The sequence below is a fragment of the Nuphar pumila genome, chromosome 4, assembly GCF_984573655.1.
Source record: "Nuphar pumila chromosome 4, dmNupPumi1.hap1.1, whole genome shotgun sequence".
In the NCBI taxonomy this organism is placed as follows: domain Eukaryota; kingdom Viridiplantae; phylum Streptophyta; class Magnoliopsida; order Nymphaeales; family Nymphaeaceae; genus Nuphar; species Nuphar pumila.
The window spans coordinates 60,619,700-60,763,878 of NC_143252.1; positions in this window are offsets into that span (position 1 = coordinate 60,619,700).

The following is a 144,179-nucleotide window of genomic DNA, read 5'->3' on the forward strand; positions in this document are numbered from 1 at the left end:
TTTCTTAGGAAAACGATCTGGATAGTTTTCAATTTGGATTTTCCAATTTTATAAACTGGATCAGCTCTGATTGAAGAAGGGGACGAAGCTCCGGATTTAGCAAAATTTGTCCCAGATTTTACCCTTTTATCAGCAATTTCAAAAATCATTCTTTTATAAAATCGCCCTATAGGGGCCATCTCTTTTCAAAATTTCCGCAATTAGGCCAAGTATTTCTTATTTGCCAGTTAGTCTAGGTTTTTATGAAAATTTCAAAAAGGGGTTTTACTTTCTTGCTTTTATTTCAGTAAAGAAGCGATGTGGGGTCCACCCTGAGGTGGCGCCACATAGGCCTTCCTTTTGTAAAACTTTAATTTCTAAAAACCCAAAAATATAGGAGCCTTGTCCCTGAGGTGGCGCCACTGGGTCCTTTCTCTCTCCTTCCATCCTCTGCCATGTGTCAGTGTGGGGTTCACCCTAAGGTGATGCCACATGTCATTTTCTCTCACCTTCCATTTCTTTGCCATGTGTCAATGTGGGGTCACCCTGAGGTGACACTACATGTCATTCTCTCTTATTCACTTGCCACCGTGAACACCCCAAATTTTTCAAAATGTTGTAAATATTTCCTTTTTGTCCCTGATCCCATTTTCTGAGCAATCGAGTCAGTTTTTATTCTAAATTTCAGCTATATCTCAGATTTTATTGAAATTAAGTTCATTTTTATACATCTGACTCAGTTTCGGATCAAGATCCATTGCCAAAATCCAAATCTGAGCCTCGTTGTCCAACTTTCAAATGGAGATTATAAAAATACCAAAAATAGTTATTGGAATAGCTCGGACAGTCCATCCGGCGTCCGTTTGGATTCATTGCTCGATATTCCTCAATTTGAGGGTAAAAACTCGAAAATCTTCTCAAATTTTGAATCCAAACTCATTTTCTCAAGAAATCAAACCAAAATTTTAGAAAACCCCTCTTTTTGTAAAAATTTCACAAAAAATACAAAAAAAAAAGTTTTATCTCTCGTACTGCTTAGGCTTTAGAATTTTATTTCCAAAAATAAAAAAAAATCAGAAAATACCGAGAAAAAGAAAAGAAAAAAATCAAAATAGTAAAAATTGCAGAAAAATGGTTTTAAAAACCCGTTTTGAGGATTTTTTTTAAGGGACCCCTTTTTTGGAAAACTCTAGAAAAAGCTCTTTTACAAACTCTCGAAAAGACGAGTTAGGGTTCAGAGACCCTTTTTCTCGCCTTCTCCCTTTCACAAAACCACCTTCCAGAAGCTTCTCCCCATCGGACTCCTCCGCCCTCCGATCGCCATCCTCTTCCTCAAGCCTTGATGATCTCGAAAAGCTTCCATGGCCAAATGGCCTCGCACGCCTTCCTTCCTTCCTCCTCATGCCTCGTCTCAACCCTCGATCACCAACAAACTGCCTTTGGAAGCGTCGATCGCCCCCATGAGCCTCCACCCTTCGATCGATGATCGCCTCTCGCATCCACCATTAGACGCTAACTGCTTCCTTCCCGATCCTTCTCCCATCCTCTATATAAACAACTGCAAGGGATCGACCGAGGGGATCCATGAGCACCTTCATCGATCAGATCGCGTCTCACCATCAAAACCCTTGACACCCATTTCCTCGACCTCTCCAACCATTATATGGTTTTTCACCCTGCTATCCTTCTGGCTTCCGGCAATCCTCCACTTACTCCTCCTCTCTCGAAGGCTCCCCTGGCAAGAAGTTCAAGAGCAATCCATCAAGGTGTCCCCTCTATGGTTGAAGAACGTCAAATTTCTCTAGAAACATCAGGTCTCACCCCACCACCGCCTCCCGGCCTCTGCTCCTTTTTCCCTCTGCTCAGCTACCGAAGAGGACTCTCCTCTCCGCTTCGATCAATAAGTCCAGTAAATATTCTTCAACTGTATTTTTTGTAATTTTCTTTTAGTTTCCTTTCTTTCTCTTCTTTTGGCCTCATCTTACGCACCATTGATGGTGTCGAATTGCTTGTGCAATCTTGACCCATCTTTGCGCAAAAGCAATAAAAGGAATATTTCCAACATTTTATCATGTTTCTGCAAGTTTCATGGTCATATGCTTCGTATCTATATTATAATTTTGTGATGGTGTTATTCGATCGTTTCTTAGTTTAACGTTGTTCTGTTCCTCATTACTTGGTATCTTGTAAGATGTCACAGTTTTCGGTTAATGCTTACTTTTGGCTCCATTATCATCATCTGATTAGGCATAGACCTGCAAGCTCTTTAGCCGCAAAACCCTGTGATAAGGCATCGCTGCATCTCTTTGTGTTTCTCTAGCTGTTTCATTTGTTCGACGATATCTAGTTTTCCTTTTTTTTTTTATTCCTTTAGTTTCTTAATGGACCTCGGTGAGACCTGGGCATCATCCGACAAGCCATGGCTACTTGTATATAACTCCCGTTTGACCCCTAATAGAGAATGCTTGTGTTCGGTCATCCCACATGGTGATTTATTTGCAATTTCCTGTTTACTTTTTCCAGATTCTAGATCTCCTAGGTTATAAAATCCGGTCATCCTGTGGTTGTAAACAATGATGTATCAATCCCCTGTTACATATCGATCTATGTTTCAAACCTTTGTGTCGCAGTTGTATAGTGTGAATAAGTATTATTTCATTTTAATGCCTTGTTAATATCAGATTATGTCCTGCTGTGAACACCCCAAATTTTTCAAAATCTTTTAAATATTCCCTTCTGCCCCTAAATTCATTTTTTAAGCAAATGGGTCATTTCAAATCTAAATTCCAGTTCATTTCTCAAGTTTTACCGAAATTAAATTCATTTTTATGTTTAAATTGATTATAGATCCGGATCCATTACCCAGATCCAAATCTGAGTCTCATTGACCAACTTTTAAATTAAAATTACAGAAAAATACCAAAAATAGTTTTTAAATAGCTCGGACAGTCCATCCGACACCTGTTTAGATCCATCATGTTGTATTTCTCGATTCGAGTGTCAAAACTTGAATATTTTCTCAAAACCTGGGTCCAAACCCATTTTCTGAAGAAATTTCCTCTAAATAAACCTCGAAAACCTGCTTTTTAAATATTTCTCAAAAAATACAAAAAAAAATAGTTTTAACCTTGTTTTGCCGTACATTTTTAGGATTTTTATTCCAAAAATACAAACAAATGTAGAAATACCGAGAAAAGAACAAAAAAATCAAAAAATTGCAAAAAAATGGTTTTGGAGAACCCGTTTTGAGAAAGAACTTTTTAAAGAGGTCTCTTTTTGGAAAAATTTGGAAATCCCTCCGTAACAAAAACCCTCATCTCTTGCCTGTTCCCCTTTTACTCTCGAGAACTCTCTCCTCTACCGCCCATCACCGAACCCTCTGATCACCATCCCCTTTCTAAACCCTTGATCCCCAACAATCTAGGGAAGCTTCCATGGCCAACAGCCCCGCTCGCCTCCATCATCCGCCCGAACCCTCCATGGTCAGGCCCCAAACCGCTCATCTTCAACAAACTCACCTTCTCGATCCTTCTCTCTCCCCTATTTAACAAAATAAAAAGAAAACCCTCAGGATCGGTCTTCACCACACCATCGGTCTCCTTCCCTTCCCTCTACTTCTTTCTTTCCCTCTCCCCTTCTTCTTCTTCTTTGCTTCTGATTTTTCTCCCACTTGACTGAAGGAAGTTGATCACCCTCAAGTAAGCTAAGGTAAGTATTCTGTCTCGTTTTGTTTTCTGATTTTGTTTTTTACTCACTTTAAGCCCCGTTAACGCACCCCTTGTAAATCCGATTTGCAGACAGCAACATCGGTTTATACAGTGCAAAATCAACGGAATATACTTATTCCAACAATTTTTTTTTTCTTTCCTATTTTTGCTTTCCTTTCTTTTGATCAGTGAGTTTCCACGGTTTTATACACGTCGATTCCTTAATTTTCTTAGATCAGGATTTAAATCCATGTCTTGTTTATTTGGTTTTCTTATTTATGTTTCTCTTTCATTTTTTTTTTGTTCCATTCCGATAATCGACTTATGCTTTGCTCATTTGTTAATTTTTCTTTTTTTTATTTCTGTTTGCTTTGATCATCTACTGATTTTCTTTTGACGGCTAGTTGATCTTGATGGTTGTAATGGCGTCCATCTCCTGCCCAGCCATGAATGGTTCATGTTTCATCCCCTTTTCTCTCTTTTGACAGCTCGCATATTCTCACTTACCCTTATGCCAATTTCACTTCAAATGGGTTTTTGTTCTGTCATTGATGGCTCACCTTTGTCTGAGTTTTGAAAGGAAAGTTCATCATAGGCTCCCTGTCCAAACATTTAGTTTATTTCATTCATCACGGTGGTCATATTAAACATAGATTCCAGCATCATTTTAGTTTCCCCTTCATTCATTACCTCAGAAATCCAGTGTTTCCATGTAAGATCGATACAGATCATTCCTGTGTTTGAACCCTTTTGTGTTGTAAAGAGATCAGGAAATCTGTTAGCAGGGTGTCTCTGCCGTAAGATCAGATGAGTTTCTGTCATAAGGTATGTTCGAGCCACCCCACATTAGCCATTCCTGTTTTGAAGCAAACAATATTCTCTAGAGCGTCTGTTTGGTCTGGAAGTCCCTTAACAGAAAACGGCATAGCTGAGGAGCATCGAATCACATTCAATCCATTTTGCTTTTACCCTGGAGCAAGTAAAGACAGTGAGATCCTATTCAATACAGCTAAGTATCAGCCTCCCTGCAATATTTCATGTGTTGCCCATTACCTCTTTCACCCTCATGGGCTACATTACGTATATACTCCCTCAAAAACAGGTAAGTATTCTGAAATTTTAAACTCTGAATTTATATGTCAAATCAGCAATTTCTCTAAGTTATGGTCTGGAAGCTTTGCTTGAACTAATGGGGATGAGGTAGTTGGATATCTCGCAAACAACTTTGCCTCAGGCCAACTACATTCTCACGGGATATAAAGATTCATGCTATCGTAACTACTCATGTCTTGCTTTTCTTTTCAGGTGACAATCTGGGTTCACAGTTAACATTCTTTGATGTACTTCTGTTTAAAGCATCAACTTATGCAGTTAGATATATCCCATATGGTCATTCAGCAAGGCCCACCGTTGGGGAGCAGCTCGCTAATGTGTTCTGTTGTAGCAGAGTAATGAGAAAGATCGATCTGCTAATGAAGAAACTCACCCTGCAATTTGTCATGAAAGTATCTTCTGCATCATCTGCAAATATTTGGTTCTGTTTCGCTGGAGGTCAAGCCTATCCCGAGTCATTGTATCATGAGCTCATATGGATCCCCCGTGGGCTGCTTTATATTCATTCGAACTTCAAGATGTTCGATGCAATTTGATGATGACATATCTCAATTCTGCAGTAATGCATACATCAGTTGTATAGTCACTATTCACAGCTCCTCAGGTCAGTGTAACCTCAACTGCTTATCATGGAAATTCATGTTGCACACTATTTTCACATTCCAGTCCACATGAATTTTTCTTTGTTTACTTCACTAACATTGTGTTCATGCATTCAATTGTGGGTTATGAGTCATTGGTTCTCTTGCTCTTAGCATCTCAATTGGCCAAATGTCACGCCGTTGAGAATCATGGGCAGGATTCTTAAACCTCTTGCATTATCTGCGAAAACCCTTTACAGCCACCACAGATTCCACAGAAGATTATCATGTAGTTGAATGAAGTGCTGGACCTCAGTCCATGAGAGCAAGAGAGGATTGGGCAAAAGGGGCTTACGACAATTATGTTCTGAAAAGGTGCCTTTGATTTTGGGCTGAGCCGTAAATCAGGTGGTGATGGTTAGGTTGAACTCTCCAAGCACTTCTGCAATTAGTTTTGATGTTATGGGCCAGCATCTACTATTCTGGCATTGTTTCATCATCAGTTTTCCTCACCAATGTTTCTTCTGCGAGCAGAAAATTTGAAATAAGTGGGCATTGTCTGCCAAATCGTGAAGTACATACACAACTATAATTATCAATGTGGTCGAACTGTTAATCTTGCCTCTGTCTGCAGAGCATTCTTTTATAGTTTTAACTTGGCTCATATCCTATGCTGCAAGCATGGGACACAAGTAACTGCAGACCTAGTAGAACCAGTTATGGATCTGTGATGTTTTGAAGACTACAGGTATCATCAGCTGAACAAGCTTCAAAATATGGTATGAGTTCTACATTTCAGAGACATGATTGCTCTTCATATTGACTAGTTTTGTATACCTGAATGCCTATCAAACTCATCAAATGTTAGATCTAGTTGTAGACATGATGCAACATATAGTGGAATCCTATCGTTATAATCTTGTGAATACACTCCAATATATTGCACAAGGCACCTACTTCTGTAACATATGGGCTTGCTGTTGTATCAACTGATTTTTTTTTGGGCCCAAATCCAAAGTAAGCTTGTCACTTGGTTGTCTGATAAAACTAGCAAAAATAAACAAGTGCCAATTTGATTTAATCCTTACTCATCATAGTTGCTTTTCTATTGTCTTATTATGGTGGGTGAATATTAATGAAAGCTGGACCATTTTTCATGCTTGACATGTGTTCAATATACAAGTTCATATGATATCAGTGCCAAAACCTATGGTCCCGGGATACTCCATTTTTTTCCTCCATATCCTTGCCTCCACCCATTATATATGCCTTCCTACCTATAGGTCTTTGGTATATATATATATATATATATATATACATGCGCATTTTCTCATGAATACAGAATATGCCATTGCCCCTCATACATGCATTCTTTTCTATTCGGGCATGTCTATCTAATCATCAATATTCTTAGATTTAATATGAATATTTTGCCATTTCCATTTTTCTTTAATTTTATACTAACTAAGTGTTTTTGCAGGAAATATGTGGAAAATTTCATTATTTGGAGTAGTAAATTCAATTTTACATATTATAATAACTAGATTTGAATGAAAATTTACATTTTCTGCTTTAGGTAGAATGAATGAGCATTGTAAATACCATGAATTACTTGTTTTCATGCATTTTTGCCTTTATTTCTCAAAATCTCACATTGGTGAAACACGAATGGCACGTGCACCATTTCATAAGAGGTAAATTAATCCTAAGTTGATGATCCACATCAATGGCCATAGTCAGGGTGTGGACAAAACTTAGTATTTTTATCTTTTATAAAATAACACTGGATCCACACTGGATCCTCTTCAAAAATCATCATATTTTCAAATATTTCCTTCTTTTATTAGAGTTTAACTTAGAATTAATTCAATATATATATCAATGGCCATAGTCAGGGTACATTGAGAGTTAATTTCATTTTAAACTCTATAAAAACGCCAAAATGTATTTTATTCTTCACTTGAATCTAAATATAGATTATTATATAATACATCCAATGACCGTAGTCAAGGATGTATTATATCTTCAATCTTATTTTAATTCATCTAAAGAATAGAATAGCTTTTTAAAATCCAATTTCAAATTGTTTAAATTCATTCATCATTTATGATAGAACTGCATCATGTTTTCAAAACTCCAAGTAATGTAAATACTTTTTTATCTATCTTCAATCTTTATTAAATCCAATTCATCCTTTTCATTTTCAAATTCAATTTCATTTTCAATCTCAAAGTTCAATTTAACTTTGAGATTTCAAAGTTCATATTGACTTTGAAATTCCAAATTCATTTTATATTCAAAACTCCAATCAAAATCAAAGTTCAATTTAACTTGGAAGTTCTTGATTCATCTTCTGAATTTAACTCCAAATCCATTTTAGGATCCAGGATTCAACACTCATATTGGATCTTAGACTTCAGATCCAATTCCCCCTTAGGATCCAGACTCCAATTTCACTGTGGATCTTAAACTTCAGATCCAATTTCCTTATAGGATCCAGAATCCAATTTCACCTTGGATCTCAGACTTCAGATCCAAATCCATTCTAGGATCCAGAGTCCAATTCTACCTTGGATCTCAGACTTCAGATCTAAATCTATTTTAGGATCCAGAATCCAATTTCACTTTGGATCTCAGACTTCAGATCCAAATCCATTCTAGGATCCTGAACCCAATTATCTCAGATTTCAGATCCAAGATCTATTCTAGGATTCAGAATTCAAATCCATCTTAGATTTCAATTTCCAAACTTCGAATCCAATTCCAATCTCAGATTTCAGATTCAAACCCTATTTAAAGATTCAGACTTTGAATTCAAATTCCATCTTGATTTCCAAATTCCATTCAAAATCCAAATCCATTTTCAGATCTCATCTGAACTTCCTAAATCCATTTTTTCTTAAATACCATTTGATTTTCTCAGTCCATTCCAAATTTCAAACTTCAGAAATCCAAATTCAATTCCATCTCAAGTATTCATTTCCTTTCCTAAATTCAAATTCAAATTCAAAGTCCATTTTTTTGACTTTGAAACTTCATTTCCTTTCATTTCAAAGCTTCAAGTCATTCTTTCTCATTTATTCTTCCAATCCTGATTTACTTAGAACTCCTCTGATCTATCTCAAAGTTCTAATTAGATTAAATCATTTCTTCACTCCTTTACCAAGTTCATCTCAGAATACTTAGAAATTTCTAAATCAATTTTCAAAAGAGCATACATCCTTGCATTGCACAAGCATGATTCTTTGTGCATTTAGATCTTTAGGATAAATTCTTAGATGATATTTAGGCAAAGCAAAAGGCATAGATTCGATCCTTGGTTCGATTACCCTTGGTAAAGGCGCGAGGAACAGTCGAACCTCGTACCGACGAGCGAATCCCGTCTCTCCATTTTTTCCCGCAGTATTTTCAAAACAGAGGCGAGTAATTTTCTAAATATTTTCAAATCAAGGTCAAGTGAGACCACGCAAAATAGTTCCTCTTCTCTCTCTCTTTCTTTCTTTTCTCTTCTCTCTTTCTTTTCTTTCTTTTATTCTTCTCCCTTCAAAAAGGAGGAAAATAGAGGTTGGAAAAGGAAAAGAGAAGGAAGAGAGAGAAAACCACAAGGGAGGAAAAATTTTGCGATGATCACAGTTTTGGAGACCGTGATGGGACCGCGTCTTCGTCCGGTTGGATCTATGCCTTTGCTTTGCTTTTATATAATCTAAGTCTTTATTCTAACATATGTCAACTACATCTTCCATGCAAACCTTAGGAGCCTAGACTCTGTCCTAAAGCTGACATTCATTGCATATAGGATCTAAGTATGGTTTGGTAGGACTATATTGAGGAGATTATTCCATGTTCACATTAGACTTAGGTTTTAAATACAACACTCCTCAATTTTAGGGATTGAATGCAAAACAATGTATGCAAGTGTATGCTTCTCTTTATTTAAATCCATCTCTTTAGGACTTGCATTAGAGCCTTCTGATTTTATTGCATGTTGATCATATTTTGAAAACATCCCTCCCTATATTGTCCCGGTCTTCACGTTGCTGGGCTGTCTCACTGAACCATAGTTCGGGACAGCGCCTCACAATTGGACCATTTATGTGGGTTCGCGCCCCCCTACCACGTACCTAAGGGCCATAGTCCGAGGTATATCGGTAGGTGCTCAAGGATGTTGGGAAGCCATTACCTTAGAACCGAAGAGATATCTTATATGCCACGTACTTTGAGCTTCGGCTTGAGTATATCGGCATACCTTGATTGGAATCAGATGATCTAAATCTTAGAGTTAGGATTAAAGTCCTATCAGCTATTTCAAATATTGCATATAGAGTCAGCTTTAGGGAGTGCTGTTTGCGCATCCTTGTCTGTATATCTGTGATTGTATGATATTTTATATCTTTCTTATATTTTCGAAAACCCTGGGTATATATTATTCAAAATTTCCTCTTTTAAAACCCCAGGTGTATTGCCTTTTCTTTCTGATTCCTTCAAAATCTTTTTGATCCTGCCTGCTATTTTTCAAAATTTTTAAATCCTTGTCATTTATTTTTCAAAACTTGTTTTCCTCCATCATGAGAGAAATGATATTATCTATGAGGATTTTCAAAATCATAAAAAAACTCAAAAATTTCTTCAAAAGTCTTCAAAAAGATTCAAATATTTTTTATCTAAATCCCTTTTAAATAAACTAACATGTTGATTTTTCCTTTTCCAGATTAGGTTTTGAAAACCATTTGTCTTCTCGTGTTTGTTTTCTTTTTCAAAACTTGGTTTTTAAGCCACTATTTTCAAAATCAAACCTCATGATGATCTCTCATGATGATTCCCTTTTTAAAGGATTAGATCTCGCGCTGATCATTCTTCTTGTGGTGGATTTTCTTCCCCAAAATGATTTCTCACTTATCTTTTAAATGAACATTTTCCTTTCAAGATCCCATATGCAGGCAGAATCAGAAAAACTTCTTTTTTCTCAAATCTTGTAGATCTTCTGTTAATTTTGATATCTTTATCAGTTTCATTCATTTTATTCATATTTTATTCAAGTTTATATCAATCTTATCAAGTTTTTATCAAGTTTATCAAATTTTTTCCTTAAATTCCATTAAATTTTATCAATTCTTGTACCCTTTCAGGTTAAGGGATAAACCTGATGCCTCTTTCCCATGAGGTATTTTCTAAATATTCTTTGTGGCCCCTTTCAGGTTAAGGGATAAACCTGACCCTCGTTGTCTGAGGTGTACCCTTTCAGATTAAGGGATAAACCTGACCCTCGTTGTCCGAGGTGTTCCTGCTCAGGTTAAGGGATAAACCTGACCCTCGTTGTCCGAGGTGTTCCCATTCAGGATAAGGGATAATCCTGAGACCCCTCGTAGGAGCAATAACGCTACCAATGAGGATTCTTTTGTAAATACAAGTTTTGTCAATCTTTTTTAAAAAATTTCTAGATTTATATCAGTTTTCCTTCATTAAATTTTCTTAAATTCTATTCTTTTTCCCATTCAGGATAAGGGATAATCCTGAGACCTCTCGTAGGGGCAACAATGCTACCTATGAGAATTCTTTTTGCAAATACAAGTTTTTATCAATCTTTATTTCTAAATTTATATCGATTTCTCTTTAAATTCTATTCTTCTTCCCATTTTAGGACAAGGGATAATCCTGAGATCACTCATAGGGGCAGCCATGCTACCTGTGAGAATTCTTTTTACAAAAATAAATCAAATGTTCTACATTTTTTTAAAAAAAAGTTTTATATCCTTTTATCTTCTCAAAGTTTATTCTTTTTTTTATTCACCGTCACATACTTGGTCCATCTAAATCATAGATCATAAATTCTAAATCTTGTCATATCCCTTCTAAATTCAAGTTTCAAGTTATCTTGTCACAAAATCTTCTATTTCCCCTTCAGGTTAAGGGATAAACCTGAATCATTCTTTTTCTAAATTCTCTTCATAACATCTATTCTGTTTTCCTTTCAGGATAAGGGATAATCCTAAAACCCCGGCCATTTCTTCTTGCTTCGATCTCTAAATATCTTAAATAGGCCAATCTCCTTCCCGACTCTCAGTTGGAAAACCTAGTGTTCGCACTGGTTATTTTGCTAAATTTTCAAATCTAAAGATCAAGTTCAGTCCTCGTGCTGTTTGTTCCTCAGAAAGTCTCAATCTTAGATCAAATCATTAAATCAAAGGTCGTTAAATGAAATGTCCCAGCTACTTCGCTGGTCGTTAAATGATTAAATGAAATGTCCCAGCTACTTCGTTGGTCGTTAAATGATTAAATAAAAAGTCCCAGCTACTTCGCTGGTCGTTAAATGATTAAATAAAAAGTCCCAGCTACTTCGCTGGTCGTTAAATGATTAAATAAAAAGTCTCAGCTACTTCGTTGGTCGTTAAATGATTAAATGAAATGTCCCAGCTACTTCGCTGGTCGTTAAATGATTAAATGAAATGTCCCAGCTACTTCGCTGGTCGTTAAATGATTAAATGAAATGTCCCAGCTACTTCGCTGGTCGTTAAATGATTAAATGAAATGTCCCAGCTTCTTTGCTGGTCGTTAAATGATTAAATGAAATGTCCCAGCTACTTCGCTGGTCACTAAATGATTAAATGAAATGTCTCAGCTACTTCGCTGGTCGTTAAATGATTAAATGAAAAGGTCCCAGTTTTACTGGTCGTTAAATGAAATGTCCCAACTACTTCGTTGGTCGTTAAATGAAATGTCCCAGCTACTTCGCTGGTCGTTAAATGAAATGTCCCAGCTACTTCGCTGGTCATTAAAAGAAAGGTTCCAGCTACTTCGCTGGTCGTTAAATGAAAGGTCCCGGTTTTTACTGATCGCTAAATGAAATGTCCCAGCTACTTCGCTGGTCGTTAAATGAAATGTCCCAGCTACTTCGCTGGTCGCTAAATGAAAGGTTCCAGCTACTTTGCTGATCATTAAATGAAAGGTCCCGGTTTTTACTGATCGTTAAATGAAATGTCCTAACTACTTCGTTGGTCGTTAAATGAAATGTCCCAGCTACTTCGCTGGTTGTTAAATGAAATGTCCCAGCTACTTCGTTGGTCATTAAATGAAAGGTTCCAGCTACTTTGCTGGTCGTTAAGTGAAAGGTCCCAGTTTTTACTGGTCGTTAAATAAAAGGTTCCAGCTACTTTGCTGGTCGTTAAATGAAAGGTCTTAGTTTTTACTGGTCGTTAAATGAAAGGTTCCAGCTACTTCGCTGGTCGTTAAATGAAAGGTCTCAGTTCACTGGTCAAAATGTCTAAAATCATAAATTGCAACTAAAGGTCACATCAAAATCTATATTGAGTAAATATTTCACATAGAAGTCATGAAAACTTTGCCAATTTGCTAAAAATATTTGTTGATTCCAAATAAATCTTACTGCACAAAAGAATTACCTCAGATTACCTCTAGTATTTTCTTCATAAAAGGTGAAACTCTTCGCGAAAAAGAGGTAAAATTCAAATCTTTTTCCTGTTGATCAACCAAAAGGATGAAAGAAATATCCTCGGTATGATTAGTGAAATAAATATTCGATGACATTGAAAAGCCGGAAGCGAATTGATATTGATCATAGCTATGATGCATGTTTAAAGACGATTTCCTGGCAATTAGACAGTGGAAATATCCTGAGCCATAAAAGAATCCATTTAATCCATATCACCTTATCCAGTTTAACGCTGCAATCAAATATCGGCAAAAGGGATCTCTCAATTGTCGTCAAGATGAAGGCGAATATGCGAGCAGACCACCGGGGCCAAAGAAGATTTGGATCATCTACCGAGATGAAGGAGTTTGTGAAGGATCCTTCCAGGGAAAGTTCAGATCACCGTCAAGATGAAGGCGAGTGTGACGAACCTACCGACAAACCCTAAATGATATTTGATTTCAGCTATCATCTAAAGACCTTCGAGCCAATATCATATATAACCCCTGAGAAAATGAAGGATCGAAGCATCTCCGAGATGAAGGAGTTTGTGACGTACCCTTCCCTGAAAAAAAGAGAGAGAAAAGTCATGACATCTCCAAAATGAAGGATGATGTAAAAAGCCCGAAAAAACCCAATGACTCAAAAAGAGTGCAAGAAGATCATCATGAGAAAACACTCAGATATCAAACTGCCTAAATTGCCAGAAATCATCTTTTCTTATGCAAAATATCTTTTATCAATGTCTTTTCACTACCTGCTTTTATGAAATTGAGAATATTTCTTCTCTTCTTATATCAAAGGAAATGGATAGCTTCCTTGAAGAAAATCATCAGCGCTAAAATTTTGAATTTGACTCTTAAGACCAAGAAGTTAACCTCGTTGGAGGAAATACTCTAGGTAAAAAAGGGAATATCTTTGCACACATGTGCACATTTTCAAGCATTGAAGTCAATTATAAATTTATCTTATTGGCAAAATTTTCTAGATATTCTAAAGAATGAAATAAATATTCGATATCCATTTTGGTGCAACCTAGCGTTGTTTATATCTTCCAGAAGAGTTACCCCATTCAGTTGAAGTATCTCTCCTGTCCCATCACGGTTTCAAGAAATCCGTATGGTTGTTCCCACTCAGGTTAAGGGTAAAAACCTGTACTTCCTGCGAGAGGTCATTAAATTCAAAAGCTGATTTAGTCTTAGCAATGAGACGTACAAGTTCATCCCTTTTTCAAAGCTTTAGGGAACCCCATTTCCTTCCTCCTTTCGCGAAACCCCTGTCGGATTTGTTCGTCCAAACTCCGAAGGTCCCATCATGGTCTCTTCACTCGAGATTCCATATGGTCGTCCCCTTCAGGTTAAGGGTTAAGCCTGAACCTCGCCCCTCGAGGTATCTTCCTTTTCAGGTTTCGGTTAAACCTAAATCTCGTTCCAACGAGCTTTCCCTCATTTTGACGAGGCCTTTTCTTCCAGTCCCATCATGGCTCTTCCCCATTGAGGAATTCATGCTTTGTATATCCATCCAGGACAGGATCCTATTTGAGCTCCATCTCACAAGGCCTTCTCTCATAAATGTCCCATCAAAGTCCTCATATATTCCTTTCCCCATTCAGGTTATTTTGATATATCTTCGCCCCATCCAGGTTAAGGGCTAAACCTGAGTCATTCCAAAAAGCTGATCTTGTCTCACCCACGAGACTTGATCTAAATCCTTATCCTTCATCATTTCAGGATCTTCGCCCAAAAATCCCACCACGATGTCCTCATCTCCATCATTTAGTCATATCATTTCCGAGGATTTCGTCCCCCCAAGTCATTCAAGGATAAAAAATTTAAAACCTGAAAAACCATGTCTTTTGAATAAAATTCTTCCACACCCAGTTCAGATCTGCTGACTGGGGCATTTTTTTCAAAATTTGGAGTGTTATCTTTGCCACTAAGATTGGCTTCTTACCGGCTTAGTAACAAAGAGGGGAATCTGTGAACACCCCAAAATTTTTAAAATATTTTAAATATTCCCTTCTGCCCCTAAATTCATTTTTTGAGCAAATGGGTCATTTCAAATCTAAATTCCAGTTCATTTCTCAAGTTTTACCGAAATTAAATTCATTTTTATGTTTAAATTGATTATAGATCCGGATCCATTACCCAGATCCAAATCTGAGTCTCATTGACCAACTTTTAAATTAAAATAACAGAAAAATAAAAAAAATAGTTTTTCAATAGCTCGGACAGTCCATCCGACACCTGTTTAGATCCATCATGTTGTATTTCTCGATTCGAGTGTCAAAACTTGAATATTTTCTCAAAACCTGGGTCCAAACCCATTTTCTGAAGAAATTTTCTCTAAATAAACCTCGAAAACCTTCTTTTTAAATATTTCTCAAAAAATACAAAAAAAAATAGTTTTAACCTTGTTTTGCCGTACATTTTTAGGATTTTTATTCCAAAAATACAAAAAAATGTAGAAATACCGAGAAAAGTACAAAAAAATCAAAAAATTGCAAAAAAATGGTTTTGGAGAACCCGTTTTGAGAAAGAACTTTTTAAAGAGGTCTCTTTTTGGAAAAATTTGGAAATCTCTCCGTAACAAAAACCCTCATCTCTTGCCTGTTCCCCTTTTACTCTCGAGAACTCTCTCCTCTACCGCCCATCACCGAACCCTCTGATCACCATCCCCTTTCTAAACCCTTGATCCCCAACAATCTAGGGAAGCTTCCATGGCCAACAGCCCCGCTCGCCTCCATCATCCGCCCGAACCCTCCATGGTCAGGCCCCAAACCGCTCATCTTCAACAAACTCACCTTCTCGATCCTTCTCTCTCCCCTATTTAACAAACCAAAAAGAAAACCCTCAGGATCGGTCTTCACCACACCATCGGTCTCCTTCCCTTCCCTCTACTTCTTTCTTTCCCTCTCCCCTTCTTCTTCTTCTTTGCTTCTGATTTTTCTCCCACTTGACTGAAGGAAGTTGATCACCCTCAAGTAAGCTAAGGTAAGTATTCTGTCTCGTTTTGTTTTCTGATTTTTTTTTTTTACTCACTTCTAGCCTCGTTAACACACCCCTTGTAAATCCGATTTGCAGACAGCAACATCGGTTTATATAGTGCAAAATCAACGGAATATACTTATTTCAACAATTTTTTTTTTCTTTCCTATTTTTGCTTTCCTTTCTTTTGATCAGTGAGTTTCCACGGTTTTATACATGTCGATTCCTTAATTTTCTTAGATCAGGATTTAAATCCATGTCTTGTTTATTTGGTTTTCTTATTTATGTTTCTCTTTCGTTTTTTTTTTTGTTCCATTCCGATAATCGACTTATGCTTTGCTCATTTGTTAATTTTTCTTTTTTTTATTTCTGTTTGCTTTGATCATCTACTGATTTTCTTTTGACGGCTAGTTGATCTTGATGGTTGTAATGGCGTCCATCTCCTGCCCAGCCATGAATGGTTCATGTTTCATCCCCTTTTCTCTCTTTTGACAGCTCGCATATTCTCACTTACCCTTATGCCAATTTCACTTCAAATGGGTTTTTGTTCTGTCGTTGATGGTTCACCTTTGTCTGAGTTTTGAAAGGAAAGTTCATCATAGGCTCCCTGTCCAAACATTTAGTTCATTTCATTCATCACGGTGGTCATATTAAACATAGATTCCAGCATCATTTTAGTTTCCCCTTCATTCATTACCTCAGAAATCCAGTGTTTCCATGTAAGATCGATACAGATCATTCCTGTGTTTGAACCCTTTTGTGTTGTAAAGAGATCAGGAAATCTGTTAGCAGGGTGTCTCTGCCGTAAGATCAGATGAGTTTCTGTCACAAGGTCTGTTCGAGCCACCCCACATTAGCCATTCCTGTTTTGAAGCAAACAATATTCTCTGGAGCGTCTGTTTGGTCTGGAAGTCCCTTAACAGAAGACGGCATAGCTGAGGAGCATCGAATCACATTAAATCCAGTTTGCTTTTACCCTGGAGCAAGTCAAGACAGTGAGATCCTATTCAATACAGCTAAGTATCAGCCTCCCTGCAATATTTCAAGTGTTGCCCATTACCTCTTTCACCCTCATGGGCTACATTACGTATATACTCCCTCAAAAACAGGTAAGTATTCTGAAATTTTAAACTCTGAATTTATATGTCAAATCAGCAATTTCTCTAAGTTATGGTCTGGAAGCTTCGCTTGAACTAATGGGGATGAGGTAGTTGGATATCTCGCAAACAACTTTGCCTCAGACCAACTACATTCTCACGGGATATAAAGATTCATGCTATCGTAACTACTCATGTCTTGCTTTTTTTTTCAGGTGACAATCTGGGTTCACAGTTTCCATTCTTTGCTGTACTCCTGTTTAAAGCATCAACTTATGCAGTTAGATATATCCCATATGGTCATTCAGCAAGGCCCACCGTTGGGGAGCAGCTCGCTAATGTGTTCTGTTGTAGCAGAGTAATGAGAAAGATCGATCTGCTAATGAAGAAACTCACCCTACAATTTGTCATGAAAGTATCTTCTGCATCATCTGCAAATATTTGGTTATGTTTCGCTGGAGGTCAAGCCTATCGCGAGTCATTGTATCATGAGCTCATATGGATCCCCCGTGGGCTGCTTTATATTCATTCGAACTTCAGGATGTTCGATGCAATTTGATGATGACACATCTCAATTCTGCAGTAATGCATACATCAGTTGTATAGTCGCTATTCACAGCTCCTCAGGTCAGTGTAACCTCAACTGCTTATCATGGAAATTCATGCTGCACAGTATTTTCACATTCCAGTCCACATGAATTTTTCTTTGTTTACTTCACTAACATTGTGTTCATGCATTCAATTGTGGGTTATGAGTCATTGGTTCTCTTGCTCTTAGCATCTCCATTGGCCAAAGGTCACGCCGTTGAGAATCATGGGCAGGATTCTTAAACCTCTTGCATTATCTGCGAAAACCCTTTACAGCCACCACAGATTCCACAGAAGATTATCATGTAGTTGAATGAAGTGCTGGACCTCAGTCCATGAGAGCAAGAGAGGATTGGGCAAAAGGGGCTTACGACAATTATGTTCTGAAAAGGCGCCTTTGATTTTGGGCTGAGCCGTAAATCAGGTGGTGATGGTTAGGTTGAACTCTCCAAGCACTTCTGCAATTAGTTTTGATGTTATGGGCCAGCATCTACTATTCTGGCAGGGTTTCATCATCAGTTTTCCTCACCAATCTTTCTCCTGCGAGCAGAAAATTTGAAATAAGTGGGCATTGTCTGCCAAATCGTGAAGTACATACACAACTATAATTATCAATGTGGTCGAACTGTTAATCTTGCCTCTGTCTGCAGAGCATTCTTTTATAGTTTTAACTTGGCTCATATCCTATGCTGCAAGCATGGGACACAAGTAACTGCAGACCTAGTAGAACCAGTTATGGATCTGTGATGTTTTGAAGACTACAGGTATCATCAGCTGAACAAGCTTCAGAATATGGTATGAGTTCTACATTTCAGTGACATGATTGCTCTTCATATTGACTAGTTTTGTATACCTGAATGCCTATCAAACTCATCAAATGTTAGATCTAGTTGTAGACATGATGCAACATATAGTGGAATCCTATCGTTATAATCTTGTGAATACACTCCAATATATTGCACAAGGCACCTACTTCTGTAACATATGGGCTTGCTGTTGTATCAACTTATTTTTTTTTGGGCCCAAATCCAAAGTAAGCTTGTCACTTGGTTGTCTGATAAAACTAGCAAAAATAAACAAGTGCCAATTTGATTTAATCCTTACTCATCATAGCTGCTTTTCTATTGTCTTATTATGGTGGGTGAATATTAATGAAAGCAGGACCATTTTTCATGTTTGACATGTGTTCAATATACAAGTTCATATGATATCAGTGCCAAAACCTATGGTCCCTGGATACTCCATTTTTTTCCTCCATATCCTTGCCTCCACCCATTATATATGCCTTCCTACCTATAGGTCTTCGGTATATATATATATATATATATATATATATATATATATATATATATATATACATGCGCATTTTCTCATGAATACAGAATGTCATTGCCCCTCATACATGCATTCTTTTCTATTCGGGCATGTCTATCTAATCATCAGTATTCTTAGATTTAATATGAATATTTTGCCATTTCCATTTTTCTTTCATTTTATACTAACTAAGTGTTTTTGCAGGAAATATGTGGAAAATTTCATTATTTGGAGTAGTAAATTCAATTTTACATATTGTAATAACTAGATTTGAATGAAAATTTACATTTTCTGCTTTAGGTAGAATGAATGAGCATTGTAAATACCATGAATTACTTATTTTCATGCATTTTTGCCTTTATTTCTCAAAATCTCACATTGGTGAAACACGAATGGCACGTGCACCATTTCATAAGAGGTAAATTAATCCTAAGTTGATGATCCACATCAATGGCCATAGTCAGGGTGTGGACAAAACTTAGTATTTTTATCTTTTATAAAATAACACTAGATCCACACTGGATCCTCTTCAAAAATCATCATATTTTCAAATATTTCCTTCTTTTATTAGAGTTTAATTTAGAATTAATTCAATATATATACCAATGGCCATAGTCAGGGTACATTGAGAGTTAATTTCATTTTAAACTCTATAAAAGCACCCAAATGTATTTTATTCTTCACTTGAATCTAAATATAGATTATTATATAATACATCCAATGACCGTAGTCAAGGATGTATTATATCTTCAATCTTATTTTAATTCATCTAAAGAATAGAATAGCTTTTCAAAATCCAATTTCAAATTGTTTAAATTCATTCATCATTTATGATAGAACTGCATCATGTTTTCAAAACTCCTTTTTCAAAACTCCAAGTAATGTAAATACTTTTTTATCTATCTTCAATCCTTATTAAATCCAATTCATCCTTTTCATTTTCAAATTCAATTTCATTTTCAATCTCAAAGTTCAATTTAACTTTGAGATTTCAAAGTTCAAATTGACTTTGAAATTCCAAATTCATTTTATATTCAAAACTCCAATCAAAATCAAAGTTCAATTTAACTTGGAAGTTCTTGATTCATCTTCTGAATTTAACTCCAAATCCATTTTAGGATCCAGGATTCAACACTCATATTGGATCTTAGACTTCAGATCCAATTCCCCCTTAGGATCCAGACTCCAATTTCACTGTGGATCTTAAACTTCAGATCCAATTTCCTTATAAGATCCAGAATCCAATTTCACCTTGGATCTCAGACTTCAGATCCAAATCCATTCTAGGATCCAGAGTCCAATTCTACCTTGGATCTCAGACTTCAGATCTAAATCTATTTTAGGATCCAGAATCCAATTTCACTTTGGATCTCAGACTTCAGATCCAAATCCATTCTAGGATCCAGAACCCAATTATCTCATATTTCAGATCCAAGATCTATTCTAGGATTCAGAATTCAAATCCATCTTAGATTTCAATTTCCAAACTTCGAATCAAATTCCAATCTCAGATTTCAGATTCAAACCCTATTTAAAGATTCAGACTTTGAATTCAAATTCCATCTTGATTTCCAAATTCCATTCAAAATCCAAATCCATTTTCAGATCTCATCTGAACTTCCTAAATCCATTTTTTCTTAAATACCATTTGATTTTCTCAGTCCATTCCAAATTTCAAACTTCAGAAATCCAAATTCAATTCCATCTCAAGTATTCATTTCCTTTCCTAAATTCAAATTCAAATTCAAAGTCCATTTTTTTGACTTTGAAACTTCATTTCCTTTCATTTCAAAGCTTCAAGTCATTCTTTCTCATTTATTCTTCCAATCCTGATTTACTTAGAACTCCTCTGATCTATCTCAAAGTTCTAATTAGATTAAATCATTTCTTCACTCCTTTACCAAGTTCATCTCAGAATACTTAGAAATTTCTAAATCAATTTTCAAAAGAGCATACATCCTTGCATTGCACAAGCATGATTCTTTGTGCATTTAGATCTTTAGGATAAATTCTTAGATGATATTTAGGCAAAGCAAAAGGCATAGATTTGATCCTTGGTTCGATTACCCCTGGTAAAGGCGCCAGGAACAGTCGAACCTCGTACCGACGAGCGAATCCCGTCTCTCCATTTTTTCCCGCAGTATTTTCAAAACGGAGGTGAGTAATTTTCTAAATATTTTCAAATCAAGGTCAAGTGAGACCATGCAAAATAGTTCCTCTTCTCTCTCTCTTTCTTTCTTTTCTCTTCTCTATTTCTTTTCTTTCTTTTATTCTTCTCCCTTCAAAAAGGAGGAAAATAGAGGTTGGAAAAGGAAAAGAGAAGGAAGAGAGAGAAAACCACAAGAGAGGAAAAATTTTGCGATGATCACACCTGCGATTGAGTTCTGATGTTAGGATTCTTCTTTGAGGCTTCACATCACTTTGAAGAGTAACTGAAGTTGTTTTGATATCATTGGTCCCTTGAATTCATGATCTCCTAACCAGGATGGGGGGTTTTATGGTACGAGGTGGGCATCAATGGTCTCGAGTAATACACACCAGTTTTAACGCACAGAACGAGACCCAAGAGTGTTCATGAATACCCATCAGGAATTAACCTCTTCCCTGTTCTCTTTGAGCAAAGTTAGTTGTAGGATCTTGCTGTATCATTAGGTATAGCCTACAGTTATGGATAACCAGTATCTCCTCTGTCGGTGCGATTTCAATATCAATTGTAATCTTGTCGCACAGTACTGCCAGCGCCATCCAAACCAATTCTTTCGATCTGTCATTCGCCCTTTAGCCATGAGGCAGGACAGTTTAGAGAATCCCCTGGACCGACCAAGCATGCATCCTAACATGAGGAATCTTCAAACAAGTATTCAATCTACCACACTTTCACCATGAACTTCCCTACTATCTCACAGTTCCTCCTTGCCCTGGAGTTATATTCACTGTGAGCTCTTCAAGGGATATGGAAATGGTGGTTGACCGGTGTGAGCTCCAACTTGTGGATAAAGATTCATGGGGTTTAACCCTTTTTCACTGTTGGTTATCAAATAACCCCAAGAGACTAATCACTTGATTGGTTGGGTTGCGTCAAGGGTTTTGGCTCGAGCTCAAACTTGTATTCTTCCACTTAAGTCTGCTGGATGTTATCTTTTTTTTTTTTCTTTCTCTTCTCCTCTTCTTTCTTTTGAATTTCATCTTGATTAGGGCTAGTTCAATTAGGTGAGTTGTATGTATGTTCAGAATTCAGTAACATGTGGATTACATTCATGTAATGTCTTTTGTCTGTAGCAGTTTTCCCACCTTTCTTTTATTCAATAGTCTTGCTGTAGGAATCCAAATATACAGTAATATCTGTGGTGTGGTCAATTCATGGCAGGTTTCCCCTGTGTATATTAACTGGGTAAAATCGAATTACCTGTATGATTTAATGACTTTCGATTTGTTTAGCAGAACATTCAACTTACTGTTAAATAGTTGGATTTTCGAGTTGCATCTGGATTCAAGGTTGTAATGTATCAGGATCAGGTAATGCTCTTCTACACATAGCTCTGTGCTTTATTTACCTTACCCAAGACCAACTAGATGCGCAAAGTATATCAAAGGTATGATTCAATTATTCTCCCCTACATAGAAGAACAATATTCTGTGATAGACAAACGCTATGATGCTATCTTCTGTATATACGGTGCTACCAAAAGATGATCGAATTGGCTATCAAATTTATAAGCAGGTAGACGTTTGTTGTTTTGTGAGCTGGAATATCCCTGCAATCATAAGTATTTTCATATTCACCGGTCAATTTACTCACAATCCACAACATATATTTTGATGTTTTCTTGTATCCTCTGCAAACACTATTATTCTTCTCATTCCAGTCTACTGTATCAACATTCTGCACTATTTCTACATTTTATTTGTTGTTCTCATGACACATTATCTTTGCATATCATCTTATTACTTTATGTTGCACACATCCACATTTTCACTATCAGTCAGTCACGACACTACACCTAGGCATTTTTTTTTTTACTTATCAACGTAGTATCTATGCACAGCAGTCCCTGTACACGCTCCTTGCACTCACTATATATCCATTTCATCATTTTTGCTGCAATTATACACTGTCATTTATGCAACACTAGCAACACCCTCTACTCCATTTCCTATATCATCACTGTGTATTTTTTAATTAGCATCCAGCCACACCTGTATTAACATCTTCATCACATTTTTTTTCTTTTCTCTGTTCTTTTCTCACAGTGGTTCCCAAGGAATCCCTGTGGCCTTTTTCTTAGTTATGATAGTTCATTATTGAACTATCATAACTGTCATTTTTTTATCATTCTTTTACCGTGGTTCACAGGGAACCACTGCAACCTCTCTCTTTGTTATGATAGTTCATTCTTGAGCTATCATAACTATCATTTTTTTTATCATTCTTTTACAGTGGTTCATAGGGAACCATTGTAACCCCTTCTCTCTTTGTTATGATAGTTCATTCTTGAACTATCATAACTATCATTTTTTTTATCATTCTTTTACAGTGGTTCACAGGGAACCACTGTAACTTCTTCTCTCTTTGTTATGATAGTTCATTCTTGAACTATCATAACTATCATTTTTATTTTTTATCATTCTTTTACAGTGGTTCACAGGGAACCATTGTAACCTTTTCTCTCTTTGTTATGATGGTTCATTCTTGAACTATCATAACGATCATTTTTTTTATCATTCTTTTACAGTGGTTCACAAGGAACCACTGTAACTTCTTCTCTCTTTGTGATGATAGTTCATTCTTGAACTATCATAACTATCATTTTTTATTTTTATCATTCTTTTTACAGTGGTTCACAGGGAACCACTGTAACTTCTTCTCTCTTTGTTATGATAGTTCATTCTTGAACTATCATAACTATCATTTTTATTTTTTATCATTCTTTTACAGTGGTTCACAGGGAACCACTGTAACTTTTTCTCTCTTTTTTATGGTAGTTCATTCTTGAACTACCATAACTATCATTTTTACCATTCTTTTGCAGCGGTTCACAGGGAACCACTGTAAATTTCTCTCTCTTTGTTATGAGAGTCTCTTTTAAGAGCTATCATTCTTTTACTGTAAATCACAAGAAGTCACTATTCCCATAATAGTTCGTCACGAGCTGCTATGGCCATGTTATTACATGATGATTCATTTCGGGTTATCCTGGCCCTTGCCTTCACTCATTGCATACAGATGTTCATTTAACTATGGCATCGCCTATGTATACACACACACACACACACACACACATATATATATATATTTATATACATATTCCTATATATATGTGTGCATTTTCTAACAAATGCAGGGTAGGCCATATGCCTTTCTCATTCAAATATAAGTAAAGTATCTTGTGTAAGATTTTGAATAGTCATTTACACTCACAGTTTAAATCTCCTTTTGTGCAAATTCTATCTTGCAGGAACATGAGAAAAGCTTGAAATTAGAAATTTTCGATGTTTTCAATTCCAGTGTTGTAATAAGCTAGATATTAATAAAAATTCTTCATTTTCAGTCTTAGATTAGAATGGATGAGCATGTAAATAACATTTGTTTCATTATTTTCCTTTGTTTCTAAATACTTACAAATGGAAACACGAATGGCACATGCATCATTCTAATAGGAGGTGACTAATCCTAAGTTGATGATTTGCATCAATGGCCATAGTCAGGATGTGAACAAAACTTAGGATTTTCATCTTTTATGGAATAACACTGGATCCACATTGGATCCCTTTTCCAAAAATCATCATATTTTCAAATATTTTTCTCCTTTGTTAGAGTTTAATTTAGAAATTAACTCAAGACATATATCAATGGTCATAGTCAGGATATATTGAGAGATTAATTTCATTTTAAACCCTATAAAGGCACCAAAATGTGTTTTATTCTCTATTTGAATTCAAATACGATTATTATATAATGCATTCAATGACCATAGTCAGGGATGTATTATATCTTCAATCCTATTTTAATTCACTTAAAGAATAAGATATGATTTTTAAATTCAATTCCAAAATTCTTTAAATCCATTCATCATTTAAGATAGAATTGCATCATGTTTTTTTCAAAATTCTTTTTTTCTAAATCCAAGTGATTTCCTTCAAATATCTTCTTCACCTCTCAAATCAATCCTTATTTATAGGTTCAAATTCAAATTCTATCTCATTTTCAAAATCCAAAATTCGATTTCACAGTCCAAATTGACTTTGAAATTTCAAATTCATTTTGTATTCAAAACTTCAATTCAACATCTCAAAATTCAAGTTTCAAAGTTTAATTTAAACTTTGAAATTTCTGATTCATCTTTTAAATTCTAAATTTAAAGCTTCAAGTTCAAAGTCTAATTTGACTTTGAAAATCATTTGTATATTCAAGATTCAATTTCTAATTCTAATCAAATTTTAAAAAGTTCAAATCAACTTTAAAAGTCCAAATTCATTTTTAAAATCCAATTTCAAATTCAACCGAACATCTCAAATTCAAAAATCAAAGTTTTGAGGTTGATGCTGAATCTCAAATTTTGATTCTCTTCTAAAGTTTTAAATTCAATCTGGGTTTTCAAAACCCAGATCCATCTTCGAAAGTCCCATTTGGGCTTTCTAAATCCAAAGTCAGAACCAAATTCTACTCTGGATCTAGATTCCGGTTCCAATTCCATATTGGATCTCAGACTTCGGATCCAATCCCATTTAGGTTCCTAGAATTCAACTTCATTTTGGATCTCAAACTTCAGATCCAAATTCCATCTTGGATTCAATTCCATTTAGGGTTCTAGAATTCAACTTCATTTTGGATCCCAGACTTGTGATCAAACTCCATTTAGGAATCCAGATTTCAGAACTCGACTTCATTTTGGATCTCAGACTTCGGATCCAATTCCATTTTCAGAATTTTGATTCAAATTCCATCTTGGATCCCAGATTTCAAATCCCATTCCAATTCCAGATTTCAAATCCAATTCCATTCCCAGTTTCAAATTTCAAATCCAAATCTATCTTGATTTCAAATCCAAATCCACCTTTCAAATCCCATCTGGACTTCTTAAATCTATTTCTATTTTAAATTCCATTTTGGATTTCTCAAATTCAAATTCCATCCTTTAAAATCTAAAATTCAATTCCACTTCAAATTTCATCTCCTCTCCTAAATCCAAGTTCAAAATTCTAAAATCCAAGGTCCATTTCTGACTTTGGAACTTCCTTTCGCTTATTATCTTAGCTTCAAATCCTTCTCTTCAAAAGACAAGATTTATTTTCCCAACTATGATTATTTCAAAGACTTAGAACTTCACATATCTTTTCTAGTCTATCTCAAAATTCCAAGTTAGAGATCATTTTTTTACTCTATTATCAAATTCATCTCATAAACACTTGGAGATTTCAAAATCATTTTTTAAAAAGAGCATACATCCTTGCATTGCACAAGCATGATTCTTTGTGCATTTATATTTAGGATAAATTCTTAGATGATATTTTAGCAAAGCAAAAAGGCATAAATTCGATCCTTGGTTCGATTACCCCTGGTAAAGGCGCCAGGAACGGTCGAACCTCGTACCAATGAGCGAATCCCATCTCCCATTTTCACGCAAATATTTTCAAAATGGAGGTGAGTTATTTGCTAAATATTTTCAAATTAAGGTCAAGTGAGACCCCATAAAAAGGTTCCTCTCTCTCTTCTTTCTTTTCTTTTCTCTTCTCTCTTCTTTTCTGTCTTTTATTTTCTCCCTTCAAAAAGGAGGAAATAGAGATTAGAAAGGAAAAGAGAAGGAAGAGAGAGAAATACCAAGAGAGGAAAAATTTTGCGATGATCACAGAAGTTGGCGATCGTGATGGGACTCGTCTCCGTCCGGTCGAATTTGTGCCTTTTGCTTTGCTTTGATATTATCTAAGTCTTTATTCTATAAATGTCAGTTTCATTTCCATGCAAACCTTAGGAGCCTAGACTCTGTCTCAAGCTAACATCATTTCATATAGGATCTAAGTATGGTTTGGTAGGACCATATTGAGGAGATTATTCCATGTTCACATTAGACTTAGGTCTAAAATACAACTCTCCTCAATTCTAGGGATTGAATGCAAACAATGTATGCAAGTGTATGCTTCTCTTCATTTTAAATTCTATCTCTTTAGGACTTTCATTAGAGCCATCTGATTACTTGCATGTTGAACATGTTTTCGAAAATATCCCTACCTATATTGTCTCGGTCTTCACGTTGCTGGGCTGTCTCACTGAACCATAGTTTGGGAGAGAGCCTCACAACTGGACCACTTATTTGGGTTCGCGCCCCCCTACCACGTACCTAAGGGCCATAGTCCGTGGTATATCAGTAGGCGCTCAAGGATGTTGGAAAGCCTTTACCTTAGAATCAGAGAAATATTTCTATGCCACGTACTTCGAGCCTCGGCTTGAGTATATCAGCATACCTTGATTGGAATCAAATGATCTGAACCAAAGAGTTACGATTACGGTCCTACAAGCCATTTCAAATATTGTATTTAGAGTCAGCCTTGTAGGGAGTGCTGTGTGTGCATTCTTGTTTGTGCATCTGTGATTATGCAATGTTTTCCTGTATTCTCCTATATATATCAAATCTTTTTCAAAAACCCTAGGGATACTATTCAAAATTTCCCCTTATTTTCAAAAACCCCAGGTGTATATTTTTCCTTTACCTACATTCTTTCCTCTTTTATGTCAAATTTTCTCTAAAAAACCTAGAGATCCCTTTTTCTAAACTACCTTGATCTTTCAAAAAAAAAATTCCAGGAGTTGTGTCTATATACTTCTTTCATCAAGAGTCTATCCGTAAGTCCCGCTGTGAACACCCCAAATTTTTCAAAATCTTTTAAATATTCCCTTTTTGCCCCTGAATTCATTTTTTGAGCAAATGGGTCATTTCAAATCTAAATTCCAGTTCATTTCTCAAGTCTTATTGAAATCAAATTCATTTCATATGTTTAAATTGATTTCGGATCTGGATCCATTGTCCAGATCCAAGTCTGAGCCTCCTTCTTCAAATTTTAAATTAAAATTACAGAAAATACCAAAAATAGTTTTTAAATAGCTCAGACAGTCCCTCCGCCATCTGTTTGGATCCATCAAATTGTATTTCTTGATTTGAGTATCAAAACTCAAACATTTTCTCAAAATCTGGGTCCAAACCCATTCTTCTGAAGAAATTTCCTCGAAATGGTCTGAAATTCTCAGGAAAATACTTTTGCAAATATTCTTTTTAGAAAAATACAAAAAAATTAGGGTTTAGTCTTTGTTTTCTCAGATTTTCATTCCAAAAATACAAAAAAAAAATTCAAGAAAAGAACAAAAAAATAAAAAATAATGAAAGAAAATTACAAAAAATAGAAATGGTTTTTAAAAGAAACCCGTTTTTGAAAAATCTTTTTATAGGGAGACCTCTTTTGGAAAAAGTAAAAACCCTTGCAAAACTCACAAATCGAGTTAGGGTTTCGGGGGGGAGACCCTCTCGAACTTTCTCCCTCAGCCGCCTCCATCGATCTCTCCTCTCTCTGAGAATCGTCCTCACCGAAACCCTCCATTCATCTCCCCTCGTCCATCTGCAACAAACCTTCATTCTCATCCTCCTCCACCCATCTTCAACCAATTTCTTCCCGAACCCTCCTCCTTCCCTTTAAGAGAACCTCTCCTTCCTCTCTCAAGGTCACCGCCTTCACCCCTCCCTTTTCCTGTACATAGCCTCCTCTTTTCTTCACGCATGGATCCATCTTCATCGCTTTCCTTTCTGCTTCTCCAGGAGCCACTTCTTCGCCTTCCTATTCCCCCTGGTCTTCCCCCCCCCCCCCCCCCCAAGTAACAGATAAAGGTCGGTTACCTCTATAACCGCAGGGATTCCACGCAAGAGGGAAGAAGAGAATCCCCCTATTTCCTCTTCCATAAACCTGCAAAACAAAGATAAGTTGTCGTTCATTTTCCTTTCTCTCTTTTATCATTTACTCATGATTTTTCCTTGATTTTCACTAGTTTTAATACATTGTTTATAGTCGGATTTTTCAATCTTCAAATGATTTCTCATCTGCACCTTGATTTCTAGCGGTTGTTCCTGTAGATTTCCCTTTTTTTTATATCCTTCCTCGCATGCTGATGGTCGATCTATTTGTTCTCCCCTAAACTTCGATGTATTAATCCTATTTCATTTTTTTTTATATCCTTCAGTTCCTTCAGTTTTAACCCCCATTAAACGCACCAGGGAGGGGTATTGGGCTGTCTGTAGCAATCCCAATGCTTCCTCGTGCAATAGCAACGGAATGCAAACATTCCAATATCTGTTTTGGAAATCCCTTTACAAATTTTGCAGACTCTTGAATGTTTGTCTAACTTCAGTTTTATTTTTAGTGGCTTGCTATATATGATTCCTTACTCCCATTTCTCAATGTTATGCCCCTTCTAAATGTCTGATTTATGTTTAGATTCTTTGTTTTATTTCATGTACTGCATTGTATATGGTCGATTTGTAAGACCCGCAATTTTTCAGAAAATATCTGAATAAAATTCATGAGGCATTTACCGCTAAAAATGGCATTTTTCTCAGAATGCGAAAACAAATCAATTCCTGCGAGCCAGTTACACTTAGGATATTCGTTGAATCGCAAATATATGCTCAAACACTCTGGAAGCCATAACTTCCTATCTGAACAAAATCAAAGGATTCCTGCGAGCCAACTTTCTTAGTGGCATCAATACGAAGATAATGGCGTACTCAGAATTTTTCGAAAAAAAATCACCGAAAACCCGAAATTCTTGCGGGACCCACAAAAATATGGGTGGGACCCACAGAAATATTTCTCAAAAAATATTCTAGAATAATCTAGAATATTCCAGCACCTTCCAGCATCTTCCAGAGCCTTCTAGCATGTTCCAGCACCTTCCATGGAAGGGATTCTCAGAAAAGCCCAAGGGTAAAGAGGGGAATCTGAAACTTGGGGCCCAAGTTTTAAAACCTATAAATAGAGGACCCCCCCTCCTTTAGAAAATCGCCAACCCCTCTCTCTCTCCTCCTTTTTCCAAACCTCCCCTACCTAGCCTAGCCCACCTGACCTGGTCTGAGCCTGCCTGACTTAGCCTGAGCCTGCTTGACCTGGTCTGAGACTGCCTGACCTGGTCCTAACCCACCTGACCTAGGTCTGAACCTACTTGACCTAAGTCTGAACCCAGTTGACTTGACTTGAACCTGGTTTGGTTCAAATTCAAAGTCCAAGTCCTTTTTCGTCCGAAGTTTGAAGTTGATCCTTTTTCGAAGTCGAGCCTCGTTCGAAGAGTTTGAAGCAATCGGAGTCGTTTCTTCCTCAAATTGAAGTAAGTTCGCTTCATTAAACCATCTCTCTCAAGTATTTGATTGTTTGTATATAGCATATACTTTCTGAAGTAGTATCTTACTTTAGTTCTTGGTTGAGCCCTCTAGGACGCTTCGGTGTTCACGCGCTCGCCTCGTAACTATCGTCGGATATATATGTTCGAATACGCAGTATATGCGTTCTTCAAAATAGTATCTCACCCTAGTTCTTGGTTGAGCCCTCTAGGACACTTCGGTGTTCACTCGCTCGCCTCGTAACTATCGTTGGATACAGATCTAGGTGTATATCTACTGATTCTGCCGACGCGTCTTATATCGCACAGGCTATGTAATTTACCTTTGCCGTCGCGTCGTATGATGCCAAGGCTCCTTGCTTTCTGTACTTCCGATTAAAGCACTTCCGATTATGCATTTACTTACGCCGTCGCGTCGAACGATGCCAAGGCTTCTGCTTTGTTATATATGTAGAATATTTTGTTCAGTTACACACCCTGAACAATAGTATATGCATTTCCTTTACGCCGCCGCTGTATAAAGCACAGGCTTCTGCTTATATTACATATATGGCGCGTAAGTGAGCGTTTAAATGGAGATCAACTCCAAAATCGCCCATGCGATTCCCTTACCGCTCCTCGTACAAGATTCTGCTTGACGAATGAAGCCCCTATTGGAAAGGCTTCGCCTTTTGGCAAAATGCTCTTTACGTAAAGACTAAATCAATTACGTATGGCCTGGCTATGGTCCAAGGTTCCTGCAACCTTGATGGATGCAAAGTACGCACAACGGTGCGCATCCATTTCCCGAGTTAAGCATAGCGATTTTCCACCAAAGAGGGGAGATGCCGCTGAAATGGATAAAAGAAATGCACGCTTTCTCCGTAAAAGAGAGGAAGTGCTGCTGAAATTCCTAAAGAAGCTAAGAATGGCTCAGAAAGAACGTAGCAGAAGTGCTACCCAGTTATGGAACGCCTTCTACGATGTAGAAAGGTTCGTCGCACCACTGCCGGTAGAGCAGAGAAGGTGTTGACAGAATGGTTGGCAGAAGAGCTGCCAGAACCAGTTAAGTGGCACAATGATGTCCTTTGTTGGAACGATGTCTGAATGACTCGTCTCCCTGACACCTACAAGGGCATCATACTTGTAAGAGCCGTTGCGCGAAAGTAGTGGTAGCGCCTTGACAAGGTCCTGAGCTCGTTGCGTAAAAATACGCCGAGTAGCCGATCCGTAGAGATCGAGTCATGTGCATGCTCATTAAGAATTATCAGACAACCAGACTCGTAAGGGCCGCTGAGCCGGAGTGTGTTTTTTCCACCGAAAGAGGTGAAGTGCTCGTCAAGGCCGAAGTGCTGAGAGCAGAGTTAAGCATGCATATGAATAAAACCTTTGTTCCACGGTGAAAACCGTGTGGTTGATTGGGGTCGGGTACATACTTCTCAAAGGCTGCCCTATAGGCATGCAATGTTCGTCAAGTAATTGTAAGACCGGCAGGCCCCTTTCAGAATTTCTCACTGAGGAAGACGGTGATGGCGCAGCCTTGAGTGACATATATTTCACCCGAACCTGATAGAGTTCATTGATGGCCTTCGTCACTCAGAGGTATGGAGGTCGTGGTTATCCTTAAATATCTAAGGATTGAACCCAACTACTGCAGTAGCAGAATGCATTCAGATACCTAGTAAGGATCTCTTCCGGTATGCTGTACCGTCCTACTAGGGGCATGGGGTCAACAGGCCTCTGGGGTATCTAAAATACATAGAATAATCAACCCCCAGATCGTCGCGTTGTCGCCCAGATATGAGTCCCCTAAGCCCAGGGGGAGGTGCAATTATCGAAACAAAGCATTAGCTTAGGTACAGCGCTACTTTGAATGTATGAGTTGATGACGTTGTTGAGTCAGTCCTGCATAACCTTTGTGAAGGTGTCATGGTCGGTATACTACTGGACCGATTGGGAAAGAACCCCATTGATATCCGTACGACTAAGTGAAGCTCGAAGAAGCTGTCCTTAGATTCGTAGGATACGGATGTGCCAAGCATAAAGGCTTGAGCTAGACATCCATTTGTAACTCTGAGGAGGTCAAGGCTAAGTCGTAAAGACTTAAGAGGTTATTCTAACTCACAGCCCTGAAGAGGCTTATGCGAAGTCATGAAGACTTGCGTGGATGTTCAACTCATAGCCCTGATGAGGCTTTTGCGATATACGCTAAGTCATGGAGGCTTGAGAGTCGTATTACGAACTGCGACCCTGAGTGGTGTATGCATTTACTTGAGTTGAATAGATAGGTGTTTGCCTACTTACCAGACCATCAGTGGTTCTGACCCCGTTTAATGGGGATTTCAGGTGTTGAACCTGCGTGGCGATATGCGGAGCAAGGCGGCATCGAGTTCCATGGTTTCTCTAGACAGAGTTGTACTGCTTCCTTTTTATTGAACCTTCACTGCTTTTCTAAGCAGTAGTGTTATAATAAACATATGCTTTCGATAAAATGGAACACTTTGGTGGTTAATGAGTTGCTTGGCCACATACCTGCAACGTGCTTGGAGTTTTCTAAAACCGACGACTCATTATCGTCTTATTCCGCTGCTAAAAGCTTTCTAAATTCCGCTGCAAAGAAAAAAAAAAGAAATTCATGAAAATTTTAACTTAGCTTTGTTTTGGAAATCCAGGGCGTTACAGAATTGGTATCAGAGCAAGAGTCTGAGAAACCTGGTTCGAGATCCGTCTTGTCCACCATATCGCACTGTAAGTATATTTTGTACTTCTTGTTCTGATCTGGGTGCATCTTTGTATAGATGGCAACTCACGACTCCCGAGGATACTGCTATCGTTGCGGGATCATGCACGATGAGTAGGTATGCCCATATGAAGTCCAAGACTGTCAATATTGTGGCGAAGGAGGGCATTCCGCCAACGAATGCCAAATGAAACATACCGCCGATATGGGTCGGCGGGGATCGCTTGGTCTTAGGGATGAGACATCGCGTGTTAGTGGGCCACATTACTCCAGTAGAGGGAGTAGCCGTACTCCAGCAACTTCTGATGAACTACCGTCTCTGGTAGGATTTGACTTGAACTTATTTGAGGGATTTGGTCAATCGCAAGGCTATCAACAGGCATCATGTACGCCTAGCTTGCACAGTTGGGAGGAGGGATGCAACAACTCCTTCTATAATCCCATTATGATTTCAGATTCCTCGAATCAAAGTACTATTATATGGGGGAACAGAGCGGCTACACCAACACCGAGTCTGAATGGCCAGGAAGAGGGATACAACCTATATCATCCCGTTATGGTCTCGGATTCTCCGAGCCATGATGCCACTGAATGGGCAAGTGGACCGGCATCACTGATCTATCCACAAGAGTCGCTTGAGAGTGCGGAAGTGCCGCCCAAGCCAAAGCTAATTGTGCCTGCACCAAGGCAATGTGGAAGTAAACGATACTTCGGGTTCTTTGGGTCAAGAAAGAAATCCAGTTCCTAGAAGAGACTGGTAGTGTTTTGGAGTCAATAGACTCATGTACCTAGTTTCTCGACGCCTAAAAGTCTGCCAGTGCGACATGACGTTTTGTTTAAGGCGATGCTTGTGTAAATGTGATGTATATTAAGTAAATAAAACTTTGCTCGATATATACATTGTGAAACTAAAACACGTTGCTTGTATGTGGTAGATAAATGACTCCTACGACAAGGAGAACCATGCCGAGCAAGGAGTCCCATACTCAAGGATTCCTGCTGGAAACACTCAACAATTTGGTTACTGCCATTCGAGAAACAAGGCCAGAACCAGTCGCACCTCGAAGCGAAAACCTTGGGGGAATAACCTATGAAAAATTCCTCAAGCTCGATCCACCAGTCTTCGCCGGTAGAGCCGATCCTGAACTGGCAGAAAGTTGGGTCGAAGAGACCGAACGTGCCTTCCTGGTGCTGGGAGTACCAGAAGAAAAGAAGACCAACTTTGGCACGTACAGGCTGAAAGACAACGCACGAAAGTGGTGGGATACCACTAAGATTATCCAGTTCTCGGAAGTTGAAGTCATTCCTTGGACTAACTTCTGGAGAGCTTTCATGGATAATTACTTTCCATTACACTCCAGAAACAAGAAGAAGATGGAGTTTCTGGAATTGGAGCAGGGTGACATGAATCTGATTGACTATACCACCAAATTTCAAAATCTTGAACGGTACTGCTCCCGGTTATTTGAGACCGACCAAGAAAGGGCCGACAAGTACATCAATGGACTGCGAGAAGCGCTAAGGTCACGGGTTATCACCAGCATGCCCCAAACGTTTCAAACGGCTGTGGCAGCAGCTTTAAAAATACAAGTGGATTGGGAGCGATCAAAAGTGATCATAGCAAAAAGGCCCATAGTTGATGGTGGGAACAAGAAGAGAATGTTTCCAAGTGGCCAGGGTTCACGACAACCCTTTCAGAAGAAAAGGTTCCAAGGTGGGAACAACACTCAACAAGTTGTAAGGCCAAGGCAGAACATGGCTCTAAACAACCTGCAGTCCAACCCAAACTGCCCAAAATGCCATGTTAATCACGCAAGAGGACCATGTCCACGTGACACAGAGGGATGCTTCTACTGTGGCAAAGTGGGCCACATTGCAAGACAATGCAGGAAGAAGCTTATTGATGAGCAGAGGAGGAATGCTGGATCTGCCGGACCCTCTCAACAAGTACCACAACGAACACTAGTCCAACGAACCCCACCTAGAGTAGAACAAAGGCCTGCTGCAGGTCGTGTATACGCTGTAACGACTGAACAAGTCGAAACCGGTGACCTCATTGAAGGCACCGTACCTGTTAATGGACATGCAGCTTACGTCTTATTTGATTGTGGTGCTACTCATACGTTTATCTCTGACGATTTCACCGAACAACTCCACGCCTCGGTGCAACCGATTGATAAAATGATCAAAGTATATAACCCGTTGGGTTCACGCACCAAATGTATCCGGTGTGTGAAAAATTTGGATATTGAGATAGCAGGGCAACACTTGCCTACTGACGCCATCCTGATCGATATGATACAGTACGATGTCATTCTGGGAATGAATTGGTTGGCTCAGAATAATGCCAAGATTCTGTGCCGCGAGGGCAGAGTAATTCTATCTCGACCCGGATTGCCTAAGATGGAATACCGGTTATCCAAACCAGTTCCACAAAAAAAGCTCATATCAGCACTTAAGGTACAAAAATACCTTAGGAAGGGTTGTGTGGCCTTCCTGTTGAGTCTCTCGGTGGAAAAATCCAACGACCAACCCCTTGAGAGTTTGGAAGTAGTGCAGGAGTTTCCCGATCTGTTTCCTGAGGAATTGCCAGGACTTCCGCCACTTCGTGAGGTTGAATTTGGAATTCAATCCTTACCTGGAACAGCGCCGATATCCAAAGCCCCTTATCGTATGGCACCAGCTGAACTCAGTGAGTTGAAATGTCAGTTGGAAGAACTGATGGAACAAGGGTTCATCCGACCAAGTATGTCACCATGGGGAGCCCCAGTGCTGTTTGTAAAGAAGAAGAATGGATCCCTTCGGTTATGCATCGATTATCGGATGCTTAACCAGGCAACCGTTAAAAATAAGTACCCGTTGCCTCGGATTGAGGACTTATTCGATCAGCTCAGAACAGCGAGAGTGTTCTCCAAGATCGACCTCAGGTCTGGATACCATCAGCTCAGAGTTAAGGAGGAGGATATACCTAAGACTGCCTTCAGAACAAGATATGGCCATTATGAGTTCGTAGTAATGCCCTTCGGACTTACTAATGCGCCTGCTGTCTTTATGGACCTGATGAACCGAGTGTTCAAGCCATACTTAGACACTTTTGTCATCGTCTTCATTGATGACATTCTCGTGTATTCAGAGAATGAGGAACAACACAAGGAGCACTTGAGAATCGTCTTGAAAACCCTTCAAGATAATCAGTTATATGCCAAGTTTTCAAAATGTGAATTTTGGCTAGACAAAGTAATGTTCCTTGGCCATGTGATCTCCAAAGATGGAATTGCAGTAGATCCTGCGAAGGTCGAAGCTGTGATAGACTGGAAGCAGCCAGAAAATATCACTAAGGTCCGCAGCTTCCTTGGACTTGTCGGATATTATCGGAAGTTCATACAAGACTTCTCCCGAATCGCCGTACCGATGACAAAATTGTTGAAAAAGGGAGTCAAGTTCGAATGGACTGACCAGTGTAAGGAGTGCTTTGAGGTTCTCAAACAGAGGCTTACCACTGCCCCTGTCCTTACCTTACCTGCTGGTCAGGGAGGCTTCGTGGCTTATACCGATGCCTCGGGAACAGGTCTGGGTTGCGTATTGATGCAGCATGGCAAAGTAATCGCCTATGCATCCCGTCAGTTAAGAATTCATGAGAAAAACTATCCAACCCACGATCTTGAGCTTGCCGTGGTAGTGTTCGCACTTAAAATATGGCGACACTACCTTTATGGAGAGAAATTTGAGGTCATGTCGGACCATAAAAGCCTAAAATACCTCTTTTCTCAAAAGGAACTCAATATGCGGCAACGGCGATGGCTGGAATTCCTCAAAGACTATGAATTCACGCTTTCCTATCACCCTGGAAAAGCGAATGTTGTAGCAGATGCCCTTAGTTGCAAGACTGTTGGCACTCTGGCCATCCTCACCGGACAATGGAAGCTGATGGAGGATTTTGTCAGTTGGAAGCCATTCCTGGCTGACCCAGGAAAGATTCGATTATCATGCCTGACAATCCATATCGAGATCCTCGATCGCATCGTAGCCGAACAGTTCAAGGACCCCCAGTACTTGGAATTAAAAGCTCGTGCTGCAAAAGATGACACTTTCTTCCATTTAAAAGAGGATGGAGGAATATAGATGGAAGAAAGAATTTGGGTTCCAAATAACCCTGAGCTAAGACATGAAGTACTCCAGGAGGCTCATAACAGCAAGTACACCATTCACCCTGGAGGTACAAAAATGTTTCGGGACTTACAGAGAAAGTACTGGTGGAGGGGTATGAAACGTGATGTGGCTACATTTGTCTCAAGGTGTTTAATCTGCCAGCAAGTAAAAATTGAGCATCAACGACCTGGTGGAAAAATGCAACGGATCGAGATTCCAGAATGGAAATGGGAGGGCATTACGATGGATTTTATCGTTGGATTGCCTCGGTCCAAGAGACAACACGATTCAATATGGGTGATCGTGGACAGACTCACCAAGTCTGCTCACTTCCTGCCGATCAACACTCGATACTCAACTGAGCGGTTGGCATGGATCTACATTCGGGAAATCGTTAGACTCCATGGAGTGCCGATTTCGATCATATCCGATCGTGACCTGAAGTTCACCTCTCACTTTTGGGAGCAGCTTTAAAGAGCCCTGGGGACGAAACTCAAGTTCAGTACAGCATTCCATCCCCAAACAGATGGGCAATCAGAATGAACCATACAGACTCTCGAAGATATGCTAAGAGCCTGTATGCTAGAATGGAAAGGTGATTGGGATTCCCACCTAGCGTTGGCTGAATTTGCTTATAATAATAGCCACCACGCTAGCATTGTAATGGCACCGTATGAAGCCTTGTACGGGCGACCCTGTCGATCACCAATCCATTGGGGTGAAGTGGGTGAGCGAACCTTGGACTCGCCCATAGTGTTGCAGCATTATACTGAGCAGGTCCACATGATCAGGAAGAAGCTACTGACTGCTCAGAGTTGACAGAAGAGCTACGCTGATCAGCGGCGTTGGGAACTCACTTTTGCGGTTGGAGATAAGGTTTTTATCAAGGTCTCCCCAACCAAGAGTGTGTTTCGTTTCGGAAAGAAGGGGAAGCTCAACCCCAGATTCGTTGGTCCCTTCGAGGTTTTGAGCCGGATAGGAGAGACCGCCTACAGAGTAGCATTGCCACCGCAGTATACACAGATACACAATGTATTTCACGTGTCAATGCTTAGAAAATACGTTCACGACCCTTCCCACGTCATCCAACATGAAGATATTGACATCCAGGAGGATATGACGGTGGAAGAAAGGCCAGTAGAGATCATGGACCGACGGGAGCAAGTGCTAAGGACGAAGGTCATTCCACTTGTCAAAGTGAGATGGCAACATCACGGAGTCGATGATTGCACTTGGGAGCCCGAATCGGATATGCGGGATAAATATCCTGAACTCTTCACCTTGTACTCTTAGCTGAATTTTGCGGACGAAATTCCTTTAAGGGGGTAATGATGTAAGACCCACAATTTTTCAAAAAATATCTGAATAAAATTCATGAGGCATTTACCGCTAAAAATGGCATTTTTCTCAGAATGCGAAAACGAATCAATTCCTGCGAGCCAGTTACACTTAGAATATTCGTCGAATCGCGAATATATGCTCAAACACTCTGGAAGCCATAACTTCCTATCTGAACAAAATCAAAGGATTCCTGCGAGCCAACTTTCTTAGTGGCATCAATACGAAGATAATGGCGTACTCAGAATTTTTCAGAAAAAAATCACCGAAAACCCGAAATTCTTGCGGGACCCACAGAAATATGGGTGGGACCCATAGAAATATTTCTCAGAAAATATTCTAGAATAATCTAGAATATTCCAGCACCTTCCAGCATCTTCCAGAGCCATCCAGCATGTTCCAGCACCTTCAATGGAAGGGATTCTCAGAAAAGCCCAAGGGTAAAGAGGGGAATCTGAAACTTGGGGCCCAAGTTTCAGAACCTATAAATAGAGGACCCCCCCTCCTTTAGAAAATCGCCAACCCCTCTCTCTCTCCTCCTTTTTCCAAACCTCCCCTACCTAGCCTAGCCCACCTGAGCCCACATGACCTGGTCTGAGCCTGCCTGACTTAGCCTGAGCCTGCTTGACCTGGTCTGAGCCTGCCTGACCTGGTCCTAACCCACCTGACCTAGGTCTGAACCTACTTGACCTAAGTCTGAACCCAGTTGACTTGACTTGAACCTGGTTTGGTTCAAAGTCAAAGTCCAAGTCCTTTTTCGTTCGAAGTTCGAAGTTAATCCTTTTTCGAAGTCGAGCCTCGTTCGAAGCGTTTGAAGCAATCGGAGTCGTTTCTTCCTCAAATTGAAGTAAGTTCGCTTCATTAAACCATCTCTCTCAAGTATTTGATTGTTTGTATATAGCATATACTTTCTGAAGTAGTATCTTGCTTTAGTTCTTGGTTGAGCCCTCTAGGACGCTTCGGTGTTCACGCGCTCGCCTCGTAACTATCGTCGGATATATATGTTCGAATACGCAGTATATGCGTTCTTCAAAATAGTATCTCACCCTAGTTCTTGGTTGAGCTTTCTAGGACACTTCGGTGTTCACTCGCTCGCCTCGTAACTATCGTTGGATACAGATCTAGGTGTATATCTGCTGATTCTGCCGACGCATCTTATATCGCACAGGCTATGTAATTTACCTTTGCCGTCGCGTCGTATGATGCCAAGGCTCCCTGCTTTCTGTACTTCCGATTAAAGCACTTCCGATTATGCATTTACTTACGCTGTCGCGTCGAACGATGCCAAGGCTCCTGCTTTCTGCAATGTATTTACTTACGCCGTCGCGTCGAAGGATGCCAAGGCTTCTGCTTTGTTATATATGTAGAATATTTCGTTCAGTTACACACCCTGAACAATAGTATATGCATTTCCTTTACGCCGCCGCTGTATAAAGCACAGGCTTCTGCTTATATTACATATATGGCGCGTAAGTGAGCGTTCAAATGGAGATCAACTCCAAAATCGCCCATGCGATTCCCTTACCGCTCCTCGTACAAGATTCTGCTTGACGAATGAAGCCCCTATTGGAAAGGCTTCGCCTTTTGGCAAAATGCTCTTTACGTAAAGACTAAATCAATTACGTATGGCCTGGCTATGGCCCAAAGTTCCTGCAACCTTGATGGATGCAAAGTACGCACAACGGTGCGCATCCATTTCCCGAGTTAAGCATAGCGATTTCCCACCAAAGAGGGGAGATGCCGCTGAAATGGATAAAAGAAACGCACGCTTTCTCCGTAAAAGAGAGGAAGTGCTGCTGAAATTCCTGAAGGAGCTAAGAATGGCTCAGAAAGAACGTAGTAGAAGTGCTACCCAGTTATGGAACGCCTTCTACGATGTAGAAAGGTTCGTCGCACCACTGCCGGTAGAGCAGAGAAGGTGTTGACAGAATGGTTGGCAGAAGAGCTGCCAGAACCAGTTAAGTGGCACAATGATGTCCTTTGTTGGAACGATGTCTGAATGACTCGTCTCCTTGACACCTACAAGGGCATCATACTTGTAAGAGCCGTTGCGCCAAAGTAGTGGTAGCGCCTTGACAAGGTCCTGAGCTCGTTGCGTAAAAATACGCCGAGTAGCCGATCCGTAGAGATCGAGTCATGTGCATGCTCATTAAGAATTATCAGACAACCAGACTCGTAAGGGCCGCTGAGCCGGAGTGTGTTGTTTCCACCGAAAGAGGTAAAGTGCTCGTCAAGGCCGAAGTGCCGAGAGCAGAGTTAAGCATGCATATGAATAAAACCTTTGTTCCACGGTGAAAACCGTGTGGTTGATTGGGGTCGGGTACATACTTCTCAAAGGCTGCCCTATAGGCATGCAATGTTCGTCAAGTAATTGTAAGACCGGCAGGCCCCTTTCAGAATTTCTCACCGAGGAAGACGGTGATGGCGCAGCCTTGAGTGACATATATTTCACCCGAACCTGATAGAGTTCATTGATGGCCTTCGTCACTCAGAGGTATGGAGGTCGTGGTTATCCTTAAATATCTAAGGATTGAACCCAACTACTGCAGTAGCAGAATGCATTCGGATACCTAGTAAGGATCTCTTCCGGTATGCTGTACCGTCCTACTAGGGGGATGGGGTCAACAGGCCTCTGGGGTATCTAAAATACATAGAATAATCAACCCCCAGATCGTCGCGTTGTCACCCAGATATGAGTCCCCTAAGCCCAGGGGGAGGTGCAATTATCGAAACAAAGCATTAGCTTAGGTACAACGCTACTTTGAATGTATGAGTGGATGACGTTGTTGAGTCAGTCCTGCATAACCTTTGTAAAGGTGTCATGGTCGGTATACTACTGGACCGATTGGGAAAGAACCCCATTGATATCCGTACGACTAAGTGAAGCTCGAAGAAGCTGTCCTTAGATTCGTAGGATACGGATGTGCCAAGCATAAAGGCTTGAGCTAGACATCCATTCGTGACTCTGAGGAGGTCAAGGCTAAGTCGTAAAGACTTAAGAGGTTATTCTAACTCACAACCCTGAAGAGGCTTATGCGAAGTCATGAAGACTTGTGTGGATGTTCAACTCATAGCCCTGATGAGGCTTTTGCGATATACGCTAAGTCATGGAGGCTTGAGCGTCGTATTAAGAACTGCGACCCTGAGTGGTCTATGCATTTACTTGAGTTGAATAGATAGGTGTTTGCCTACTTACCAGACCATCAGTGGTTCTGACCCCGTTTAATGGGGATTTCAGGTGTTGAACCTGCGTGGCGATATGCGGAGCAAGGCGGCATCGAGTTCCAGGGTTTCTCTAGACAGAGTTGTACTGCTTCCTTTTTATTGAACCTTCACTGCTTTTCTAAGCAGTAGTGTTGTAATAAACATATGATTTCGATAAAATGGAACACTTTGATGGTCAATGAGTTGCTTGGCCACATACCTGCAACGTGCTCGGAGTTTTCTAAAACCGACGACTCATTATCGTCTTATTCCGCTGCTAAAAGCTTTCTAAATTCCGCTGCAAAGAAAAAAAAAAGAAATTCATGAAAATTTTAACTTAGCTTTGTTTTGGAAATCCGGGGCGTTACACGATTAATGTTAACATCTTGACATCTTTGTTGATTCACCCACTAATGTCGTTTGTCTACTGGACTTTCCCTCCGATCGTATGATTACATTATTCTCAGTTGTTTTGTATCATCTGGCGTCTTGAGTATAAACGATGAGTTGCTTAGTTTGTGTCACACAGCCGACATTCAGAAGCATTTTGATGGGATGATCAAGGCCACGATTAAGCACCATGCCCTCGATTTCTTGAGATCGTATTTTTCTGCTTGGAATGATAGTAAAAGGTTACTGAAGCAAAGTTGAAGGAGAAAATGGTGCCTTATGAAATTATCAAGTTAAAAGAAAGGGGTAACAAAGATCACTAGAAAGGATCTCATGGCGTGGATATGGGTAAAATAACCCTGAGAATTAGCAGAAGAATTGAAGGCTCCTATAGTTTTGCATAGAATACAAAGTATCATCATTTCTGTTGGTCATGGTTTGCGCTGTGATGGGATAAGAAATATCTGTTTATCAGCAATAGCCAATTCTTTCGGTACGTTTGTGGCCATCATAAAAATCCTGCTTAGGAAGTAAGTTATCTCGCATAACAAGTATTGTTCCTGAGTTCACTTATTGTTTAAGTTTTCCTGCGTACTAGGCTTTGGAGATTCTCTTATTTTGCAGCAAAGCAGGGGTGGCGTGGTGTGTTCTTATGGTTGCCAGGATCCTGTATGTCATTCCATGTTCTGATATGATCTACGCATTTGTATACCCTGGATACATGAACCTTTGTACATTACTTATAGCTTTCATTGATGTATTCCTGGTCTCCAGTAGTCCATCTGCTCACCATTTTTATTCGACCTGTTAGCCTGGCTCTTTTGCTTGATCTATCGATAGCTTGTCTACACCATCGATCCATTTTCATGATTGAGATATAACTGCACGATCTTCAGCCATCATTGGGAAATACCTGAATAAATGAACCATACAGTTGAAGGCCCTTGGGGAGGATTTCTCTGTTAAGCTTGATGAGAGCAGGAAGCCATTTCGTGCCATGCTGGATGTTGGTCTTGTAAGAATCACTGTTGTGTCCCGTGCTTTCACAACCTTCATCATCAAGAATCTATTCACCCTGGAAATCAAAGCTTGACTCCCTTATAACATTTGTCTTGGAGTGCTCCATAGCCATTGAAAACTATTCTGAAGGTTGGAAACGTGAGACTTTAGTTTTCCAGAATCGGCGCCCGAAATAATGTACCTTCACGCTTCCAAAATCTGTAGGGCAGAGACACATTCACTCTGATGATTAAGATCAAAGCGAAATCATGTCTCCCGCAGCCATTAGATTGTAAGAGGGAAAGTTTGTGATTTATGCTCATGAATCTGTTAATTGATTTGTTATGCAAATTATGTTAGATTTTGAATCTCTATGCCCCTTCCATTTCCATTATTTTTATCAATTTCGTGCATGGTTCTATTGCTAAGACCTTACTTACCATTGATTGGTTATATGGATGAAATTGCAGGTACTGTATCGGAATCAAGAAATCGGTTTTCATTTAAATATTGCATAGTCTTTTCAAAACATTAAATGGTCTCCTGTTATATGTTTGATTTATTTATTTATTTTCTTAAAATCGATGTTTCATGTTTAACAGTCTATGCCAGAAATGCAATGAAGGCTCTTTGGGTAACCTTTCAAGCTGCTGAAATCATCTTTACTACTTGATCCATTTCCTCGCTGACCACATTTCCTTTGTATATATGTCAACCCAAAAAGGTAGGCATTTTCCTTTAGCAGTTTGACAGGGCACAAGTTTGGTGTGTCTACGGGAGCAAAACACTGCTATATCTTGCTTCTTTCGTTTTTCGAGGGACTAGCTAAATATTGCGTTACTGGGTACACTCTCTTCATGAATATGTGTATTTTGTGACAATGGGTTGTGGTTCAATCGGTTATCTGTTGTTGCTATCAAATGAAAATTCAAAGGTATGTCTAAGATATCTTCCTGGTGTAAACATCATGGTACTGTGAGCTTTTTAATATAATCTGAATTATGTTTTCCTGACTGCCTGGAATGAAGCCAATTGCTACCATGCTGTGTTGAGATTTCTCTTTAATTCCCTAATCTTTGTTTTGATCTATTTATGCTAATTGACCCATGCTGATGTCGTGTTGGTGACTTGCTACACTTCAGAGAACCAACCTCCTGTGTTTTAAGCAGTTAAGATTAATCTACCAAGATACATTGTACTCAACTCAGAATGGGTTATACCCATTTCAAGTGCGGCCTCAGTAGAATTATAAGTGGTGATGTTAGGCATAGACCCTATGCTTGCGTATCCTTTTGAATAGCTTTCATCAAATTGAACTGACATCAGAAGTGGGGTCTTATAGTGTTTCTGACATTGTCAAGCCTGTGTTTTAGGCATTGAAGTTGTATACCTCTCACGACAAGCCTACTACGTTGAGTTAAAAGGGATTCATATGTGGTTTGCTGTAAATGCCCTAAATCATCTCTCGGAATTTTTGATTTCAAAGCAACATAGGAGGCAACAACCAGGGAACTCTTCCAGTTCACATCTTGGCAATGCGATTTGCATCGGCTAACCACCAGGCTAAGTTTTTTTTTGCACCTTAAGAGCACATCCTCATTTGTTGGTTATTGAGTGTTTGATAGTTTATACATTAATAATACACTGACATTCAATATCTGTTTTAAGATTTGAATCAATATTTTTACCTTTCAGTGTTGATTTTAATCAAAGTGGTACTATATATACAGGGTAACCGTGAGATCCTGAGAATTATCTGTCTCCCAAGCCCAGATCAGAGTTGGTAAGATGCGTTGAAAATGTTAGATTCATAAATTGCAGGTTTCGGTTCGGAATAAAGAGGTCATGGCACAACGTCAGTCGTGTTTTGCCAAGGTTTTCTTGTGATGGGTGATTGAAGCACTGAATGAAACAACTGCCCAAAATAATGGTTCTCTAGACATCCAGGTAAGCCCCTGAGCAGGAGATGTTGTTGCTGGACTCCATCCTATCATAATGGATGTGGTTAGTAAAACCAACATCAGTGACTTGTGTATCAAACCTTTGAGAAGCATATATGCACACTGTCTGCAATCAGCAATTCGACAGACTGGTAATAACCATCCAAAGTCGTGAGATAGTTTAAGTCGATTCATTCGCGTGATTTAAGTATGTTAGAGTCCAGTGGAAATTTTCATAACTGGAAGTGTTGATGGATATTTGAAACTTTGAAAGAAGAAGCCTGCTGGCAAAAAGTTTTGCTAAAACAATTCATATCTCACCTTGGTGTCATCGAAGGCTTGGCTGTTAGTGTTGATAATCTCGTTTGCTGCACAATATCAAGAGACCTCCAGGGGACTTTTACCCAGTGAAATATGGGTTTCAGATTAAAGCAAGAGCATTTTTTTATGATTTTTCTCATTCATGACAGAATGTTGGTATGTTTTCAGGGTATTCATCGTTTGGCAGCAAGTACCTGAAGAGTCTGACCGTTCTTCACAATTATTTCAGTAGAGCAAGAAGTTTCATCAACCATGAATTGATAGATTAAACAGGAAACGGTTCTCTAAATCTTAAATGGTTCATATACTATGTGCTGTCACTCAAGGAAATTCTATTAAACAGGTAAGAATGCATGCTTTATTACCTGTATGGTTAAGCATTTCTGTGTATAGTTGAATATCCACCATGAGTTTTAAGTAGGTGGGCTGGGTGCCGGAACGTGGGTAGTTTTCTTTGCTTATGAGAAGATATAGACTGTTAATTGAATCGAATCCCCTTTTGCTGTCGTCAATGACTCATCATGCTTAGTGTATAAAAATAGTTGTGTATACATCTTTCTCCTCTTTTAATATATCATTAGTAGACACTTGTGCATTAGCATTATGAGAGTTAGCAGTCTATATCACTAGTCTGTTAGATCAAATATGTTAGATAAGGGATGTGTATTAGATATGAAAATCAGATAAGTCGCATCACTTGTGCATTAACAGTTTATGAGAATTAGTTGGATGATCAACATATATCTGAATGGTTAGCCTATGTTAGCAGAACATTAGGTGGGGAAGATGCATATAGTTAACACTAGGATAATGTAGTGTGCCAAGAAGTGCATTATAGTCATTATTTTACCTTTAGGCACCTGAGTTCTGCAAACCAAGGTTAACTGAATGTTGTTGTGTCTCTCTCACTAAGGGATTTTCTTAAATTACCTTTTCAATTGTTGATCTTCTTAAATAACATATTTTTCTGTTCCTTGATGTGGCCTTGCCAAACATGTGTAAAAACAAATTTCAACATTTTAATGGCACAGATCAATATCAGGTTTAAACCTGCATTTGCTCCCTCTCTCTCTCTCTCTACATATATATATATATATATATATATATTCATTAAACATGGTCATATTCAATTTTCATAAAAACATTAAGATGTTATCCTCGTATTGTAAATGCGTATGCTCTCATATATATATATATATATATATATATATATATATATATATATATATATATATATATATATATATATACATACACATACATGTTAATCCTTCAATATGCCATCTTCTTGAATTGCCCAACTAAGCGTTTTGCAGGGAACATTGGAAAATATCATTACTTGGAGTTGTAAATTCAATTTTATGTAATAGTTAGATCTTAATGAGAATTTACATTTCTTGTTTTAGATAGAATGAATGAGAATTGTAAATATCATGAATTACTTGTTCTTCATGCATTTTTCCTTTATTTCTCAAAATCTCACATTGGTGAAACACGAATGGCACGTGCACCATTTCGTAAGAGGTAAATTAATCCTAAGTTAATGATCCATATCAATGGCCATAGTCAGGGTGTGGACAAAACTTAGTATTTTTATCTGTTACGAAATAACACTGGATCCACACTGGATCCGTTTTCAAAATTCATCATATTTTCCTTAAATATCTTCTTCTTTTATCAGAATTTAACTTAAAATTAATTCAAAACATATACCAATGGCCATAGTCAGGGTATATTGAGAGTTAATTTCATTTTAAATTCTATAAAAGCACCAAATGTATTTTATTCTTCACCTGAATTTAAATATAGATTATTATATAATACATTCAATGACCATAGTCAGGAATGTATTATATCTTCAATCTTATTTTATGTCATTTCAAGAATAAGATAGTTTTTCAAAATCCAATTTCAAAAATTTAAATTCATTCATCATTTAGGATAGAATTGCATCATATTTTTAAAAATTCTTTTTAAAAAATCCAAGTATTTCTTTCCTTCATTTCTCAAATCAAAACCTATTCATAAATTCAAAATTCTCAAAAAGATTCAAGAATTCAATTTCAAGGTCCCATTTGACTTTGAAACTTCAGAATCATCTTGTATTTCAACTTCCAAATTCTATCTCAAATTCAAAGTACAATTTAACTTTGAAATTCATCTGTATATTCAAGATTCAATTTCTAAAATTCCTTTTTCCCAAATTCAAATCAGACTTAGAAATTCTTGATTCATCTTCTAAATTTAACTCCAAATCCATTTTAGGATCCAGGATTCAACACTCATATGGGATCTCAGACTTCAGATCCAATTCCTCTTTAGGATCCAAACTCCAATTCCACTTTTGGATCTCAGACTTCAGATCCAATTTCCTTATAGGATCCAGAACCAATTTCACCTTGGATCTCAGACTTCAGATCCAAATCCATCTTAGGATCCAGAACCCAATTCTACATTTGGATCTGAGACTTCAGATCCAAATCCATCTTAGGATCCAGAACCCAATTCTACATTTGGATCTCAGACTTCAGATCCAAAATCCATCTTAGGATCCAGAGTCCAACTCTACATTGGATCTCAGATTTTAGATCCAAAATCCATCTTAGGATCCAGAGTCCAACTCTACATTGGATCTCAGACTTCAGATCCAAATCCATCTTAGGATCCAGAATCCAACTCTACATTGGATCTCAGACTTCAGATCCAAATCCATCTTAGGATCCAGAACACAATTCTACTTCGGATCTTAGTCTTCAGATCCAAATCCATTTTCAGGATCCACAATCCAATTCTACTTTGGACCTTAGATTTCAGATCTAAATCCATCTTAAGATCCAAACTTCGGATTTGAATTCCAGATTTCAAACCAAATTTTATTCTCAAATCCAAACTTTCAAATCCAACTTCAGTTCATTTCTAGATCCCTTTACAAATCATGTCTAGATTTCTTAAATTCATTTCTACACCATTTGGATTTCTCCGATCCATTCCAAATTTCAAATCTTAAATTCAATTCCACTTTTTATCTTATCTCTTTTCCTAAATCCAAGTTCAAAAACCTTGAAAAATTTCCTTTCCTTCCCCTTTATCTCGGCTTTAAATTATCCTCTTTCCAAAGTCAAGATTTATTCTTCCAAAGACTTAGAACTTCTCTGATCTATCTCAAGTTCTAAGTTAGATTCAATCATTTCTTCACTCCTTTACCAAGTTCATCTCAGAATACTTGAAAATTTCCAAAACATTCTTTTCAAAAGAGCATACATCTTTGCATTGCACAAGTATGATTCTTTGTGCATTTAGAGTTAGAATAAATTCTTAGATTATATTTAGGCAAAGCAAAAGGCATAAATTCGACCCTTGGTTCGATTACCCCTGGTAAAGGCGCCAGGAACGGTCGAACCTCGTACCGACGAGCGAATCCCGTCTCTCCATTTTCCCGCAAATTTACAAAATGGAGGCGAGTTAAATTTCTAAATATTTTTCAAATAAAGGTCAAGTGAGACCGCGCAAAATAGTTCCTCTTCTCTCTTTCTTTCTTTTTCTCTTCTCTCTCTCTTTTCTTTCTTTTATTTTTCTCCCTTCAAAAAGGAGGAAAATAGAGGTTATAAAAGGAAAAGAGAAGGAAGAGAGAGAAACCACAAGAGAGGAAAAATTTTGCGACGATCACAGGTTTGGCGACCGTGATAGGACAGGTCTTCGTCCGGTTGGATCTATGCCTTTGCTTTGCTTTATATAATCTAAGTCTTTTTTTCTAACATATGTCAGCTACATTTTCCATGCAAACCTTAGGAGCCTAGACTCTGTCCTAAGTTGACATCATTGCATATAGGATTTAAGTATGGTTTGGTAGGACCATATTGAGGAGATTATTCCATGTTCACATTAGACTTAGGTTTTAAATACAACTCTCCTCAATTTTAGGGATTGAATGTAAACAATGTATGCAAGTGTATGCTTCTTCTCATTTAAATCTATCTCTTTAGGACTTGCATTAGAGCCTTCTGATTTTATTGCATGTTAATCATATTTTAAAAACCTCCTTACCTATATTGTCCCGGTCTTCACGTTGCTGGGCTGTCTCACTGAACCATAGTTCGGGAGAGAGCCTCACAACTGGACCACTTATTTGGGTTCGCGCCCCCCTACCACGTACCTAAGGGCCATAGTCCGAGGTATATCGGTAGGTGCTCAAGGATGTTGGGAAGCCTTTTACCTTAGAACCGGAGAGATATCTTATATGCCACATACTTCGAGTTTCGGCTTGAGTATATCGGCTTACCTTGATTGGAATCAGATGATCTAAATCTTAGAGTTAGGATTAAGGTCCTATCAGCCATTTCAAATATTGCATATAGAGACAGCTTTAGGGAATGCTATTTGTGCATCCTTGCTTGTATGTCTATGATTGAATGATATTATATATGTATATATCTTCCTTATATTTTCCAAAACCCTAGGTATATATTTTTCAAAATTTCCTCTTTTAAAAACCCAGGTGTATTGCCTTTTCTTTGTGATTTCTTCAAAATCTTTTTGATCCTGCCTGCTATTTTTCAAAATTTTTTAAATCCTTGTCATCTATTTTCAAAATTTGTTTTCCTTTATCATGAGAGAAATGATATTGCCTATGAGGATTTTCAAAATCATAAAATTTCTTCTAAAAAGTCTTCAAAAGATTCAAATATTTTGATCTAAATCCCTTTTAAATAAACTAACATGTTGATTTTCCTTTTTTCAAATTAGGTTTTGAAAACCATTTGTCTTCAAAATCATCAACTCATGTTTGTTTTCTCTTTCAAAACTGGGTTTTAAACCACTATCCTCGAAATCAAACCTCATGATGATTCTCCTTTTAAAGGATCAGATCGCGTGCTGATCGTTCTTCTTACAAATGAATTTTCCTCCCAAAAATGATTTTTCACCTATCTTTTAAATAAACATTTCCCTTTCAAGATCCCATATGCAAGCAAGATCAGAAAAACTCCTTTTTCTCAAATCTTGTAAATCTTCAGTTAATTTTGATATCTTCATCAGTTTCAGTCATTTTATTCATATTTTTATCAAGTTTACATCAATTTTATCAAGTTTTATCAAGTTTATCAATATTTCTTCAATTCTATTAAATTTTATCAATTCTTTGCCCTTTCAGGTTAAGGGATAAACCTGACCCTCGTTGTCCGAGGTGCTTCCCCCTCAGGTTAAGGGATAAACCTGACCCTCGTTGTCCGAGGTGCTTCCCGCTCAGGTTAAGGGATAAACCTGACCCTCGTTGTCCGAGGTGTTCCCATTCAGGATAAGAGATAATCCTGAAACCCCTCGTAGGAGCCACAATGCTACCTACGAGGATTCTTTTGTAAATACAAGTTTTGCCAATCTTTATTGATTTTCTAGATTTATATCAATTTCCCTTCATTAAATTTTCTTAAATTCTATCCTTGTTCCCATTCAGGATAAGGGAAAATCCTGAAACCCCTCATAGGAGCAACAATGCTACCTGTGAGAATTCTTTTCCAAAATAAATTTTCAAAATTTCTTTCCTTTCTTCTTCTCCATTTTTATAAATTTTATTTTTCTCCCCTTTCAGGTTAAGGGGTAAACCTAAATCATTCCTTTCTAAATTCTCATCATAATGTCTATTCCATTTTCCCCTTCAGGTTAAGGGATAAACCTGAATCATTCTTTTCCTAAACTCTCATCAAATGTATATTCCATTTCCCCTTCAGGTTAAGGGATAAACCTGAATCATTCTTTTTCTAAATTTTCTTCAAAATGTCTATTCTATTTCCCCTTCAGGTTAAGGGATAAACCTGAATCATTCTTTTCCTAAATTCTCATCAAATGTATATTCCATTTTCCCCTTCAAGATAAGGGATAACCCTAAAACCCCAACAATCATTCCTGCTTCAATCTCTAAATATCTTAAAAATGCCGGTCTCCTTCCCGACTTTCGGTCGAAAAACCCAGTCCTCACACAGGGTTACCTCTCAAAATCTTCAAAATCTAAATATCAAGTCCATTCACAAAACTCAGTCCTCGTACTGGTTGCCTTCAAAAGTTTCGAACTTAAATCAGATCATTAAATGAAATGTCCCAGCTACTTCGCTGGTCGTTAAATGATTTAATGAAATGTCCCAGCTACTTCGCTGGTCGTTAAATGATTAAATGAAATGTCCCAGCTACTTCGCTGGTCGTTAAATGATTAAATGAAATATCCCAGCTACTTCGCTGGTCGTTAAATGATTAAATAAAATGTCTCAACTACTTCGTTGGTCGCTAAATAAAATGTCCCAGCTACTTCGCTGGTCGTTAAATGAAATGTTCCAACTCCTTCGTTAGTCGTTAAATGAAATGTCCCAGCCACTTCGCTGGTCGTTAAATGATTAAATGAAAGGTCCCAGCTACTTCGCTGGTCATTAAATGATTAAATGATTAAATGAAATGACCCAGCTACTTCGCTGGTCGTTAAATGAAATGTCCCAGCTACTTCGTTGGTCGCTAAATAAAATGTCCCAGCTACTTCGCTGGTCGTTAGATAAAATGTTCCAACTCCTTCGTTGGTCGTTAAATTAAATGTCCCAGCTACTTCGTTGGTCGTTAAATGAAATGTCCGAGCTACTTCGTTGGTCGTTAAATGAAATGTCCCAGCTACTTCGTTGGTCGGTAAATGAAATGTCCAAGCTACTTCGCTGGTCGTTAAATGAAAGGTCCCAGTTTTTACTGGTCGTTAAATGAAAGGTTCCAGCTCCTTCGCTGGTCGCTAAATGAAAAGTCCCAGTTTTACTGGTCAAAATGTCCAAAATCATAAATTACAACTAAAGGTCGTATCAAAATCTATATTAAGTGATTATTTCACAAAGAGATTCATGAAAAATTTGCCAAATTGCCATAAAATAGTTGTTGATCTCAAACTTTTATTACATAAAGAATTTCCTCAAATCTTCTTAAGTATTTCTTCCAAAAGGGTGAAACTTCTGTGAAAAAAGGCTCAAATTCCAAATTTTCTGTTGGTCAACCAAGAGGATGAAGAAAAAAATCTTCGACATGACCGGTAAAGGAAATATTCAATGATGCAGAAGAGCCATAAATGAGTTGATATTGATCATAACTATGGCACATTCTTAAAGATTATTCTTTGACAATAAGACAGTGGAAATATCCTGGGCAGTCAGAAAAGAACCTACCCAATCCATATATATCCTCAGTGCTTCAAAGTTGCAATCAAATATCCGCAAAAGGGATCTCTCAATTGTCGTCAAGATGAAGGCGAATTAAGCGAGTAGACCCCCGGGGCTAAAGAAGATTTGAAACATCTCCAAGATGACGGAGTTTGTGACGGATCCTTCCAGGGAAAGTTCGGATCACCGTCGAGATGAAGGCGGATGTGATGGACCTATCGATAAACCCTAAAAGATATTTGATTCCAGCTATCATCTAAATACCTTTGAGTCAATACCATCATATATAATCCCTGAGATAAATGAAGGATCGGAACATCTCCAAGATGAAGGAGTTTGTGACGTACCCTTCCCCGAAAAAGAGAGAAAAAGTCTAGACATCTCCAAAATGAAGGATGATGTAAAAGCCCAAGAAAGCCCCATGACTCAAAAGAGTGCAAAAAGATCATCATGGGAAAATACCCAGGATATCAAACTGCCCAAATTGCAAAGAATCTTCTTTATCTACGTGAAATCCTTCTATCAATATCTTCACATTTAATTACTTTTATGAAGCTAAGAATATTTTCTCTCCTTTCATATCAAGGAAATTGATAGCATCCTTGAAGAAGACCAACAACTAAATTTGACTTTGATCCTGGATTCTATAGAGTTAACCCAGTTGGGGGTAATACTCTTGGTGGAAGAGAGAACATCTTTCAAAAGTACTTACCTTCAATTACCTTAAAACAACTACAATTTTATCAATTTGGCAATATTTTTCCAGCTTTCCTGATGAGAAATAAGAACTTGACATATGTTATTGATATATCTTGGTGTTGACTTTTCCTTCTTTCGCGTAGTCAAAAGAGTTGCCTTCCCCTCTTTCATAAGAGTTTCCTTCTTCGTCTTTCACTTTGTCGAGAGACTCGCCTTCTCCTTGATAAAAGGAATGCCTTCTTTGTCTTTCGCTCTGTAGAAAGACTCGCCTTCTCCTTGATGAAAGGATTGCCTTCTCCGTCTTTCGCTTTGTCGAGAGACTCGCCTTCTCCTTGACAAAAGGATTGCCTTCTTCGTCTTTCGCTTTGTCGAGAGACTTGCCTTCTCCTTGATGAAAGGATTGCCTTCTCCGTCTTTTGCTTTGTCGAGAGACTCGCCTTCTCCTTGATGAAAGGATTGCCTTCTTCGTCTTTCGCTTTGTCGAGAGACTTGCCTTCTCCTTAATTAAAGGATTGCCTTCTTCGTCTTTCTCTTTGTCGAGAGACTCGCCTTCTCCTTGATAAAAGGATTGCCTTCTTCGTCTTTCGCTTTGTCGAGAGACTTGCCTTCTCCTTAATTAAAGGATCACCTTGTCCGTCTTTCGCTCTGTCGAGAGACTCGCCTTCTCCTTGATAAAAGGATTGCCTTCTCCGTCTTTCGCTTTGTCGAGAGACTCGCCTTCTCCTTGATAAAAGGATTGCCTTCTTCGTCTTTCGCTTTGTCGAGAGACTCGCCTTCTCCTTAATTAAAGGATTGCCTTCTCCGTCTTTCGCTCTGTCGAGAGACTCGCCTTCTCCTTGATAAAAGGATTGCCTTTTTCGTCTTTCGCTCTGTCGAAAGACTCGCCTTCTCCTTGATAAAAGGATTGCCTTCTCTGTCTTTCGCTCTGTCGAGAGACTCGCCTTCTCCTTAATTAAAGGATTGCCTTCTCCGTCTTTCGCTCTGTCGAGAGACTCGCCTTCTCCTTGATGAAAGGATTGCCTTCTCCGTCTTTCGCTTTGTCGAAAGACTCGCCTTCTCCTTGATAAAAGGATCACCTTCCCTGTCTTTTTGTGTTGTCAAAAGATTTGCCTTTCTCCTTGATTAAATGATCGCCTTCCTCGTCTTTCGCTTTGTCGAGAGACTTGCCTTCTCCTTGTTAAAAGGATTGCCTTCTTCATATCTTACATTTTGCCTTCTCCTTACCAAAAGGATTGCCTTCTTCATATCTTACATTTTGCCTTCTCCTTGTTAAAAGGATTGCCTTCTTCATATTTCACATCTTGCCTTCTCCTTGTTAAAAGGATTGCCTTCTTCATATCTTACATTTTACCTTCTCCTTGTTAAAAGGATTGCCTTCTTCATATCTTACATTTTACCTTATCCTTGTTAAAAGGATTGCCTTCTTCATATCTTACATTTTGCCTTCTCCTTGTTAAAATGATTTCCTTCTTCATATTTCACATTTCGCCTTCTCCTTACTATTGCCATCTTTATATCTTCATATTTTTCCTTCTCCTTGAGGGATTGCCATCTTCGTCGCCATCTTCATATTGCACTTTTTCCTTCTCTTGTTTAAAGGATTCGCCATGTTCCATCATCTGCCTTGTCAAGAGATTCGTCTCCTTGATAAAGGGTTCGCCTTATTCATCTTTCACCCCATCGAAAGATTCGCCTCCTGTTACCTTATTCATCGTTCATTTTTTCCTCACATCTCCTTATTTTCCATCTCTCACATTCCAGAAGAGTTGCCTCATTTAGCTGAAGTATCTCTCCTGTCCCATCACGGTTTTGAGAAATCCGTATGGTTGTTCCCACTCAGGTTAAGGGTCAAAACCTGTATTTTCTGTGAGATGTCATTAAATTCAAAAGCTATTTTCAGTCCCAGCAATGAGACGCCCAAGTTCATCCCTTTTTCAAAGCTTTAGGAAACCCCATTTCCTTCCTCCTTCCGCAAACCCCTTTCGGATTTGTTTGTCCAAACTCCAAAGGTCCCATCATGGTTTCTTCACTCGAGGATTCCGTATGGTCGTCCCCTTCAGGTTAAGGGTTAAGCCTGAACCTCGTACCTCGAGGTATCTTCCTTTTTCTGGTTTGGGTTAAACTTGAGTCTCGTTTCGACGAGGTGTTTCCTTCCAAGTCCCATCATGGTTCTACCATCGAGGAATCCATGCTTTAATCCTACTCGAGCTTCATCTCATGAGACATTTGCCAAAAATGTCCCATCAAGGTCCTCACATATTCCTTTCCCCATTCAGGTTATCTTGATATATCTCCGCCCCATCCAGGTTAAGGGCTAAACCTGAGTCATTCTGAAAGCTGATTTTGTCTCACCCATGAGACTTGATCAAAATTCTTATCTTTCATCATTTCGGGATCTTCACCAAAGTCCCATCACGATTTCCTCATCTCTATTATTCAGTCATATCATTTTTCGAGGATTTCGTCTCCCCAAGCCATTCAAGGATAAAGTCTTAAACTTGAAAAGCCATAATTCTTCCACACCCAGTTCAGACCTGCTGACTGGGGCATTTTTTTTCAAAATTTGGAGTGTTATCTTTGCCACTAAGCTCAGTTTCTTACCGGCTTAGTAGCAAAGAGGGGCACTTGTGAACACCCCAAATTTTTCAAAATCTTTTAAATATTCCCTTTTTGCCCCTGAATTCATTTTTTGAGCAAATGGGTCATTTCAAATCTAAATTCCAGTTCATTTCTCAAGTCTTATTGAAATCAAATTCATTTCATATGTTTAAATTGATTTTGAATCTGGATCCATTGTCCAGATCCAAGTCTGAGTCTCCTTGTTCAAATTTTAAATTAAAATTACAGAAAATACCAAAAATAGTTTTTAAATAGCTCGGACAGTCCCTCTGACATCTGTTTGGATCCATCAAATTGTATTTCTTGATTCGAGTATCAAAACTTGAACATTTTCTCAAAACCAGGGTCCAAACCCATTCTTCTAAAGAAATTTCCCCGAAATGGTCTGAAATTCTCAGGAAAATACTTTTGTAAATATTCTTTTTAGAAAATTACAAAAAAATTAGGGTTTAGTCTTTGTTTTCTCAGATTTTCATTCCAAAAATACAAAAAAATAAAAATTCAAGAAAAGAACAAAAAAATAAAAAATAATGAAAGAAAATTACAAAAAATAGAAATGGTTTTTAAAAGAAACTCGTTTTTGAAAAATCTGTTTATAGGAAGACCTCTTTTGGAAAAAGTAAAAACCCTTGCAAAACTCACAAATCGAGTTAGGGTTTCGGGGGGAGACCCTCTCGAACTTTCTCCCTCAGCCGCCTCCATCGATCTCTCCTCGCTCTGAGAATCGCCCTCACTGAAACCCTCCATTCATCTCCCCTCGTCCATCTGCAACAAACCTTCATTCTCATCCTCCTCCACCCATCTTCAACCAATTTCTTCCCGAACCCTCCTCCTTCTCTTTAAGAGAACCTCTCCTTCCTCTCTCAAGGTCACCGCCTTCACCCCTCTCTTTTTCTGTACATAGCCTCCTCCTTTCTTCACGCATAGATCCGTCTTCATCGCTTTCCTTTCTGCTTCTCCAGGAGCCACTTCTTCGCCTTCCTATTCCCCCTGGTCTTTCCCCCCCCCCCCCCCCCCCCCACAAGTAACAGATAAAGGTCGGTTACCTCTGTAACCGCAGGGATTCCACGCAAGAGGGAAGAAGAGAATCCCCCTATTTCCTCTTCCATAAACCTGCAAAACAAAGATAAGTTGTCGTTCATTTTCCTTTCTCTCTTTTATCATTTACTCATGATTTTTCCTTGATTTTCACTAGTTTTAATACATTGTTTATAGTCGGATTTTTCAATCTTCAAATGATTTCTCATCTGCACCTTGATTTCTAGCGGTTGTTCCTGTAGATTTCCCTTTTTTTTATATCCTTCCTCGCATGCTGATGGCCGATCTATTTGTTCTCCCCTAAACTTCGATGTATTAATCCTATTTCATTTTTTTTTATATCCTTCAGTTTTAACCCCCATTAAACGCACCAGGGAGGGGTATTGGGCTGTCTGTAGCAATCCCAATGCTTCCTCGTGCAATAGCAACAGAATGCAAACATTCCAATTCTGTTTTGGAAATCCCTTTACAAATTTTGCAGACTGTTGAATGTTTGTCTAACTTCAGTTTTATTTTTAGTGGCTTGCTATATATGATTCCTTACTCCCATTTCTCAATGTTATGCTCCTTCTAAATGTTCAATTTATGTTTAGATTCTTTGTTTTATTTCATGTACTGCATTGTATATGGTCGATTAATGTTAACATCTTGATATCTTTGTTGATTCACCCACTAATGTCGTTTGTCTACTGGACTTTCCCTCCGATCGTATGATTACATTATTCTCAGTTGTTCTGTATCATCTGGCGTCTTGAGTATAAACGATGAGTTGCTTAGTTTGTGTCACACAGCCGACATTCAGAAGCATTTTCATGGGATGATCAAGGCCACGATTAAGCACCATGCCCTCGATTTCTTGAGATCGTATTTTTCTGCTTGGAATGATAGTAAAAGGTTACTGAAGCAAAGTTGAAGGAGAAAATGGCGCCTTATGAAATTATCAAGTTAAAAGAAAGGGGTAACAAAGATCACTAGAAAGGATCTCATGGCGTGGATATGGGTAAAATAACCCTGAGAATTAGCAGAAGAATTGAAGGCTCCTGTAGTTTTGCATAGAATACAAAGTATCATCATTTCTGCTGGTCATGGTTTGCGCTGTGATGGGACAAGAAATATCTGTTTATCAGCAATAGCCAATTCTTTTGGTACGTTTGTGGCCATCATAAAAATCCTGCTTAGGAAGTAAGTTATCTCGCATAACAAGTATTGTTCTTGAGTTCACTTATTGTTTAAGTTTTCCTGCGTACTAGGCTTTGGAGATTCTCTTATTTTGCAGCAAAGCAGGGGTGGCGTGGTGTGTTCTTATGGTTGCCAGGATCCTGTATGTCATTCCATGTTCTGATATGATCTACGCATTTGTATACCCTGGATACATGAACCTTTGTACATTACTTATAGCTTTCATTGATGTATTCCTGGTCTCCAGTAGTCCATCTGCTCACCATTTTTATTCGACCTGTTAGCCTGGCTCTTTTGCTTGATCTATCGATAGCTTGTCTACACCATCGATCCATTTTCATGATTGAGATATAACTGCACGATCTTCAGCCATCATTGGGAAATACCTGAATAAATGAACCATACTGTTGAAGGCCCTTGGGGAGGATTTCTCTGTTAAGCTTGTTGAGAGCAGGAAGCCATTTCGTGCCATGCTGGATGTTGGTCTTGTAAGAATCACTGCTGTGTCCCGTGCTTTCACAACCTTTATCATCAAGAATCTATTCACCCTGGAAATCAAAGCTTGACTCCCTTATAACATTTGTCTTGGAGTGCTCCATAGCCATTGAAAACTATTCTGAAGGTTGGAAACATGAGACTTTAGATTTCCAGAATCGGCGCCCAAAGTAATGTACCTTCACACTTCCAAAATCTGTAGGGCAGAGACACGTTCACTCTGATGATTAAGATCAAAGCGAAATCATGTCTCCCGCAGCCATTAGATTGTAAGAGGGAAAGTTTGTGATTTATGCTCATGAATCTGTTAATTGATTTGTTATGCAAATTATGTTAGATTTTGAATCTCTATGCCCCTTCCATTTCCATTATTTTTATCAATTTCGTGCATGGTTCTATTGCTAAGACCTTACTTACCATTGATTGGTTATATGGATGAAATTGCAGGTACTGTATCAGAATCAAGAAATCGGTTTTCATATAAATATTGCATAGTCTTTTCAAAACATTAAATGGTCTCCTGTTATATGTTTGATTTATTTATTTATTTTCTTAAAATCGATGTTTCATGTTTAACAGTCTATGCCAGAAATGCAATGAAGGCTCTTTGGGTAACCTTTCAAGCTGCTGAAATCATCTTTACTACTTGATCCATTTCCTCGCTGACCACATTTCCTTTGTATATATGTCAACCCAAAAAGGTAGGCATTTTCCTTTAGCAGTTTGACAGGGCACAAGTTTGGTGTGTCTACGGGAGCAAAACACTGCTATATCTTGCTTCTTTCGTTTTTCGAGGGACTAGCTAAATATTGCGTTACTGGGTACACTCTCTTCATGGATATGTGTATTTTGTGACAATGGGTTGTGGTTCAATCGGTTATCTGCTGTTGCTATCAAATGAAAATTCAAAGGTATGTCTAAGATATCTTCCTGGTGTAAACATCATGGTACTGTGAGCTTTTTAATACAATCTGAATTATGTTTTCCTGACTGCCTGGAATGAAGCCAATTGCTACCATGCTGTGTTGAGATTTCTCTTCAATTCCCTAATCTTGGTTTTGATCTATTTATGCTAATTGACCCATGCTGATGCCGTGTTGGTGACTTGCTACACTTCAGAGAACCAACCTCCTGTGTTTTAAGCAGTTAAGATTAATCTACCAAGATACATTGTACTCAACTCAGAATGGGTTATACCCATTTCAAGTGCGGCCTCAGTAGAATTATAAGTGGTGATGTTAGGCATAGACCCTATGCTTGCGTATCCTTTTGAATAGCTTTCATCAAATTGAACTGACATCAGAAGTGGGGTCTTATAGTGTTTCTGACATTGTCAAGCCTGTGTTTTAGGCATTGAAGTTGTATACCTCTCACGACAAGCCTTCTACGTTGAGTTAAAAGGGATTCATATGTGGTTTGCTGTAAATGCCCTAAATCATCTCTCAGAATTTTGGATTTCAAAGCAACATAGGAGGCAACAACCAGGGAACTCTTCCAGTTCACATCTTGGCAATGCGATTTTCATCGGCTAACCACCAGGCTAAGTTTTATTTGGCACCTTAAGAGCACATCCTCATTTGTTGGTTATCGAGTGTTTGATAGTTTATACATTAATGATACACTGGCATTCAATATCTGTTTTAAGATTTGAATCAATATTTTTACCTTTCAGTGTTGATTTTAATCAAAGTGGTACTATATATACAGGGTAACCGTGAGATCCTGAGAATTATCTGTCTCCCAAGCCCAGATCAGAGTTGGTAAGATGCGTAGAAAATGTTAGATTCATAAATTGCAGGTTCCGGTTCAGAATAAAGAGGTCATGGCACAACGTCAGTCGTGTTTTGCCAAGGTTTTCTTGTGATGGGTGATTGAAGCTCTGAGTGAAACAACTGCCCAAAATAATGGTTCTCTAGACATCCAGGTAAGCCCCTGAGCATGAGATGTTGTTGCTGGACTCAATCCTATCATAATGGATGTGGTTAGTAAAACCAACATCAGTGACTTGTGTATCAAACCTTTGAGAAGCATATATGCACACTGTCTGCAATCAGCAATTCGAGAGACTGGTAATAACCATCCAAAGTTGTGAGATAGTTGAAGTTGATTCATTCGCGTGATTTAAGTATGTTAGAGTCCAGTGGAAATTTTCATAATTGGAAGTGTTGATGGATATTTGAAACTTTGAAAGAAGAAGCCTGCTGGCAAAAAGTTTTGCTAAAACAATTCAGATCTCACCTTGGTGTCATCGAAGGCTTGGCTGTTAGTGTTGATAATCTCGTTTGCTGCACAATATCAAGAGACCTCCAGGGAACTTTTACCCAGTGAAATATGGGTTTCAGATTAAAGCAAGAGCATTTTTTTTACGATTTTTCTCATTCATGACAGAATGTTGGTATGTTTTCAGCATCATTTGGCAGCAAGTACCTGAAGAGTCTGACCGTTCTTCACAATTATTTCAGTAGAGCAAGAAGTTTCATCAACCATGAATTGATAGATTAAACAGGAAACGGTTCTCTAAATCTTAAATGGTTCATATACTATGTGCTGTCACTCAAGGAAATTCTATTAAACAGGTAAGAATGCATGCTTTATTACCTGTATGGTTAAGCATTTCTGTGTATAGTTGAATATCCACCATGAGTTTTAAGTAGGTGGGCTGGGTGCCGAAACGTGGGTAGTTTTCTTTGCTTATGAGAAGATATAGACTGTTAATTGAATCGAATCCCCTTTTGCTGTCGTCAATGACTCATCATGCTTAGTGTATAAAAATAGTTGTGTATACATCTTTCTCCTCTTTTATTATATCATTAGTAGACACTTGTGCATTAGCATTATGAGAGTTAGCAGTCTATATCACTAGTCTGTTAGATCAAATATGTTAGATAAGGGATGTGTATTAGCAATGAAAATCAGATAAGTCGCATCACTTGTGCATTAACAGTTTATGAGAATTAGTTGAATGATCAACATATATCTGAATGGCTAGCCTATGTTAGCAGAACATTAGGTGGGGAAGATGCATATAGTTAACACTAGGATAATGTAGTGTGCCAAGAAGTGCATTATAGTCATTATTTTACCTTTAGGCACCTGAGTTCTGCAAACCAAGGTTAATTGAATGTTGTTGTGTCTCTCTCACTAAGGGATTTTCTTAAATTACCTTTTCAATTGCTGATCTTCTTAAATAACATATTTTTTTGTTCCTTGATGTGGCCTTGCCAAACATGTGTAAAAACAAATTTCAACATTTTAATGGCACAGATCAATATCAGGTTTAAACCTGCATTTGCTCCCTCTCTCTCTCTCTCTATATATATATATATTCATTAAGCATGATCATATTCAATTTTCATAAAAACATTAGGATGTTATCCTCGTATTGTAAATGCGTATGCTCTCATATATATATATATATATATATATATATATATATATATATATACATACACATACATGTTAATCCTTCAATATGCCATCTTCTTGAATTGCCCAACTAAGCGTTTTGCAGGGAACATTGGAAAATATCATTACTTGGAGTTGTAAATTCAATTTTATGTAATAGTTAGATCTTAATGAGAATTTACATTTCTTGTTTTAGATAGAATGAATGAGCATTGTAAATATCATGAATTACTTGTTCTTCATGCATTTTTCCTTTATTTCTCAAAATCTCACATTGGTGAAACACGAATGGCACGTGCACCATTTCGTAAGAGGTAAATTAATCCTAAGTTGATGATCCATATCAATGGCCATAGTCAGGGTGTGGACAAAACTTAGTATTTTTATCTTTTACGAAATAACACTGGATCCATTTTCAAAATTCATCATATTTTCCTTAAATATCTTCTTCTTTTATCAGAATTTAACTTAAAATTAATTCAAAACATATACCAATGGCCATAGTCATGGTATATTGAGAGTTAATTTCATTTTAAATTTTATAAAAGCACCAAACGTATTTTATTCTTCACCTGAATTTAAATATAGATTATTATATAATACATTCAATGACCATAGTCAGGAATGTATTATATCTACAATCTTATTTTAATTCATTTCAAGAATAAGAGAGCTTTTCAAAATCCAATTTCAAAAATTTAAATTCATTCATCATTTAGGATAGAATTGCATCATATTTTTAAATTTTTTTTTTCATAAATCCAAGTATTTCTTTCCTTCATTTCTCAATTCAAAACCTATTCATAAATTCAAAATTCTCAAAAAGATTCAAGAATTCAATTTCAATGTCCCATTTGACTTTGAAACTTCAGAATCATCTTGTATTTCAACTTTCAAATTCTATCTCAAATTCAAAGTACAATTTAACTTTGAAATTCATCTATATATTCAAGATTCAATTTCTAAAATTCCTTTTTCCCAAATTCAAATCAGACTTAGAAATTCTTGATTCATCTTCTAAATTTAACTCCAAATCCATTTTAGGATCCAGGATTCAACACTCATATGGGATCTCAGACTTCAGATCCAATTCCTCTTTAGGATCCAAACTCCAATTCCACTTTTGGATCTCAGACTTCAGATCCAATTTCCTTATAGGATCCAGAACCAATTTCACCTTGGATCTCAGACTTCAGATCCAAATCCATCTTAGGATCCAAAACCCAATTCTACATTTGGATCTCAGACTTCAGATCCAAAATCCATCTTAGGATCCAGAACCCAATTCTACATTTGGATCTCAGACTTCAGATCCAAAATCCATCTTAGGATCCAGAGTCCAACTCTACATTGGATTTCAGATCCAAAATCCATCTTAGGATCCAGAGTCCAACTCTACATTGGATCTCAGACTTCAGATCCAAATCCATCTTAGGATCCAGAATCCAACTCTACATTGGATCTCAAACTTCAGATCCAAATCCATCTTAGGATCCAGAACCCAATTCTACTTCGGATCTTAGGCTTCAAATCCAAATCCATTTTCAGGATCCACAATCCAATTCTACTTTGGACCTTAGATTTCAGATCTAAATCCATCTTAAGATCCAAACTTCGGATTTGAATTCCAGATTTCAAATCAAATTTTATTCTCAAATCTAAACTTTCAAATCCAACTTCAGTTCATTTCCAGATCCCTTTACAAATCATGTCTAGATTTCTTAAATTCATTTCTATACCATTTGGATTTCTCCGATCCATTCCAAATTTCAAATCTTAAATTCAATTCCACTTTTTATCTTATCTCTTTTCCTAAATCCAAGTTCAAAAACCTTGAAAAATTTCCTTTCCTTCCCCTTTATCTCGGCTTTAAATTATCCTCTTTCCAAAGTCAAGATTTATTCTTCCAAAGACTTAGAACTTCTCCGATCTATCTCAAGTTCTAAGTTAGATTCAATCATTTCTTCACTCCTTTACCAAGTTCATCTCAGAATACTTGGAAATTTCCAAAACATTCTTTTCAAAAGAGCATACATCTTTGCATTGCACAAGTATGATTTTTTGTGCATTTAGAGTTAGAATAAATTCTTAGATTATATTTAGGCAAAGCAAAAGGCATAAATTCGACCCTTGGTTCGATTACCCCTGGTAAAGGCACCAGGAACGGTCGAACCTCGTACCGACGAGCGAATCTCGTCTCTCCATTTTCCCGCAAATTTTCAAAACGGAGGCGAGTTAAATTTCTAAATATTTTTCAAATAAAGGTCAAGTGAGACCGCGCAAAATAGTTCTTCTCTCTTTCTTTCTTTTTCTCTTCTCTCTCTCTTTTCTTTCTTTTATTTTTCTCCCTTCAAAAAGGAGGAAAATAGAGGTTAGAAAAGGAAAAGAGAAGGAAGAGAGAGAAACCACAAGAGAGGAAAAATTTTGCAACGATCACACCTGCATCCTATCTAAATTCTCTTCTTCTTTGCCTCAATATCTTTCCAATGGCGTCCAATTCCCTTGATGATGTCTTTCTCAGAGATCATGTCTTCTGTCAGATAAGGGATGGAACCCCGGATCATCGGGTTATCCAGTCTCATTCCTTCTTCCCTCGGTGGTTTTATTCTTGGTTTTCCACCTTCTCGCGTATGTTCCCAGACCACTTGGATGATTGTGGATTGGAGATGGCATTGGCAGTGGGCAAGCGAACAATCAACGACAGCCTGATTCAAGCTATGGCAGAATGGTGGAATCCACGTACCTGCACATTTTGGTTTCCATGGAGAGAGATGACTCTGCTAATGGATGAGTTCAGTGATATCATGGGATTGCCAGAGCCAGCTGGTCAGCCAGATGATCCGGTCGAGCAGCAGTTCCTGATCAACGTCAAGGGGATTGATGTTCGAGAAGCATTAGCCAGGGCAACAGGGAGCAGATCTTGGCCTCTCACTGAGATCAATGAAAGTCAGTTCATCGACCTGTTCAGACTCTATCGCAAGTATGGAGCCTACGAAGAACTTGATACCTTGTCTCGAGCAGCGAAAGAAAGAATCCAGCATGCCATGGTCCTATGCACAGTGGGATTGACATTCTTCCAAGACAGTCAGAATTTCATCGATGTCAAAGTCGCCCAGCTCTTTTGAAGATGGGGAAGCAAGCAGACTGTCAATTCTTCCATTCTTATCTTTTTCTCAAAAAGTTGTGTTTTCCAAAAAGGTCTTCTGCGCTCTAACCATTCCCTTATTCTGCAGAAATCATTGGCATTGTCAGAATCGTTCAGACAAGAGCTGGAAAGGAAACCGCCCCTCAGCACAGTGACAGCGAGATTGAAGCAATGGACTCTCCCAAGTCAGTCAGAGGGCAGGGTCAGAGCAAAGGTGATGACATCGATCCCGCTATGTACAATTTGTTTCAAAAGATGATGGCCAGAATGATGTCAGAACAAGCTGAGACCAGTCTGAAGAAGATCGTTCCAAAGAGCAAACCAAAAAAGAAAGTTGTGAAAAAGTCAGTCAAGATTGTCAGAAAGAAGGTCTAGCCTGACACCATATCTGAGGAATCAGAATCAGTTGAGGAAGAATTAGAAGAAGAAGGGCAGTTTGTCTATAATCAAAATCCTCCACAGCAGTTTGTGAAAATCACTGCAGAGCCTGAATCTATGAACAAACCCACTCCAATTGAGGATCCAATGCACGAGCAAATGAGAAAAATGACTTGGGCAATTAAGGATATCCAGGCCAAGAGAAAGGGCAAACAAACCTATTCTAGTGAAGATTTCTATAACGGCCTAGACGGGGATGATAATTTGGAAAATCTCCCTCGCAAGTTCCTCAAGTTTGATGGAACGGGCAATCCCAAGGCTCATTTGGCCATGTTCTATGCAACAAAGCATTAATCATCTGCTTTCCTCGCAGCCTAGAGGGAACAACGGCCAGGTGGTATGCAGACCACATCAACCCTATCAAACAACGAGAGTTCGATAAAGTTGTGAACCTTTTTATTAAGCGCTTCATGTTCAACATCGAGGCCTCACCGACTCTCAATCATCTATACAATTTGAAGCAAAATGAAAATGAGAGAGCCGACGAATTCATCCACAGGTGGAGGAGCACCTGTAACAAAATGAAGGTTCCCATCCTAGAGGAGCACGCCCTGCAAATTATTTTGAACAACTTTGCTCAGCCTATAAGGAATCTCATTTCCACATCTCCCGCCAAGTCGTTTATCAAGCTGATTGAGCGAACCGAGTGGCTCGAGACAGGACTGGATAATGGTCTATATGAGGGTTACCCTTTCATCCGAGGGAACTCTGAGCAAAAGAAGAAAGCACACGTTGCTTATTCTACAGATTTCTCAGGCCACGACAGTAGTTCTGGCAGCAAGAAGAACAAGAAAAATCACAACAAGAATTCAGGGCACTCCAGGGCCGAAAGAACAAACTCTGTCGCCCAGAAAGGGAAGTTTGTTAAGCCACAGCCCATCCAATCAACACCGCAGCCAGAAGCGAAACAACAAGAAAAGCTAAAACATGAGGGATGGAGTTACGATCGAGAATTCACAGCTCTAGAGCAGTCCCACAAAGACATCCTGGAATATATAATGTCGAAAGGAATGATCAAACTCCCCAAGGTGGCAGATCCTCCCGTTGCTATGGAAAAATAGACCGATAAATTCTGTAAGTTTCACCAGACTGTTGGACATGACACAGAACACTGTTTTGTCCTAAAAAACATCATCCAAGACTGCATCGACAAGAATTTGTTGAATGAGGATGAGGATGAGCAACAGCCCAAAATTTTGTCCAAGCCTTTCCCAAAACATTCTGCATCAGTGATTTTAGAGCATGAAGTTCTTCTTCAGAACAACATTCGACCATGTTCCAGCCAGGACATTCAGGATCAGCATCAGGTCCTAGTCCTACGACAAGCACAGTCTTCCGCCAAGAGGGTGGATATTACTGCATTTTCTAGCAGCAAGAAACCAACTAAGTAGCCAGCGAAGGTGACAGCAGAGATTGCCAAGCCAATCCCCAGGATTTCGAAGCGCTTTATCAAGGCAGCTTCGAAGAAAGGAGAGACTTCAGGGTCAGTACAAAAGCCAATTATTGCTCTATCAAACATCTCTATCCTGGACTTGACCCATGCTTCCCCGAAGCATCAGCAAGTGCTAGAAGATCTGCTAAGAAAGAGCAAGGTCAAGCCTAGCATGACTCCGCAGGACATGGCTCAGATCGTCAACCAGGCCATGACGAATGCACCAATAACATTTTCTGATGAGGATTTGCCAAAGCCTCATTTGTTTCACAACAACGCTTTATACATAGTGGTGCGGACTAGGGGCATGACAGTCCCTCATGTGCTTGTTGATGGAGGCAGCAACCTCAATATCTGTCCAGAGATGACAGTCAGGGCTTTGGGCCTCAAAGAAGAAGAATATACCCCAGATCCGATTACGATCTACAGTTTCGACAACCACGGGCTGACCGCCAGGGGGAAGATCTTTCTTGAAATCTTTATCAACTATTCGGTGCATACCATGCTTTTCCACGTAGTGAATGTGCCACCCACGTACAACCTTCTGCTGGGACGCACCTGGATTCATAATGCCAATGTTGTTCCTTCAACCCTGCATCAGTGCATCAAGTGGTCAAAAGGGGGCATGATTACCACAATTTTAGGAGAGGATCTAAAGGAAAGACTCTCGCAGCCGATGATTCCCCATCCCACTTTCACTGCCGACATCCCAAGCATTTGGGAGGTCGATGAGATTGATCTTAGCGAAAGCCTGGACATGCTAAAACTGAGGGAAGTCCAGCCAACAAGGAATGTCACCGTAGTAGTCCAGTGGCAGGGACCGCATTTCTACAAGATTGGAGGATGCCTCGATTGCACTTCATTCAAAGATCATCCTCTATTCCCTCAGTTCGTGAAAGCCAAGAAGGGATTCGACCTTCTGATAAAGCATGGCTACCAGCCCTTCAGCGGCCTTGGCAAAGATGAGGACGGTATGATGGAGTCGATCATCCCTGCTCGGCATGTAACGGGTACAGGTCTAGGTTTCACCGGTCAGTCGTCAGGAAGAAGCACCATCTTCGTCAAAGGGGCAGAATGAAAACAATGCCTTTGTTTTCTGTTTTCTTTCCCTGTTTTCCTTATGTCGTCTTGTAGGGGCAAGTCCACCCCAGTTTTTTTCCTTTCTTCATCAACAACTATCTGTAAATATCAAAGTTACTCAATAAAATTTTGATTTCCTATTCACATCTTGACATACACAAATTTTTTGCTTATATCTTTGTCTATGTTGTCATTCTCTGTTTCTGTACAGAAGGCTATTTTCAAATATTTTTCTCAAAAACCTTCTTTGTGCTTTCAGGATTGCCGAAATCATGGCCACTAAATCGCTCAAAAGGCTCGTTATCAATACCAACTTTTCTCAAAATAAATCCAAACCGGCCAGAATTTGTAAGGCAAAGGCAGCGGTAGAGGTCAGCAAGGTAACAGGGCAGATCGAAGAATTAGCAGATTTCGACTCAACAATTCAAGAGTTGCCAGAGTTTGCCAATATTTAGAAGCAGGACGAACCATCATCGTTGGTTCAGGATCCAACAGAGGATGTTAATATTGGTTCAGAAGATGATCCGAAGATCGTCAAAATTGGTTTAAGCTTAAGTTCAGATGAGAAGCAGAGGCTCATCCATTTCCTCAAACAGCATCAAGAAGTCTTTGCTTGGACTTATGAGGATATGTCAGGCTTAGACCCCAAGTTAGTTGAGTATCGTCTCGTGCTGAAGCCAGATTGCAAGCCAATCAAGCAGAAACTGAGGAAAATGGATCCTCGAGTAGCTCCGCAAGTTAAAGAAGGACTTGAAGAGTTGCTAAAGGCAGGATTCATCCGGACTATTGACTATCTAGACTGGTTGGCGAACATCGTGGCAGTTCCCAAAAAGAATGGCAAAGTCCGGATATGTATTGATTTCAGAGATCTGAACAAGGCCACCTCAAAAGATGATTATCCACTTCCCAACATTGATCTTTTGATCGATAGCACGACAGACCATGCCATGTTTTCCTTTATGGATGGATACTCAGGCTACAATCAGATCAAACTAGCCGCTCGTGACCAGTCAAAAACTGCTTTTACTATGTCTTGTGGTACTTTTGCTATACAGTCATGTCGTTTGGACTCAAGAATGCTGAGGCAACCTATGAGAGAGCAATGGCAGTTATTTTTCATGACCAGATACACAAAAACATGGATGCCTATGTAGATAACATCCTGGTCAAATCTAAAGAAGGAGAGGATCATCTTGATGCTCTCGGCCAGGTTTTTGAGAGACTTATCATCTACAAGTTAAGACTCAACCCGCAGAAATGTGTCTTCGTAGTAGAGTCAGGCAAACTGCTTGGATTTATTATCAGCAAGAAAGGCATAGAGGTAGATCCTGCCAAGGCGAAGGCAATTATTGATATGCTGCCTCCCACCAATCTGAAAGAACTGCGAAGCCTTCAGGGGCGCATTCAGTCTATCTGACGCTTCATCTCTAATTTGGCCATGAGATGTGAGCCCTTCAATCACTTGCTGAGAAAAGAAGTGAAATTTGAGTGGGGATCAGAATGTCAGCTCTCATTTGAGTGCATCAAGTAGTATCTCCTCAATCCACCTGTTCTGAAGCCACCAAAACTGGGAAAGCCACTTTTCTTGTATATTTCTTTCAACCATAACGCTTGTGGCAGATTTCTTGCGCAATATGAGGAAGGCAGCCGGATAGAGCACGCCATCTACTACATAAGCAAGACTTTCATCGATTATGAGAAATTATACTCTTAGATGGAAAAGACATGTTTAGCCTTAGTGTGGATGTGTCAGAAGCTGAGACATTATCTATTGGCCTCAGAAATCAAAATTTTGTCAAGACTCAATCCTCTCAAGTACATCATTGAGCAACCTTTACTTACTGGGCGGATTGCAAAGTGGCAAGTCCTCCTGATGTAATATGACTTGGAGTATGTGTCTCAGAAGTCAGTCAAGGGTCAGTCCATCGCAGATCAGTTGGCAGATTTTCCGTTGATAGAAGAGATCAAGGCAGAAGATGATTTTCCTGATGATCGAATTTGCAATGTTAAGGAGTCCCCAGTTTGGACCCTTTTCTTTGATGGAGCCAGAAACATGTCTGGTATAGGGATTGGGATCTTATTGATCACTCCCGAAAAGGAGATGATCCCTTATTTCCTCAAGCTCAACTTTCAATGTACTCACAACATGGCCGAGTATGAAGCTCTAATACAAGGCCTCAAAATTTTGCAAGACTTCAATGTCAGAAGAGTACACGCCTTTGGTGATTCATTGCTTGTTGTCAGTGAAGTTAATGCTTAATGGCAAGTCAAGGATTCAAAATTAATTCCCTATCTTAAGATTGCCTTAGCTCTCATAAGCAACTTCGAAGAATTTCAGCTCAATCATGTCAAGAGGGAACACAATCATATAGCCGATGGTTTGGCTTGTCTGGGCTCTATTTTTTCATTCAAAGATAGTGAATCCTGTCGTTCCTTCAAGATCGGCAGACTTGATCAACCTGCCTACATTTTAGCTGAGCAAGTAAACCAAGCCACTCAGAAAGAGAAGCCTTGGTACCAAGACATCAAAAACTTCATTGAAACTGGTGAATTTCCATCGAAAATGCCAAGAAAGGAGCAACGTGCGATTCAGCGCATGTCGGTCCGTTATTTCATCTTTGCCAATACTCTTTACCGTCGTGGGTTCAGTTCTGAGTATGTCAGATGCTTAGATAATGATGAAGCCATGGAAGTTGTCCAAGAGGCACACAAGGGGATTTGTGGTAGTCACGTCGGCTACCAAACACTCGTCAAGCAGATTATCCGGGCAGGATATTACTGGAAAACCATGCAGCACGATTGCCATCGCTTTGTGAGGAAGTGCGTAAAATGCCAAATGCACGCACCTTTCATTCATGCGCCAATCGCATATTTGCAATCTGTGGTTTCTCCTTGGCCTTTTTCGATGTGGGCCTTCGACGTGGTAGGTCCGATCACTCCTTCAGCTTCTAATGGCCACAAATACTTCTTCGCTACTACAGAATACTTCACCAAATGGGTCGAAGTTGTAACTCTGCGGACAGTGGAAGGACGACACATGGTTTTTTTCATTCACAAGAACCTTCTCTGTCGTTTCGGTGTGCCGCATGATATTGTGTCTGACAATGGCAGCCATTTCAAGAATGAGAAGATGAAGACCTTCTGCTCGAAGTTTAGGATTCATCATCACTTCTCAGCACCTTATTATCCTCAAGGAAATGGTCAGGCAGAGGCCACCAACAAGATTTTGATCCGCATTCTGAAAAGAACTGTGGAGATAGGCCGGATTGGCATGAGAAGATGCATGATGCACTCTGGGCGTACCAAACCACCATTCGGACCCCAACCAACGCTAGTTTTTTGGAGCTTGTTTATAGAACCGAGGTGGTATTACCTCTCCATGTTCAGAAGCCCGCATTCAAATTCGCATCGCTTAAAGAACTCTCACTTGATTAGTATCAGAAGCAGAGGTTGGTACAACTTGATCTGTTAGACGAGAAAAGACTCAAGGCAGCAGAACATGCTCAAGCTTATCGTCAAAGGATAGCTAGGCACTATGCCAAGTCAGTTATTGAGAGAAGATCTTGAGTCAATGATCTGGTGCTCAGATCGACAACTCATCTCAAGCATCGACCACGGGGCAAGTGGTCACCTAATTGGGAAGGCCCTTATGTGGTTAAGGAAGCGCTGCCTCGCAATTCCTATCGTCTAGTCAACGCAGATGCAGTGGAACTGCCAGATCCTATCAATGCTCTACATTTGAAGAGATTTTACACTTGAATTGTTTCATCCTAGCCTTTTGCACTATTCAAAAGTCTTTTTCAATAAAGCAATAATCTTCTATTAAATTATCACATTCTTCTCCCTGATACTGGGGCATTTTTATTTTGATCTATACTTGTCTTCCTTCATCATATGCAGGCAGGATCAGACGAATCTTTTTCTAAAAATCTTATCAACTTTTCGGTTAATATTGTTATCTTTATTAATTACATCCATTTCATTTTCCAATTTAATCAAGTTTTCATCAATTTATTGTCAATTTTATCATTTTTTGTTAAAATTTTTATCAAGTTTTATCAATTTTACTAAATTTTATCAACCTTTATAAACCCTTTCAGGTTAAGGGATAAACCGGATGCCTCGTTTCAATGGGGTATTTTCTCTTTCAGGTTAAGGGATAAACCTGAACCTCGTCCCGCGAGGTCCTTTATTTTCTTTCAGGACAAGGGATAGTCCTGAAACCTTTTATCATCAATTTTTTTTCCTCAAAATTCTGCCAATTTCTACCAATCCTTGTTCTATTGTTAATCTCACCAACTTTTGATTCTTTCCTTTTATCAATTCTTTTTACCCTTTATCAATCTCTATCAATCTTTTTTTCAATTTTGTCAAATTCTCTTCAGGATAAAGGATAATCCTGGAGACCATCATAAATAAAACTCAAATCTTAGGCCATCTTGGTCCAAGGATCTTGAATAAATTTCTCTTCTTCATAATCGTCCGAATCTATTCATACATTTTGTGAATCCTTCTAAAATCCGACTCTTGGGTAGGAATTATTTCCTTCCCATTTGACTTCTGACTCAGGTTTTTGTTTTCATTTCCTTTTTATCATTATTTTAAAGATCCGGGTTCCGACTCGGGTTTTCCCTTTTTATGGCGTTTGAAGTTCCGAGTTCCGACTCGGACTTCCTATCGGATTCAACACTCGTGTTGGAACCGATCGTTCCTTTGAAGATTCGAGTTTTCAAACTCGGGTTTTTCTTTTTATCATTATTTTGAAGATCCGGGTTCCGACTCGGGTTTTCCCTTTTTATGGCGTTTGAAGTTCCGAGTTCCGACTCGGACTTCCTATCGGATTCAACACTCATGTTGGAACCGATCGTTCCTTTGAAGATTCGAGTTTTCAAACTCGGGTTTTCCTTTTATCATTATTTTGAAGATCCGGGTTCCGACTCGGGTTTTCCCCTTTTATGGCATTTGAAACTCTGAGTTCCAACTCGGACTTCCTATCGAATTCAACGCTTGTGTTGGAACCGATCGTTCCTTTGAAAATTCGAGTTTTCAAAAAACTCGATTTTCCTTTTTTGTCTTTTATTTTGAAGATCCGGGTTCCGACTCAGGTTTTCCCCTTTTATGGCATTTGAAGTTTCGAGTTCCAACTCGGACTTCCTATCGGATTAAACACTCATGTTGGAACCGATCGTTTCTTTGAAGATTTGAGTTTTCAAACTCGGGTTTTTCTTTTTATCATTATTTTGAAGATCCGGGTTCCGACTCGGGTTTTCCTCTTTTATAGCGTTTGAAACTCCGAGTTCCGACTAAGACTTCCTATCGGATTCAACGCTCGTGTTGGAACCGATCGTTCCTTTGAAAATTCGAGTTTTCAAAAAACTTGATTTTCCATTTTTGTCTTTTATTTTGAAAAACCGGGTTCCGACTCGGGTTTTCCCTTTTATCTTTTCGTTTGAAACTCCAAGTTCAGACTCAAACTTCCTATCGGATTCAACGCTCATGTTGGAACCGATCGTTCCTTTAAAAATTCAAGCTTTCAAAAAACTCGATTTTCTCTTTATCTTTCATTTTGAAGATTCAGGTTCTGACTCGGGTTTTTCTCCTTTGTCTTCCATTTTTGCGATTCCGAGTTCCGACTCGGATTCCCCCCTCTTGATCCAATGCTTGTATTGGACAAAAGTTTTTGTTACATTTCCCTTTCAGGTTAAGGGACAAACCTGAACTTCCCCTTCAGGATAAGGGATAATCTTGAAGCACTGACAATCATTCTCACTTAATTCTCAAGTATCTTCGAATGGCGATCTCTTTCTCAACTCTCTATTGAGAAACCAGTGCTCATACTAGTGCATTTTGAAAAACCAGTGCTCGTACTAGTGTCCATTTTCGAAAACCCAGTACTCGTACTGGTGTGCACTTTCGAAAACCCAGTGCTCGTGCTGGTGTGAATTTTCGAAAACCCAGTGCTCGTGCTGGTGTGCATTTTTGAAAAAATTAGTGCTTGTACTGGTGTGCAATTTCGAAAACTCAGTGCTCGTACCAGTGCGCATTTTTGAAACTTAGCGCTCGTACTGGGGCATTTTCGAAATCCAGTGTTCGTACTGGTGTGTTTTTCAAAACCCAGTGCTCGTACTAGTACATCTTCAAATCTAGTGCTGGTACATCTAGTGCTCGTGCTAGTGTTTGCCTGACTGATCAAGTTAGCCCTCAAGGTTCAGTCTTTGTACTAACCAATCATCAATAATTCAAGCTCTAAATTCTTAATTTCAACCTTCGGGTTACCATTTTGTCAAAAATCAATGTTTTTCTCTTGCGAAGGACCCTCTTCAGGGAGAGTTCAAGGGAGCTCGTTGCTTTCGCATACAACCATCTTTCGTTCGCAAGAACCCTCTTATAGGGAGAGTTTGAAGGGACTCGCTTTCTTCGCGAACAATTTGCAAAACAACAACCAACTTTACATAAAAGAACCCTTTTTCAATGGAGAACTTCGACGAAAGCTCATTTCTTTTTGTTGCCCCCATTTTTCTTATCTTTGGCCAACCCCTTCATAGAGGAACCTCTTCTAGGGAGAGTGTGATGGACTCGTTCCTCTGTGATACTTTTTCAACTTTGTTCTTCGGCCGCCTTTCCATAAGAGAAGCCTAGAGATAGAGAGTTTTGACGAAAACTTAATTTCTCTTTGAAAGTTTTGTTTTGCAAACACCTCCTCTTTAGGGAAGAGAGGAGTATTTCCAACTTTCCATTAAGGTAAGGGCTAAGTCTGAGTCTCTCTTTTTGGGGAAAAAGAGAGGAGAATTTTGTCATGGACGTGTCAATTCGATATCAAGCAATTACATTCATCAAGGATTTCTTGAATACTTTGCCAATTTGCTATCAAAACCATTGTTGATTTCAAAGCTTTCATCGCATAAAGAATTACCTCAAACTACCTTCAATATTATTTTCAAGAGGACAAGACTTTTGCGAAATAAGAACTAAATTCAAGTTTTTCTGTTGGTCAACCAAGAGGATGAAGAAAGATCTTCGATATGACCGGCAAAGGAAAAATTCAATGATGTTGAAAAGCCATAAGCGAACTGATATTGATCATAGCTATGACACATTCTTAAAGATCATTCTCTTGGTAGTAAGACAGTGGAAATATCCTGGGTAGTAAAAAAGAACCTACCCCATCCATATATCCCCAGTCATTTGAGCTGTAATCAAATATTTGCAAAAAGGATCTCTCAATTGTCGTCGAGATGAAGACGAATATGTGAGCTAGACCCCCGGGGCCAAAGAAGATTTGAGTCATCTCCGAGATGAAAGAGTTTGTGACGGATCCTTCTAAGGAACGTTCAGAGCACCGTCAAGATGAAGGCGACTGCGATGAGCCTCCCAACAAACCCTAAAAGATATTTGATTTCTGCTATCATCTAGAGACCTTTGACCAATGAGCCAATATCATCCAACATAATTCCTAAGAAAGAAAAAGAAAGATCGGAGCATCTCCAAGATGAAGGAGTTGTGACGTACCCTTCCCCGAAAAAGAGAGAAAAGTCAGGACATCTCCAAAATAAAGGATGATGTAAAAGCCCAAGAGAGCTCCATGGTTGTTCTTTTGAAATGGTATTTTTAAAACAATAATTTTCAATAAAAACTTTGGAAAATCGTCAACCAAAAGTATAAAAACCGACTTTCCACAAAGTGGTCAGTACGGGTCGAATCCTCAGGGAACAGGAATTGCTCAAAATATTTCTCAAAATTTAATTTATTAATTACAAATTTCAATCTACAATTACACAGCTAATTAAAATACAATTAATCACTAAAAGGATTGAAAAAGCAATCTAATCTTCAGTTGCACGCCAGGGGTATTTTGGTCCTTTCGCCATTTAGACAATCCTCGCACTTGGACAATGAACCCTGGAAAAATGAGTATGCTTTTCAACCTAAAACAAAGGAAAATGAAAAGTTAGTAATTTACTCTACTAATGCAAATTATAAATGAAACTAAGTCAAATTTTTAAGAAATTAATAAAACAAATTCTAATTATAAGAAAACAATGAAATAAAATATTAAACTAATTCTAAAATCAGCTAAACTAAGGCTAACAATGCTGTATGATGCAGATGCAGCTCCTAAGATGCAGAAAATACTGAAAACAATACTAAAATGCCGAAACTAAAGAAATTACAAATATGCCCCTAACTAGTGTAAAATAGAGTTCTGACAGCTTGTCGGAAAACCACTGTTTGACAAGGAAAACAAGGTCTGATTTTCTCTAAATTTGTTCTGTTCTGTAACTAACAGATTAAATAATCTGACAGTTTATACAAAATGAAAAAAAGATATCTGAAACTCCAGATATAAGCGTTTCAAAATTGGAAAAAATCAGGATATCGAAAGTCCCGAAATTTAAAAACCAGAAAAAGCGGTTTTCACAAAATGCTTAAAAATCAGACCAAACCAACTCGGATCGAGCTGAATTTTGGTCTGCAGTCATCTAACACACCAATAAAGTGAATAGAAAAAGAACTTTCTAAAAAATCAGAATTTTTGCACATAAAATAATGACAGTACGATAGGGCAAAAATCGGGTTTTTCTTTGAGTGCACTATTCACTAAATAACTCTATTTTGAACACTAAGAATGCAAAATAACCCTAATGAAATCTAAATGAGACTACTTGACAGTGTATATGCTGTTATTGAATGCACTATTGCTAAAGAAATTAAAGAATAACCGTAATTGCAATTTATGACTAACACTAAGCTAAAATAATGATGCACATGCAACTAAGCTAATCAAAAAGATGCAAATATATTTAACTAAGTTAAATACTAACTAAATACTATTGGAATAATCAAAATACACCAATCACCCACAAGAAACAAATACAACTTACGCATACACACTTCTACAGTATAACTAGACCAAATAACTAAAATAATTAGTCTAAAATCAATGTGAGTTACAATTAAATGAAATGAAGCTACTAAAGACCAAAGGCTGCGGGTTCAGGATAGGACTAGAGTTATGTTCACTTGGTTGACTCAGTTGACTCGACTAGGTTCGATTGACTTGGCTAGGCTCGGTTTGGGTTAGGTTTGGTCTAGGACTTGACTTAGGCTAGGTTGTGACTCAGACTAGGTTTTGACTTAGCTAACTGGGTTCGGTTTTGACTAGGCTAGGCTCGGTTTGACTCAACTAACTGGGTCAACTAGATTGACTAGGTTGACTAGGTCTAGATACTCGATTTGCCTAGGTGAGCTAGGTTAGATTGACTACTTTAGTAACTTACTAATGTAAATCTAATTAATTGACCACCTAAAATGAGAATGAATAATTAAATGCACTAACTACACGCCTACTAGAATAAATCAACCCTTATTTAAGACATATCTAATGAGTAACCTACTCACTAACCTAAAATTAATTCAAATCTAAACGAATTTAATATAGAAAGTTGGAAAAAGAAGGTAATAAATATAAATTATCGAATTCTAGAAAGTTGGATTATAAAAAATCGTCCAATTAAATGGGGAGTTACAATCCTTAAATAACTTTAAAGTCCACTTTGGAAAAGGGAAACGTCCAGCCTAGAGAACCCCACGATTTTGGCTTTCCAAGATAGAAGTAAAGTGCAATTATTTCTTTCTTGAAATCGTGGACACCAAATTTGGAAATTTAATTGAATTTCAAAATCACTTTCCAAAGCTAATTAAGTAACTCCTTTTTAATAGACAATTAAAATTTAATCCTTTCTTTAAATGCTCCACACGATTTTTGAAGAATCCACTATTTCCAAAAACGTTTTCAAAATCAATTACCTTAATTGCCTTCCTTCTCAAAACTCGTCAACCCTAATTGAAGCTATTTTCTAGGCTAAGGAATTTAAAACTTACCTAGGTAATGAAAAGACTCAAATAGAAAACACAATTTCCTAAAATTAAATGTTACACCTAATTCAAGACTTACTTAAATGAAATCCTAAAAACGTCTAAAGCATTATACCTAATTCATTGAACCTAGACACCATAATGAACTTACCTAATTCTAAGACCTACCAAGAATAGCCTAGAGCTCGAATGGAGCTCTAATGGCTGCCACCCCTCCTTGGGGAAGAAGAAGACCTAAATATAAAAAAAATCAAAATTGAACAACTAAGATAAAATGATAATGAACATGATAAAACTAATTTAACATAGAATTATACTAACTAATTCAACTAATTAAAACACAAATAACTTAGCTATTATGCTGGAAATCATAAAATACCAAAGACACCAAATTATCTAAACACTATTCTAATGAACAAAGCATGAAAAATTCAAACGACTAAATCTATTTCTAAAACTAGCTAACTTCAAGAAACAAGAAATCATGAACACAAGAACATAAACTAAACTAAATATCAAACATGCAGCCGCCTGAATAATCACTACAATTACAAGCACACGAAAACTTGATTTTTATATTTTTCTCAAAAACAACGAAACACTAAAAACACTAAAAACTCAAAAACGATATTTAGGAAGAAACTAATACTATTAACTTTGAATTAAACAACCTTACAAGACTGTTATCTACCACACAAACAACAAACTACACGGATTACTCAATCTAAACATACACACCTAACAAAAAGGAACTGCGAATTCAAAGATGGTTTGAAAAATAAATCACACGACACTATAGACTCAAATCAACATGGAAATTCAGCAAACTCCACTTAAGTATGATGTAAATGAAGTCTGCTAAACCTGCTTTTCTGCATAAAACGATCAAAGACTAAAACTCCAAATAAACCAAGATTGGCTAGAATGGATCTAGCCGATTTATGGGTTTTCAATGAAAAACGTTCTTTGATCCAGACCCAACGCCCAAAATAAATCAAAATGAGTTTTTTAAAACAAAATTTTTATTGGATTTTCTGTAGAACAGAACCACAAACACACTGGACAGACTTGAAGAATCGGCTAGATGAGGATCTAGCCGATTTTCACGATTTGGGTGAAAAAATGTTGAAAATCAAAATTCAAACGAATCAAACAATGAAATAAACCTAATCTAACGTGCTGGTCTGTGCACGGGGTCTATTCTAAGGTTGAAACAACAAGAAAAACAAGAAACACACAGAAAAGTAATAAAATAAAATCAACACACACAATTTTGAATTTGATTCTTGATTCTACGGAGTTAGCCCAATTGAAGTTAATACTCTAGGTAGAAAGAGGTGATATTCTCACACATATAAGCACAATTCAATCATTCTGAATCAACTACAGTTTTTGGCATCTTATTGGCAATATTTTCTTGTTATCCCAACATGAAGTAAGAACTTGATGTTCGTTTTGACGTATCCTAACGTCATCCCTCATTAGGACTGAAAAGTCCTTTCCTTCCGTCTAATCTGAGCGCTCTCAGATTCGCACGCTTTCTTGCGTTCTCCACTGTCCCGCCATAGACAGTTCCAACTCAGGATAAGGGTTAAACCTAAACTTTCTGCAAAAGGTTTGTTATTTTCAAAAGCTATTTTCAGTCTCAGCAATGAGGCGCGCAAAATCAACCCCTTTTCAAAGCTTTAGGGACCCCCATTTTCATCTTTTTGCAAACCCCTCTTAGACTTGTTGTGCAAAGTCTAGAGGTTCCATCACAGTTTTCCCGCTCTTCGAGGATTCTGTATCCATTCAGGCTAAGGATTAAACCTGTTGCCTCGCTCCTCAAGGTGTCACCCAAACCTTCTGCGAGGGGTCGTCTATTTTTAGAAAGCTGATTTAGTCTCAGCAATGAGACGCCCCAGATCATCCCTTTTCTAAGCTTTAGGGAATCTTTTGTTTTTCTCCTTTCTCAAACCCCTTTCGTATTTGTTCGTCCAAACTCCGAAGGTCCCATCATGGACTCCTCATTCGAGGATTCCGTATGGTCGTCCCTTTCAAGATAAGGGTAAAGCCTGAACCTCGCTCCACAAGGTATCTTTCCATTCAGGTTAGGGTTAAACCTGAGTCTCGTTTCGACTAGATATCCGTTCTAGTCCCATCGCGGTTTCTTCATCTGAGGATTCCATATCACCCCCACTCAGGTCAAGGGTTAAACCTGAATCTCACTTTGGCGATGCATTTCGTTGTCCCATCACGGCTTCCTCGTTCGAGGATTCTGTATGGTCGTCCCCTTCAGGTTAAGGGTTAAGCCTGAACCTCGTTCCATGAGGTATCTTCCGTTCAGGTTTAGGTTAAATCTAAACCTCGTTTGATGAGGCAATCCTCCCCATCCCATCATGGTTTTCCCCCACAAAGGAATCCATGCTCTTTATATATCCATCCAGGAAAGGATCATACTTAAGTTCGTCTCACGAGGCATTTTTCTCAAAAATGTCCCATCGAGGTCTACTTATATTCCTTTCCCCTTTCAATTCATCTTGATATATCTTCGTCCCATTCTGGTTAAGGGCTAAACCTGAGTCATTCCAAAAGACTGATCTTGTCTCACCCACGAGACTTGATCAAAATTCTTATCTTTCACCCTTTTGGGATCTTCACCCAAAGCCCCATCATGATTTCCTCATTTTTATTATTATTCAGCCATATCATTTTCGAGGATTTCGTCCCCCAGAACCATTCAGGATAAGGTTTTAAGCCTGAAAAGCCATGTTTTCAGAATAAATTCTTCCATACCCGGCTTAGATCTGCTGACTGAGACATTTTTCAAAATTTAGAGTGTTTCTTTGCCACTAAGTTTGGCTTTCAACCGGCTTAGTAGCAATAAGGGGCATCTGTAAATACCCTAAATTTTTCAAAATGTTGTAAATATTCCCTTTTTGCCCCTCATCTCATTTTCTGAGCAATCGAATCAGTTTTTAATCTAAATTCTAGCTATTTCTTAGATTTTATTGAAATTAAGTTCAGTTTTATACATCTGACTCAGTTTCGGATCTGGATCCATTGCCAAAATCCAAATCTGAGCCTCGTTGTCCAACTTTCAAATGGAGATTATAAAAATACCAAAAATAGTTTTTGGAATAGCTCGGACAGTCCATCCGGCATCCGTTTGGATTCATTGCTCGATATTCCTCAATTCGAGGTTAAAAACTCAAAAATCTTCTCAAATTTTGAATCCAAACTCATTTTCTGAAGAAATCAAACCAAAATTTTAGAAAACCCCTCTTTTTGTAAAAAATTCCCAAAAAATACAAAAAAAAATAGTTTTATCTCTCGTACTGCTTAGGTTTTAGAATTTTATTTCCAAAAATAACAAAAAATCAGAAAATACCGAGAAAAAGAAAAGAAAAAAATCAAAAGAGTAAAAATTATGGAAAAATGGTTTTAAAAACCCGTTTTGAGGATTTTTTTTTAAGGGACCCCTTTTTGGAAAACTCTGGAAAAAGCTCTTTTACAAACTCTCGAAAAGACGAGTTAGGGTTCAGAGACCCTTTTTCTTGCCTTCTCCCTTTCACAAAACCACCTTCCAGAAGCTTCTCCCCATCGGACTCCTCCGCCCTCCGATCGCCGTCCTCTTCCTCAAGCCTTGATGATCTCGAGAAGCTTCCATGGCCAAACGGCCTCGCACGCCTTCCTTCCTCCTCATGCCTCGTCTCAACCCTCGATCACCTACAAACTGCCTTTAGAAGCGTCGATCGCCCCCATGAGCCTCCACCCTTCGATCGATGATCGCCTCTCGCATCCACCATTAGACGCTAACTACTTCCTTCCCGATCCTTCTCTCATCCTCTATATAAACAACTGCAAGGGATCGACCGAGGGGATCCATGAGCACCTTCATCGATCAGATCGCGTCTCACCATCAAAACCCTTGACATCCATTTCCTCAACCTCTCCAACCATTATATCGATTTTCACCCTGCTATCCTTCTGGCTTCCGACAATCCTCCACTTACTCCTCCTCTCTCGAAGGCTCCACTGAAAAGAAGATCAAGAGCGATCCATCAAGGTGTCCCCTCTACGGTTGAAGAACGTCAAATTTCTCTGCAAACATCAGGTCTCACCCCACCACTGCCTCCCGGCCTCTGCTCCTTTTTCCCTCTGCTCAGTTACCGAAGAGGACTCTCCTCTCCGCTTCGATCAATAAGTCCAGTAAATATTCTTCAACTGTATTTTCTGTAATTTTCTTTTAGTTTCCTTTCTTTCTCTTCTTTTGGCCCCATCTTACACACCATTGATGGTGTCGAATTGCTTGTGCAATCTCGACCCATCTTTGCGCAAAAGCAATAAAAGGAATATTTCCAACATTTTATCATGTTTCTGCAAATTTCATGGTCATATGCTTCGTATCTGTATTATAATTTTGTGATGGTGTTATTCGATCGTTTCTTAGTTTAACGTTGTTCTGTTCCTTATTACTTGGTATCTTGTAAGATGTCACCGTTTTCGGTTAATGCTTACTTTTGGCTCCATTATCATCATCTGATTAGGCATAGACCCGCAAGCTCTTTAGCCGCAAAACCCTGTGATAAGAATTCTGCATCTCTCTTTGTTTCTCTAGCTGTTTTATTTGTTCCATGATATCTAGTTTTCCTTTTTTTTTATGATTCCTTTAGTTTCTTAATGGACCTCGGTGAGACCTGGGCATCATTCGACAAGCCATGGCTACTTGGATATAACTCCCGTTTGACCCCTAATAGAGAATGCTTGTGTTCGGTCATCCAACATGGTGATTTATTTGCAGTTTCCTGTTTACTTTTTCCAGATTCTAGATCTCCTATGTTATAAAATCCAGCCATCCTGTGGTTGTAAACAATGATGTATCGATCCCTTGTTACATATCGATCTATGTTTCAAACCTTTGTGTCGCAGTTTTACAGCGTGAATAAATATTATTTCATTTTAATGCCTTGTTAATATCAGATTATGTCCTGCGATTGAGTTCTGATGTTAGGATTCTTCTTTGAGGCTTCACATCACTTTGAAGAGTAACTGAAGTTGTTTTGATATCATTGATCCCTTGAATTCATGATCTCCTAACCATGATAGGGGGTTTTATGGTACGAGGTGGGCATCAATGGTCCCGAGTAATACACACCAGTTTTAACGCATAGAACAAGACCCAAGAGTGTTCATGAATACCCATCAGGAATTAACCTCTTCCCTGTTCTCTTTGAGCAAAGTTAGTTGTAGGATCTTTCTGTATCATTAGGTATAGCCTACAGTTGTGGATAACCAGTATCTCCTCTGTCGGTGCGATTTCAATATCAATTGTAATCTTGTCGCACAATACTGCCAGCACCATCCAAACCAATTCTTTTGATCTGTCATTGGCCCCTTAGCCATGAGGCAGGATGGTTTAGAGAATCCCCTCGACCGACCAAGCATGCATCCTAACATGAGGATTCTTCAAACAAGTATTCAATCTACCACACTTTCACCATGAACTTCCCTACTATCTCACAGTTCCTCCTTGCCCTAGAGTTATATTCACTGTGAGCTCTTCAAAGGATATGGAAATGGTGGTTGACCTGTGTGAGCTCCAGCTTGTGGATAAAGATTCATGGGGTTTAACCCTTTTTCACTGTGGGTTATCAAATAACCTCAGGAGACTAATCACTTGACTGGTTGGGTTGCGTCAAGGGTTTTGGCTCGAGCTCAAACTTGTATTCTTCCACTTAAGTCTGCTGGATGTTATCTTTTTTTTTTCTTTCTCTTCTCCTCTTCTTTCTTTTGAATTTCATCTTAATTAGGGCTAGTTCAATTAGGTGAGTTGTATGTTTGTTCAGAATTTAATAACATGTGGATTACATTCATGTAATGTCTTTTGTCTGTAGCAGTTTTCCCACCTTTCTTTTATTCAATAGTCTTGCTGTAGGAATCCAAATATACAGTAATATCTGTGGTGTGGTTAATTCATGGCAGGTTTCCCCTGTGTATATTAACTGGGTAAAATCGAATTACCTATATGATTTAATGACTTTCGGTTTGTTTAGCAGAACATTCAACTTACTGCTAAATAGTTGGATTTTCGAGTTGCATCTGGATTCAAGGTTGTAATGTATCAGGATCAGGTAATGCTCTTCTACACATAGATATGTGCTTTATTTACCTTACCCAAGACCTACTAGATGCGCAAAGTATATCAAAGGTATGATTTGATTATTCTCCCCTACATAGCAGAACAATATTGTGTAATAGACAAACGCTATGATGCTATCTCTTGTATATACGGTGCTACCAAAAGATGATTGAATTGGCTATCAAATTTATAAGCAGGTAGACGTTTGTAGTTTTGTGAGCTGGAATATCCCTGCAATCATAAGTATTTTCATATTCACCGGTCAATTTACTCACAATCCACAACATATATTTTGATGTTTTCTTGTATCCTCTGCAAACATTACTATTCTTCTCATTCCAGTCTACTGTATCAACATTCTGCACTATTTCTCCATTTTATTTGTTGTTCTCATGACACATTATCTTTTCATATCATCTTATTACTTCATGTTTCACACATCCACATTTTCACTATCTGTCAGTCATAGCACTACACCAAGGCATTTTTTTTTTACTTATCAATGTAGTATCTATGCACAACAATCCCTGTACACGCTCCTTGCACTCACTATATATCCATTTCATTATTTTTGCTGCAATTATACACTGTCATTTATGCAACACCAGCAACACCCTCTACTCCATTTCCTATATCATCGCTGTGTATTTTGTAATTAGCATCCAGCCGCACTTGTATTAACATCTTCATCACATTTTTTTTCTTTTCTCTGTTCTTTTCTTTCTTTTCTCACAGTGGTTCCCAAGGAATCCCTGTGGCCTTTTCCTTAGTTATGATAGTTCATTCATGAACTATCATAACTGTCATTTTTTTATTATTCTTTTACAGTGGTTCACAGGGAACCACTGTAACCTCTCTCTTTGTTATTATAGTTCATTCTTGAGCTATCATAACTATCATTTTTTTTTATCATTCTTTTACAGTGGTTCACAAGGAACCACTGTAACCCCTTCTCTCTTTGTTATGATAGTTCATTCTTGAACTATCATAACTATCATTTTTTTTATCATTCTTTTACAGTGGTTCACAGGGAACCACTGTAACTTCATCTCTCTTTGTTATGATAGTTCATTCTTGAACTATCATAACTATCATTTTTATTTTTTATCATTCTTTTACAGTGGTTCACAGGGAACCACTATAACCTTCTCTCTTTGTTATGATGGTTCATTCTTGAACTATCATAACTATCATTTTTTTTATCATTCTTTTACAGTGGTTCACACGGAACCATCGTAACTTCTTCTCTCTTTGTGATGATAGTTCATTCTTGAACTATCCTAACTATCATTTTTTATTTTTATCATTCTTTTTATAGTGGTTCATAGGGAACCACTATAACTTTTTCTCTCTTTGTTATGATAGTTCATTCTTGAACTATCATAACTATCATTTTTATTTTTTATCATTCTTTTACAGTGGTTCACAGGGAACCACTGTAACTTTTTCTCTCTTTGTTATGGTACTTCATTCTTGAACTATCATAACTATCATTTTTACGATTCTTTTGCAGTGGTTCACAGGGAACCACTGTAAATTTCTCTCTTTGTTATGATAGTCCCTTTTAAGAGCTATCATTCTTTGTCATTCTTTTACTGTAAATCACAAGAAGTCACTATTCCCATAATAGTTCATCACGAGCTGCTATGGCCATGTTATTACATGATGATTCATTTTGGGTTATCCTGGCCCTTGCCTTCACTCATTGCACACAGATGTTCATTTAACTATGGCATCGCCTATGTATAGATATACATACATATATATATATATATATATATATATATATATATATATATATATATATATATATATATATATATATATATATACATATTCCTATATATATGTGTGCATTTTCTAACAAATGCAAAGTAGGCCATATGCCTTTCTCATTCAAATATAAGTAAAGCATCTTGTGTCAGATTTTGAATAGTCATTTACACTCACAATTTAAATCTCCTTTTGTGCAAATTCTATCTTGCAGGAACATGAGAAAAGCTTGAAATTAGAAATTTTCAATGTTTTCATTTCCAGTGTTGTAATAAGCTAGATATTAATAAAAATTCTACATTTTCAGTCTTAGATTAGAATGGATGAGTATGTAAATAACATTTGTTTCATTATTTTCCTTTGTTTCTGAATACTCACAAATGGAAACACGAATGACACGTGCACCATTCTAATAGGAGGTGACTAATCCTAAGTTGATGATTCGCATCAATGGCCATAGTCAGGATGTGAACAAAACTTAGAATTTTCATCTTTTATGGAATAACACTGGATCCACACTAGATCTTTTTTCCAAAAATCATCATATTTTCAAATATTTTTCTCCTTTATTAGAGTTTAATTTAGAAATTAACTCAAGACATATATCAATGGCCATAGTCAGGATATATTGAGAGATTAATTTTATTTTAAACCCTATAAAGGCACCAAAATATGTTTTATTCTCTATTTGAATTCAAATACGATTATTATATAATGCATTCAATGACCATAGTCAGGGATGTATTATATCTTCAATCCTATTTTAATTCACTTAAAGAATGAGATATGATTTTCAAATTCAATTCCAAAATTCTTTAAATTCATTCATCATTTAAGATAGAATTGCATCATGTTTTTTTCAAAATTCTTTTTTTCAAAATTCAAGTGATTTCCTTCAAATATCTTCTTCACCTCTCAAATCAATCCTTATTTATAGGTTCAAATTCAAATTCTATCTCATTTTCAAAATCCAAAATTCGATTTCAAAGTCCAAATTGACTTTGAAATTTCAAATTCATTTTGTATTCAAAACTTTAATTCAACATCTCAAAATTCAAGTTTCAAAGTTCAATTAAAACTTTGAAATTTCTGATTTATCTTCTAAATTCTAAATTTAAAGCTTCAAGTTCAAAGTCCAATTTGACTTTGAAATTCATTTGTATATTCAAGATTCAATTTTTAATTCTAATCAAATTTTAAAAAGTTCAAATCAACTTTAAAAGTCCAAATTCATTTTTAAAATCCAATTTCAAATTCAACCTAACATCTCAAATTCAAAAATCAAAGTTTTTAGGTTGATGCTGAATCTCAAATTTCGATTATCTTCTAAAGTTTTAAATTTAATCTGGGTTTTCAAAACCCAAATCCATCTTCGAAAGTCCCATTTGGGCTTTCTAAATCCAAAGTCAGAACCCAATTCTACTCTGGATCCAGATTCTGGGTCCAATTCTATATTGGATCTTAGACTTGGGATCCAATCCCATTTAGGATCCTAGAAATCAACTTCATTTTGGATCTCAAACTTCAGATCCAAATTCCATCTTGGATCCAATTCCATTTAGGGTTTCAGAATTCAATTTCATTTTGGATCCCAGACTTCAGATCCAAATCCATTTAGGAATCCAGATTTTAGAACTCGACTTCATTTTGGATCGCAGACTTCGGATCCAATTCCATTTTCAGACTTTTGATTCAAATTCCATCTTGGATCCCAGATTTCAAATCCCATTCCAATTCCAGATTTCAAATCCAATTCCATTCCCAATTTCAGATTTCAAATCCAAATCTATCTTGATTTCAAATCCAAATCCACCTTTCAAATCCCATCTGGACTTCTTAAATCTATTTCTATTTTAAATTCCATTTTGGATTTCTCAAATTCAAATTCCATCTTTTAAAATCTAAAATTCAATTCCACTTCAAATTTCATCTCTTCTCCTAAATCCAAGTTCAAAATTCTAAAATCCAAGGTCCATTTCTGACTTTGGAACTTCTTTTCCCTTATTATCTCAGCTTCAAATCCTTCTCTTCAAAATACAAGATTTATTTTCCCAACTATGATTATTTCAAAGACTTAAAACTTCACATATCTTTTCTGATCTATCTCAAAATTCCAAGTTAGAGATCATTTCTTCACTCTATTATCAAATTCATCTAAAAAACACTTGGAGATTTCAAAATCATTTTTCAAAAAGAGCATACATCCTTGCATTGCACAAGCATAATTCTTTGTGCATTTAGATTTAAGATAAATTCTTAGATGATATTTTAGCAAAGCAAAAAGGCATAAATTCGATCCTTGGTTCGATTATCCCTGGTAAAGGCGCCAGGAACGGTCGAACCTCGTACCAACGAGCGAATCCTGTCTCCTATTTTTCCGTAAATATTTTCAAAACAGAGGCGAGTTATTTGCTAAATATTTTCAAATCAAGGTCAAGTGAGACCTCACAAAAGGGTTCCTCTCTCTCTTCTTTCTTTTCTTTTCTCTTCTCTCTTCTTTTCTGTCTTTTATTTTCTCCCTTCAAAAAGGAGGAAATAGGGATTAGAAAAGAAAAGAGAAGGAAGAGAGAGAAATACCAAGAGAGGAAAAATTTTGCGATGATCACAGCCACATGGCACTCTGGGGCCACCTTGAGTTGCCACGTGTCCAGCTTTCCTTTTTCCAGAAAAAGTAGATTTGTTCCCCTTGAGGTGGCACCATTTGAGGTGCTTCCACCTGTAAATGATACATGTCAAGCTCTACTCTCTTCAGAAACAGCAAATGACACATGTCATGCTCTGCTCTCTTCAGAAAAAGCAAATAACACATGTCAAGCTCTGCTCTCTTCAGAAAAAGCAAATGACACATGCCAAGCTTTGCTCTCTTCAGAAAAAGCAAATGCCACATGTCTCTCTCTGCTTCTTTCAGAAAAAGCAAGAATTCAAATATTCAAACTCCAAACTAAGGTGGCGCAAATTCAAAATTTTCCTCCTTAATTTTATTTTTTATTTGCTTTACAAAATCCCAAAGTGGGCCCACACATAGGTGGCGCCACATGAGAAGCTCCTGTAGAGAAAATCAAGCCAACCTCATTTCAAAAAAATTCAAATTCTGCTGAGGTGTCTTATTTACAAAATTTGCATTTTATTTATTTCAAAAATTTCAAAGTAGCATCCTCTGAGATGGCACCACATATGGTTCAGACAAGGGCTGGTAAGCAGACTGTTCAGCAGCACAGTGACAGCGAGCAAGAAGAGATGAACACTCCCAGATTATCCAAGCATCACGACTCAGGGGACGAGAGCGATGTTGATCCGGCCATGTATAAGGTCTTCTAAAAGATGATGTCAAAAATGATGGCTGAACAGGCTAAGGTTGATCCAATGAAAGCCACTGCTAAAAGCAAGATTAAGAAGAAGCCCATGAAAAGGCTTGTGAAAAAGTACAGTGTGACAACACCTCGGAAGATTCAGAATCAGCAGAAGAGAACTCTGAAGAAGAAGAACAACTGATTTATATTCCCAAGCATATGCGGCAGCCTAAGAGAACAGTTGAAGAACTTGTGCCAATAAGCAAACCCAAGTACGGGCCCCCCACAGAGGATCCGATCCAGGCACTGACCAAAATAGTCAAGGACCTGCAAATCCGAGACAAAGGAAAGAGATCATACACGAGGCAGGATTTCTATCTTGGCTTAGAAGAGGATAACAATCTGGAAAACCGCCCCCGGAAATTCATTAAGTTCGACGGAACCGGCGATCGTAAAGCTCATTTGGCCATGTTTTTCGCAGAATGCACCGGGTTCAGCGAGGATAACTGTGCACTTTTCCTCTGTTTTCCCCACAGTTTAGAGGGGCTAGCTGCTAAATGGTATGTCGAGCACGTCAATCCTATTGAATTGAGGGATTTTGACAAAGTTGTTAACATGTTTGTTGAGCGATTTCTGTTTAATACGGAAGCTCTGCCCACGCTCAATCATCTTTGCAACCTCAAGCAGGAGACCCATGAAAAGGCCAGGGATTTTATACATAAGTGGAGGAGTATTTGTAATAAGATGAGAAATTCCATTTCTGAGGAACATGCCCTACAAATCATTCTCAATAACTTCTCTCAGCCCCTGAAAAGCCTCCTTTTCCCAAATTCATCCAAGTCATTTATCGAACTGACAGAACGAGCAGAATGACTCGAAATGGGAGTGGAAAATGGAATGTATGAAGGCGTCACTCTGACCAAGAATGTCCAGGATCCGAAGAAGAAGGCAGATTTCACTAATTCAGCTGACACCCTAGGCGACAATCAGGGCAGTAGCAACCAGAAGGGCAGCGGCAGTGGCACGAAGTCTGAGCAAAACAGGGGTAGAAAAGGAAAGTTCTTCAAGAACAATGATAAGCCTCTCTCAAGTGGTCCTGAACAAAAAGGGGATCTTCAGGAAAAGCCCAAGCATATCGATTGGAGAAGGGATCAAAAATTTACTCCCCTCGACCAGCCTCTAGAAAAAATTCTGGAATATTTACTATCCCACGGGATGATTAAACTTCCCAAAATTGTAGATCCGCCAGTGACCATGGGAAGATTCAAGGAGCAGTATTGCAAGTTCCACAGAGCGACGGGGCACGATACAGAATATTGTTTTGTGCTGAAGAATTTGATCCAGGACTGCATTGATAAAAGCATCCTCATAGAAGACGAAGAGGAAGGAAAAATGAAAACCCTATCCACCCCATTCCCAAAACATTCAACATCGACCATTTCAGAACATGCATTCCTTCCGCAAAGCCATATACATCAATGTTCCATTGAAGAACTAAGTCTCCAACATCAGGTAATGGTTCTACATCAGGACCAGCCTACGTCTCATAGGATGAACATCCTCTCATTTTTGAGCCAAAGGAATATGTCAGTTGAGAGTGAAACAACTCAAGTTTTTCCAAAAAGATTCCTTAAGAAGGAAGCTGTGATCATCGCAAATATTTTCCTCTCTTGTGGTTTCTCTCTTTTCCTTCTCTTTTTCCTTTCCAACCTCTATTTTCCTCCTTTTTGAAGGGAGAAAAATAAAAAATAGAAAAGAAGAGAGAAGAGAAAAGAAGGGAAGAGAGAAGAGGAACTCTTTTGCGGGGTCTCACTTGACCTTGATTTGAAAATATTTAGAAAATTACTAGCCTCTGTTTTAAAATATGTTGCGGAAAAATAGAGAGATGGGATTCGCTCGTCGATACGAGGTTCGACCGTTCCTGGCGCCTTTACCAGAGGTAATTAAACCAAGGATCGAATTTATGCCTTTTGTTTTGCCTAAATATCATCTAAGAATTTATTCTAAGTCTAAATGCACAAAAAATCATGCTTGTGCAAATGCAAAGATGTATGCTCTTTTGAGAAAGTATTTTGAAAATTTCCAAGTTTTCTTGAGATGAACTTGATGATGGAGTGAAGAAATAGTTGAATCTAGTTTTAGAACTTGAGATAGATCAGGAAAGATATCTTGAAGTTCTAAGTCTTTGGAAGAATAAATTTTTGGATTTTGAAAAGAATGATTTAAAGCTGAGATAAAAGAAAAAGGAATGAATTTTCAAGGTCAGGAATGGACATTGGATTCAAATTATGAACCCAAAGAAGAGATGGACTTTGAGATAGAATTGCATTTTAGATTTAAAATTTGAAATCAGGATAGAATATGGATTTGAAATCTAGAATTGGGAGTGGAATTGGATTTGAAGTCTGGGATTCAAGATGAAGTTTGAATTCAAAGTCTGAATCCTAAATGGAATTTGGATCTGAAGTCTGAGATCCAAGATGAAGTTGGATTCTAGATCCTAAAATAGAATTTGGATCTGAAGTCTGAGATCCAAAAGAAAGTTGAATTTTGGATTTAGAATCCTAAATGGAAATTGGATCTGAAGTCTGAAATCCAAGATGTAATTTGGATCTAACTTTGGATTTGGATTTTGAAAGTCCAAATGGGACTTTTGAAGATGGATCTGAGTTTTGAAAACCCAGATTGAATTTAAAATTTAGGAAGGGTCAAGCTTTGAGATTCAGAATCAATCTCAAACTTTGATTTTGAATTTGAAGACAAAAGATAAACTTGGTTTTGAATTTGAAGATGAATCAGAGATTTCAAAGTTTAATTGAACTTTGAAAGTGGACTTGAATTTGGAAATGGAATTTTGAATATAACATTGAATTTTAAAATTTCAAAGTCAAATTGGACTATGAAATCAAAATTTAAATCTTTGAAATAAGATAGAAGAATGAATTGAAATAGAGATTGAAGAAAGATATTTGAGATCACTTGGATTTTGGAAAAAAAATCTTGAAAATATGATGTTATATCCTAAATGATGAATGAATTTAAAGAATTTTGAAATTAGATTAAAAAAAAAGCATATCTCATTCTTTAAATGAATTAAAATAAGATTGAAAATATAATACATCCTTGACTATGGTCATTGAATGTATTATATAATAATCTATATTTAAATTCAAGTGAAGAATAAAACATATTTTTGTGCTTTTATAGAGTTTAAAATAAAATTAACTCTCAATATATCCTAACTATGGCCATTGATATATATTTTGAGCTAATTTTAGACTAAACTCTGATAAAAGAGAAAAACATTTAAAGAAAAATATGATGAATTTTGAAAAGGATCCAGTGTGAATCCAATGTTATTTTATAAAAGATAAAAATCCTAAGTTTTGTTTACATCCTGACTATGGCCATTGATGTAAATCATCAACTTAGGATTAATTACCTTTTACAAAATGGTGCACGTGCCATTCGTGGTCCCATTGTGAGATTTTTTTTTTGAAAAATAAAGGCAAAAAGCATGAAAACAAGCAATTTATGACATTTACAATGCTCATTCATTCTATCTAGTGCAGAAAATGTAACTTCTCATTAAGACCTAACTTATTACAACACCTAAAGTTGAAAATACAACTCCCAAGTAATGACATTTTCCACATATTCCCTGCAAAACACTTGGTTAGTATGAAAACAGAAGAGAATTGCACATATTATATTGATTTCAAAGATGCAAATGATGAGGCATTCATATACCTACCTTGTGCTTAATACCCAAATGAAACAACATTAGTGATCTAAGGTATGGAAGGATAGCCTATTAATGTATATATATATACATACATATATATATACATATATATATATATGTATATATATATACTTATATATATATAACATGGATGTAGAGTGGATGAGGGAAATATGTGACGACTATGTGCAATAGAGTGTGATATTAGGTGTTGTGAAGGTGTGTAAAGGTGAAGAAATATCAGTGCAGAAATTGAAATATTGTGCAGTGAAATAAATGCAATGAGCTAAATATATTAGGGAACGAATTGGTAACTTTAAAATGAACATCAAGCAATGGTCGTGCTTGAAGTCCCCTTTGTATTTTTTTATGCAAATGACTCTTCAAGGGAGGGTCTGTTCTGACCTCCTAATTTACCAGGACATTGTAAAGCATGGATTTCACAACATGTTAGAATTTGATTTTATATTGACCTGGTTCTGAACTTTTAGCTCATCAACTCAGAAGCTTAACTTTGAGTCAATGAGCAGACACTCCAAGTTTAAATCAGAGGTTGGATTTTGAGTCAGGTAATCAGTGATCATGTAATAGCAGTAGTTTTAACACAGCACAGATGATTTCGGGTAGCACCTTGAGATGACTTCACAAGTGGCTCGCAGATGATGCCATTCAACCAACTTTTATACTGGCAGCAGTTGGCAATGAATGGCCAGAATTAGGCCCAGTTGGATGATGGGGATGACAGATATCTATTTTTTTGACGCATAGCCATGAACTATATGAGATAATGCACAAAAATAGAGAACAGTGATATACAAATGTTATGTGCTAGTGAAAAGATAAGTGTTGTGCATTGATAAATAAAAAAATCATAGCAATGAATAGTGAAGTGAAGTGGCAAGGTATTATGACAGAGGTAATATGCAAGTGTGGATAAAATAAATAGAGCTATACAGTGTGTGAATCTCACGCAACAATTATAACAAATTGTGATCATCGCAAAATTTTTCCTATTCTCTTGTGGTTTCTCTCTCTTCCTTCTCTTTTCCTTTTCTAACCTCTATTTTCCTCCTTTTTGAAGGGAGAAGAATAAAAGAAAGAAAAGAGAAAGAGAAGAGAGAAGAGGAACTATTTTGCGCGGTCTCACTTGACCTTAATTTGAAAACATTTAGAAATTTACTCGCCTCCGTTTTGAAAATATTGCGGGAAAATGGAGAGACGGGATTTGCTCGTCGGTACGAGGTTCGACCGTTCCTGGCGCCTTTACCAGGGGTAATCGAACCAAGGATCGAATCTATGCCTCTTGCTTTGCCTAAATATAATCTAAGAATTTATTCTAACTCTAAATGCACAATGAATCATGCTTGTGCAATGCAAGAATGTATGCTCTTTTGAAAAGAATGTTTTGGAAATTTCCAAGTATTCTGAGATGAACTTGGTAAGGGAGTGAAGAGATGATTGAATCTAACTTTAGAACTTGAGATAGATCAGAGGAGTTCTAAGTTTTTGAAGTAAATCGGGATTTAAAAAATAAAGAAGCTTTAAAATGAAAGGAAATGAAGTTTGAAAGTCAGAAATGGGCTTTGAATTTAATCATGGATTTAGGAAGGAAATGAGTATTTGAAATGGAATTTGAATTTCAATTTTGAAATCAGAATGGACTTTGAGAAATCCAAGAAAATAGAAATGAAGTTGGGATGAGATCTGAAAAGAGATTTAGATTTGAAATCTGGAAATGAAGTGGATTTGGATTTGGAAGTTTAGAATTTAAAAAATAGAATTGGATTTGAAATTTGGAATTTTAAATATGAAGTTTGGACCTTAAAATGGATTTGGATCTGAAATCTGAGATCCAAAGTAGAATTGGATTCTAGATCCTAAAATGGAATTGGATCTGGAGTCTGAGATCCAAAGTAGAATTGGGTTATGGATCCTAAAGGGGAATTGGATCTGAAGTATGAGATCCGAAAGTAGAATTGGATTCTGGATCCTATAAGAAAATTGGATCTGAAGTCTAAGATCCAAAGTGAAATTGGAGTCTGGATCCCAAAGAGGAATTGGATTTGAAGTCTGAGATCCAATATGAGTGTTGAATCCTAGATCCTAGAATGGGTTTTGGATCTGAATTTGAGATCCAAAAAGTGGAGATTTGTACTTGGAAATCTGGATCCAAGTTGGATTTAGGATCTAACTTTGGATTTGGAATTTCAAAATTTGATTTGAGAATTTTGAACTTTGAATATGAATTTCAAAGTCAAATTGGACTTTGAATTTGAAGTTTGAATCTAGAATTTAAAAGATGAATCAAGAATTTCTAAGTTTGAATTAAATTTAGAAAAATGAATTTTAGAAATTGAATCTTGAATATACAAATAAATTTCAAAGTTAGATTGGACTTTGAATTTGAGATAGAATTTGGAATTTGAAATACAAGATGATTCTGAAGTTTCAAAGTCAAATGGGACCTTGAAATTGAATTCTTGAATCCTTTTGAGAAATAGAGTTGAATTTGAATTTATGAATAGGTTTTGATCTGAGAAATGAAGGAAAGAACCACTTGGATTTATGAAAAAGGATTTGGAAAATATGATGCAACTCTATCCTAAATGATGAATGAATTTAAAGAATTTGAAATTGGATTTTAAAAAGCTATTCCATTCTTTAAATGAATTAAAACAAGATTGAAGATATAATACATTCTTGACTATCGTCATTGAATGTATTATATAACAATCTATATTTAAATTCAGGTGAAGAATGAAACACATTTTGTGCTTTTATAGAGTTTAAAATGAAATTAATTCTCAATATACCCTGACTATGGCCATTGGTATATATATTGAATTAATTTTAAGTTAAACTCTGATAAAAGATGAAATATTTGAAAATATGATGATTTTTGAAAAGGATCCAGTGTGGATCCAGTGTTATTTTATAAAAGATAAAAATCCTAAGTTTTGTTTACATCCTGACTATGGCCATTGATGTAAATCATCAACTTAGGATTAATTACCTCTTACAAAATGGTGCACGTGCCATTCGTGTTGCCATTTGTGAGATTTTGGAAAATAAAGGTAAAAGCATTAAAAAAAATAATTTATGATATTTACAATGCTCATTCATTCTATCTAAAAGCTGGAATTGTAAATTCTCATTAAGGCCTAAACTTATTACAAAAACTAAAAATACAATTCCAAATAATGATATTCTCCACATATTCCCTGCAAAACACTTGGTTAGTGCAAGACAACATACAACTATGAAAAGATACTGCAAATATCAGATGATAAAGGGGTTCATGCATACGTAAAAAAAAAAAAATGTAATATATCATGCTGATGAGAGATCATATATCTGAATGTATATGGAATGCTTTATACTAAGAAGAAAATGAATGCTGAAATGCCTGCTAAATACCCTAATTTAGTGAGAAAATAGATATTATAACATGGGCAGATCTATACATGAATATATATGTGCATACTGAAACTAAAGAAAATCTAACTGAGAAGACATAGACAATGATATCATGTGAAATATTGGTTCAAGACTACGCCTTTTGCAGCAAACCAAATACCAATTTTGAATTTAGCATACCAACTGCTTCCTATTTTATCAAAGACTAACATACAAACCGATGAGTCCCAGTTTACAGCAAAACTCCCACTAGCCTTATAGCTAAATGTGGATGAAGTATATGCAGAGAATGTGCGTACCTGCTGTAGGAGCTGCAGGTGTTATCACAGCATTAACAAAGCAAGCTGCGAATGGTATTAACCGGCAGATCCTAAGCTGATAAGTCAGAATATTTTACAGTAACTCACTCTTGCTCTCTCAACCAGATGCCCTTATCGCAGTAAGTTGAGCTGAAGTGACTGCCACTTTATGATTGTCCTGCTTGCGCAAACAGGGGTGCTACTGCATCATAATATGCTGGAATGGCTGAGGTATACTGTGGATCATGAGCAAAGTCAGTTTGCAGATTTATAAATCCTTTACCAGAACACATATCAACACCAAATTATACTAATTCAACTTCATTACTTCTTCATCTTGATAATCTAGCTTTTTCAGCAGTTTGGAGTCATGGTGAGGAATATTGAAAGCATCTTGATTAATTCCAAACACAGCGTCAACTTCATCCAAATCCATTATGATAAAACCTATACCTCTTTCAAAGGATTTTGTCCATAGGGAGCCTGAGCAGTTGGCTGTAAGAACAACAGGATCTCTTGACATATTTACATCCTTGAATTGATGCTCCAGAAGTATTACTGGACACATGGAAATTGCAACCTCGGCTGTGGGCTGCGCTGAGATGGGGTTACACATGCCGTGTATATCTAATGAAGCTACAATAGTTTGTGGAAATGTTTTGAATGTACAGTGAGCAAATATATGCAGGTGAAAATGGCGAGAATATAGCCGGGATTCTAGGGGCCTAAATGACTAAGACAGTAGGGGAGACGTACAACAACAGTGGGTAAGATACAGATTATTGTATGCCGAGATGTGACACAGCATTAAGGGGCAAAGGGGTGCGGCTGCTGTAGCATGTGCTGGAGCCGGCAGGGGAACCATGCTAAAGGGCAGATGGTGATAGGGACTGCAGTGACCGAATGAGCCCACTGGAACCTGTGAGTAGCTTCCCTAAGCTAGTTGGATTACCTAACACAGTAGGTTTACTTGGGAAAATGACAGGCCCTGAGGTCACGTTGGGATGCTGTATGATGGACACATAGATAGGTGAAGAATCAATGCAAAAAGAATCACATCATTGTAGTATGTGATGTTGCTGCCTTCAGGTATTGCCTTCACAATGTAATCCAATGGCAACCATGTCTCAAAACCTTGGGCATTAATGCCTCAAATTTGAGTGTAAACCTAAGGACAATGTTTTAACAAATCTTGAAATTGAATAACTTCATAAATAACAAAACAGAATATGTCTCGATTCTGATTTTGAAACATGCAGACAAACATATTGATATGAGCATGGGCAGGAAAACAAAATCAATAATATAACGCCACCAACTCGTGTCACATGGCAGAAGATATTACAAATAGATAAATTTAAGCAAACTCAAGCTTACCTCTGCAAAATTCTTTGGTGTTGTGCTACTTTCTTAGCAGTCAAGCTTATCATCCGGACCAACGGACTCCGTTCCCGTTTCTAGGGTGAGAGTCCTTGTAGGCCTTAGATGTCAATTTCTGAAAGAAGGTAAATGAATCAGGAACGACAGGAGAATGTACTTGCTCATCCACCACTCGAGTTGTCAAAGGTTATCGAACTAATCTACATTTTGCAGGAAATCTAACTCAGACAACTGCTGGTAGTGCTTTTAGATTGGATCCATCATTGGGAAGCCAAAACATATTCTCAAAAGCAAAAATAGGCTCAACTCCTGATCACAGTAAAGTTGTTTTTTCGATGAATCTGACTGGTGGATACTTTCACAAGGCTTGAATAAACAACAGGATTCTTATTTTCTTTATTTCTTGGTGGAGCCAAAAAAAAAGAAAAACGAAGAACTCAGTTTAGTAATTCAGCCTTTATCTTTTGAAAATGAAGTTTTCAACTGATGAATATTTTCACACTTCAATATGGTTTCTAAAGTAACAGAGAGGCTCCTGTAACCTTTTCCATCTCCTGGAAAGAAAAATTAATAGTGCAGCCCATATGAACAAAGGTTGAATTACTCATCAAAACAAGAATCAGGTCAAAATTTAAGATACATTCTATGGAAAAAAAAAAGCCGAACATTGCAATATTTCTATTTCGTTGAATGGGACATTTATTGAATCTCTATGAAGACGATATCTGTATAGACACACAGATCCACTTATCGATACATAAAGTTGGAAAATAATCAGCTGAGACACCGATCAACCCAGCACACTGGGTTTTCTTAGTTACAGACATGCCTTTGAATAAAAAAATATAAATATAAAATAGTTTTATAAACAACAAGATTTTTAATGGATGTTTTTATGACAAGACCAATGGAGTTGCCCTTGACACCGGGTGCAGTTATCGTGCTCACCCCATAACCCAAACCGGGTTGAGTGTTGACCCAGTCGTGGGCTGGGTACCTTCTACTCCAATCTGCCAAGTGGTTGGCAGCAACCTGTGCTCTTGCACAGCATCCTCCGATCTTCTCCTATGCAAAAACTGGTAGGCGCCGGTGTGCACTTTAGCATTGGAGAAAAGCGATCCCTTGAATAGTCCCCTTTCACATTGCCAAATTGTGACTCTTAGTTGCTCTGTTGTAGCCTGTGTTAGACTCGCATTTTCAAGTCGTTTGGCAGCTCTTATATCACAGCTAATGCCCTATAGCTTGGGCATTTCTTGTCAGCTTCCTACACACTACTTTTCCACCGTTTGGTGGCGCACACGATAGAGCATAGTGCTGGAATATTTTTCCTGCATTTCGACATTATAGCAGCCCTTGTATGGCATGAACCTTATGATTTTGAGGATGCATGGTGGTTCTCGTTGACTTTAGTGGTTGACGGTTCCAACATACTTGATTGAATCTATGGCAGTGTAAATACCCCAAATTTTCACCATCATCCAGTGCTTACATTTCATATGTCACTGCATATCATTGCATGTATTCGACATATCATTTCATTGCATTGCATGTCATTGCATCTCATTATTGAGATCCAGAACTCTTGTTTTCAAAATATTAATCCAGATTTGAGTTTTAAAAAAACTTTTCTTTCGAAATCAATTTCAAAATCTGGGTTTTAAATCGACATTTTTTCCATTCGCTAACCCCCAGAATCTTATATTTTGAAGTGTTTTTCTCATAAAACAATTTGGATTCATTTTAAACTCAATTTCAATTCTTAGATGAGACCCATGTAAGTGGTGTCGCTTCTGGATCCCTTTATTTATCAAAAATCTTAAAAATTTCAGAGTCCTAGTTGGATCAGGACTCTGTATTTTCATCTTTATGAACCTTTTCAAAACTCCATTCTGATTTTAAACCAGCTGTGCTCATATCCTTGCTCTTTCTCGTCATTTTTGGCCAAAATTTCAGAATCCCAGTCTAATCAGAACTCTTTTTCCAGAATCCTAGTTGGATCGGGACTCTTTTTCCAGAGTCCTAGTCAGATCAAAACTCTATTTTTTACTACCCTTTTACCTGTTTTTGAGAAAACCTATCAAAATCCTTTGTTTTTGGACAAAATTCTAGAGTCCCAGTCGAATTAGGACTCTTTCTTAGAGTCCTAATCGAATCAGGACTCTATCCTTCATCATTATTCTTACCTGTTTTTAATCAAATCTTTCAAAATCTTGCAAAGAGAAGTTAAAAACTCAGAGTTTTGGTTGAACCAGGACTCTGTTGGAAGAATCCTAGTTGGATCAGGACTCTGACCCTGATTTCAATTTTGATAGAATCTTTTAAAAATCCTTCTATTTATCTCTTCAAGAATCAAAATTGTTATACCTTTATCATGGAATTTCAAAATTTTGGGATTTTATCCCAGAGTCCCGATCGAATCAGGACTCTATCCAAAGTTTGTTTTCTCACTTCATTTTCACTGGTTTTTAAAAGCTTTGTTTAAATTTCATCATTTGTTTCTCATAAAACAAAAAAATTTCAGAGTTTTAGTCAAATTAGGACTCTTCTTCAGAGTCCTAATCAGATTAGGACTCTGAACCGAACATCAATTCTATCTTGTTTTCATTTGTTTTTCAAAATTCTCTCATTGGTTTTCTCAGAAAATCCAAAATTCTGAGAGTTCTAGTCCAATCTGGACTCTGTCCCCAGAGTCCCAGTTGGATCAGGACTCTGTTTTGATTTCAATATTTGTTAATGTTTTCACTGTTTTCATAAGTTCTTTCATCTGTTTTTCAGAAAATACCAAAAAAAAAATCTAGAGTTTTAGTTCGATCAGGACTCTGTCCCAGAGTCCTAATCTAGTTATGAGTTTGTTTTGAAGTCTGTTTTTACTTCGATTTTCATTCATTTTTTAAAAAATTAGGTCATTTTGTAGAGTCTCAGTTGATTCAAGACTCTATTTCAGAGTTTTGTTTGAGTTAGGACTCTAACCCTGACTACATTTTTCAACTTGTTTTTATCAGTTCTGATAAAATCTTTCAAAACCCCCCTTTATTTGGCTTTTAAAATCCAAAATCTCAGAGTCCTAATTGGTTCAGGACTCTAGTTCAGAGTTTTAGTTTGCTTAGAACTGTATTTTAAAAAACTTTGAATTTCATTTATTGATTTTAACCCTTTTTAAAGCCATTTTCAGTATTTATTTCAAATTTTCAAAACTCTGATGTGAGGCCCACTCAGTTGGCACCATATCTAGAGGAGTTCTGACCCAGTCAGAACTCTGTGTCATTTCAAAATCTTCAATCTCAAGGCTACTTGGGAATATCTTTTGAAAAACCTTTCAATTTCAAGTTTTAAAATCATTTTTTTTTTAAAACTCAAGTGGGGCCCACTCGAGGTGGTGCCACATTTGAGGAGGTCAGGGTTAGACTAGGTTTAGTCAGTGTCTTAGTCAGATTAGAGGTTTATAAGAGTTAAAAACAATTTTAAACAACCCATTTTATTTGGATTTTTAACCACTTGTTTTTAAAAGTTTTGAATTAAAAACTTTAAATACCAAATGTGGGCCCACTCTAAGTGGCGCCACATTTGGGGTCTTTAGGTGAACTAGAGGTCTAATTAGGAGTCTTAGGCTAATTAGGAAAGTTTGGAAACCCAAACAAATTAGGAAAAATCCCCCCCCCCCCCCACCCCCACTTTAGAATCCAACTTTTTCAAAACTCTTGATTTTAAACCTAATTTTTTTTTTATAAAAGCCCATAGGGGGGTCGACCCCCCTATCTCTCTCCTTTTGATTTCTTGGAGATTCTCTCTCCTCTCCAGCCCTTCCTCCTTCCTTGATTGCAGTTGCAACCTTAAGGTAAAAATTCTCATAAACTTTTATGTTTTATTTAATACTTTTTCATGATTTAACATGAATTCCACCATTGGCGCCTTCCCTTTCAAGGATTAAACCATGAAATCACCATCAAGAACCTCAAGGTTGGTCCAAGAAGACAATCTAACCCCGTTTTACTATTTTTCCAAGGATTCTAATCCGTTATGATCATTTAGAAACACATTTTTTGTGTTTTTAGCCAATGAGATATGCGATTTACCCGTTAAATGGGTTAAATCTGCACTTTCAAAGGCAAAAATCAATTCCAACCATGGATTTCCTGTACTTTTTGAAATTCCACTAGAGGGGGGGTGAATAGTGAATCAGTATGTAGATCGATAAATTAAAAATATAATGCAATAAAGGCACAACACATAAACACAGAATTTATACTGGTTCGGTCAAAACCCTGACCTACATCCAGTCCCCAAGCAAACCACTTGAGCTTTCCACTATAACATCCGAGTCACTGGATAAATAGTACAACACCCTCTTCCTCAGAGGTCTTCTTCTCTCAACAAAGAAGGACAACACCCTCTTTCACATAGGTCTTCTTCTCTCAACATAGAAGAGCAACACCCTCTTTCTCAGAGGTCTACTTCTTTCAACAAAGAAGGAATACAGTGAATAACAGAAAGTTACAATACTTACTATAGAACCTTCAGAATGATATGAATGCACGAATGAAAGATTCTCAGAATGTTCTGTTCTTTTCACTCAGAAGATACTCTTTGTCAAAGAGCTCATCTTGACTTTTTTTTCTTTCTTTTTCTAGGCTCTCTTTCAGATATCGAATAGGAATTTTTCTCGTTGTAAGCTCACATGTCCATTCCTGCTCTTGAATAGTTTATTTGAGTGTGTTTATATAGCTTTAAAAAAGTAGTCATTACCTTTTTGAAATCGTAGTCTTTTTGAGATGTGAAATGTCATGTCATTTCAAAAACCAAATTTATGGGTTTTCGAAAAAGTCTTTTTTCCATAAAAGTAAAATATAGGGTACAATAGTCGTTGTAATATTTTAGGTAATATATATTTTATGTAAAAAGTCTATTTCTTACAATAGTACATTGAACGTTGGATTGTAGGGTGTTATGTAGTTTTGTCTTTATCCTAATTAATGATTTGTGGTACATAAGTACTTCTTTACTTTAAATGAGTGTAAGTACAATAAATGCTTTGAGATATTTATTTGTACATAGTCATATCAAGAGTTTTCTTTATGATGTGTTTTTCAATGTCTACAGAGAGAATGAAGACTTTAAACAAGTCGACATTCTTGAGAAGGATATTAACAAGGATTTCTGACAGGAGGTATTTAATGCTATACAAAGAGAATGATGACTTCAAGTAAGTCGACATTCTATGGGTTTATAAAAAGGTAACTAGAGTCTTTTCACCAAGTATTATATTTGTTTTTCTTTGTGTAGCCAATTTCCATGTTTTGTCTTTTTCCTACACATTTGAAATCATTTCTTTAAAAAGGTAACTAAAGTCTTTTCAACAAGTATTATATTTGTTTTTCTTTGTGTAACCAATTTCCATGTTTTGTCTTTTTCCTACTTTTGAAATCATTACTTTTCAAGTTGTCTTGTATATGATAAAAGGTACAATTATTGTTTTTTAAATCATGAATTATATCATGTCAAAATACCTTTTCCATAAAGATTTGTAAGAAGGTACAATTATTGGTTTTCAAAAAAGGAGCTTTTTGAAACTATCGTATACTTTTATGAATGAGTATCTAATATGCAATATGCATGCTTCTGAAGGTTCTGTTACATATAACTCTAAAGAAGAAAAAAAATCTTCAACTTGAGGTAGCCGATCTCTTTAGATGGTCTTTAGAAATGCATGGCTCATCAAGCTTTTTCTTCAAGGAGTATGATTGCACCATAGTTGTACTTGAACAGGAGGTCTCCATCCTTTTTGAGTGAGATATCCTTGCATCAAATACTCGTTAGATATATGCCAAAACATATTCAGTCATAATATAACATTTTTCAAGAAGACATATTATCATATCATATGAAATCAAATAAGACAGTGTATCATATTATGTGACATCAAAACAAAGTTTCTCAACATTCTCCCCCTTTTTAATGATGACAAAATATGCTCCCCCTTGTCAAAAAGACATTATGCATAGAAATAATAATATCATAAAACTATTGAAAAAATGTTAAAGAGAGTATTTTTCTCCAATAATGGAGACAAATTTTTCTCCCCCTTTGTCATGGACAAAAAGGAAGGGATCAGAGTAAGCAGAGTTATTACAGACCAAAAAAAATAAAAGTTATTACAGGCCAAAAAAATAAGTTTACTCCGAAGGTGGAGAGGATTGATGTGTACGGGCGGCTTGATCCCGTTGGAGAGTTTGAAGGGTCTGCTGCATCGAGGCTTGATTCCGAAGGAGAACATCCTGAGTTGTCTGGACATCCATGATTGCAGAAAGGTAATCATATTTGGATGAGGGATCCGCGTCATTAGAGTCGGTATTATTAGTGTGCAGGGACCTTGGATGGAAAGAAGTAGCATTAAGGATCTGCGAAGGATAGAGGATAACTTCATTTTAAAGGGGTACCTTGAAGTATTTTAAAATGGGAGTTATAAAACACCCAAAAAGAAGAGGTTGAAATTTTTGATAGTGAATAAAGAGGACGAAGATGATGTTGGACCAGTTGATCGGAGTAGAGCAGAAGATTGCGTAGAGGAGGAGAGAGATTTTTCTGGGTAATAATCCCTTGCGAGGAGGCTTGGGATAGAGATTGTGAAGAAGAATATGAGCAAGCAATTGAGCATGGGGTTGGAGATTTCTCATGTGCCAGGGAAGGTGTGTGAAGTGAGTACAAAGAAGAATTTTTTGAAGTATCGAGTGGTCGAGTGGTACTATATTTGTTAGATCGGTGCCGGTGGAAGGAAGGTTGAGAATATTGCCTAGTGAAGAAGCATCAAAGAACATCATGCGTCCTCGGACCTTGGTGGTGATGGTAGTGCGGTTATGATCGGTGGAAAGATTTGTGTAGAAGAGACGAACACGTTCAGGATAGTAGGAAGCTTGGGATGAAGTGTCTAGTAAGTGTTTAAGTTCGGGAAGAGATTATTCAAGGTCAAAAGAGGCGAAGTCTTTGTAGTGAACCAATTCACCTTCATGAATTGGATGTGAGGAAAGAGAGTTGTAAAAGTGAAATAGATCAGGAAACTTGAGATCAGTGGCAGTGATCAAATTGGTTGAGGAGGAGGCCATGGCAAGAGCTTAGGAAAAAACGAGCAAGAGAGAAGAGCTTGGAAGAAGTAGGAGTTTGTAAGAGAATAGAGATATTCGTGGGGAATTGGTGAGAGATGAATCAATCTATTAAATAGAAGGAGAAAAGTAATGGTGATAAGAAATGAATGACATTGGAAGTGAACGATTTTTAGATTTTAGCTGAAAGAGGAAATGCGTGAGTTGGAAATAAAGAGGCTTGTGAATGACAAATCAAATCAGTTGTTGGAAGATAGTGTATTGTATGTTAAGAAGGACATAGTTTTGAAATTTTTCTATATAGAGAAAGGTTTACTATGGGAGAGTTTGTCGAAGTTTGAGATATATCATGTATTGAGTATGAAGTGTCTTAATAAACTCAAGAGAGTGAATGATTCAAGGATTTTAAAGATTTCGTGAAGATCATGTAAGAAAAGTTATAGAGTGAATAATGGCCTAATAAAACAAACAACTTTTCAAAAATTTACTTTATGTGAAAGCATTCCAAATTCGTGAAGAAAGAGTTTGGAATAGGACAAACAGGAATATATGAGGAGATGCAATAATTTCTAATTTAAGAAGACTATATTTTTGGTATGCGCGGAAGGAGTGTGAATAGTTATAAAGGACAACAATCACTTGATGTTAGACATGAGATGTATGACATAAAGTGGAGTTAGACGTGAAATTAAGTTTTTCTAAAGGACATGGTTTTAAAGAATCTCGATTGGAGAGAGAGAGAGATAAAATATATGAGGAGGTCATGGTTACGGATGGAGAGTCACTTCGTATGAGATAGAGAGAGAGAGGGAAGAAAAGTGTAAGTTGTCAAAAAGGAGATTTTATAATATTTTTTCATAAAGGGTGCGAAAAGTGAAAAGATGATAGTTGATTGTTCTTAAGCAATGATATAATAGATGATATAGTAAAAAATTTACGTGAAATATAACAACTTAAAAGGTGGTAAAAAAAATAGGAAGGGTAATCACTCGAATTTTTTATAAAAGGTATGAAGATTTTAGTGAAGTGTATTTTTAGGAGGAAAGTTCATGAAAGAGAGTATATTGCATGAATATGAAAAATAGAATAAGTGAGGAATACAATGTCATGTTTGAAGATAGGCTAGCTTATCGTAAGAGAGGTTTTCACTAGAAGACAAAAAGTGATAAAAGGTGTTATGAGATGAGTGATGTGAACAATGTCATGATAGCTTTTACTTAATATAATTAGTTCTTATGGATATGAGTGAAAGGAAATAGGACAAGGAGTCATTAAAGATGTGTACTTGAAAGATGACAAGTTGAAAGACATAAAGAATGTGTCATGATGAATGTGTTTTTATAAGTGTTTAGAGTATACGTGAATATAGAAACATAGTTTAAATTTATTTTTATTTTTTGTAAAAAATAAATATAAGAAGTCGATAAGAATGAAACCTAATAAAATGAAATTTTAATAGAACTCATAAGATGTTTTAGTCTTAGTAGGTGAGATTAATTATAAGTCACTTAGTTTGCATATTCCTAAATCTCTTCTAATTCGTGTAAAGTCTTCATGTTTTAATGATTTAGTAAAGATGTCTGCTAACTGCTGATTAGTGGGTATGAATTCGAGTTTAATTATGTTGTTTAAGACTTGTTCTCTTAAGAAGTGGTGTCTTATTTGAATATGCTTAGTTCGTGAGTGTAAAATAGGATTTTTAGATAGGTTTATAACACTAGTATTATCACATAAAATAGTTGTATTTTCAAAATTTAAACCAAAATCTTTCAAAGTTTGTTTCATCCAGATAACTTGTGTACAAGCTAGGCTAGCAGCAATGTATTCAGCTTTAGTAGTTGATAAGGATACACAATTTTGTTTCTTACTGAACCATGAAACTAGTGAGTGCCCTAGCATATGACATGTTCCACTTGTGCTTTTTCTGTCAGATTTACTTCCAGCAAAGTCAGCATCGCTGTATTAGATTAGATCAAATGTAGAGGATTTTGAATAGAATAATCTAAAATCAACTGTGTCTTCTAAATATCTCATTATTCTTTTTACAGCTTTAAGATGTGATTCTTTTCGATTTGACTAAAATCTAGCACACAAGCAAACACTGAACATAATATCTGGACGGCTAGCAGTTAAATACAGAAGTGATCCTATCATACCTCGGTATACCTTTGTATCAACAGACTTACCATCTTCATCTTTGTCCAAAACAGTGGTTGTGCTCATAGGAGTGGTTTTTGAAGCAGTTGAGTTCATGTTGAACCTCTTCAGAAGTTCACGAGCATATTTAGATTGATTGATGAAAACTCCATCCTTAGTTTGCATAATATGCAGTCCAAGAAAGTATGTGGGTTCTCCCATCATACTCATTTCAAATTCTTTCTGCATGGACTTAGAAAATTCTTCACAGAGAGTGCTGTTAGTAGATCCAAAGATGATATCGTCCACATATATTTGAACAATTAGGGTATGATTATTCACTATTTTTACAAATAAAGTAGAGTTTGCTTTGCCTACAGAAAAACCAGTTTTTACTAAAAAGGTTTTGAGTCTGTCATACCAAGCACGAGGTGCTTGTTTTAAACCATATAAAGCACGTTTTAGTTTGAAGACATGATCTGGATATTGTTCATTTTCAAATCTTGGAGGTTGTTTTACATAAACTTCTTCATTTATAAAACCATTTAGAAAAGCACTTTTAACATCCATTTGATATAGTTTAAAATCCATATAGTTTGCATATGCTAAAAACATCCTAATAGATTCAAGTCTAGCAACAGGAGCAAATGTTTCATCAAAATCAATACCTTCCTCCTGGTTGTATCCTTGAGCTACTAGTCTTGCCTTGTTTTTTATAACATTACCTGTTTCATCTAGCTTGTTTCTGAAGATCCATCTTGTCCCAATGATCTGATGATCCTTTGGTCTTGGTACAAGATCCCAAACATCATTTCTTTGGAATTGATTCAGTTCTTCAGTCATGGCTAGCATCCAAAACTCATCGATGATGGCTTCATCAATCTTCTTTGGTTCAAGTTGAGAAATGAATGCCATGTTTGCAATCCGTTCTAGCTGAGCTCTAGTTTGAACCCCCTTTGTCAGGTCTCCCAAAATATGCTTTTGAGGATGATCTCTGATTTCAGCAAATGTTTTTTGATGATCATCTTCATTAGACTTAGTTGTGTTATCTAAAAATAAATATGTACTTTCAACATCATCATCGTTAGTTTGCTTATGAACAGATTGATCAATAGATTCACAGAAACTAACATGCATAGATTCTTCAATAGTATTAGAACTCTTATTGAAAACTCTGTATGCTTTACTATGACTTGAATATCCTAAAAATATGCCTTCAATAGATTTAGCATCAAATTTATCTAGGCTATCTTTTGTGTTTAGGATAAAGCATTTGCATTCAAAGACTTTAAAATAGTCTATTCTTGGAGTCCTGCCATAGAATAATTCATAGGGAGTTTTATTTAATAAGGGTCTAATGAGAACTCTATTTGTTATATAGCATGCAATATTAACAGCTTCTGCCCAAAAAGATTTAGCAAGATTATTGTGTTGGAGCATAGTTCTAGCAGATTCCTGAAGGGTTCTATTCTTTCTTTCTACTACACCATTTTGAGGTGCAGCTCTAGGAAAGGCAAAGTTATGAGAAATACCATGCAAGTTACAAAAATTTACAAAAAGTTCATTTTCAAATTCTCCTCCATGGTCACTACGGATTTTAACAATAGAACAAGATTTTTCATTTTGTAATTTTTTACATAAAATTTCAAATTGACAAAACGTATCACTTTTGTTTTTCAAAAATATTACCCAAGTAAATCGTGAGTAATCATCTACAATGACAAAAGCATATTTATTATGATTCAGACTAGCTACTCTAGAAGGACCAAAAAGATCCAGGTGGAGAAGCTCTAAAGGTATTTTACTTGAAATGATATTTTTTGATTTGAAAGATGATTTAGACAATTTTCGTAATTGTCATGCATCACAAAAATAATCCTTTTTAAAAGATATTTTGGGTAACCCACGTACTAACTTGTTTTTAGCTAATTTAGACATGTATTTGGAATTGACATGACCCATTCTTATGTGCCATAAATGTTGAGTGTCATTATTTGCTATAAGACAATATTCAGTAATGTTTTCTAGGTATAATTCATATATATTAGTTCTTCTTATACCTTTTAAGATGATGTTTTCGTTTGTGTCTGCTATAAGGCATGCACCATGATTAAAGCTAATATTATAACCTGTGTCACACATTTGACTAATACTCAGGAGGTTCTGTTTTAAGCCTTTAACAAGGAGAACGTCTTTGATAAGAGGTTTATCTATATTGCCAATATTACCAATACCAATTATCAAACCTTTGTTGTTATCTCCAAAGGTGACGGTTCCTCCTTCTTTATGATGAAGAACAACAAAAAGGTCTGGATGTCCAGTCATGTGTTTTGAACATCCACTGTCTAGTATCCATCTGTTCTTCTTGTTTGGAGCCTGCAAAACATTAAGTAAAACTTCTTTTTGGTACCCAGTCGGGTCCCTTTTTGTTAGACTTTGGAACCCATATCCATTTAGATTTGGGTTTGTCTACAGCTTTAGAGGAGTTCAAGAAGTTAAAATTATAATACTCCTTTTTAGGTTCAGAAGAACCTTTCACAAAAGTGGTCTTTTGATTCATACAAGAAGGCTTGTTGAAATGAGAGTAGCCAATACCATTCTTGTAGAAAGAGATTTTTTGAGAGGATAGGAGTTTATCCAAGTTCTATTTTCCTTTAGTAAACTTGAAAACCGTTTTCATAAGGTTCTCAGTTTTACTTTTTAATTCTGAAATTTCTACTTGCAGATTTTTAGTCTTGGAGCTAGTAGAAGAGATTTCAGAAGTAATAATAAGATTTTTCTTTTGTAACTCAGAATTTTCAATACTGAGTTTTTCATTTTTCAGAATGAGCTCTAGATTCTCAGATTTCAAATGTCTATTTTTGAGAATCGTTTTCCTTGATTCTTCAAAAAGTTCCTGAAAAGCATTTTGAAGTTCTTCAAAGGAGAAATCAAGGGATTCACTTACAGAGCTTTCTGCCATGAAGCACATGTTGGCGGTTCCTGCTTCATCATCATTTGACTCTTCACTTGTAGATGGTTCTGAATCATCCCATTGAGCATGCAGAGCCTTTTTCTTGAAGAACCTTTTCTTTGGTTCCTCAGTCTTGGATTTTCTTTTAAGAAGAGGACAGTCACGTCTTAAGTGACTTGGCTTATTACACTGGTAGCACATAGAATCTTCCTTTGGGTCTTTTCTTTCTTTGTGCTTATTTGGAAGCCGGTTCCTTCTCATAAAGCGCTGGAATTTTCTGGTGAGTAGCGCAATCTCAGTTTCTTTTTCTGAGTCCTCATCCTCAGATAGGGCTGGGAAGGCTAGAGTTTTCTTTAAAGGTTGTTCCTCTTCCCTTCTTTCCTTCATGTGGACTTCATAGACCATAAGATTGCCTATTAAATCGTCCAAGGTAAGCTTGGACAAATCTTGAGCTTCTTCAATAGCAGTAGTCTTTTTCTCCCAATCAGTTGTGAGAGATCTCAAGATTTTCTTCACCTTTTCTGTCTGAGAGTGGGTTACACCCAAAGATTTCAGATCGTTGGTGATGTTGGTGAATCTGGTGAACATCTCTGTGATGGGTTCATCTTTGTTCATTTTGAATAATTCATATTTTCTGACAAGAGATGAGATTTTGGCTTCTTTCACTTTGTTGGTTCCTTCATGAATAACCTCAAAAGAATGCCAAATATCATATGCAGATTCACATATAGATATTCTATTGAATTCATTCTGATGAATGGCACAATATAAGGCATTCATAGCCTTTGCATTTAGGTTTGCCATTTTCTTTTCTTCATCAGACCATAAGTTATAGTCTGCGGATGGAGATGTGTATGGATGCTCAACAATTTTCCATACAACAAAATCTATGGATTTGAGAAATATAGCCATTCTGCACTTTCAGTATCCATAGTTGGAGCCGTTGAAGAACGGAGGACGAGATGCGTGTTGACTTTCAATATCACGAGCATAAGAGGTAGATGTCATTTGTGCTGGAAGACTTGTTATGTCGAAACCAGCAAACCTGCTCTGATACCAAATGAAATTCCACTAGAGGGGGGGTGAATAGTGAAATAGTATATAGATCGATAAATTAAAAATATAATGCAATAAAGGCACAACACATAAACACAAAATTTATACTGGTTCAGTCAAAACAATGACCTACATCCAGTCCCCAAGCAAACCACTTGAGCTTTCCACTATAACATCTGAGTCACCGGATAAATAGTACAACACCCTCTTCCTCAGAGGTCTTCTTCTCTCAACAGAGAAGGGGCACACCCTCTTCCACAGAGGTCTTCTTCTCTCAACAGAGAAGGACAACACCCTCTTTCACAGAGGTCTTCTTCTCTCAACAGAGAAGGGCAACACCCTCTTTCTCAGAGGTCTACTTCTTTCAACAAAGAAGGAATTCAGTGAATAACAGAAAGTTACAATACTTACTATAGAACCTTCAGAATGATATGAATGCACGAATGAAGGATTCTCAGAATGTTTTGTTCTTTTCACTCAGAAGATACTCTTTGTCAAAGAGTTATTCTTGACTTTTTGTCTTTCTTTTCTCTTTCTTTTTCTAGGCTCTCTTTCAGATATCGAATAGGAATTTTTCTCGTTGTAAGCTCACATATCCATTCCTGCTATTGAATAGTTTATTTGAGTGTGTTTATATAGCTTTAAAAAAGTAGTCGTTACCTTTTTGAAGCCGTAGTCTTTTTGAGATGTGAAATGTCATGTCATTTCAAAAACCAAATTTATGGGTTTTCGAAAAAGTCTTCTTTCCATAAAAGTAAAATATAGGGTACAATAGTCGTTGTAATATTTTAGGTAATATATATTTTATGTAAAAAGTCTATTTCTTACAATAGTACATTGAACGTTGGATTGTAGGTTGTTATGTAGTTTTGTCTTTATCCTAATTAATGATTTGTGGTACATAAGTACTTCTTTACTTTAAATGAGTGTAAGTACAATAAATGCTTTGAGATATTTATTTGTATATAGTCATATCAAGAGTTTTCTTTATGATGTGTTTTTCAATGTCTACAGAGAGAATGAAGACTTTAAACAAGTCGACATTCTTGAGAAGGATATTAACAAGGATTTCTTACAGGAGGTATTTAATGCTATACAAAGAGAATGATGACTTCAAGTAAGTCGACATTCTATGAGTTTGTAAAAAGGTAACTAGAGTCTTTTCACCAAGTATTATATTTGTTTTTCTTTGTGTAGCCGATTTCCATGTTTTGTCTTTTTCCTACACATTTGAAATCATTTCTTTAAAAAGGTAACTAAAGTCTTTTCAACAAGTATTATATTTGTTTTTCTTTGTGTAGCCGATTTCCATGTTTTGTCTTTTTCCTACTTTTAAAATCATTACTTTTCAAGTTGTCTTGTATATGATAGAAGGTACAATTATTGCTTTTTGAAATCATGAATTATATCATGTCAAAATACCTTTTTCCATAAAGGTTTGTAGGAAGGTACAATTATTGGTTTTCAAAAAAGGAGCTTTTTGAAACTATAGTATACTTTTATGAAATAGCTTTTATGAATGAGTATGTAATATGCAATATGTATGCTTCTGAAGGTTCTGTTACATATGACTCTAAAGAAGAAAAAAAATCTTCAACTTGAGGTAGCCGATCTCTTTAGATGGTCTTTAGAAATGCATGGCTCATCAAGCTTTTTCTTCAAGGAGTATGATTGCACCATAGTTGTACTTGAACAGGAGGTCTTCATCCTTTTTGAGTGTGATATCCTTGCATCAAATACTCGTTAGATATATGGCAAAACATATCCAGTCATAATATAACATTTTTCAAGAAGACATATTATCATATCATATGAAATAAAATAAGACAGTGTATCATATTATGTGACATCAAAACAGAGTTTCTCAACACTTTTTATCATCATATTAACATTTATTTCATGTACTACAACATTAAAATAGATTTTATTTTACTGTTCAAGTGTTTCTTTTTTGTTTTCATTGATTAAATCATGTTTTATTAGGGTTTCTTAGATTTCTGTATATTTTAATCTTAGATCGGTAGAAAGCATGTTAGTTCGTATTGAAATCTTTATTAAAAATTTCTGATTTTTTTATATGTGATAAAAGAATATGTCAGTAAGCTCCTGTAAAAAACTCAGATGTTTTGAGATTCGGAAACTCTGTCAGAAAAATAAAAGATGGAACCGTGATTTTCAATCGTTAAAATCGCTATTGAAATTCATAGGTAACTTGCAGTTGCGTTATTTCTTTCATCCGATATTCGATTCAAGATCCGTAAAGTGCAATAAATTTGTATTGATGTAGTCTATTTACTGTAAATGTTTCATAATTTTTTGTCTCTTTTTGATGTTTTTCCTCTGTCAGAAAGTCGAATCCATGTTTTAAAACTCGTTATAACTTATTAAAATCCTAATCCGACTTGTACTGATCATACATCTTTAACCGTAGATTCGATTCATGATCTGTAAAAAAAAATTCTTTTTTTATCTGTCTACTATTTACTTCTAAAATTTTAGAAAATTTTAAAGAATTCTGATATTTATTTCTATATTTTTAACCGGAAGTACCTGTTTTAATCAATTTTATATTCGTTATATTTAAGTTCAGATTGTCAGAAGAATATCTTCCTCACCAAAGATGATTTTTAAAATCTGTAAAAAAGAGATTCTTTGTTTTTCTGTCTAGTTTAACTATGTAAAATTTCAGAAATTTTCATAGTGTTTTGGGCTCTGATTTGGGTCTAACACTGAAAAGGGTACAGATCCATGGGCAAAAATAGTAAAGTTTAGAGTTTTATGCAAATTCCGAATTAAAATTGTTGTCAAAATTGAATCTTTCTATTTTCAATTCAATTCTAGGGTTACAAGGATTACACATGCCGATTTTTATGAATTTTGGATATCATTTGGTGCTTGAATCAATCAAATTGTGAAACAGGAAACCCGCATGATCACGAAACATTGCCAAAATCATGATTTTCATGATATTTCTTGATTTTCATGTATAAGTTCATGTTTTTAGGGTTTTTTCATGTTTAGGATCATATTAGGACACTTCATGGTCAATTTGGATGTCATTTGATTTCATTTAAACCCTAAACCCAAAGTTTTTATCAAAATATTTTCTAAAAAACCCTAATTTCAAGGCCATAGTCTTGCTATAGAGGCATTTTGGTCATTTGACCTCAATTTCAAAATCCCTAACTTATATTTTCTCATTTTCTATCATATAACATCATCTTTGGTTTGATTTATCCTCATTTGAATTTCAATAGTTGTATTTTATAAAATATCTTTCTAAAAAGCCTGATTTCAAGCCATAGTTTTGCGATCAGGGGCATTTTGGTCATTTTGATCCCAATTTTGAATTTTCAAATCCTATTTCTATTATTTCTTCAACTTTATTTCATATTTCATCATGTTTATCTCAGGGAATTATGGAAAAAGACTTATATCTAGAGAAATTCAGATATTTTCAGATATTATTAGATAAATCTAGAAAAGCCAACATATATTCACTAACAAGTTTTCTAGTTTTGCAGGAAACTTCAAGGAGAAGATTTTTTTCTTTATTCAATTCAATGTAAAATTAAATGTAAAATTTGGAAAAAGAATTTCAATTTCTGCTTAGATTAGGATTTGCATTGCATATAGTTTGAACTTTGATATATAATTGTTATGCTTGTCAATTCATGCATATTTTTTTTATAAATACACCATGGTCTACACGAATGGCACGTGCACTAGCTCTTATGGAGTTGACAAACTCGATGGAATTTGTATTTATGGTCATAGTCAGAATACAAATGAGACCCAGATTTGTGATCTTCGTATTAGCCACATTCAGCCTACACTTTTAAGCTAACTTCAAAATGCACTACATTTCTCAAAATACAAAAAGATTTTCTCAATTTCTCAAAGAAATATCTTTCAAATCCATATCCATTCATTTCATTCAATTTATAAATTCTAAGTCCAATTCAGAGAAATTGATTTTCTCAAAATTTTCCAAGTCTTACTCAAAAATAGATTTTCTCAAAATTTTGAGCTCTCAAATGGTATTTCAAGTATTTTTTAAAGTTCAAAATTCGATTTTCCAAGTTATATTTTCAATTTCAATGTTTGAATTCAGGGAAATCAAATTTTCCAAAGTTACTTGAAATTCCTTAGAAATCAATTTTCCTAAAACACTTGAATTCTTCATAAATCGATTTTCATTTTCCTCAGAAATATTCTCTCACCATGATCCACGATTTTTCCAAGTGACATCTTTTCCAAGAATTTTTCAAGTATTTCAAATCTCAGAAGCAAACATCATGTTTTAAAATCTGCATTTTCTGAAATTTATAGCACATGCCTGATTCTTTGTGCATTTAGGAAATAGAACACGATTTAGAGAAGTTGAGCAAAACTAAGCACACTTTTGATCCTTGGTTCAATTACCCCTGGTAAAGACGCTAGGAATGGTTGAACCTCGTACCGACAGGCGAGTCCCATTCTTCAGAATTATCCTGCATTTTAAAACGGATGCGAGTTATTTTCAAAATCTTTTTCAAAGGTCAGTTTGACTTGCAAAAGTAAAATTTTGCGATGATAACAGGTTTGGCGACCGTGATGGGACCTGTCTTCACCTGATCAATTGTGTGCTTGACTTAGTTCAAATTGTCAAAATCGTGTTCCATGGAATGTCAGCTTTTACTTTCTGATATCATGTGAACCTAGAAGTCTAGACTTGAACCCAGCTGACATGGATTACATGTAGACTAGGCATGGTTTGGTAGGACCATATTGAGGAGAAAATTTTTATGCTCACATAGACTTAGGTCTAATACAACACTCTTCAATCTAGGATTTGTATGAAAACAATGTTTGCTTCTTCAAAAATTTCAAAATCTTAATCTCTTTAGGTTTTAGAGCCTTCTGTTTGCTTGCATGTTCTCATGTTTTCAAAAAAAAAAACCCACCTCACCTATGTCTACCCGGTCTTCACGTTGCTGGGCTTTCTTCCAGAACCATAGTTCGGGACAAAGCCTCACAACTGGGCCACTTATTTGGTCTAATGCCGCCCTGCCACGTACCAAGGGCCATAGTCCAACGTATATCGGCAGACACTCAAGGATGTTGGAAAACTTGAACCTAGAACCAGAGAAATTGATTTTATGCCACGTACATCAAGCCTCGAGTCGAGTATATAGGCATAGCATGATTAGAGCTAGTAGAAGAGATTGGAGCTATTTCAAAACTTGGAGCTAGTAGAAGAGATTGGAGCTAGTAGAAGAGATTGGAGCATGATTGGAGCTAGTAGCATGATTGGAGCTATTTCAAAACTTGTGCATCTAGAGTCAACTTTTAGAGAATGTTGTACGTGCATACTTGTTTGTACAAGATGTGATTGAATGTTAGTTTCTTTTATTACATTTTCCACAAGTTTTCTAAAATACTGGACAATTTTCAAAAATCCCCAATTTTTCCATCTGTTTCCATATACTATCTAAAATTTCTGTTTTATTCAAACCCTGGACGATTTTTCAAATTCTCCTCTATTTTTTTCAAAACTCTAGGGGATTTTCCTTCCTTTCGTTCTTCTGGATCTCGAATTTCCAGCTTCATTTTTATCATGCCTGCATTTTTTTCAAAATCATTGTATTTTCATAAGTGTTATTCCAATTTTCCATGTTTTGCAGTCTGATGGCATCCGGTCAACTTGATTCGGTGTTCTCTGAGGGTCATATCTCCTACGAGGTGCGACAAGGTCTTCCTGAACATCGAGTCCTTAGCACCGGATCCTTCCTTCCCCGGTGGTATTATTCATGACTCAAGAACTTCTCTCGTATGTTTTTGGACCCTTTGAGCAATTGAGGGTTAGAACTGGCATCTGTAGTGGGAAAACAGACAGTCAACGACAATTTGATCCACGCACTGGCAGAGCGGTGGAACCCGAGTACTAGTACCTTCTGGTTCCCATGGGGGGAAATGACTTTGTTGATGGATGAATTCTCAAAAATTATGGGATTACCTGAACCAGCTAGTCAGCCTGAAGATTCATTGGAGAAACAATTTTTGATCAATGTCAAGGGTCTGGATCCCCGAGACGCTTTAGCCCGCATGACAGGATGCAAGTCTTGGCCATTGATCGAGGAGAATGAAAATGAGTATGTGAACCTGCTCAAAATCTACAGACAGTATGGGGCATTTGTAGAAGTCAGTTCTGTATCTTGAACAGCTCGAGAGAGAATCCAAGATGCGATGGTCCTATGCACTGTGGGACTGGATTTTCTCCCAGATTGACGAAATTACATGGATATCAGGATAGTTCAACTTTTGCGAAGGTGGGGAAGTCGACAGAGCAGCCACCTCTCTATAGCCATGGTTGCACTCGCTTTTCTGTACCGAGGGTTGACTCGTTTCACACTCAAAGAATCAATTCTAGTTGAAGGGTGCACCTATGCATTGCAATCTTGGTTCCTCCGACATGTATCAGCCTGAGCCAGTTCATTCAGATACAATGGTGAAAAACTTCTGCCAGTTGCACGATACTGGTTCTTGATCGACAACCTTCAGGAGGAAGAAGTCATGTGGGACTACTTTCATCGTCAGGAATCACCTCCCAGATATACTTACGCATACGGCAGGCTGTTCAGGCAACTTGGCCCCTTCTTCTGCGCATGCTAGACATGGCTGGGATTCTTTTGTTACTCTCACTATTTTTCCTGGTTCTTGAGTGTCCTCTAATTATCAGGAGTGGTGGAAAATTGTCTGTCCCCCTCCCCTTTGTCAAGTTTATTACTAATACATGTTTTTCCTTTAATACAATTCCTTTAATTTTCATCTTGGTTTGACGACCTCGCCTAGGTAACAAGTCATATTTCCAGTTGTATATTTTGCAAAGAATAGCAGCGTAATTGTCGTGACTCCAACGATGATTCAACTCCTAGTAATGGGGCATCCTTCCAATTGTCTACCAGATATTCAATAAATATTCCTTATTCTAAACCATTTCCAGTAGCTAACCCTCAATTTTGCCATGCAGAGAGCACTTGCATCCTTACATGGTTTAAACGAGGTCCGGAAGGAAAACCGTGCCAAACCAGCTTATCAGTTCCCCATCGGCTTCATTACAAGAAATGGCCTCTTCACAATCTGCCGAAAACAGAAGTCAGCAAGCTAATGATGAGATCGACCCACATACGTATTCGTTGTTTCAGAGAATGTTGAGTAAGTTATTGTCTGAGGAAACAGAAGCCAGCTCAAGAAAAGCTCACAATAAGAAAAAGGTCAAAGGACGAACAATGAAAAAGAATGTGAAGATCACCAAAAAGCAGTCATCATGAAGAAACTTCTGATGAGGCAGAATCAGCAGGAGAAATTGATGAGGAATATGAAACTCAGCAGGCATTTAGAAGGTCAACTCAAAGGCAGGGGTTGGCTTATAAATCCAGAAATCAGTCTGTTAATAACCCTACTCAGTCACAACTTCGAGACGTGATGAAGATGGTCAAGGATCTGCAGGCCCGTGACAAGGGCAAAAGGGTCTTTACGAGTGAGGATTTCTATGATGGACTGGATGGGGATGATGATCTCGACAATCTTCTCAAGAAATTTATCAAGTTTGATGGTTCTGCTGACCCAAATTCACACCTCGACCTATTCTTTGCAGAATCTTCTAGGTTCAGGAAGAATAACCGAGCCTTATTTCTTTGTTTCCCTCGCAGTCTGGAGGGTATTGCAGTAAAATGGTATTCAGAGCATATTAACCTTATAGAGTTGAAAGAGTTTGACAAAGTGGTCAATTTATTTATTGAGCGCTTCCTATTTAATGCTGAGGCACTTCCGACCCTCAACCACCTTTGCAGTCTGAAACAAAAGGAAAATGGGAAAGCCAGGGATTTTATTCTTAGGTGGAGATCTGCTTATAACAAGATGCATGATCCGATATCAGAGGGACATGCACTATCTATGATCCTGAACAACTTCTCGCAACCCCTAAGGGGACTGATTTCCACCTCTCCATCAAGGACCTTCATAGAACTGACAGAACGAGCCGAATAACTTGAGTTGGGTTTGGAAAATAGATCTTATGAAGGCTTTATGTTGACTAAGAACAACAGTCAGTAGGAATCAAAGAAGACAACCCATTTCACTTATTCTGCCAATAATAGTAGAAATTAGAATAAAGGAAATGTGAAAGATTACAGTTATGGGTCAGGAGGGTCAAACCCCAACAAAAATGATCAGAAAGGCAAATCGATCCCTCAATATGACATACAACCACAACAGACTCTTGATCAAGGGTCGAGACCTCGAGAAAAGCCAAAGCATGAAGGGTGGAGTTATAATCGTAAATTTACTCCCCTGGATCAGTGCCTCGAAATAGTGCTAGAATATATGCTTGGCAATGACATGATTAAGCTTTCAAGGGTAGCTGATCCACCAGTGGTTATGGGTAAAATGAAGGACAGATTCTACAAGTTCCACCAAACAGTGGGACATGACACTGAGAACTGTTTCGTTCTCAAAAACATCATACAAGACTATATTGACAAAAATTTGTTAAGATGAGAAAATGGGAATACTAAATCAGCCTTTCTTTCAGCATTCAACTGCAATGATATCTGACCATCCTTTCGAGCCTCAAGATCACATCCAACCATATCCTAGCAGTGATATCGACATTCAACATCGAGTTTTAGTGTTACATAAGGCCTAGTCCAATTCTCTGAAGATGGACCTCGTTTCAGCTCTCAGTAAGCTAAAAGTCTCAAAAGAGCCTGCTAGGGTATCTCCAGAGGTAGCCAAAAGAATGCCATGGTTTTCCAAGAACTTTATCAAACCCATGCCAGAAAAGAAAAAAAAACATCAGAAGAGAAGACGAATACAGTGCAAAGACCGATCACTGCCCTCTCCAACATCCCAATTCTTGAGTTGGCACGTGCCTCAGCAAGTCCTGGATGACTTACTGCGAAAAATCAAGGTTAAGCCAGGCATCACTCTCGAACACATATCCCAAATCGTTAATCAGGCCATGACCAATGCTCCCATAACTTTCTCAGATAAGGATTTGCCCAAACCTCACACATTTCATAACAATGCTCTGTACATTGTAGTGTGAACCCGGGGAATGACTGTACCCCATGTGCTTGTAGATGGAGGTAGTAGCCTCAACATTTGCCCCAAAATGACTGCCAAGGCTCTGGGCATAAAAGAAGAAGAATACACACCGGATCCGATCACCATTTATGGATTTGATAATCACGGACAGACATCAAAGGGCATGATCTTCCTGGAAATATTTATTAACTACTTTGTTCACACAGTGCTTTTCCACGTCGTCAATGTGCCGCCAACGTATAATCTTCTACTGGGGCGAACGTGGATTCACAATGCCAATGCAGTGCCATCCACCTTACACCAGTATATTAAGTAGTCTAAAGGCGTCATGATAACTACTGTCCTGGGGGAAGATCCAGAAGAGAGGCTGCCTCAGCCTATGATTCCTCGACCGACCTATATTGCTGATATTTCTAGCATCAAAGAGAGCGAAGAAGTTGTTCTTAGCGAAAGTCTGGAAATGTTAAAACTAGAAGCAACGTCAGAGGCGAAGCATATTACAGCGACAGTCCAATGGCAAGGGCCATATTTCTTTAAGATTGGAGGTCATCTCGATTACAACACTTTCAAGGACCATCCTCTTTTCCCGTAGTTTGTAAGAACCAAGAAAGGGTTTGACCTATTACTGAAGCAAGGTTATCAGCCTTTCAAAGGCTTGGGCAAGAACGAAGATGGCCGGCTAGAGCTAGTGATCCCTGACCATCATCCACGCAGATCAGGATTGGGATTCATGGGCAAAAGATCTCACAAAAATACTATCTTCATTAAGGGGATTCATTAAAAGCTTCTATCATCTGTCTTTCTCCTTTTCATTCATTTGATTTCTACAGTTTGTAGGGACAATGTCCCATTTCATATCATTTTAAATGTCATCGTTTCGTTTTAAGTCTTCAATAAAACTATCAATTTTCTCGTCTATCTGGATGCCATCTTTCTCTCACTCCTCTTCAATTTGTCTTTAAAATTCGTTGTTCTTATCCTTTTTCATTTCATACAATTTATGCCATAATGAATGAACTTTTTCTAAAAAGCTATTCCTTTTCAAAATTTCAGAATGTCTTCCCAATCAATAAAGAGAATAGTCATCAATTTTTCAATCACATCGAAACCTGCAAAGATTTATCGGGTCAAGGCAAAAGCAGAGGACAGTAACATCACAAAAAAACCAGAAGAAGTGGCCGAATTTGACTCATCACTTCTAGAGTTGCCAGAATTTGCAGCAATTGAGAAACAAGATGAGCCATCGACCCTAGTTCAGGATCCAACTGAAGACATCAATATTGGTTCAAAGGATAGTCCTAAAATTCTTAAGATCGGTACTAGTCTAAGCACAGATGAGAAGGGAAGGCTCATCAATTTTCTCAAGCAGTACCAGGAAGTGTTCGCATGGACTTCTGAGGATATGCCAGGGTTAGATCCTAAATTTGGTGGAACATCGCCTCATTTTAAAGCCTGATGCAAAACCAGTTAAGCAGAAGTTGAGGAAAATGGATCCTCGAATCGAGCAGCAGGTCAAAGAAGGACTTAAGGACTTGCTCAAAGCTGGATTCATTCAAGCAATAGATTATTCGGATTGGTTGACAAATATCGTAGCAGTTCCAAAGAAGAATGGCAAGGTTCGAATCTGTATCGACTTTTGTGATCTCAATAAGGCTACTCCAAAGGATGATTATCCACTTCCTAATATTGATCTTCTGATCGACAGCATGGCAAGGCATGCCATGTTCTCCTTTATGGATGGATACTCCGGATATAATCAAATCAAATTGGCCGCTCGTGACCAATCCAAGACATCCTTCACCACGCCATGGGGTACTTCTTGTTATACAGTCATCCCGTTTAGGCTCAAGAATGCCGGGGCAACCTATCAATGCGCAATGGCCGCCATATTCCATGATCAGATGCGCAAGGCCATGGATGCATACGTTGATAATATCCTAGTCAAATCCAAGGAAAAAGAAGACCATATTGATGTTTTAAGTCAGGTTTTCAAGCGACTCATTCTTTACAAGTAAAGACTCAACCCTCAAAAGTGTGTCTTCGGAGTTGAATCAGACAAGTTATTAGGCTTTTTGGTCAGCAAAAAGGGGATAGAAGTGGATCCCGCCAAAGCAAAGGCCATCATTGATATGTCACCTTCAACTACTCTCAAAGAATTGCATAGTCTTCAGGGACGTATGCAATCAATTCGGAGATTCATATTCAATCTTGCCATGAGATGTGAGCCTTTCAATCATTTACTCAGAAAAGGAGTGAAGTTTGAGTGGGGACCAGAGTGTCAACAATCGTTTGATCGTATCAAGAAGTATCTTTTTAACTCACTCATTCTGAAGCCACCAGAATTAGGAAAGCCTCTTTTGTTGTATGTTTCAGTTAACCAAGCCGCTTGTGGCGGATTCTTGGCACAGTATGAAGAGGGCAGTCTGATAGAACATGCCATTTACTATGTGAGTAAGACTTTTATTGACTACGAGAAGAAGTACTCCTAGATAGAGAAGACATGTCTGACATTAGTTTGGAAGTGTCAGAAGTTAAGACATTACTTGCTAGCATCAGAAGTCAAGATTCTCTCAAAACTTAATCCTCTCAAGTACATTCTCGAACAACCATTTCTCAGTGGACGGATTGCCAAGTGGCAAGTCCTTTTAATGCAGTATGACTTGGAATATGTTTCTCAACAGTCAATTAAAGGTCAGGCTATCGCTGACCAGTTAGCTGATTTTTCTTTGACAGAAAATGTAAAAATAGAGGATGATTTCCCTGATGAACACATCCATAATATTCAACAGTCTCCAGTTTGGAATCTATTATTTGATGGTTCCAAGAAAATGACCGGCATAGGAATTGGAATCTTGCTGATCACACCAGAGAAAGAGATGATCCCTTTCTCTCTGAAACTTGATTTTCAGTGCACTCATAGTATGGCTGAGTATGAAGTTTTAATACAAGGTATGAGAATTCTGCAAGACTTCAATGTGAAGAAAGTACACGCTTTCGGTGATTCATTTTTCGTCGTCAACCAAGTCAAAGTTGAATGGCAGGTAAAAGACCAAAAGTTGCTTCCTTATCAAAAGATTGTTCTAGCCCTCTTCAATAATTTTGATGAATTTCAACTTTTCATATTAAAAGAGAGTTTAATCAAATAGCTGACGGTTTGGCCAGCCTAGGCTCCATTATGTCTTTCAGAAGCGAAGAATTCTGTCGTTCTTTTGAAATCAGCAGACTTGACCAATCTGCCTTCATTCCAATAATGCAAGTTAACCAGGCGGAACATAAGAAGAAGCCTTGGTACTAAGATATTAAAAACTTCATTGAAACTGGTGAGCTTCCACCAGAATTATCAAAGAGGGAGCAAAAAGCGATTCAGCATATGTCTGCCCATTATTTTATTCTTGTCAATGTTCTTTATCGTCGTGAGATCAGTTTTGAGTATTCCAGGTGCTTAGATGAAGAAGAAGCCAAAGAAGTCATGCGAGAAGTGCATGAAGGCATTTGCGGTGGTCATGTTGGCTACCAAACCCTTATTAAGCAGATCGTCCGAGTAGGATATTATTGGAAAACCATGCAGCAAGACTGCTATCATTTTGTAAAGAAGTATGTTCAGTGTCAGATAGATGCACCTTTTATTCATGCACCAACAACATATTTGTAATCTGTCGTCTCTCCATGGCCTTTCTCTATGTGGGCCTTCAACATCGTAGGTCCCATCACTCCTTTCGCTTCCAATGGTCATAAATATTTTCTTGCCGCAACAGAGTATTTCACCAAGTGGGTTGAAGTCATCACTTTACGTACAGTGGAAGGTTGACATGTGGTCTTGTTCATTCATAAGAATATGCTTTGTCGATTTGGTATACCACATGACATCATTTTAGATAACAGTACTCATTTCAAGAATGAGAAAATGAAGACCTTTTGTTCGAAATTCAGAATTCATCATCATTTTTTGGCTCCTTATTATCCCCAAGGGAACGGTCAGGCAGAAGCTACAAATAAAAGTTTGATCTGCATCTGGGAAAGAACCGTTCAGACGGGTCATAATTGGCATGAGAAAATCCATGATGGACTCTGGGCATATCGAACCACCATTCAAACCCCGACCATTGCAACTCCTTCAGAGCTTGTTTATGGGACTGAGGTGGTGTTACCTCTTCATGTTCAAAAACCCGCTCTTAAATTTGCATCTCTTCTAGAGCTACCACTTGACCAGTATCAACAACATAGATTGGTACAACTGGATCTACTCGACGAGAAAAGACTCAAAGCAGTAGAACACGCCCAATCTTATCGTCAGAGGATAGCAAGGCAATATGCCAAGTCAGTCATCGAAAGAAGATTCCAAGTTAATGACCTGGTCCTTAGATCAATGGCTCACCTCAAGCATCGTCCACGTGGCAAATGGTCACCAAACTGGGAAGGACCCTACGTGGTGAAAGAAGCATTACCACGTAATTCATATCGTCTGATTAATGCAGATGGGGGTAGAATTACCCGATCCTATCAATGCCCGACATTTGAAGAAATTCTACACTTAGAAAACTTCTATTCTATCATCTGTATTCCTTAATGAATTTTCTTCAATAAATGATCAATTACTCTTTTATCAGAATACTCCTTTTCCTCCCAGCATACACTGGGGCATTTTTGTTATAAACTTGTCTTTTATTCAAAATACCCTGTGTGCAGGAAGGATCAAATAGAATCTTTCATCATTTTCTTATTTGCATTCATTCACATTTACTTGCATAATATTTACATTCAGTTGCATGTGTTTGCATTTGCTTGCATCCATTTTGCATCTACATCAAATTTCCCATTCAGGATAAGGGATAAATCCTGAGACCCGTGATATTTGTCCAAGTTATCATGAGGGTGAAGATGGAAAATTCCCCATCACAATCAATTGATAACCTTTTTAAAATTCAGTGCTCGTACTGGTAATCTTTTAAAACCCAGTGCTCGTACTGGTAATATTTTAAAATCTAATGCCCGTACTGGTAACCTTTTAAAACCCAGTGCTCGTATTGGCAATCCTTCAAAATCCAGTGCTCGTATTAGTAATCTTTTAAAATCCAGTGCTCGTACTGATACTTTGTCAAAGTTCGGTCTTCATACTGGTTGCAACATAAATCTCACATTGAGGTTCAAACTCAATGTTAATCTTCAGATTTGCGAACCAAACAATCTTTATCAGACCTTTGGGTTGCTCTATTATGTTAATCTGACCTTTGGGTCACCAATTTTGTGAGACCTCTGGTCATCCATTTTACCAAGCAAACCATTGGGTTATAGTATTCTATCAATGTCGATCATATTTGTCCAACCTTCGAGTCGTATCCTGCAGTCAGTCTTTCATGATTCAACGTATATGTCGAATTGGTCTGCCAATTAATTTAAAACCAATTATCAATCTTTTCTCTTGCGAAGGACCCTTTTTCTAGGGAGAGTTCGAGGGAGATCATTCTTTTCACATGCCTTTATTGTTCGTTCGTTGAACCCCTTTTTCTAGGGAGAGTTTGAAGGGACTCGTACTGCACGAACAATTTGCAAAACAATCTTTATTGACGCACAAGGAACCCTTTTTCCAGGGAGAGTTTCGACGGAAGCTCATCCTCCTTGTAACCCTAAATGTCTTTTGTTATGCCACCCCCGTCATCAAGGACCCTTTTTCCAGGGAGAGTGTGATGGACTCGCTCCTCTATGATATCCTTCCAACCTTTGTTAACGGCCCCCTTTCCATAAGAGAAGCCTAGAAATAGGGAGTTTTGACAAAAACTTTATTTCTCTTTGAAAGTTCGTTTTGCAAACACCTCCTCTTCAGGGAAGAGAGGAGTATCTTTTTGTTACTCGTTCAGGTAAGGGTCAAGCTTGAGTCTCTCTTTTGGGGAAGGGAGAGGAGAATCTACCCACGGATGCGTCATTTAGACCTTAAGTGATTTTTTTTTACCAAGGATTCCAAGAATATTTTGCCAATTCGTCGTGAAAAATAGTTGTTGATTCTAAAAATCTTTTATTACACAAAAGAAATTACCTCAGGTTACCTTCAGTATTACTTTAAAAAAGAGTTAAGCTTTTGCGAAGAAGGATTCAAAATCTAAATTCTTTCTATTGATCAACCGAACGGATGAAGAATAAATCCTCAATATGGCCAGCGAAGAAAATTCAATGTTGTTGCAAAGCCATAAGTGATCGATATTGATTGTAATCAATGACACATTTTTAAAGATCATTCTTGTAAAGACAAGGCAATCGAAATATCCTGGGTGATACAAAAAAAAAAAACACTCAATTCTCATATCTCCTCAATCACTTAAAGCTGCAATTAAGTATTTGCAAAATGGATCTCTCAATTGTCGTCAAGATGAAGACGAATTATGCGAGTTAGACCCCCAGGGCCAAAGAAGATTTGGATCATCTCCAAGATGAAGGAGTTTGTGACGGATCCTTTTCGGGAAAGTTCAGATCACCGTCAAGATGAAGGCAACTGCGATGAGCCTCCTGACAAACCCTAAAAGATATTTAATTTCAGCTATCATCAAGAGACCACCAGCCAATGAGCCAATATCGTCAATATAATCCCTGAGGTAAAGAAGGATCAGAACATCTTCAAGATGAAAGAGTTTGTGACGTACCCTTTTAAAAAAAGAGAAAAAGCTAGGACATCTCCAAAATGAAGGATGATGTAATGAACCCCCCTTCTTCCTTTTGCAAACCCCTCTTAGATTTATTGTGCAAAACTCGAAGGTCCCATCATGGTTTCTTCATTTGAGGATCCCGTTTCAGGTTAAGGGTTAAGCCTGAACCTCGTTTTTCCATGAGGTATCATCTCCTTTCATGTTAAGGGTTAAGCCTGAGCCTCATTTTTCCACAAGGTATCATCCCCTCTCAGGTTAAGGGTTAAGCCTGAGCCTTGTTTTCCCACAATGTATCGTCCCCTTTCAGGTTATGGGTTAAGCCTGAGTCTTGTTCTTCCACGAGATATCTTTCATCCCATCCAGGTTAAGGGCTAAGCTTGATCCTCATTTCGGTGAGGTGAATCTTCTTCTTTATTCTCCATTTCATATCTACCATTTTTCATCATCCGAGCCTATTCCTTCATACCCGGTCAGATTCTCCTAACTGGGGCATTTTTATAGTCTAAATTTGGTGTGTTTTTCTTTGCCACTAAGTTTGGCCTTCATTCAACCGGCTTAGTAGCAAAGAGGGGCATCTGTAAACACCCCAAATTTTCACCCTCATCCAGTGCTTACATTTCATATGTCACTGCATATCATTGCATGCATTTGACATATCATTTCATTGCATTGCATGTCATTGCATCTCATTATTGAGATCCAGAATTCTTGTTTTCAAAATATTAATCCAGATTTGAGTTTTAAAAAAACTTTTTTTTTTAAATCAATTTCAAAACCTGAGTTTTAAATCGACTATTTTGCCATTCGCTAATCTCCAGGATCTTATATTTTGAAGTGTTTTTCTGATAAAACAATCTGGATTCATTTTAAACTCAATTTCAATTGATAACAATTCTCAGATGAGACCTATGTAAGTGGTGTCACTTTTCGATCCCTTTATTTATCAAAAATCTTAAAAATTTCAGAGTCCTAGTTGGATCAGGACTCTGTATTTTCATCTTTATGAACCTTTTCAAAACTCCATTTTGATTTTAAACCAGCTGTGCTCATATCCTTGCTCATTCTTCTCATTTTTGGCCAAAATTTCAGAATCTCAGTCTAATCAGGACTCTTTTTCCAGAATCCTAGTTGGATCGGGACTCTTTTTCTAGAGTCCTAGTCGGATCAAAACTCTATTTTTACTACCCTTTTACCTGTTTTTGAAAAAACCTATCAAAATCCTTTGTTTTTGGACAAGATTCTAGAGTTCCAGTCGAATTAGGACTCTTTCTCAGAGTCCTAATTGAATCAAGACTCTATCCTTCATCATTATTCTTACCTGTTTTTAATCAAATCTTTCAAAATCTTGCAAAGAGAAGTTAAAAACTCAGAGTTATGGTTGAACCAGGACTCTGTTGGAAGAATCCTAGTTGGATCAGGACTCTGACCCTGATTTCAATTTTGATAGAATCTTTTAAAAATCCTTCTATTTATCTCTTCAAGAATCAAAATTGTTATACCTTTATCATGGAATTTCAAAATTTTGGGATTTTATCCCAGAGTCCCGATCGAATCAGGACTCTAACCTAGAGTCCTGATCGAATCAGGACTCTATCCTAGAGTCCTGATCGAATCAAGACTCTATCCAAAGTTTGTTTTCTCACTTCATTTTCACTGGTTTTCAAAAGTTTTATTTAAATCTCATCATTTGTTTCTCAGAAAATCAAATTTTTTTAGAGTTCTAGTCGAATTAGGACTCTTCTTTAGAGTCCTAATCAGATCAGGACTCTGAACCGAACTTCAATTCTATTTTGTTTTCATTTGTTTTTCAAAATTCTCTCATTTGTTTTCTCAGAAAATCCAAAATTCTGAGAGTCCTAGTCAAATCCGGACTCTGACCTCAGAGTCCCAGTTGGATCAGGACTCTGTTTTGATTTCAATATTTGTTATTGTTTTCACAAGTTGTTTCATCTGTTTTTCAAAAAATACCAAAAAAAAATGTAGAGTTTTAGTCCGATCAGGACTCTATCCAGTTAGGAGTCTGTTTTTACTTCCATTTTCATTCATTTTCATTTATTTTTTTTAAAAATTAGGTCATTTTGTAGAGTCTTGGTTGATTCAGGACTCTATTTCAGAGTTTCGGTTGAGTTAGGACTCTTACCTTGACTGCATTTTTCAACTTGTTTTTACCAGTTTTGATAAAATCTTTCAAAAACCCCCTTTATTTGGCTTTTAAAATCCAAAATGTCAGAGTCCTAATTGGTTCAGGACTCTGGTCCAGAGTTTTAGTTTGCTTAGAACTCTATTTTCAAAAACTTTGAATTTTATTTATTGATTTTAACCCCTTTTTAAAGCCATTTTCCGTATTTATTTCAAATTTTCAAAACTCTGATATGGGGCCCACTCAGTTGGCGCCATATCTAGAAGAGTTATGACCTATTCAGAACTCTGTGTCGTTTCAAAATCTTCAATCTCAAGGCTACTTGGGAATATCTTTTGAATAACCTCTCAAATTTAAGTTTTAAAAACATTTTTTTTTTAAAACTCAAGTGGGGCCTACTCGAGGTGGCACCACATTTGAGGAGGTCAGGGTTAGACTAGGTTTAGTCAATGTCTTATTCAGATTAGAGGTTTATAAGAGTTAAAAACAATTTTGAAAAACCCATTTTGTTTGGATTTTTAACCACTTGTTTTTAAAAGTTTTGAATTAAAAACTTTAAAAACCCAATGTGGGCCCACACTAAGTGGCTCCACATTTGGGGTCTTTAGGTCAACTAGAGGTCTAATTAGGAGTCTTAGGCTAATTAGGACCTAATTAGGAAAGTTTGGAAACCCAAACCAATTAGGAAAAATCGCCCCCCCCCCCCCTTTAGAATCCAACTTTTTCAAAACTCTTGATTTTAAACCTAATTTTTTTTTTATAAAAGCCCATATGGGGGTCGACCCCCCTATCTCTCTCCTTTTGATTTCTGGGAGCTTCTCTCTCCTCTCCAGCCCTTCCTCCTTCCTCCATTGCAGCTGCAACCTTAAGGTAAAAAATTTCATAAATTTTTATGTTTTATTTAATACTTTTCCATGATTTAACATGAATTCCACCATTGGCGCCTTCCCTTTCATGGATTAAACCATGAAATTACCATCAAGAACCTGAAGGTTGGTCCAAGAAGATGAGCTAACCCTGTTTTACTGCTTTTCTAGGGATTCTAATCCGTTATGATCATTTAGAAATACATTTTTTGTGTTTTTAGCCAATGCGATACGTGATTTACCCGTTAAATGGGTTAAATCCGCACTTTCAAAGGCAAAAATCAATTCCAACCGTGGATTTCCTGTACTTTTTATTTTTTATCATCATATTAACATTTATTTCATGTACTACAACATTAAAATAGATTTTATTTTACTGTTTAAGTGTTTTTTTTTGTTTTACTGTTCAGCATTTTATTTTACTGTTCAGCATTAAAACATGTTTTATTAGGGTTTCTTAGATTTCTGTATATTTTAATCTTAGATCGGTAGAAAGCATGTTAATTCGTATTAAAATCTTCATTAAAAATTTCTGATTCTTTTATATGTGATACACAAATATGTCAGTAAGCTCCTGTAAAAAACTCAGATGTTTTGGAATTCGAAAACTTTGTCAGAAAAATAAAAGATGGAACCGTGATTTTCAATCGTTAAAATCGCTATTGAAATTCATAGGTAACTTGCAGTTGCATTATTTCTTTCATCCAATATCCGATTCAAAATCCGTAAAGTGCAGTGAATTTGTATTGATGTAGGCTATTTACTGTAAATGTTTCATAATTTTTTGTCTCCTTTTGATATTTTTTCTCTATCAGAAAGTCGAATCCATGTTTTAAAACTCGTTATGATTTATTAAAATCCTAATCCGACTTGTACTGATCATACATCTTTAACCGTAGATCCGATTCATGATCTGTAAATAAAAAAGTTCATTAATTACATGTCTACTATTTACTGCTAAAATTTCAGAAATGTTTGATGAAGCTTGATATTTATTTCTATATTGTTAACCGGAAGTACCTGTTTTAATCAATTTTACATTCATTATATTTAAGTTCAGATTGCCGAAAAAATATCTCCCTCACCGGAGATGATTTTTACAATCTGTAAAAACGAGATTCTTTGTTTTTCTGTCTAGTTTAACTATGTAAAATTTCAGAAATTTTCATGGTGTTTTGAGCTCTGATTTGGGTCTAACACTGAAAAGGATACAAATCCATGGGCAAAAATAGTAAAGTTTAGAGTTTTATGCAAATTCCGAATTAAAATTGTTGTCAAAATTGAATCTTTCTATTTTCAATTCAATTCTAGGGTTACAAGGATTACACATGCCGCTTTTTATGAATTTTGGATATCGTTTGGTGCTTGAATCAATCAAATTGTGAAACAGGAAACCCGCATGATCCTGAAACACTGCCAAAATCATGATTTTCATGATATTTTTTTATTTTCATGTATAAGTTCATGTTTTTAGGGTTTGTTCATGTTTAGGATCATATTAGGACACTTCATGGTCAATTTGGCTGTCATTTGATTTCATTTAAACCCTAAACCCAAATATTTTCTAAAAAAACTGATTTCAAGGCCATAGTCTTGCTATCAGGGGCATGTTGGTCATTTGACCATAATTTCGAAATTCCTAACTTAGATTTTCTCATTTTCTATAATATAACATAATCTTTGGTTTGATTTATCCTCATTTGAATTTCAAAAGTTGTATTTTACAAAATATCTTTCTAAAAACCCAGATTTCAAGGTCATAGTCTTGCTATCAGAGGTATTTTGGTCATTTTGATCCCAATTTCAAATTTTCAAATCCCATTTCTATTATTTCTTCAACTTTATTTCATATTTTATCATGTTTATCTCAAGGAATCATGGAAAAAGGCTTTTATATAGAGAAATCTAGTAATTTCCAGATATTACTGGATAAATCTAGAAAAACCAACATATATTCACTAACAAGTTTTGCAAGAAACTTCAAGGAGAAGATTTTTTTCTTTATTTTTCTTTATTCAATTCAATGTAAAATCAAATGTAAAATTTGGAATAAGAATTTCAATTTCTGTTTAGATTAGGATTTGCATTGCATATAGTTTGAACTTTGATATATAATTGTTATGCTTGTCAATTCATGCATATTTTTTTTATAAATCCACCATGGTCTACACGAATGTCACGTGCACTAGCTCTTATGGAGTTGACAAACTCGGTGAAATTCGTATTTATGGCCATAGTCAGAATACGAATGAGACCCAGATTTGTGATCTTCGTATTAGCCATATTCAGCCTACACTTTTAGGCTAACTTCAAAATGCACTACATTTCTCAAAATACAAAAAGATTTTCTCAATTCCTCAAAGAAATATCTTTAAATCCAAATCCATTCATTTCATTCCATTTATAAATTCCAATTTCAATTCAGAGAAATCAATTTTCTTAAAATTTTCCAAGTCTTACTCAGAAATTGATTTTCACAAAATTTTGAGCTCTCAAATGGTATTTCAAGTATTTTTCAAAGTTCAAAATTCAATTTTCCAAGTTATATTTTCGATTTCAAAGTTTGAATTCAGGGAAATCAAATTTTCCAAAGTTACTTGAAATTCCTTAGAAATCGATTTTCATAAAACACTTGAATTCTTCATAAATCGATTTTCATTTTCCTTAGAAATATTCTCTCACCATGATCCACGATTTTCCTAAGTGACATCTTTTCCAAGAATTTTCCAAGTATTTCAAATCTCAGAAGCAAACATCATTTTTTCAAATATGCATTTTCTAAAATTCATAGCACATGCCTGATTCTTTGTGCATTTAGGAAATAGAACACGATTTAGACAAGTTGAGCAAAACTAAGCACATTTTTGATCCTTGGTTCAATTACCTATGGTAAAGGCGCCAAGAATGGTTGAACCTCGTACCGATAGGCGAGTCTCATTCTTCGAAATTGTCCTGCATTTTAAAACAGAGATGAGTTATTTTCAAAATCTTTTTTAAAGGTCTGTTTGACTTGCAAAAGTAAAATTTTGCGATGATAACAGGTTTGGCGATCGTGATGAGACCTGTCTTCGCTTGATCAATTGTGTGCTTGACTTAGTTCAAATTGTCAAAATCGTGTTCCATGGAATGTCAGCTTTTACTTTTTGATATCATGTGAACCTAGGTGCCTAGACTTGAACCCAGCTGACATAGATTACATGTAAACTAGGCATGGTTTGGTAGGAACATATTGAGGAGGAAATTTTTATGCTCACATAGACTTATGTCTAATACAACACTCCTCAATCAAGGATTTGTATGAAAACAATGTTTGCTTCTTCAAAAATTTCAAAATCTCAATCTCTTTAGGTTTTAGAGCCATTTGTTTACTTGCATGTGCTCATGTTTTCAAAAAAAAAAAACCACCCCACCTATGTCTACCCGGTCTTCACGTTGTTGGGCTTTCTTCCAGAACCATAGTTCGGGACAAAGCCTCACAACTGGGCCACTTATTTGGGCTAACGCCCCCCTGCCACGTACCAAAGGCCATAATCCAACGTATATCGGCAAGCGCTCAAGGATGTTGGAAAACTTGAATATAGAACTGGAGAAATTGATTTTATGCCACATACATCGAGCCTCGACTCAAGTTTATAGGCATAGCATGATTGGACACAGATGATCCGAGCCTTAGAGTTAGGATTAAGGTCCTAAAGCTATTTTAAAACTTGTGCATCTAGAGTCAACTTTTAAAGAATGCTGTATGTGCATACTTGTTTGTATAAGATGTGATTGAATGTTAGTTTCTTTTATTATATTTTCCACAAGTTTTCTAAAATACTGGACGATTTTCAAAAATCCCTAATTTTTCCATCGATTTCCATATATTGTCTAAAATTCCTGTTTTATTCAAACCTTGGACGATTTTTCAAATTCTCCTCTATTTTCTTCAAAACTTCAGGTGATTTTCCATCCTTTCGTTCTTCTAGATCTCGAATTTCTAGCTTCATTTTTATCCTGCCTGCATTTTTTTCAAAATCCTTGTATTTTCCTAAGTCTTATTCCAATTTCCCAAGTTTTCCAGTCTGATGGCATCCAGTCAACTTGATTCGGTCTTCCCTGAGGGTCACATCTCCTACGTGGTGCGACAAGGTCTTTCTGAACATCGAGTCCTCAGCACCGGATCTTTCCTTCCCCGATGGTATTATTCATGGCTCAAGAACTTCTCTTGTTTCTTTCTGGACCATTTGAGCGATTGTGGGTTAGAACTGGCATCTGCAGTGGGAAAATAGACAGTCAACGACAATTTGATCCACGCACTGGCAGAGCAGTGGAACCCGAGTACTAGTACCTTCTGGTTCCCATGGGGGGAAATGACTTTGTTGATGGACGAATTCTCCGAAATTATGGGATTACCTGAACCAGCTAGTCAGCCTGAAGATCCATTGGAGAAACAATTTTTTATCAATGTCAAGGGTCTGGATCCCCGAGACGCTTTAGCCCGCATGATAGGATGCAAGTCTTGGCCATTGATCGAGGAGAATGAAAATGAGTTTTTGAACCTGCTCGAAATCTACAGACAGTATGGGACATTTGTAGAAGTCAGTTCTTTATCTCGAACAGCTCGAGAGAGAATCCAACATGCGATGGTCCTATGCATTGTGGGACTGGCTCTTCTCCCAGATTGATGAAATTACATGGATATCAGGATAGTTCAACTTCTGTGAAGGTGGGGAAGTCGACAGACCAGCCGTCTCTCTATAGCCATGGCCGCACTCGCTTTTCTGTACCGAGGGTTGACCCATTTCACACTCGGAGAATCAATTCTAGTCGAAGGGTGCACCTATGCATTGCAATCTTAGTTCCTCCGACATGTACCAGCCCGAGCCAGTTCATTCAGATACAATGGTGAAAAGCATACGATATTGCGCGATACCGGTTCTTGATCGACAACGTTCAGGAGGAAGAAGTCATATGGGACTACTTTGATCGTTAGGAATCACCTCCTAGATATACTTATGCATACGACAAGCGGTTCAGGCTACTTGGCCCCTTCTTTTGCGCATACTATCATTCAGAGCATTATGTTAGGCAGTTCTCTCAGAGACAGAAGCACATAGAAATTTGTCTACTATCAGGGATCTTTCAAGAGTTCGATCTCACATCAGATCAGTGGTCCAGAGCATACCATTCTACCAGACATGGTTGGGATTCTTTTGTTACTCTCACTATTTTTCCTGGTCCTCGAGTGTCCTCTGATTATCAGGAGTGGTGGAAAATTGTCTGTCCCCCTCTCCTTTGTCAAGTTTATTACTAATAAAATCATGTTTTTCCTTTAATACAATTCCTTCAATTTTCATCTTGGTTTGACGACCTTGCCAAGGTAACAAGGCATATTTCCAGTTGTATATTTTGCAAAGAATAGCAGCGTAATTGTCGTGACTCGAGCGATGACTCAGCTCCTAGTAATGGAGCATCCTTCCAATTGTCTACCAGATATTCAAAAAATATTCCTTATTCAAAACCATATCCAGCAGCTAACCCTCAATTTTTTCCTGCAGAGAGCACTTGCATCCTTACATGGTTCAGACGAGGTCCGGAAGGAAAACCGCGCCAATCCAGCTTATCAGTTCCCCATCGGCTTCAATACAAGAAATGGCCTCTTCACAATCCGCCGGAAATGAAAGTCAGCAAGCTAATGATGACATTGACCCACAGATGTATTCGTTGTTTCAGTCAATGTTGAGTAAGTTATTGTCTGAGGAAATAGAGGCCAGCTCAGGAAAAGCCCACAATAAGAAAAAGGTCAAAGGCCGAACAGTAAAAAAGAATGTGAAGATCACCAAAAAGCAGAGTCATCATGAAGAAACATCTGATGAGGCAGAATCAGTTGGAGATACTGATGAGGAATGTAAAACTCAACAGAAATTTAGAAGGTCAACTCAAAGGCAAGGGTGTAAACACCCCAAATTTTCACTCACCTCCCTAATATCTCCGTCAATCATCACATTTCGATTCTCCGAGATCACTAAAGGGAAAAATGGTCATTTTTTGAGATTGAACCTTGCAAAAAGTCCTAAATTTCATTCCCGAATTTCAAAATTTCTATTTTTACGCTTAGAAACATCTTCAAACTGTAAATCTTCAAAATCCTATTCTTGAAAAGAAGCTAGAATTTCCAATTCCCGATTCAGAGTGGCATTTCATAGGACATGTCTTTGCATATCATTGCATGAGCATTTCATATCACCACACTGCACAGCATGTCATTTCGAGGTCCAGAACTCTCTATTTCAAAATCCTTAATCCAGATTCGAGTTTTAACCCTTTTCAAAATCGATTTCAAAACCCTGAGTCTTCAAAATTTCCAATTCTTCCCATTTTACCCCCAGGACTTCGAATTACAAAAGTTTTCTCAAGAAAACAATCTGAATAGTTTTGATATTGATTTTAAAATTTCGTCAGTTGGAAAGAAGGGGATGCAACTTTAAAGACTTTATTTCAAATTTTTGCAAAAGGGGTATGAACTTCTTTATAAAACCTCTGCACCTTTTATTTTTCCCTGAAAGACCGTTTTTTTTTAAATCAAACCAATTTTTTTTTTTACTTCGTGTTTTCTAACTAGCCTACTATTATAAAATCCCCAAAAAGAATTTATTTTTGCTTTTATTTCAAATAAATGATGTGGGACTCGCCTTTAGGTGGCGTCACACTCAAACTCTCAAAGAAATTCTCTTATTTTAAAAGCTCCTTGCCAAGAAAAACAAATTTTTTTATTTTCAAAAGGCTTTCAAATCCGGTTGAGGTGGTTCCACCTTAAAAAAAAGAAAAGAAAAAAAAGAAAAGGGAAACAAAATCCATTTTTTTTTTACTTTTCAGCCCCCAAAAAGGAGCCACCATAGAACCCTACCCAACCTTTTCACTTTACCTAAGTTTTAGGTAAAGTGAACTTAGAAGCCTTCTTCAAAATAATCCAGTCGTCCCCTTTTTCTCCAAAAATTGACGAGTTTCAAAATCTTTCAAAAATCTGTTTGAAAATTTTCAAATGCTTTCAAAAGCTTAGGTAGAAAAGATTCAAAATTGCCGATTTTTTTTTATGAAAGCCTTCCGGATCTTTAAAAAGAGGCCTTCGATCACCAAAAAAAAGGTGATCTTTTTTAATGCCGACTTCCTCTCTCCCTAGCAGGTCTCTCTGAATCCTTCTGTGTCTCCCCCTTTTTAACTCTCTTCTTCAGCAAGGATTAAAGGAGCCCTCCATTCTCCTGATTTAGGGATAGTCGGCTTCTTCTATCAGCCAGCAAAAGGAAGATCCAAAGGATAACCGAGGAGTGTGTGATACTCCTTTTCCCTTTTGAGGCCTGACTCATCCCCGAAGGAGACGCCACCGTCAACCTCCATCGAGCCAAGCTAAAGACCCTTCTTTGTTTCACTCTGCATCTACAGGAATCCGATATCAAGTTCATGCCATATGCTTTGTAAACCCGTTTCAATGGCTGACGTGGTTTACATTTCGGTTTAGACAATACATCAAGAAGTGATAATGCCTCTCAATGGCATTCTCAATTCAATTTGAAGAGCATGGTTTTACCGAATCTTTATTTTCCTTCAAAACTCTCATATGATTTATTATGGCATCATGACTATTTTAAAATAAATTTTTTTTACCTCAATTCATGATTTTCATGTGCATGTCCGACTCATCCTGTTGCACACCAAGGATTTATACTCATTTAAGAAGATGTTTTTTAGAATGAACTTCAATTTTTCAATCTTTTGTAAGTGCAGCAACTCAGGTTTCAGGTATTAGCAGTGATAACATTCTCATTGTCATATGCCTCTCTTGCTTAAAAAAAAAACTATCAGTATGTCATTGTTTTTGCAGATTTATATGGTTTTTCGTTGAGCTGTCTGCATATAATGGAGTAAAATGATAACCAACAAGGCTCATCGTACAGTGAACCGTGTTCTTAACCAGGACACTATATATAATGTCAGTGCCAATCTAGAATTTAGTTTCTCATAATATCATATCAATGTTGATACCTATCTATACATTGGATGAGCTTTCTAATCTAGGTTCATTAAACTATCTGATGACGTACCATATAATATGTGTGTATGGTCATATTTTCTTAAGATTCTTTTCAAAAGGAGTTTCTCATCTTTCTCAAGAATCAAAATCGATTTTCAAATATTTCAAGGCTAAGATTCTCAGGATTTCAGTTTCCCGAGTTTTGATTTTCCTTCTCCAAAGAGTTTTTCAATGAATTTTTGTCATTTTCCAAAGAAAGTTTTCAAATTTGACAAATAGTTCCTCTTCAAGTATTTTCTCAAGAATCGTTTCTGCTTTCCCAGGATTTTCATCCATTCATGATTTTCCCAAATCTTTATAAACTTTCTTGAGATTTCAAATCTTTTCATCAGAGTTTCCTAAGAGACTGATTCCCATCTTTTTCCTGAGAAACATTTTCCATCTTCAAAAGCAATTTTCTGAGCATACATTATGTTTTCCAACCTGCATTTTACAAAATTTCATAGCACATGCCTGAATTCTCTGTTCATTTAGGATAGAACACGATTTTGATAATTTAACTAAGTCAAGCACACTTTTGGTCCTTGGTTCGATTACCCCTGTTAAAGGCGGCAGAAACGGTCGAACCTTGTACCGACAGGTCGAGCCCATCTCATGGATTTTCCCGCTATTTTAAAAAATAGAGCAGAGTATTTCAAAACAATTTTCAAAACTCTGGTCAAGTTTGACTCGCGAAAGCATTTTCCTCTCTCTCTCCCGCCTGGAAGGGAAGAGAAAAATTTTGCGACGATAACAGGTTTGGCGACCGTGATGGGACCTGTCCTTGTCTAATCTAAGGTGTGCTTGACTTAGTTCAATCATCAAAATTGTGTTCACGAAGTGTCAGCTCTTTACTTTTTGATATCATGCGAACCTAGGAGCCTAGATTCTAACCTAGTTGACATTGATTGCATATAGACTAGGCATGGTTTGGTAGGACTATATTGAGGAGATATTTTCATGCTCACATAGACTTAGGTCTAAATACAACTCTCTTTAATTTAGGATCTGAATGCAAACAATGTATGTTTCTTCAAAAGCTTTCAAAAAACTATCTCTCTAGGACTTAGAGCCCTCTATTTCTTGCATGTGATCATTTCTTCAAACCTCCCTTACCTATCTTTACCCTATCTTCACATTGCTGGGCTCTCTTCCAGAACCCTAGTTTGGGACAGAGCCTTACAACTGGGCCACTTATTTGGGTTAACGCCTCCCTACCACGTACCGCAGACCACAGTCCGAAGTATATCGGTAGGCGCTCAAGGATGTTGGAAAACCTTACCTTAGAACCGGAGTTAAAAATTATATGCCATGTACCTCGGATTTCGGTTCGGGTATATCAGCACAACTGGATTGGACAAAGATGATATGAACCTAGAGTTAGGATTAGGGTCCTACAGTTGTTTTTCAAAATGATGCATTTAGAGTCAGCCTTTTAGGGAGTGTTGTATGTGCATAAGTGTTTGTGCAGGATGTGAATGTTTGTATTTTACCTTTATTCCTCTCATATTTTCCCCAAAATATTTTTCCAATTATTCATATTCTTATCTTTTCCTTTTATTTTCTCAAACCCTGGATGATTTTCCCAAATATCCAATTTCTTTCAAAACTTCAGGTGATTTTCCATTCTACCGTTCTACTAGATCTCGAATTTCCAGCTGCATTTTATATCTTGACTGCAATTTCCAAAATTTCCATAATTTTCCTAAGTCTGATTCTGAGTCTTTCTCTGTTTTGAGTCCGATGGCATCCAGTCAAATCGATCCTATTTTTCCTGAAGGTCACATCTCCTACGAGTTGCGACAAGGTCATCCTGAACATCGAGCCCTTAGCACCAAAACTTTCATTCCCCGATGGTATTATTTATGGCTTAAAAGCTTTTCTCACATGTTTCTGGACCATTTGAGCGAGTGCGGATTAGAATTGGCGTCAGCAGTCAGAAAGCAAACTATCAACGACAACCTGATCCACACAATGGCAGAGTGATGGAATCTACGGACATGCACCTTCTGGTTCCCGTGGGGAGAGATGACCTTTTTTAATGGATGAATTTTTAGAAATTATGGGATTACCAGAACCAGCCGGTCAGCCAAGAGATCCGTTAGAGCATCAGTTTTTTATCAATGTCAAGGGTTTGGACCCACGAGATTCTTTAGCACGTATGACAGGTCGCCGATCTTGGCCCCTGATCCAGTTAGATGGAAATGAATATGTCAATCTGCTTGAGTTATACCATCAGCTCGTTATAAAGGACAACTAGAGAAAGGATTCAGAATGCAATGGTGTTATGCACTGTAGGATTAGCTCTCTTCCCAGATGGACAAAACTACATAGATATCAGAATAATCCAGCTCATGAGAAGATGGGGAAGTCGACAGACCAATCCTCTTTCCATAGCCATGGCAGCGCTCGCTTTCCTGTATCGGGGTTTGACTCGTTTCTCACTTGGAGAATCCATCTTAGTTGAAGGATGCATCTATGCGCTTCAATCTTGGTTCTTCCAGCATGTTCCTGCCCGAGCAAATTCTTTCAGATACAGTGGCCAAGAACTTCTTCCAGTGGCACAATACCGGTCCATGATTGACAACATTCAAGAAGATGACATAGTCTGGGACTACTTCGATCGACAACTATCTCCTCCAAGATATACATATGCTTATGGCAAGCAGTTCAAATTGTTGGGAACATTCTTCTGCACATATTACCAACCAGAGCGATGTGTTTGGCAGTTTTTCCAAAGACAGCAGTACATTGAAGCTAGACTATGGGAGTTGATAATGGATGCTTCAGAGAAAACATTGATGCCTTGAAGAAGATGGGGTGGCTCTTCTTAAAGAGAGCCTGGATGATTTGAGAATGGAGATGGTTGCAGATGGAGGGTGAAAAAGCCACGATGGCTGTTGAAGATGGAGGGTAGAGATGAGAGAAAGGAGTGCGCGTGGACGAGGCCGTTGCATCTTTCTAGATTTTCCAAAAAGAGGATCCCTTTCAAAGAAAACTTTATGTAAAATGGTTTTTCAAATGAGTTTTTTAGCAAAAACAACTTTGAAAAGCTTGAAACCATTCATTTTTCTCGTAGTTTTTTCAAATTTTTTTTTTGGGTTTTATGTTATTTTTCATTTTTTTGTATTTTTGGAATAAAAGTCTAAGACTTTACGAGAAAACAAAGATTAGACACTAATAATTTTTTTTTTTGTATTTTTGCAAAGTATTTACAAGAGAGAGTTTTTCTGAGAACTTGTGATCATCACAAAATTTTTCCTCTTTCGTTGTTTCTCTCTCTTCCTTCTCTTTTTCCTTTTCCAACCTCTATTTTCCTCCTTTTTGAAGGGAGAAGAATAAAAGAAAGAAAAGAGAAAGAGAGAAGAGAAAAGAAAGAAAGAGAGAGAGAAGAGGAACTATTTTGCGCGGTCTCACTTGACCTTAATTTGAAAAATATTTAGAAATTTAACTCGCCTCCATTTTGAAAATATTGCGGGAAAGATGGAGAGACGGGATTCGCTCGTCGGTACGAGGTTCGACCGTTCCTAGCGCATTTACCAGGGGTAATCGAACCAAGGATCGAATCTATGCCTTTTGCTTTGCCTAAATATCATCTAAGAATTTATCCTAAAGATCTAAATGCACAAAGAATCATGCTTGTGCAATGCAAGGATGTATGCTCTTTTTGAAAGATATTTTTGAAAATTTCCAAGTTATTTTGAAGTTGAAAAATTTGATAAGGGAGTGAAGAAATGTTTGAATCTAACTTTAGAACTTGAGATAGACCAGAGAAGTTCTAAGCTTTTGAAGTAAATCAGAGTCGGAAGAATAAATCTGGATTTTGGAGAAGAGAAAGATTTAAAGGTGAGATAAAAGGAAAAAGAAAGGGAATTCCAAAATCTGAAATGGATTTTGAATTTTGGAGGGATAAATCTGTGAAAAGAGAAATTTAGAATTGAGACTTCCAAAGTCATAATGGACTTTTTGAATTAAAATCGATTTTTAATGGTCGATTTTGAATTCAATATAGGAATTTGAATTTTGAATTTAGACTTGAGAAAGAATATTTGGCTTTTGAGAATAGAAGATGAATTTAGATTTGAAATGGAATCTTGATCTAAATATCTGAGATAAAACTGGATCTGGGATTTGACACGGAATTTGGATGCGAAATTTTGAGATCTAGGACAGAATTGAATTCTGTATCTAGAAGGGAATTTGGATCTGAAGTCTGAGATCCAAAATGAAATTGGGTTCTGGATCCTAAAATGGATTTGGATCCGAGATTTGGAATCCAAAATGGACTTGGGTTCTGGATCCTAAAAATGGAGTGGATCTGAAGTCTGAGATCCAAATGTAGAATTGGGTTCTGGATCCTAAAGATGGAATGGATCTGAAGTCTGAGATCCAAATGTAGAATTGGGTTCTGGATCCTAAAGATGGAATGAATCTGAAGTCTGAGATCCAAATGTAGAATTGGGTTCTGGATCCTAAAGATGGAATTGGATCTGGAATCTAAGATCCAAAGTGAAATTGGAGTTTGGATCCAAAAAGATGGAATTGGATCTGGAATTTGAGACCCAAAGTGGAGTTGAATTCTGAATCCTAAAGGAGAATTTGGATCTGAGGTCTAAGATCCAAAGTGAAATTGGAGTTTGGATCCGAAAAGAAGAATTGGTTCTGAAGGCTAAGATCCAATATGAGTGTTGAATCCTGAATCCTAAAATGGCATTGGAGTGAAATTCAGAAGATGAATCAAGAACTTCTAAGTTTAAATTGAACTTGGAAAATGAAATTTAGAATTTGAATATGCAAACGAATTTCAAAGTCAAATTGAATTTTTGAACTTTGATTTGAATTTAGAATTTAGAATTTTGGATATACAAATGGATTTCAAAGTCAGATTGGACTTTGAATTTAGAATAAAGAGTTGAAAATTGATTTGAGAAGTGAAGAATACATCTGAAGGAAATCACTTGGATTTTATGAAAAAGAATCTTGAAAATATGATGCAATTCTATCCTATATGATGAATGGATTAATTTTTTTTGAAATTGGATTTTAAAAAGCTATTACATTCTTTAAATGAATTAAAATAAGATTGAAGATATAATACATCCTTGACTATGGTCATTGAATGTATTATATAATAGTCTATATTTAAATTCAGGTGAAGAATGAAACACATTTGGTGATTTTATAGAATTTAAAATGAAATTAACTCTCAATATACCCTGACTATGGTCATTGGTATATATTTTGAGTTAATTTTAAGTTAAATTCTAATAAAAGAAGAAAATATTTAAGGAAGATATGATGAATTTTAAAAACGGATCCAGTGTGGATCCAGTGTTATTTCGTAAAAGATAAAATTACTAAGTTTTGTTTACATCCCGACTATGGCCGTTGATGTAAATCATCAACTTAGGATTAATTTACCTCTTAGAAATGGTGCACGTGCCATTCGTGTTTCACCATTGTGAGAATATGAGAAGAAAAAAAACGCATGACAAACAAGCAATTCATGATATTTACAATGCTCATTCATTCTACCTAAAGCTGGAAGCGTAAGGAATTCTCATTAATATCTAGCTTATTACAATGTTAGAGTTTAAAAGACATCCAAAAAAAAATTCTAATTTCAAGCTTCTCTCCTATTCCGGCAAGATAGAATTTGCAAAAGATATTAAAAGTATGAGTACAACTGACTATCAGAAAGAAATTTTACACAAATGCTTTACTCATTTTTGAATGAAGAAGGCCTTTGTCCTACCCTACACTTGTTGGCAAATATGCACACACATGCATATATATGCAGACAATGCCATAATTTAAATGATCATCTATATGTAGTGAATGAAGGCGAGGGCCAGGATGGCCCAAGGAGGACCATTGTGAAATGCAATAGCCCTAGCAACTTATGATGGATGATCCGAGTGGATTATTGGGAAACCCCAAAAAGAGAGAAAGAATGCTGATTACAACTATAGTAATTCCTAATGAACTGCCATAGTAAAGAAAGATCACGATGGTTTCATGTGAACCACTGTGAAGAAGGAAAAAGAATTACAGCTATAGTAGTTCTTAATGAACTACCATAGCAAAGAAAGGCCACAATGGTTCTGTTTGAATCATTATGAAGAGAAAAAAAAAACTTTGCAGCTATAGTAGTTCTTAATGAACTACTATAGCAAAGAAAGGCCACAATGGTTCTGTGTGAACCACTGTGAAGAGAAAAACATAGTGTAGCTATAGTAGTTCTTGATGAACTACTATAGTAAAAGGGGAGTCACAGTTCAACAGTATTATAGCAGCCCACAGGACTGCATCCAAGTTATAATGAAA